Below are 144,179 nucleotides of genomic sequence, written 5' to 3'. Positions count from 1 at the left end.
AGCAACCATCAAGTACGAATGCTTGGGGGCTCGAAAGAAAGAAAATACACGATGCAAGTTTGAAACAACGCTTTCAGGCTACGTCCCGTGCTTGGACGAATTCAAAAGCGGACTCGACCTCAAGGCAAAGGTCTCCGTTAACATTCGCAGACGGTCCCACCAGTCATTTCGCAAGGACCCAAGTAATGGCACAACTAAGCCAGTTCTAAAATGGTGACATACATCCTATGGGCTGCAAAGACTTGTTCAAAACCATGAAAGGCAAACGGCCATGAAACGATGGTCCATTTAGACACGTTGCCAACCCACATCCAGGTTGCAACTAAACCCGAGCATTTCTCGAGAGAACTTGCTCTTACAAGAATGAATAAAAAAATAAAAAAATCTCAATCCCAAGGATAATAGGTTCTGGCCCACCTCGATCAGGCAGGATCGCGTCAGAACCATGCGAGTCCCAAATAAAAAAAAACAAATTCAGGTTCGCCCACCTTCAACGGGCGGGGTCTGTGTCACTAAACGCTCAGGTCCTCAGTTTTCGAAAACAAAAATAATAACAAAATGAAATCTTCAAAAAAACAGGCTCGCCATCTTCAGCCGGCGGGGTCTACGTCACAAACCGCGTAGGTCCTTATTTTCAAAACATCAAAACAGATTCGTCCACTTCTATCGGACGGGGCATCCACCCTCAGCAGGACAGGCTCGCCCACCTTCAGCGAGCGGGGTCTGCGCCACTAACCGCGCAGGTCCTTAGTCATTGCAGCAATAACTTTTTCCGGTTTATCCTTTTCCAAAAATCAAAGGATGGTTTATCTTTTTCAAAAAATCAAAAGGTGGTTTATCTTTTTCCAAAAATCAAAAGATGGTTTATCTTTTTCCAAAAATCAAAAGATGGTTTCCCTTTTCCAAAAATCAAAGGATTGGTTTTCCGCATTTCCAAAAAAGAGCAATGTGCTGGATTTTCCTTCGTTTTACGTCCTATAAAAACAAAGGGGGTTTTTTCGTTTAGCTAACCCTAAAAATGAGAATCTTTAAAAATATTTTTACCTCGTGATCGGGCTTGGCCAAGCCTGGTTACACTTTATAGCTTTGATTTCGAAAATATCTTTAGATACTTCCAATGACAAAGTGAGGGAGTTTCTATACATCTGTAGGTACTTCCAATGACAAAGTGATGGAGTTTCTATACTTACCAAATTCTAATGACACGTGAGGAATATGTTAACACTTCAAGTGATGACCCTTAAGTCAAATGTTATCACTCGGGGGCTCGTGAGACCCTCGCAAAACAGGTCACATACACCATGGCTTGTATGACGCACTCCGTCTAATACTTTGACCATCGTCTTACTCCAAGACTCAGTCAAAGTGGGGGCTAACTGTAGACACCTACTTTTGTCCCCATTCCCGAAAGGGAAGGTTCGATGATGAGAACATAAATCTCCATTTGGCAACGCATCTCCTATAAAATAACGAATCTCGATCACCCTTTTCATTTCAACCAAACATGCTATTTATAGAAACCTGCTAAAAATAGTAACTGCCATAACGGGTAGTTGTTAAAAGTCGCAAGACATAAAAGATAGAAATCTGTCGGAATTAGGTGTTGCACTCCAACATAAATCCTAAAAGAGATAGAATTTACAAAAGGAATTCAGTTCCTGCTATAATTCAGAAATAAGAGTTACGTATTAATTAAATTCCTAACGAACCTAGAGTTCGTAACGGGCCCATACGCATTCCGTCATAAGTTGATACGCACTAAGAAACTCGGATAAGTCTCAAAAGCTCCGTGATTAAGAGTCCAAATCTGACAAAAGGCTCGGCTCAGACCCTATTTTCAACGCCTGGGTCTGGGCGCCGAAATCATCGGCGCCCAGCCCTGGGCGCTGAAAATACCTGGGGTCGTGTTGTCTCCGAATTCTGTTTGGGTTCGGATTCTAAAGATCTATCTTTCCACAAACTCTTTCCCTATAAATACAGCCTCGTAATCGACGAGAACAGAACACACAATTCATAATCTGAGTATTGACTCCAACCCCTAAGCCTAAGCCTCACGCTGCGAAATTGATCCCGCGTTCTGTCGCAATCGACCCAAAAGTCGAACAGAACGTATCCCGTCCCTTGTAGCTGAAGAATTAAGCCTAAATACTGGAACACTGCTCAGAAACCCGAGATTCGTTAAATAAAAGGAGAAATAGCAAAGCCAAGTGGTTAGTTTTCTAAGAACTGTGACGCACCTCTCAAGGGTGCGTCGTAATGTGTCCCTTCGTATGATTTAATTGCTTTCATCACCCTTTTATTAAATTGTTAAACTATTAATTTGATTGATCTATCACGCCTAATAAAGATAATACCTTGGACAATTTAACTATCATGCTAGGTACCTTAAATCAATCTAAACAAGATAATCACGATCGATTTAGTATTATGTGTTGCATATTGCTAAAATCAATTCAGAATAGTTTAATAGTTAACGCATGTCTCTTCAATTATTTATGTTGAGCTAGTAAGGATAACCTGCCTCTGGAGTTATCGATGAGCACCCCTCTCAGTAGTTACAGTCCCCCGAACTCTCAATCTCTGCCCTGCGGGTGTACGTTGAGCAATCCCCACACCAGGGATCACAAGGGAACCTATGGCCGTCGTGGTCGAACATAATTGCACTCCCTTTATGTCACGATAACCGGGTTTTGTCAGTTTTTCTCATTGTCGTTAAAAACTGAATGGCGACTCCTATATTACTAGTCGATTGGGTGTAAACTCACAAGAAATCTAACTACACTTGATCCGACAACGTCACGCCCACGAGGGACGAGGTCATGCATTAGCCTCGTGCTATTTCGACCCCCTCATAGTGGCGACTCCACTGAGGAATGTTAATGAAATACTCGTGCTCGTAGGTAATCAAAATAGCCGAAGGGTGAAACGATCCTACTCCGCGTTTATTTCCTTATCAAGTTGGGACGACCTGAAAATCAGCATATTAATGTGAACGGACAGAACCGCATAACGAATCTCGGCTCCCTTGGCATGTTTCATCTCGGAAGTTGGGACTAAGGATACCCATCGCCAACCAGGGGGTGCACACTGTGAGGGGGTCGAAAAAGCACGAGGCTAATGCGTGACCTTGTCCCTCGTGGGTGTGACGTTTCTTTTTGTCAAATCAAGTGTAATTGGATTTCCTGTGACTTTACACCCAATTGACTAGTAATATAGGAGTCGACATTCAGTTTTTAACGACAATGAGAAAAACTAACAAAACCCGGTTATCGTGACATAAAGGGAGTGCAATTATGTTTGACCACGACGGCCGTATGTTCCCTTGTGATCCCTGGTGTGGGGATCTCTCAACATACACCCGCAAGGTAGAGATTGAGGGTTCGGGGGACTGTAACTACCGAGTGGAGTAGTCGCTCTTCGATAACTCCAGAGGCAGGATATCGTTACTAGCTCAGCATAAATAATTGAAGGGACATGCGTTAATTATTAAACTAATCTGAGTTGATTTTAGCAATATGCAACATATAATACTAGATCGATCGCGATTATCTGATTTAGATTGTTTTAAGGGACCTAGCATGATAATCCGATTTCCCAACATATTATCTTTATTAGGCGTGATAGAACAATTAGATTTTATTAGTTTAACAGTTTATAAAAGGGCGAGGAAAGCAATTAAATCATGAAAAGGGACACATTACGACGCACCCTTGAGAGGTGCGTCACGGTTCTCAGAAAACTAACCACTTTGACTATGCTATTTCTCCTTTTATTTAACGAATCTCAAGATACGGGTAAGGATACGTTCTGTTCGATTTTTGGATCGATTGCGACAGAACGCGTGATCAATTTCGCAGCGTAAGGCTTAGGGTTAGGGGTTGGAGTCAATACTCAGGATAATAATTGTGTGTTTTGTTCTTTTCACGTCAAACTTGGGGCTATAGTTATAGAAAAGAGTTCGTGGAAGGATAGAATTGTAGAAGTCTAATCCACGAAGAATTAGGAGAGAACACGTACCCAGGTAATTTAAGCGCCCAGGGCTGGGCGTCAAAGATTTCGGGGCCCAGCTCTTGGCGTTGAAAATAGGATCCAGGCAATTTCAGCGCCCAGGGCTGGGCGTTGAAATTGATGTTTGGGCCGTTTCTTTGTCAGATTCGGACTCTTAGAATACGGGGTGTATGAGACTTAATCGAGTCTTTTAGTGCGTATTAATTTTATGATGGAATGCATCTGGGCCCGTTACGAACTCTAGGCTCGTTAGGATTTTAATTAATACGTAACTCTTATTTTCGAATCGTATTGGGAATAGGATTCCTCTTGTAATTTCTATCTCATTTAGGATTTATGTTGGAGTGCAACACCTAATTCTGACAGGTTTCTATCTTTTATGACTTGCCACTTTTAACAACTACCCATTACGGCAGTTACTATTTTTAGCAGGTTTCCATAAATGGCAGGTTTCTATAAATAACAGGTTTCGGGTGAAATGAAAAGGGGATTGAGATTCGTTATTTTATAGGAGATGCGTTGTCAAGTGGAGATTTATGTTCTCATCATCGAACCTTCCCTTTCGGGAATGGGGACAAAAGTAGGTGTCAACAGTTAGCCCCCACTTTGACTGAGTCTTGGAGTAAGACGATGGTCAAAGTATTAGACGGAGTGCGTCACACAAGCCATGGTGACCTGCTTTTGCGAGGGTCTCACAAGCCCCCGAGTGATAACATTTGACTTAAGGGTCATCACTTGAAGTGTCGACATATCCCTCACGTGTCATTGGGATTTGTCAACGGATAGTATAGAAACTCCCTCACTTTGTCATTGGAAGTATCTAAAGAAGCGTAGAAACTCCCTCACTTTGTCAATGGGAGTAGCTAGAGATTTTTTCGAAATCAAAGCTATAAAGTGTAATTGGGCATGGCCAAGCCCAACCACGAGGTAAAAATGTTTTTAAAGATTCTCATTTTCAGGGCTAGCTAAACGAGAAACCCCCTTGGTTTTATGGGACGTAAAACGAAGGAAAATCCAGCACATCGTTCTTTTTTGGAAAGACGGAAAACCAATCCTTTAATTTTTGGAAAAAGGGAAAACCGATCCTTTAATTTTTGGAAAAAGGGAAAACGGATCCCTTAATTTTTGGAAAAGGGAAAACCGATCACATCGTTCTTTTTTGGAAAAACGGAAAACCAATCCTTTAATTTTTGGAAAAAGGGAAAACCGATCCTTTAATTTTTGGAAAAAGGGAAAACCAGAAAAAGTTATCGCTGCAGCGACTAAGGACCTGCGCGGTTAGTGACGCAGACCCCGCCGGCTAAAGATGGCGAGCCTGTCCGCTAAGGGTGGACACTGAAGGAAACAGTGCCCTTGGTCCAAGTATGCATATAATATTAAGTCTAATAAATGCGGTTCAGTATTAATTAACAAGTTAATAATTCAGTGAGATCAAGTGAGCTGAATGCCTGACTAGAGGCCGCTTCAGTTCAAGTGGAATTAATTATATTAATCCACAGCTTACTCTTGACTGAACCCGTAGGGTCACACAAATAGTACGTAAACGGATCAAGTGTTTAATAGCATTAAATACTCCATCTATGGATATTCGGAATCGACGGATCTTGATTTCAGTGGGAGCTGAGATCGTCACAGGCAAGAAATGAATAATCCGGAAACGATGATATTGCCGGAAACGGAAATATGGATCGTATCGGAAATATAAATATTATCCAAAGTCGTAGATGTTGCCGGAAACGGAAACATGGTACGTATCGGAAAATATTATTGGAAATGGAAATATTACCGGAATCGGAAATATTGCCAGAAACGGAAATATTGTCAGAATCGGAAATATTATCGGAATCGGAAAATAATTCCGGAAACGGAAATATTAAATATTTGTTCGAAACGGAAATTAATTCCGGAATCGAAAATATTAAATATTGTCCGTATCGTACGAATTAGCATCGGACGAGGCCTGCCAGACGAAGCCCCAGCACGAAGCCGGGCCATCGCCCAGCAAGCCATACGCGCCACACGAACAACCAAGGCCACGCCAGGCCCAGCGCAAGGCGAGGCCCAGCAGGCCGTGGCAGCGCGCGCAGTGGGCTGCAGCTCGCGAGGGCTTGTAGTTCGCGTGGGCCGAGCGGCCGTGTGGGCTGTGCGCGGGCATGACCTGCACGCTTGCGGGTCATGCTCGTGTGGTGTTTGTGTTCACATACGAAACCTAAAAAGTATAGGAGTTGTTTAATGATTAAATTCATAATCCTAAAAGATAAATTAATTAAATAGGAATTCTACTGGGATTCTAATTTAATTAATTCGTATCCTAGTAGGATTCGATTACTTATTCCATGGTCTATAAATATGAGTTAAGGGCTCATAATTTATATCGAGTATTCAAGGATTCAAGGTGATTTTTGAGAGCAAAAATCAGTCACACATTTGCCTACAAGTTGCCGAAAATTCCAAGTACCTTAAGGGCGATTCTAGTTGATCAAGCTTAAGGCGGATCCGGACGTGCTGTGGACTATCTACGGAGGGACGACATTTGGAGTCCTAAATACTTGTTCTTGTTCGGTTCGGGCGCAGCTAGGGAGGGCACGCAACAAAGTGTATGCATCTAAACTATGCTAAATGATTATGTGTAAATAATATGCTTTCCTGGCTTTATGGTTTTTCCGCATGATTTATGTTTTGTCATATGAATTATAACCTAACAGTGGTATCACGAGCCTCTTATTATTTTCATAATCTAAATTGCATAAACATGATTAAATTTCACAAATTTGCAAGGAATTAAAAGGGGTGATTAATTTTCGTAATTGTTAATTAATTGCAAATTGCATTTATTTAATTATATGTACGCAGTTTTTCGGCAGTTTCTTCGTTACTCATCCAAATCGAGTGATTTTTGTGTCAATTCCGCATGTAAAAGGCATTCTAAATTTTTGACAAAAATAATAATTTTCGGCCGAACCCAGAATTCCCAAATTCGAAGCCTAACTATGACTTTTCGAAGGTTTTAGTTTTTCGAACGCAAAAATTTGTAAATTTAAGATGTTAAATTAAATATTTGCGATTCTAGTTGAAAAATCTTGAATTTTTTATTGACCTACTGTATATGTTTAACAAGTTTGAATGCCTAGTCTTGTTAATTATGCAATCTAATTTGTAATTATAATTAATTTGTTGAAATTTTGAATAATTTAGAATTGATTTGATTTTCAAAATTAATTAATAATTTAATTAGATACCTATGATTAAAAACCACCATAAAAATTGTTAATTTGTGTTAAATTTTAGATTTTTAAGACCTAGATTTTAATCCATGTTAATCGGAAATTAATTAATTAATAAATTTTCGATTTTTCGCCCTAAAATTATGAAATTAATATGATTTATTAATTTGTCATTAATTTTGGAAATAAAAGTTTTAACTTTTATGCAATTCGCTCATAAAACTTGCACGCACAAAGCAATGGACGCTACGTGTTACCCTTAAGTGGTGTTGTATAGTCCGGGCATGCGACGACGAGCAAGGGAGCTCGTCGCCCATGCGGTACGAATGCAGCGAGCAAGGCAATGGTGCGCGAGCACAAGGCAGTAGCCCTGCCTTGTGTCGTGTGCTATGCGCGATGAGCGAGTGGGCAAGGGCGAGAGACAAGGCAGCGAGCAGTCGCGTGTGGGCAGCAAGCGAGCTGCACCACAGCGCGCACTGCCTCGCGAAGGAAGCGCACGCTCGCGCGCAGCGAGCGCTGGCTCGCGTGCAGCGAGCAATGCCTCGAACAGCGAGCGCTGGCTCGCGTGCGTCGAGCGCTGGCGCGCGAAGCGAGCACTGGCTCGCGTGCGTCGAGCGCTGGCGCGCGAAGCGAGCACTGGCTCGCGTGCGTCGAGCGCTGGCGCGCGAAGCGAGCACTGGCTCGCGTGCTTCGATTGATGCCTTGCGAGGGTGAGCAGCAGCAGACGCGACGCAGCATATAGGCTGCGCGCATCGTGGCCAGCGATGGCTGCGTGCGTTTGGCCTATGGATGTGCGTTGCGTGGTGATTTGCGTACCTTGTGTTACGATTAAATCTTTTTAAAATTTTAATTTGAAATTTTCAGTTCATGTAATTTTAATTAATTTTAAAATTAATAATTTAAATTGTTTTCTTGGATTTTAATTTTGAATATTATAATTATGATAAATTTTATTTATTCTAATTATTTTACTAAAAATAAAAATCTTGAATTAATTTAAATTCGACTGAAAATAAATTAAATAAGCGGATTCAATTATAAATTTATATGAGCTTTAAATTTTAATTAAATTTGTATGTTTCCGGTTAGACTAGAAATACATTTTTATGTTTAAAATTAGTAAAGCATATGAATTTATTGGTTTTAGTGGGAGCAATTTTAGTCATAAACTCTTGATTAGGTCTACAAATCCCTTAAGGTTAAACAACTTGATTAGAATTAATAAGGACTGAATAATTGGTAGTGCCCTTGATTAATTGCTGCAAATATTTATGTGATGCATAACGTGTTTTACTAACCAGCTATGTGGGCCATTCATGATAATGAATGGGTGAATGGTATATATATATTGTATATATACTGTTTTGCAGGTTATGAAGTGACTAGTATGGCTCAAATAGGATAGAAAATATGGTCTGCGTACCATTAATTTGAATGTAATTGGTCTTAAGTACCAAAATTGTTTTTCAATTCAAATTTGGTCTGCGTACCATCAAATAGTTGTACTTAGTTTAATTATAGCTTATCCTATTTTAAGAAAATGGCGCCTCCCACGGATATTGTCGAGACGGACTTTGAAGTTGAAGCTTCAAGATGAAGTCGGGCCATACTAGATCACATTTATCTTATGCATGTTTTAAGTTATTTATTGCTTTTAAATATGTCTTAAATATGCATAAGATCAAAGCTTGATTATGTTGCATGATTAAGGATTTTAGTTCACTTAAAATCTAACCAACATAGTAAGAGCCTTAAGTTCCAAACTTAAAAATTGAGTTAAAAGGTGCCATGCCAAAATAACACTTACTTGGATATCCTTTCTTCATCGATCTTAGTAATAGTTTTCCGCCATAGCGAGGTGTTACTTATCGATACTAAAGGGGTAAGGTACACAAATAATTGTGAGTACATGTTAGTTTTGGTGAAACTCAACGATATAAGTAAGGAGTCCTTTTATGTCGTGGCAAAATCGATATGTTTTCCTAATAAGTTCTTAGACGTACCTATCAACCAAGAGTAGTTTCTAGACTATTAGCAAAAGGCTTTTGCTTACCTAGAATATTTTAGAATTGAGTCAAAATACATAATGTGCTTAATTCTTCAATGATTTTAGGGTCTTGGAATCATTTTATTCACACCTACCGGAACAATAAATTCGAATAAAATGCTAATAACTTGTTTAAATTGCATGACTGCTTTAATTTTCAAGTTATTACTCATGATAAATGTTTAGACTTTGCATGCTTCAATATATGTTTTAATTATTGTTTATAATTAAATATCTTGCACTGCAATAAATCCTTTTAGAAAGGTAACAGTAAATTTCCTCGATTGGTAGTGAATGTAAGAACGATTCACGGAAATAAGAGAAAATGAGCAATTTAAAATGTACGTTTCTTTTAGCGACTTTTATGGTTGTTTTCGAGTATCAAAGTCGAATGGCGAACCGATTGGTGCTTGTGAATTCAAAATGCAATGTAGTTTTGAGATCATAAAGCATTGAGTTTAAACGCTCAGCTTTACCAATGGTTAACAACCTAAAATCATTTTCCATTTAATTCTCGAATGAGTCTCGTCCCTAGACATTCGAATAGATCGATGCTTAGAGAACTTTAGAAGCTTTTGGTAAGATCATCTAGTTGAAACAAAATATTCAACATAAATTAAAATGGTAAAGAACCTTGTTGGTGACATTGGACATGTCTAAACAAAGTATAAAAGTCAAATCTAGAGAAATCAATTCTTAAGACTATAAGAAAGGGTACAAGAAATAGGAAAACAAGGAACAAATGAAAGAAATTTTACGATTTCGTTTCTACCTATAAGTTTATGTTTAAAGAGAAGTGACCTAGCAATCAAACTTCCTTGGTATCATATACCGTTTGAGGTTCTTACGTTGGTAATAACTCAAACAATGGAAGCTAGGCTACACTAATGGCCTACAAGTGGGAAATGAAGCATGGAAATGCTACATTAGTTGTAGGGTCATCTAGTTTGTTTTAAGTCCTTTCAAAGGCTGGAACTTAATGGCTATTTTGTTCCATAATCAGCATACCTAAATTTCTGCTTCAAACACAGAAAGACTCACATTCAAGAAAAACAAAAACAATGTTTGTTTGTTTATTTGAATGAAATGGTCATTTACGGGTTGAGTCAATATGCTTGATTAAAAACAAACAACTCTTTAACAATAAAAACTTTACTAGGTTCAAATCAACCCCTTGATTTGAGTTCCACTAATCTTTGGCATTGTTGCTTAGACCATATCAACAAGTTAACATTCATAAGCTCTATTTTGATGGACTTTTGAAAGTTGATTGATTTCTAGATCAATTCAAGACAAGCTAGTCTTACTTGTTGAAAGTAACAAAAGATATGACCTATTGTTAGAACGCCTAGACAATAGAGTTCAAAGCTAAAGAAAGATTTTATGACTTTATTATTTCACATGGTTTTGAGTGCATATTGGTTTATTTACTCAAAAGTGATATAAGTTTGAATCTGTTTGGCTAGTTCAAAGATTCAGAAGTATAAAATCCACTTGGCATGGAATCATAAAGATCTAGGTCAGATCATGTTGATGATTACTGAAGTCAAGAATGATCATCAATGATTGTGTGTATTAAATTCACAATCTAGCTCCATAAGATATGGCATATCGAAGTTAGAATGATCGAAGTCAATTAGTACTTGATTCGATCAATGATGAAGCATAAAGACTTTTCCTATAATTTCTAAAACAAAATGCTCAAACTACCACCAAACTAAACCAAATTTGTCAAAGCTATTGAAAAGTAATTTCAGAATATCTTTTCATAATATATCTAAAGAGTTCCTAAACTCAGTGGGACCTTAGTGTTTGTTATTCAACAAACTAAGGCCCAAGTATAGATAATATGTTTCATTGTGATTTATTCAAATGAGACACAAGGGTATTGTTTCTACCACGAATTTTGAGAACATAATGTTTGTTTGCTCGAAATAATGTCCTTTTGGAGATTCGTTTCCAAAATGACAAGTGGGAGAAAATACACCTCGAAAGTCTTCGAGGCGAACAACAAACTTAAACGGACATTCCGGAGGCTTTTCGAAGTGCTTCAGAAAATCCGAACTTATTCTTTAAGGACTTTAGAAGTGGCTTTTAAAGAATAGACATCTCTTAGAAGACTTTACAAGTGCTTCAAGGAGAACAGAATATTCAAAGGACTTTCAAGTGGCTATTGATATTCTATTGTTTGATGTTCTATACCCAAGTAGGCATAGAGTTCAAGTCACTGAAACTATGAGATTCTTCTATTAGATAGTGAAGAAACATGGAGTTTAGGTCAATGAAACTATGAGATTCTTCTATTAGATAGTGAAGAAACCTACAACTTGCAGTCAAACGATTATCATGTAGATTAATGAATTTGTGACTTGTAAGGAAGCTATGACGAAATATAGATTCCCTAAAATGGTTAGAGGCCATATATAGACTCAAATGTTTTAGATGGTTAGAGGCCATAAAACATACTCAATGTTTTGATGACAAAATTGAAATTTTGTTGATTTGCAAGAATAGTTTCACACCTATTGGTTGCAAGTTTGTTTTAAGGATAAAAACCATCAAACATAGAATTGTGTTCACACACAAAGCTAGATTAGTTGCTAAAGGTTACAAGCAAATTCATGGCATGGATTGTGTTGAAACCTCATGCATAATCGTAATGCTCAAGTCTATAATTCAAGCAATGATTGCATATAGGTACATATGGCAATTGGATGACAAAACGCATTCCTCAATCAAATGTTGGAAGAAACTATGTACATGGCATGTCATAGGATTTTGTGGATCCAAATAAATGCTTGAAAAAGAAAGCTAGCTTATGAAATCTGAGCATGGATTTAAGCAAGCAATTGGGAATTGGAACTGTATTTTAATGAAGCTAATAAGTATTTTAGTTTCATAAAATGTGCATGATTCTTATATATATAAGAAGTTTAGTGGGAGTACATAAAACTTAATTGGTCCTATGTGTATCACACACATATCTCTCCATTGTGAAATAACATTCAAATGCTAATGACTTAGATTTGAAATTATTCATCAATGACGGACCAAGGCGAAACTTAGTACATATTGGGTTTTAAGATCTATTTACAAAGATCTTATAATATTGTTTTGGATTAAGTAATGGCATTTACTAAACCAAACACGAAAGACTCCATTCGAGATATTCGACCCAAATGAATAAATCTAAGTAATGAATGTTTGAACTATGTATAAGCAATTACTAAGTTAAACATCAAAGGATCTAAATAAGATTCCTAACCTATATTATATGTCAAAGAATTTAGTTGGATTTAGTATCTACTGAAACTGAATGAGCTAAAAGTTACATGAATAGAATTCAATTGGGAATTATTCTGCAAAAGAATTTATCATGTATGATATAATATGAGGATCGCCAAAAACGTATCGTATGACTTTGGGCATGACGAACATATACCAATCTCTATTGATCTAAGTAAAGATCAACTAGATTGAGATCAAGAAAAACCTTATGGTACTTGAAAAGGTACATAGGATTAGTTCTTGAATCAAGGAAATAAAGATATGCTAAATATTGATGCTTCACACATAAACACTGGCAAAGGATCAAGCAAGATCCCTTTGGAGTTAACCATTGGCAAGGACGAGCTATATAGCATTGTGTTTTGAAATGGCAACATGGATTGGAGACCATGAGTGGTTGCGTGGGAAATTAAATATTAATTTCTATGTTCTAAGATACAGCTGGAAAGACTTCCACATATCTGTGAACTGCTTGGATAAGTAAATCCAAACAAAGCATCACTAGCAACCTAAACAGTTGAAGTAAAAGTACTTATTGCCTAAGAAGCAATAAAATAGGGTTGTTTATGTTAAAGAGTACTTCACTGAACTTGGGTGGATCACATGTCTGCTGACTTGATGGTTCTTCATTGCAAAATGCGTAGAACCAATATTGAAGTAAGAAAGACTATATCACATAATAAACAAACTCAAAAGATCTTATCATCATATCTCGAAGATCATTCGATGAAAAGGATATTAAGATTGGCAAAGCATGATAACTAAACCTATGCAACAAGTGAGAAGCAACACTCACGTTGTAGCACTAGAAATCAAGCATAGCTTTGAATTCCATGAACTGTTTTAAAGATGGGTTTGAGGCCCATGGATGTAAAACATTGGGGTTGAACATTTATCATATATGAAATGTATTTTCATATTCCATTTAATCTTGTTTTAGTATTAAATGATGAGTCCCTTCAATTTGACGAAATATTCAAGATAAACTGTCAGGACCAGTCCTGTGACTAAGAAATGTCTATCAAGTGAACTTGAATGTCAAAGGTTGAAAATGGTCCCTGTTCGGAGTTTTCTATAAAATTGGACGCATAGAAAACGTTAGACGACTAGAATGCAAGATGACTAGTAGTTCTGTTTCTTGAACTATGTGGACATGGCAATGTCATAATCATTTGCATAGATACTTACTTTGGGAAGACTAGTATCGGACAGACCTATGAAACTTTACTGTAAGAGATGAAAATCTGTCATAAGTAAATTTCATTAAAATTATTAGAAACTAAATCCTCAATACCTGAGTGATTTGAGATTTTTGAGAACTGGTTACTTTGACGTTGACCAACCGTCGCACTGTAAAAGGAGGCTATAAAGGCAACGCTCAGGTAATCACCTATCAAACGAAGTCTAATCTCAAGATCACAAGATTGGGATTGTCCTCCCATAAATCGGGATGAGATGCTTAAAAGTTGTACAAGGCCACTCGGAGAGCTAGAAACTGTAAAATGCATGGCCGTGCTCGGATGAATCATAGGCTATGATTATCTGTTTATTTGATCAGTTGAACTCTAAAACCGAGAAACACCTCTGGACATAATAAGGATGACAAGTCTTACCTTATGTTCAAGAGCAAGCATCGAGTGACAAAGGAATTAGGTAAATGCACACTTGTCCCTAAGGACAAGTGGGAGACTGAAGGAAATAGTGCCCTTGGTCCAAGTATGCATATAATATTAGGTCTAATAAATGCGGTTCAGTATTAATTAACAAGTTAATAATTCAGTGAGATCAAGTGAGCTGAATGCCTGACTAGAGGCCGCTTCAGTTCAAGTGGAATTATTTATATTAATCCACAGCTTACTCTTGACTGAACCCGTAGGGTCATACAAATAGTACGTAAACAGATCAAGTATTTAATGGCATTAAATACTCCATCTATGGATATTCGTAATCGACGGATCTTGGTTTCAGTGGGAGCTGAGATCGTCACAGGCAAGAAATGAATACTCCGGAAACGATGATATTGCCGGAAACGGAAATATGGATCGTATCGGAAATATAAATATTATCCAAACTCGTAGATGTTGCCGACAACGGAAACATGGTACGTATCGGAAAATATTATTGGAAATGGAAATATTACCGGAATCGAAAATATTGCCAGAAACGGAAATATTGTCAGAATCGAAAATATTATCGGAATCGGAAAATAATTCCGGAAACGGAAATATTAAATATTTGTTCGAAACGGAAATTAATTCCGGAATCGAAAATATTAAATATTGTTCGTATCGGAAATAAATTCTGGAATCGGGAATTTAATCGGAAGCGTATCGTACGAATTAGCATCGGACGAGGCCTGCCAGACGAAGGCCCATCACAAAGCCGGGCCATCGCCCAGCAAGCCATACGCGCCAAACGAACAACCAAGGCCACGCCAGGCCCAGCGCAAGGCCAGGCCCAGCAGGTCGTGGCAGCACGCGCAGCGCGCGCAGTGGGCTGCAGCTCGCGAGGGCTTGTAGCTCGCGTGGGCCGAGCGGCCGTGTGGGCTGTGCGCGGGCATGGCCTGCACGCTTGCGGGTCATGCTCGTGTAGTGTTTGTGTTCACATACGAAACCTAAAAAGTATAGGATTTGTTTAATGATGAAGTTCCTAATCCTAAAAGATAAATTAATTAAATAGGAATTCTACTAGGATTCTAATTTAATTAATTCGTATCCTAGTAGGATTCGATTACTTATTCCATGGTCAATAAATATGAGTTAAGGGCTCATAATTTATATCGAGTATTCAAGGATTAAAGGTGATTTTTGAGACCAAAAATCAGTCACACATTTGCCTACATGTTGCCGAAAATTCCAAGTACCTTAAGGGCGATTGTAGTTGATCAAGCTTAAGGCGGATCCGGACGTGCTGTGGACTATCTACGGAGGGACGACATTTGGAGTCCTAAAGACTTGTTCTTGTTCGGTTCGGGCGCACCTAGGGAGGGCACGCAACAAAGTGTATGCATCTAAACTATGCTAAATGATTATGTGTAAATAATATTCTTTCCTGGCTTTATGGTTTTTCCGCATGATTTATGTTTTGTCATATGAATCATAACCTAATAGACACCCCGTCCAATAGAAGTGGACGAATCTGTTTTTGAAATTTGTTTTCTGCTTTTTGAAAAAAAAGGACCTACGTGGTTTGTGACGTAGACCCCGCCGGCTAAAGATGACGAGCCTATTTTGAATTTGAAGATTTTATTTTTCGAAAACTGAGGACCTGCGCGGCTAGTGACGCAGACCCCGCCAGCTGAAGGTGGGCGAGCCCTGTCCGCTAAGGATGGACGCCCCGCTCGCTGGAGGTGAGCGAACCTCGTCTTTTCGATTTGGGATTCGCGTGGTTCGTGGCGCGATTTTGCCCGATTGAGGTGGGCAAGTCCCTATTTCTTTTGTTCATCGTGATTTCTTTTGAGAATTTCTTTTATTCATTCTTGTAGGAGCGAATTCTTTCGAGGGATGCTCGGACTTAGTTGTAACCTGAATGTGGGTTGACAACGGGTTTAGACGGACCTTTGTCTTGTGACCGTCTTCTTTTGTGGTTTTGAGCTAGTCCTTACGGCTCAATTTTGCCACTACCTGGGTCCTTGATTAGGGGACTATGTATAAATATCAATGGCGACCTTTGTCTTGAGGTCGTAATCCGGTTTTATTTTTTTAAGATTATCCAAACATGGGACTTCGTACAGCGTAGTCTGGGAATATTGTTTTAACCTTGCATAATATATATTTTCCTTCGAGCCCCCAAGCACTCTTTCTTGACGGTCAGTTCTTGTCAAAGAGGTTCCTTGCGGATAAGAATTTTGTAATGTCCTTGATCGTGTTTGGGATCGTGCTCGTAAGTGCGAGCGATCTTTGTAGTGGTGTGCTAATCTTAACAAAGCCGTGAGGTGCGACTTTTAGTAAAGAAATCGGCAATTTTCGAGTCGAATGGATACGGCAGGGCCCTATAGAAGTCAGAGCCTTTTTTTGGGCCTGGGCTCATTTACGGCGCCCATGCCTGGGCGTTAAAGATTTCGGCGCCCAGCGCTAGGCGCTTAAAATGAATTCTGGCGAGGTTTTCTTGGTGACACAGTTGGCCTCTTGTTCGTTCGTTCAAACATTTGCTTCGAAATTTTTTTTTAATTTTGCTATGGTCGTTTCGTAGCTTGGAGCACCCCTAAGTATGTATGTTGGGATGCTTTCTTTTGGCGTACGATTTTTGTAGGTTCTTTCGAGAAAGATGCCTTGGAATTCCGCTCGTGTAGGTGCGAGCTACCCCTTCCGTTTCGAAGGAAGAGCCTAGTTGTTTGACTAAGGATCTAGTTCCTGTCTTACCTTCTAGTTATCCAAGTGGAGATATTTTGCTACCTTTAATCCTTAATGTAGAAGTCGTGTGGCTTGCATTTTGAATTTGGGCGATAAGTAGTCTTTGCCTCTTTTACACGTGCTCTTGGTCGTGCCTACATTAGTGCAATATGCCTTACTCTCTTTTTTTTAGACTTGTACCGTGGGATGGTTGAACTTATGGTGCGACGTAGGCTTGTGTGGCCTAACACCGTGTCTTAGAACATTCCTCCAGGTGTTGGGATATCATTATTATTTTTTGCATTGGAGTACTTCATCACGCCTCGTTCAGGTGCTCGAACAAGTGTAGCACCTTCTGCGTGGGTGCGCACGGCTTATTACTTCGTTCGATGCGAGGATTCATAGATGTTTCTTTCTTTTTATTTTCTTATATATCTTTGATTTTTCTTTCGCTTTTGCTTTGGAACGACGTAGACTGTGTAACGGGCGCTTGTAGGGTGAGCGTTATGTGCAGTAGTTTGATTGGAGTCTTGGTGACTCGCGATTTTCAGTTACCCTTGTTAGTGGGGTAACTTTATATACTCTAAGTAGTGCTTAGAATTTGGGAGGGGTTGTAGCCATTCTAAGGTTCGTTTTACACGATTAAAGCTTAGGATTGTGCCCCTATGACATATGTATAGCATTAGCGTCGAGAATTTGCGATGAAATCGTCATTTCGAGCATTTTTAGAGTGTTTTTCTCAAGCCCCCAATTGTAGCTACGGGATTGGCTTGGTGCTATAATGCTTGGCATACTTTTTATGCATTCATGGTGACATGGATCATGAATAGTTTGAACCAGACTCGTTTAGTGCGAGGTACGTTCGAGTAGTGATTTGCTACTTCTTTTGTAAATGTCGTATTGTGCGACATTGCCATGGTCAAGGTAGTCACATGTTGAAGTGTGCCTTGACCAAAAGCTAGGTGCCTTTCTTTACCCATAACCATATTTGGAAATCTTTTGACTCACTTGCAACATCGAGATAAACGCATACTTAGCTTAAACCAACGACACTTTATTATGTTCGAAGAAGTCTTTGAAAATTATTTGAAATTTGAGTCCTACTGTGTACAATCCGAGGTGTCCTAAGTAAGTTGACTTATAGAAGGGTTCGTACAGGATTACATGAGTGAATCAAAATACTGTTACGATTTTTGGAATGCTGTCAAAGGGTTTGCTGGAAGCCAGGGTGCAGGCGTCAAGATATTACTTGTGCCCGTGTGGCACATGCTTTGGGCTTTTAGGGCCATCTTTTCCAGAATTATGGGAATATAAACCGTTTTCAAATTGACTTAGATTTATTTGGTGTATGTCTGCACAAAAGGTCAAGGTATACTTAGTTCTTTCCCTAGCTCTTTCATTTCAATTTTTTTAGCCCCCAGTTGCTATTATGTCTTCCCATTAATGATGCTTTCAGATTTCGATTTTAGATGCCTGTGTCATATGTCTGAGTAGGGTGAGCCTTGGTTAAGTGCCAAGTCCTATTGACAATGTCTGATTTTTTCAAAGGGGATTCGCAAGCATTTGAATTACCATGAACGGGTGCCCTGAGTTCGAAGGAACGATGGGGCGATGCCTTAGAACAATCCTCTTTATTGCAAGCTTACTGCCTTTACTACTTGTTGGCGATTGTGACTGTGTCTAGTGGTGAAAGAAGGTCTTTAGGCGAACAACTATGTCTAGTGGTGAAAGGAGGTCTTTAAGTGAGTTAGTTCGCTTTAGGTCAAGTCGAGTACTTTAGAGGTCAGGACGCTTGCGCTAGCCCCCATTCAATTGAGGCAAAGCGATATTTTGAGTCTTGGCTAAGTGCCTAGGAGTGTGAGTGCTCCTTCTGGCAAGGGTACGTGCCCTTATTATTTTTCGATGTGTGCTCATTAATTTTGGCATCTTGATGACTTGGATTCTTCTTTTGACTTATGTTTTTCTTTCGACTTGGATTGCAAGTAATTAAATTTCAATAAGGGACTCTATTTCTTATTCTTGTTATTCTATAGGCTCTAACATTTTTGCAAATTGGTTGGACCGAATCATGGATTGCCTACGTATCCGCCTTAAATAGATTTAATTCGGAATCAGGTCTTGCGTAGTTCTTAGCCTAGAAAATGGTTTCTTAGAATGTTGATTTTAAACAAGTACGTTCTGAGGTGGAAACATATTATTTGAAACGGTGGAATAAATGAAGTTTATTTTTTTTTTAATCTGCTGCCTTGCCGTAAGCAAATTTTTTTTTTTTTTTTTTTTAAGTACATGTATTTGCACAAAAATCTTTTCATGTGTTTTTTGGTACGTATATCTGAATACGTGTTGTACCCCTCCAAGTATTCGTTATTTTTCCGTGTATGTGCGGATAAAATGACGAGCACTTCTGGACAAAATTTGGCAGGCAGAGAGATTCAGCGCCCAGGCTGGGGCGTTAAAGATTCCGGCGCCCAGGTCTGGGCGTTGAAAGTGATTCCTGGGCGGATCTTTTTTGGTGCGCTAAATGCTTCTTTTTTTAGACGAACTTTAAAGGTGTTTTACAAAGCTTCTTTTGTATTTTTTTATTTTCTTACGTTAAGCGTAGAACGTACTCTCCATTTGTTTTTTTTTTTTATATTCGTGACTCAAGGCGGCTTGAAGGATGGGATGAATGAGATAGGATAATTTGTATAGGTATTAGTCAAGCATGAGGATTGGAAAGGGTAGAAGATTGTAGAATTTTATGTAGTTTTTGTGGTATGATTTGGATTGGTTGACTCAATTCTCAGTGGAGCTTGGAGTTACTAAACCTTGTGTTGGTGACGTAGCTTTGAGACACACTAACCTTCGATCGACACCAAGTGGCAGAACCAGCCTTATGCATAAGACAAGCTAAAGTTTAGGTCCAAAGTTTAAGCATTACTTAGTCTAGACTTCTTACTCTTTCTATCGGTTTTCTATCCTCACTTTTGCTGGTACACCTTTGGCTCTTCTTTTCCTTCGTTTACTTGGGTAAATTTCGCACTTTGGGAGGTACGGGCTAAGTATTTCATGGCTCGCTTTTTTCGCTCTTCCTTTTCTCTTTCTCTTTTTCTTTTTTGCTTGGGATTCCCCCCTTTTTATTTGGGCTAAAAGGTGGATGGTTGTGGTCTTTGAGTCACGAGGCGAGACTGAGTGAGCCTCGTTTGGTAGGCCTATAGTGGACCTTTAATTTTAGTAGGCCTAGAGTGGACCTTTAATTTTAATAGGCCTAGGGTGGACCTTTAAATTGTCTTACTTTGCAAGCGTATTTAGTCGTTTTCTTAAAATGTGCAAATAGCATAGATTCGAAATCTTGTTTTCACCTTTATTGAAATTTAACGAAAGAATTACATCGAAAATAATTTTTTGTTTCTTTTCAGACTCCAGTTTCTGGGATTTTAATTGGAAGTTGTGATTTAGACTCGAACTTTCATTAATCCTTTTTTATTATAACCCGTGTATGAATACAAGGAGGTGGCCTAGACTCAAAATAATGACATGGCGTAAGCCTATAATACTTGACCAAGCAACTTTCAGACTTAGGCTAATTGGACCATAACTTTCTTGGTTGACACTTTAGATTTTAACCCTTGGGTGTCCATTTGTCATGCGCCATTTTGCTTAATGTTGGCAAGGTAGTTAATTGGGGAGATCGAATTTTTATTTTTGCAAGACTAGAATCATTAGTGAGGCTTCTCTCTTAGTGTGTATTGCTTTACCCCAATGGTAGCCTTATGGCATGCCGATTTGGGTATTTTCATGGTTTGTCATGTTGCATTCATGGAAAATCTTTTAGTCCATACTTTAGGAGTATTTAATGGAGCGAGTGACTCGAGAGGACTATGATAGTCGTGACCCAATGTGACCATAAGCCTTGAGGCCATTAATTTTTTGCTAATGGTATTGACACCTTAGGCTCACTTTGGGGGTTGTGCGACTATGGGGGAATGATTTTCAGAATGTGACTGTTTCTTTGCAAATACTATAATATATTATTTTTATTGGTGAGAGAGAGTATTGAGGCCGTAGATTCTTAGCAATGGATGACAATTACATATGGGTGCTTATTGATTTAAATGTTAGGAAGGGAGACTCAATATGGTTTAACCTTTTACTTGCAGAACGACACCAAGCATTAGGACCGATTCTATGGATAAGACAACTAAGACTTAGGATTTAGATTGTACTTTGGCATAGCCTAGTCTAGACTCGGATTTACTTATTTTTCATTTGAACATTATTTTTTTTCTTTGAAAACTTTATTTGAACATTATTTTTTTGAATACCTTACCCATGTGACATTCATAGTTATTAGCATGCTCGGTTTTGGTGCCGAATATTGTCGTCGTAGGAGGCCTAACAACGACACAAAGAGTTATTAATTACTATTTTTTTTTAAGTCGCCTTTAGAATCGAGTGCCTTTTCATACTCCCTCGCAGCAATTTTCACGAATTTTCTTTTACTACTACGTATTTTTTTATGCGCGGGCACCGAGGCTGCTGTGCCTGACCAAAAGGCCAGGCAGCAACTTCAGCGCCCAGCGATGGGCGTGAGAAATTATGGCGCCCAGCCAGGGGCGTTGAAAATGCGTCCCTGGCTGGTTCTCGTTCTCTGTTTGCGTATACTTTTGTTTTTGCGACTTTAATTTTGCGTGCTTGCCTTATAACGTCCTTTACGCGTTGTGCAGCGTTTGTGGGATTCGTTACAGGCCATCCCGAGTGTCGCTTATTTTTTGTGGCGATCGTTCGGGTTTGCGGAACACGTATTTTGGTATAACTCTTTGGCCAATCGGTTTATGAACGTTTGGGCAATTTTTAAGGTCGTTGGTTTTCTAGCATTATTTGTCACACACAATCACATATTTCGCTACACATAACTAACATTGCATCATGAGGCAAGATAATAATATGTCATGTAGTTTATGATAGGTTTCTATGGGTAGTATTTACGCCGGCTTGGTACCGCTTCTATCGCAGATCCAACACATGCCCCGGTCGAGGTAGTGCCTTCAACAGACAAATTTCGCCCAAGAGGCCAATCACGATGTAAGCCAAGGGAGCATGCACCAATGAGAGGGACCTAGTGGGCGAGCGATTGGGTTTGGGACGGGTGTACTACTAGAGAAAGTGCCGAGTGGACAACATTCGAAGCGTATGCACCCCCCGGTTGGCGATGGGTATCCTTAGTCCCAACTCCCGAGATGAAACATCCAAGGGAGCCAAGATCGTTATGCGGTTCTGCCCGTTCACATTAATATGCTGATTTTCAGGTCGTCCCAAGTTGATGGGGAAATAAACGCGGGGTAGGATCGTTTCACCCTTCAGCTATTTTGATTACCTACAAGCACGAGTATTTCCTTCACTATCCCCAGTGGAGTCGCCACTGTGAGGGGGTCGAAAAAGCACGAGGCTAATGCGTGACCTTGTCCCTCGTGGGTGTGACGTTTCTTTTTGTCAAATCAAGTGTAATTGGATTTCCTGTGAGTTTACACCCAATTGACTAGTAATATAGGAGTCGCCATTCAGTTTTTAACGACAATGAGAAAAACTGACAAAACCCGGTTATCGTGACATAAAGGGAGTGCAATTATGTTTGACCACGACGGCCGTAGGTTCCCTTGTGATCCCTGGTGTGGGGATCTCTCAACATACACCCGCAAGGTAGAGATTGAGGGTTCGGGGGACTGTAACTACCGAGAGGAGTACTTCGCTCGTCGATAACTCCAGAGGCAGGATATCCTTACTAGCTCAGCATAAATAATTGAAGGGACATGCGTTAATTATTAAACTAATTTGAGTTGATTTTAGCAATATGCAACATTTAATACTAGATCGATCGCGATTATCTGATTTAGATTGTTTTAAGGGAACTAGCATGATAATCTGATTTCCCAACATATTATCTTTATTAGGCGTGATAGAACAATTAGATTTGATTAGTTTAACAATTTATAAAAGGGCGAGGAAATCAATTAAATCATGAAAAGGGACACATTACGACACATCCTTGAGAGGTGCGTCACGGTTCTCAGAAAACTAACCACTTTGACTTTGCTATTTCTCCTTTTATTTAACGAATCTCAAGATACGGGTCAGGATACGTTCTGTTCGATTTTTGGATCGATTGCGACAGAACGCGTGATCAATTTCGCAGCGTGAGGCTTAGGCTTAGGGGTTGGAGTCAATACTCAGAATAATAATTGTGTGTTGTGTTCTTTTCACGTCAAACTTGGGCTATATTTATAGAAAAGAGTTCGTGGAAAGATAAAATTGTAGAACTCTGATCCACGAAGAATTAGGAGAGAACACGTACCCAGGTAATTTCAGCGCCCAGAGCTGGGCGTCAAAGATTTCGGCGCCCAGCTCCGGGCGTTGAAAATAGGATCCAGGCAATTTCAGCGCCCAGGGCTGGGCGTTGAAATTGATGTTTGGGCCGTTTCTTTGTCAGATTCGGACTCTTAGAATCCAGAGTGTATGAGACTTAATCGAGTCTTTTAGTGCGTATTAATTTTATGATGGAATGCATCTGGGCCCGTTACGAACTCTAGGCTCGTTAGGATTTTAATTAATACGTAGCTCTTATTTTCGAATCTTATTGGGAATAGGATTCCTCTTGTAATTTCTATCTCATTTAGGATTTATGTTGGAGTGCAACACCTAATTCTGACAGGTTTCTATCTTTTATGACTTGCCACTTTTAACAACTACCCATTACGGCAGTTACTATTTTTAGCAGGTTTCCATAAATGGCAGGTTTCTATAAATAGCAAGTTTCGGGTAAAATGAAAAGGGGATTGAGATTCGTTATTTTATAGAAGATGCGTTGTCAAGTGGAGATTTATGTTCTCATCATCGAACCTTCCTTTCGGGAATGGGGACAAAAGTAGGTGTCTACACATACGCTTCGAACAAAGGAAGCCCAAGCTGCCCCGATGTTCCTGGTCCTTCAGCTCCTCCTCCTCCTATTCTTACTCCTGCTCCTCCTACAAGGAAAGCTCCTCCAAAGAAGCCAGCGGTACCGAGGAAGCCAATGGCACCGAGGAAGCCACAACAGAGCAAGAAGGTTGATGAGCAACAACTTATCGTTTATCCGCAGCAACAACTCATTGTGAAACTGCAACAACAACTCTTCGTGCATCCGCATCAACAACAGGTAGTTAAATATTATGTTAGATTATATTAATTTAATTATTCCTTGAAATTACATTCCATTACTATTTTTATTTTGTAAATTTACATTATGTTGCGTAACTTATGTGAATTTAGGGTCTTTTGGTTGATTTATTTCCTATTCAGGTGTTTGTACAAAGTGTAGGTGGTATACAAATGATGGACGGTTCTTTTAGGTACTATGCCCGTCCTATGACAACGAGCATATGTTGGTGATCGATAGGTTGAGGGTTATGTATGGGATGGTTACATAGAGTCGTTTGGGGGTCAGGTCACGTATGTTCATCCTCCTCAAATGGGTCATCCTCAAATGGGCCTACAAATGGGCCATCAGATCCCTATTATGAACCCATACAATCAAAGGACTTACCAAGGGACCTCATCTTCATCTTCTCATCTAGGGTCTTCTTAAGGTCAGTTTTGTCCACTCAACAACAAAAACAACAACAACAACAACCACAACAACAACAACAATGGTTTCGTGTCCAATAATCCCCTACCAGTCGTTTATGCAAAATGTGATAGTGAGGGAAAATGGTCCTTTGGCAATGAAAAATGTTGCAGGCAACAATGGTGGTTCAACGTCTACAGCCATCCTTCCAAGTTATATAAAAAATCTTCTATTAAGAGGAAATGGCGAAAAATAAAGTTGCTAAAGCGAAGCTTACAGGTTTCTTGTAATTTATTTCGGACATTTCTGGTCTTTGTATTTATGGAACCCATTAGATTCTTGTTTGGTTTGGTATTGGTATTGTGGTTGAGATAAATTTGGACTACTTATTTTGTTTGAATTTGGTGTGATGTCCCTATGTGGGCCAACTTTAGTTGTAACAGGTTAAAGCCCAATTTAAGTTGCTACATTATTAGGGGGAGGTTCCTCCTCAAATATTTACTGGGATATTGGAGGATTTGTTTTACAATGGCATCTAACAAAAAAATGGCCCATTCAAGGCTTCACCCAATATGTAGAATATTCACCTAAAATGGCATTCATAACCCAAAGTGGCATTCATTAACCCAAAGTGGCATTCATTAACCAAAAATGGCATTCATTAACCCAAAATGACATTCATTTAAGATAATTCAACTTTTCCACGCACATGACATTCATTTAAGATAATTCAACTTTTCCACGCACATGACATCCATCCCAAAATGGTATTCAGTAACCCAAACATGGCATACATTTACTCAAAATGTCACTCGTTCACCAAAAAATGGCATTCAATCTTCCAAAATGGCATTCTATTATTCTTGCCTTTCATTTGCTTTTTTGAAACAAGAGAAAATCAATATTGGAAATTTATTATTCACATATATAACCTCCCCACATGAAATTTATGTATTCTATAAAACTAATGTTCCATGATATTGTCTAGTTTAATGACGTGATTACTATAAAATTAATATTCCATGATATTGTCGAGTTTAATAACGTGATTATAAAAACTACTATTTTATGATATTGTCTAGTTTATTAACATGATTATAAAAACTACTATTCCATGATATTGTCTATTTTAATTGTGATTACGTGCACGATTTGATCGATATTGCATCGCTAGTGCCAAATTCTATAAGTTAGTGAAGATGTTTCAAGCTAGCCCAATTTCATTGTTCAGAGTGTTGGTCATTTGCAACGTTATTAAACAACAATATATGAAAACATTTATCATTAAATACCAATCTAAAGAATTTACCTACAGTTGTTAGATTGACTTTTGGTACCACTCACTACGTAATTAAAAATAACTCAACATTGGTCATTAAGTGGTACAATTTATATTAGGAAAAGGGGATTGAGTTATGTACAATTGATATTGAGAACTTCCAATGTAAACCACAAAATGACATATATTCACCAAGAATGACATATATGTACCCAAATTGGCACACCTTCAACTCGAAATGGCAATCTTAATGTGAAAATTGCACTCTATCACCCAAAAATTGCACTTCCTTACACTAAAATTGCATTCTATTATACCGCAATTGGCACTCTTTCACCCAAAATCATTCTATTATTCATTGACATTCATTCAATTGCATTTTATGAAAACAAGCGAAAATTAATATTTGAAGTGTTTGATTCACATAACCTTCCCCCACACATGAATTTTATGTATATTTAAAAACTACGTTATATTCTGGTTTAATAACATGATTACACGAGTTGTTCGATAATGCCCAATTTAATTAAACAATTTAATTAATTGTTGAAGATGATCGAGAGACCCTGATTACATTGTTCAGAGTGTCGATCAGTTGCAACCCTAGTAAACATCAATATGTGGAAACGTTTATCATTAAATACCAATCAAAGTTATCAAAATTGTGATTGTACTTTGAATCATAATGGACTCTTAGAATAACTGTAGGGGGTGTTTTCTGGTTCGCATCGCAAGTATGATCTTTCCCTACAAGGGGGTGGTTTTTTTAGAAAACCATTGTATTTTTGTACCTCGAAGGAGTCGCCACCAAACGTGATTTAAAGTCTCGTTTGGAAAGACCTCAAGTGACTCTATTTTGGATAAGGCTTTGAATCCTCGAAACGGATGGGTGAGATCCGGGCACGGGAACGAGATGCTTATTCCGCGAGATTTAGAAATTATTCGAGTACGTGACACAGCATTTTCGAAAATATACCCTAGATTAGACTATGTGGGTTTGAATTTTAGAGCAAATAGAATCTCTAATTGTATGGTGGTCACTTTGCTTTAAAGGTAATTTAAGGGAACCTAAGATCGTTTGTCCAATAAATTATCTTTGTTAAGCGTGATGTAACCTTGCATTTTGTTGTATTTAGCATGTATGGTGATGAAAGCAATAAAGCAAATAAAGCAACATCACAATTGTAAATGAGTGCGGAATTAGTAAATACAAGACCCCCTAGAAACGGACTAGGGAGTAGGTCCACATTCCCTAGAAGGACTAGGCAAGTAAAGATGCGGAATTGAAATGCGGAATTGAAAGTGAGATATTGAAATTGCGGAATTAAAATTGCGATATTGAAAGGTGCATAATTGAAATTGCAATTTTGAAAGGTGCATAATCGAAATTGCGATATTGAAATTTGTACTTGGGCACATGAGGTTCGAACGCCAAGCGGCTCCTTAAAAATAAGTGCGCCCGACACGAATTCAAAGCCAAAAATCTCAACTTGGGAGAAGTTGCTCATCCCAAAGTATCCTAGATTTTGCATATAGAACTTGAACTTGAAAGTTTGAATCTTGAAATATTGAACTTGAAATGATTGAACTTGAACTTGAAATATTGAACTTGTACTTGAAATATTGAAACTTAAGAGACTTGAATCTCAAAGATCGGGCCTTTCAATGTTGAAAGGGTTAGATCTTTGATGTGCTCTTATTTTGAAAGGATCCTAGTTTAGGGAAGTAGTCATGAGCAACCCTAAACATTGTGGGATCTTGAAGTTTGAAAATTTGAACTTGTATATTGAAAAATGGAGTCTTGAATCTCAAAAGATTAAACCTTTAGAAGCTAAAAAGGTGTCATATTTGATTACTCCATACTTGAAAGTGATTCTAGTTCAAAGGAGTGATTGCAAACAACTTTGAACATCCTTGAATCTTGAAAGTTTGCATTTTTGTATTTTGAAAAGTTTGGATTTTGAAAAGATGTATGATTGTTGCAAGTGACATTTTTAGTAGTAAAAATGCCAACTTGCTAATCATTTTTGAAATAGGAAAATCAAAGAAACATGATTGAATATTGTGGGATTCGGAATTACCTATTTAGGTTTAGGCAAGAATTCCTTTTAGAGCTCCCAATTGCTTAGAACTTGAAGTTTGTATGTGTTTTTGAAGGATTTTTGGATTTGAATTTGAGGCGTAATTTTTGTATCATGACGTTGTATATTGAAGATGCCTCCCTAAATGCTGAAAATTAGGGGGTATTTATAGGAAAAATGGCTGGAAACTTCCAGCCATTACCAGCGCAGCACGCCAAACCAGCGCTCGGTGCTGGTGACGTGGCATGCGTGCTGCCAAAATCAAGGACGCGGGCTCCGTCCTTGATTTGTCTTGTATTGACGTACCTTTGTACGAATAGTACGATGCTTGGCACGTAGTGCTTTCTTGGAGGTTAAGACTTGATTTTGCGTAAAAAAACAAGCCGTTTCGGGTTTTGAATTCCGGTTGTACGGGACGGGGCCCGGCTTGCTCGATTTTGTGGGTCGGCGCCCGAATTTGACTTGCCTTATATGATTTTGAGTGGAAAAGGCTTAGTAAAACCAATGGAATGGTCTACTAGATGAGATTGTACTTGGATTTTGAAATTGGTTTTTGAAAATTGTATTTTGTACCGAGTTCTGGGAGGGGAACGGCCTCGGGGATTGGATTTTGGATCTTGTATTTTGGAGATGTTCTTAGCAATTGGGATTTCCGCACGGAGTTGTTCCAACCGCCTAGTAAGGATAATGGTATCGTCATCATCCCAGAGGGGAGACACAAATTAGGTGTCTACAAAAGCCCCCACTTTGACTGAGCGTTCGGTTAGGAAAGCGCAAGTCAAAGTATTTCGAAAGGGACGGAGAATGTTCAAGATGTTCTGCAATCAAGACCACTCCTTGTACGTCGGTACCTGCACAAAACAGGCGTTAGAAAAAAGGATAGAGTCTACCTCTGTTCGGCTGTGACGACTCCGGTTTGTACTTGTACTGTTCTTCCGCCATCGGTTCGGACGGTGCTTGGCATCGAAAATTTGTAATCTTGAATGTTTGAATTTTGAATACCCGGAGTTGATCCGTTGGGGATGTGCTTTGTTGGGGATAAGAGCTTTTTACTGGCCCTTAAGATTTTGAAATTTCGGCTGACTTTCCGAGACCTTGGGTCCGTTAGGAGTCGAACGCCTGAATCGTTGTATTTTTTGGACTTTGTATTCTTGAAATATTCATATGTTTGTACTTGGAGATACGGGTGCATACCCGTATTTTCGAAAGATGCCCTGATGCGACACTTGATGCTTGGTGCGGAAGACCGTAGCAGTAAAGGACGTGCAATCAGCACGGGAGACCGCGCGCGGCAGATTCTGCGCATGCAGCAGGCGGCGCCCAGCGCGGGCCTCGGCGTCTGGCGCGGGGTCGAGCTATAAAAGCTTCCCTTGCCGTGCCATTTTGTGGCACATTCTCTTGAAACTCTTTATCTCTTTCTCTCAAAGGTCGATTAAGCTCTGAAGGAAATAATGCCCTTGGTCCAAGTATGCATTCTATGTTAAGTCTAATAAGTGCGGTTCAGTATTAATTAACAAGTTAATAATTCAATGAGATCAAGTGAGCTGAATGCCTAGCTAGAGGCCGCTTCAGTTCAAGTGGAATTAATGATATTAATCCACAGCTTACTCTTGACTGAACCCGTAGGGTCACACAAATAGTACGTAAACGGATCAAGTATTTAATGACATTAAATACTCCATCTATGGATATTCGGAATCGACGGATCTTGGTTTCAGTGGGAGCTGAGATCGTCACAGGCAAGAAATGAATACTCCGGAAACGATGATATTGCCGGAAACGGAAATATGGATCGTATCGGAAATATAAATATTATCCAAGTCGTAGATGTTGCCAGAAACGGAAACATGGTACGTATCGGAAAATATTATCGGAAATGGAAATATTGCCGGAATCGGAAATATTGCCGGAAACGGAAATATTGTCAGAATCGGAAATATTATCGGAATCGGAAAATAATTCAGGAAACGGAAATATTAAATATTTGTTCGAAACGGAAATTAATTCTGGAATCGGAAATATTAAATATTGTTCGTATCGGAGATGAATTCCAGAATCGGGAAATTAATCGGAAGCGTATCGTACGAATTAGCATCGGACGAGGCCTGCCAGACGAAGGCCCAGCACGAAGCCGGGCCATCGCCCAGCAAGCCAGCGCGCCACAACGCACCAGCCAAGGCTGAGCCAGGCCCACCGCAAGGCAGGCCCAGCGCGCGCCAAGGCTGCGGCAGCGTGTGGGCCTTGTGGCAATGGGCTGCGAGCTCGCGGGCTGCGCGCGCGCGCATGGCGCCCCTCGTGGGCTGTTGTGCATGCGTGTGTGTGTTTGTGTGCTATACGAATCCTAAAGCTATCAGGTTTCGACATATGATTAAATTCCTAAACCTAAAAGGATGAATTAATTAAAATAAGAATTCTATTAGGATTCTAGTTTTATTAATTCGTATCCTAATAGGATTCCAGTTCCTTTTCCATACCTCTATAAATATGTGCCTAGGGTCATAATTTATAGATACAATTAAAGTATTCAAGTATTCAAAGTGATTTTTGAGAGCAAAAATTCAGTCACATAATTGCCTAAAATAGCCGAAAATTCTAAGTACCTTAAGGGCGATCCTAGTTGGTCAAACTTAAGGCGGATCCGGACGTGCTGTGGACTATCTACGGAGGGACGCCACTTGGAGTCCTAAAGACTTGTTCTTGTTCGGTTCGGGCGCAGCTAGGGAAGGCACGCAACAAAGTGTATGCATCTAAACTATGCTAAATGATTATGTGTAAATAATATGATTTCCTGGCTTTATGGTTTTTCCGCATGATTTATGAATTGTCATATGTATCATAACCTAAAAAGCTCTCCCCTTGATCTTGCTCTTGCATTGTCCATGTAAGTATTTCATGTTTTTTCTTATGAAATAACTCTAGGATTGCATGTAGTTTTGATTTTCTTGCACTTTGAAATGATGTTTGCATGATAGTAGGCTCCTTGAATGTTGTACCTGGTGTTTGTAGGGGTCTTAAGAGTGCATAGGCTAGGCTGGGCATGGGTAGCCTAGGCGTTGGTGTTGAACTTGTATACCTGCATCGGCGTGGATAGCCTAGGCGTTGGTGTAGGACTTGTATACCTGCTTCGGCGTAAATAGCCTAGGCGTTGGTGCCTGCTTCGGCGTGGATAGCCTAGGCATTGGTGTAGGACTTGTATACCTACTTCGGCGTGAATAGCCTAGGCGTTGGTGTAGAACTTGTATACCTGCTTCGGCGTGGATAGCCTAGGCGTTGGTGTAGGACTTGTATACCTACTTCGGCGTGCATAGCCTACGCGTTGGTGTAGAACTTGAATTTTGAACTAGAGGTCCCAGGCTGGATTAGTACTACCGCTGGGGATTTTTTGAATTTTTGATTTTGTACCGGCTAGTATAGGATAGCTTTTGAATTTTGATTTTTGCATGGGCTAGTATAGGATAGCCCCCAGTTTAGAGTTTTGACACTTCGTACCCTGCTTGATTTAGTATGCCTCGTCATACTCGGAGGAAGCTCGCCGAATCTTCGGTGGTTCGAGCTGCTGAGGAGGATGCTTCGGATGATTAAGCGGCTGCGATAAATGCGCCGGATGGGGGTATGATTCCCCGGGGAGCACCTGTTTTTGTTGGTACTGGGTGGTTTGGCCTATAACCACCTCTTGTACGAGATAAAGTGGGACTACGCCGGAGAGCGAGCCGAGCATGGCTGCTCTGTGGAGTGTGCTGGAGGTATTGAAGACTCCTTGTACTTTGTGCCTTGTACTTGTATGTTTGTATTTGAACTTGGCTGATGTTTTGCTTGCTTGTTTGAAAGATTTGGATATATGAGCACTTTCCGAATTTGGCGCCGGATCGTACTGGAGATGCGGCTTACCCGTATGCTGCCTATTGGATAGGAGCGGTGCGCAGGAGGGTGCCTCTGGCGGCCTCTCGCAGAGCTTGGAGAGTTCTACCTGCTGATGAGGTAATATACTTGTACTGTTTTGCTCCCTTGTATTTGTATTTGTGCAGTTGCTTGAGTTGTCCGCTTTGCAGGTGGTGTGGCGTCCTTTTGCCAACGCGCCCGTACATACCTCGGCTGCTCGCGCCCATTTCTTTTCTGGACGGCGGGTTTTGCTCCCAGGGGTGTACCGCCATATGTGGTATTTGGGGGAGCCAGTGTCCCTTCAGCACAATTCGGGGAACAGGTTCGTCCCCAATGACCCACCGGAGTCCATGCTGGCGCCGGATGAAGATCTTGCCCGGCTTTATGTGAATGCCAGGGGCGATGTTGTTTGCCGTTCTTGGAGGGACTTTGTACAAAGGAAGGGTAGCTATGACGACTTCCTGAGGAGGCTGGCTCCACCAGTACGCTTCGTACTGCCGGTGAGCTTTTGAACTTTGCATCTTGTATTCTTGTATTCTTGTATCCTTGTATGATTGGATGATTGTATGTTTGTATGTAGGAGGAGGAGGTTGATCCTGAGGACATTCCTCGTGCTGATAGGATCCTTCGCTATGAGAACTCGGACAGGGAACAGGGGTGACCATTCCTGTAGCTTCTCCTCCGCACCGGAGATCGTAAGATGCTGTACCTGAGCATTATGCCGCTGTAAGTACTGTTGCATTTTCTTGAAACTGATTGTAATCTTGTATTCAGGAATTGATCTAGAATTTTGTATGCAGGCGCCTCGGGCGAGAGTGCGTCGCAGGATGCTCTTGATTGATTCCTAGAAGAGGCATTGTGCCAAGCTGACCCGGAAGCTTTCTGGCCGGGACAGAGAGGTGCTTTACTTGATTTTGCAATTTGTATTCCAGAAACTCGAACTTGGATGTTGATTCTTGAATTTTGTATTTTGTATAGGAAACTTGCGTCCGTATAGCCTTTAACAATTAATTCATCATCTCCACCATAGACCAGGAAGTCATCTTTGTGCCTTTTCAGGTACTTCATAATGTTCTTGGCAGCAGTCCAATGTGCCTCTCCTGGGTCTGACTGGTATCTGCTCGTAGCACTGAGTGCGTACGCAACATCCGGGCGTGTACATATCATAGCATACATAATTGAACTAATCAATGATGCATACGGAATCCTATTCATTCGTCTAAGCTCATCAAGTGTTTTTGGGCACTGAGTCTTGCTTAGAGTTATTCCATGAGACATGGGTAGGTAGCCTCGCTTGGAGTCTGCCTTCTTGAACCTATCAAGCACCTTATTGATATAAGTGCTTTGACTAAGTCCAATCATCTTTTTAGATCTATCTCTGTAAATCTTGATGCCCAATATGTACTGTGCTTCTCCTAGATCCTTCATCGAAAAACGTTTCCCAAGCCAAATCTTGACAGAGTTCAACATAGGAATGTCATTTCCGATAAGTAATATGTCGTCGACATATAATACTAGGAAAGCAATTTTTCTTCCACTGACCTTCTTGTATACACAAGATTCGTCTGCGTTCTTGATGAAACCAAAGTCACTGACTGCTTCATCAAAACGTATATTCCAGCTCCTGGATGCCTGCTTCAATCCGTAGATTGATTTCTTCAGCTTGCATACCTTTTTAGCATTCTTTGGATCCTCAAAACCTTCAGGCTGTGTCATAAACACAGTTTCTGTTAAAACGTCGTTTAAGAAAGCGGTTTTGACATCCATCTGCCATATTTCGTAATCGTAATATGCAGCGATTGCTAATATTATCCGAATAGATTTTAACATTGCAACTGGTGAAAAGGTTTCATCGTAATCCACACCGTGGACTTGCCTGTAACCTTTTGCAACCAATCTAGCTTTGAAAACTTCAAGTTTCCCATCCTTGTCCTTTTTCAGTTTGAAAACCCATTTGCTTCCAATGGCTTGGTAGCCATCTGGCAAATCGACCAAATCCCATACTTGGTTTTCAGACATGGAGTCTAATTCAGATTGCATGGCTTCTTGCCATTGCTTGGAGCTAGGGCTCGTCATAGCTTGCTTGTAAGTCGCAGGTTCATCACTTTCAAGTAATAGAACGTCATAGCTCTCGTTCGTCAAAATACCTAAGTACCTTTCCGGTTGAGATCTATATCTCTGCGATCTACGCGGAGTTACATCTCTAGATTAACCATGATTCTCACCAGATGCTTCTAAAGATCTCTGAGTTTCATCCTGAATGTCTTCTTGAGCATTCTCTAGAGTTTGTTGTTCGAATCGAATTTCTTCGAGGTCTACTTTTCTCCCACTTGTTATTTGTGAAATGTGATTTTTCTCCAAAAAGACACCATCTCGAGCAACAAACACCTTGTTCTCAGATGTATTGTAGAAGTAATACCCCTTTGTTTCCTTTGGATAGCCCACAAGGATACATTTGTCAGATTTTGGATGAAGTTTGTCTGAAATTAATTGTTTGACGTATACTTCACATCCCCAAATCTTAAGAAAAGACACTTTTGGAGGCTTTCCAAACCATAACTCATATGGAGTCTTTTCGACAGCTTTAAACGGAGCTCTATTTATAGTGAGTGCGGCTGTATTTAGTGCATGTCCCCAAAATTCTAATGGAAGTTTGGCCTGACCCATCATTGACCTGACCATGTCTAGCAAGGTTCTGTTCCTCCGTTCCGACACACCGTTCCATTGTGGTGTTCCAGGTGAAGGAAATAATGCCCTTGGTCCAACTATGCATTCAATGTTGAGTCTAATAAATGCGGTTCAGTATTAATTAACAAGTTAATAATTCAGTGAGATAAAGTGAGCTGAATGCCTAACTAGAGGCCGCTTCAGTTCAAGTGGAATTAATGATATTAATCCACAGCTTACTCTTGACTGAACCCGTAGGGTCACACAAATAGTACGTAAACGGATCAAGTATTTAATGGCATTAAATACTCCATCTATGGATATTCGGAATCGACGGATCTTGGTTTCAGTGGGAGCTGAGATCGTCACAGGCAAGAAATGAATACTCCGGAAACGATGATATTGCCGGAAACGTAAATATGGATCGTATCGGAAATATAAATATTATCCAAGTCGTAGATGTTGCCGGAAACGGAAACATGGTACGTATCGGAAAATATTATCGGAAATGGAAATATTGCCGGAATCGGAAATATTGCCGGAAACGGAAATATTGTCAGAATCGGAAATATTATCGGAATCGGAAAATAATTCCGGAAACGGAAATATTAAATATTTGTTCGAAACGGAAATTGATTCCGGAATCGGAAATATTAAATATTGTTTGTATCGGAAATGAATTCCGGAACCGGGAAATTAATCGGAAGCGTATCGTACGAATAAACATCGGACGAGCTTGCTAGACGCAAGGCCTAGCACGAAGCTAGGCCCGACGCCTAGCAAAGCCCGCGCGCGACCAAAGCAAGCAAAGCCCAAACGCGAGAGCAAGGCCAGCAGGCGCGCGCCCCTCGTGGGCTGCGAGCACTTGCTGGGCCAGGGCTCAGCGCGCGCGCGCGCATAGCGCCCCTCGTGGGCTGCTGCGCCTGCGTAAGTGTTTGTGCTTGCGTACGAAACCTTGATCGGTTAGGATTCGTATAAGATTGATTTCCTAAGTCTACTAGATAAATTAAGTGATTGAATTTTAGATTAATTCAGATTCACTAAATCGTTTCCTAGTAGGATTCTAATATCCGATACCCATGCCCTATAAATAGGTGATCAATGCTCACAATTTATATCGAGTATTCAAGTATTCAAAGTGATTTTTGAGAGCAAAAATTCAGTCATACACTTGCCTATATGTGCCGAAAATTCTAAGTACCTTAAGGGCGATCCTAGTTGGTCAAGCTTAAGGCAGATCCGGACGTGCTGTGGACTATCTACGGAGGGACGACACTTGGAGTCCTAAAGACTTGTTCTTGTTCGGTTCGGGCGCAGCTAGGGAAGGCACGCAACAAAGAGTATGCATCTAAACTATGCTAAATGATTATGTGTAAATAATATGCTTTCCTGGCTTTATGGTTTTTCCGCATGATTTATGAATTGTCATATGTATCATAACCTAACAGTGGTATCACGAGCCTCTTATTATTTTCATAATCTAAATTGCATGAACATGGTTAAATATTACAAATTTGCAAGAATTAAAAGGGGTGATTAATTTTCGTAATTGTTAATTAATTGCAAATTGCGTTTATTTAATTATACGTACGCAGTTTTTCGGCAGTTTCTTCGTTACTCATCCAAATCGAGTGATTTTTGTGTCAATTCCGCATGTAAAAGGAATTCTAAAATTTTGACAAAAATAATATTTTTCGGCCGAACCCTGAATTCTCAAATTCGAAGCCTAACTATAACTATGACTTTTTCGAATGCAAAGTTTGTAAATTTAAGATGTTAAATTGAATATTTGCGATTCTTGTTGATAAATCTTGAATTTTTGATTGACCTACTGTATATGTTTAACAAGTTTGTATGCCTAGCCTTGTTAATTATGCAATCTAATTTGTAATTATGATTAATTTGTTGAAAATTGAAATAATTTAGAATTAATTTGATTTTCATAATTAGTTATAATTTAATTAGATACCTATGATTAAAAACCACCATAAAAATTGTAAATTTATGTTAAATTTTAAATTTTTTATGACCTGGACTTGAATCCATGTTAATCGGAAATCAATTGAATAATAAATTTTCGATTTTTCGCCCTAAAATTATGAAATTAATATTATTTTTTAATTTGTCATTAATTTTGAATATAAATTTTAAATTTTTATGCGATTCGCTCATATAACTTGCACTCACAAAGCAATGGACGCTACGTGTTACCCTTAAGGGGTGTTGTATAGTGCGGGCATGTGACGACGAGCAAGGGAGCTCGTCGCCCATGCGGTACGAATGCAATGAGCAAGGCCATGGTGCACGAGCACAAGGCAGCAGCCCTGCCTTGTGTCGTGGGCTGTGTGCGATGGGCGAATGGGCGAGGGCGAGAGCAAGGCACGAGCAGTCGCGTGTGGGCAGCAAGCGAGCTGCGCCACAGCGCGCACTGCCTCGCGCAAGCGTGCGGAGCCTCGCGCGCAGCGAGCGCAAGCTCGCGTGCCACGAGTGCTGCGCCAAGCATCGATCGCTCGCGCGCAGCGAGCGCTTTTGTGCGTGCGACGAGCGCTGCGCCCAGCGATGGCGTGCCAGTGCTTGTTGCGACGTGCGACGAGCGCTGCGCCCAGCGATGGCGTGCGATTGCTTGTTGCGACGTGCGACGAGTGCTGCGCCCAGCGATGGGCTGCGGCAGCATGCTCGTGCGTCGAGCACTGGCGCGCGCAGCGAGCACCAGCTCGCGTGATGCCTTGCGATGGTGAGCAGCAGCCATGCGACGCAGCGCATGGGCTGCGCGCACATGGCCAGCGATGGCTGTGTGCGTGTGGCCCATGGGCGTGCGTTGCGTGGGATTGTTGCGTTGCGTTGCGTTGCGTGGGATCGTTTTGAAATTTTAATTTGAAATTTTCAGTTTACGTAATTTTAATTAATTTTAAAATTAATGATTCAAATTATTTTCTTGGATTTTAATTTTGAATATTGTAATTATAATAAATTTTATTTATTCTAATTATTTTACTAAAATTAAAATCATGAATTAATTTAAATACGACTGAAATTAAATTAAACTTTTTGGATTCAATTATAAATTTATATGAGCTTTAAATTTTAATTAAATTTGTATGTTTCCGGTTAGACTAGAAATACATTTTTATGTTTAAAATTAGTAAAGCATATGAATTTATTGGTTTAAGTGGGAGCATTTTAGTCATAAACTCTTGATTAGGTCTACAAATCCTTAAGGTTAAAACAACTTGATTAGAATTAATAAGGACTGAATAATTTGTAGATTATTGGTGCCCTTGATTAATTGCTGCAAATGTTTATGTGATGCATAATGTGTTTTACTAACCAGCTATGTGGGCCATTCATGATAATGAATGGGTGAATGGTATATATTGTATATGTACTGTTTTGCAGGTTATGAAGTGACTAGTATGGCCCAAATAGGATAGAAAATATGGTTTGCGTACCATTAATTTGAATGTAATTGGTCTAAAGTACCAAAGTTATTTTTTCAATTCAAATATGGTCTGCGTACCATCAAATAGTTGTAATTAGTTTTAATTATAGCTTATCCTATTTGAAGAAAATGGTGCCTCCCACGGAGATTTTCAAGACGGACTTTGAAGTTAAAGCTTCAAGATGAAGTCGGGCCATACTAGATCACATTTATCTTATGCATATGTTTTAAGTTATTTATTGCTTTTAAATATGTCTTAAAATGCATGAGATCAAAAGCTTGATTATGTTGCGTGATTAAGGATTTTAGTTCACTTAAAATCTAACCAACATAGTAAGAGCCTTAAGTTCCAAACTTAAAAATTGAGTTAAAAGGTGCCATGCCAAAATATACACTTGCTTGGATATCCTTTACATCATTCTAGTAATAGTTTTCGCTCAGCGAGGTGTTACTTATTGGTCCTAAAGGGGCAAGGTACACAAATAATTGTGAGTACATGTTAGTTTTGGTGAAACTCAACGATATAAGTAAGGAGTCCTTTTATGTCGTGGCAAAATCGATAGGTTTACCTAATAAGTTCTTAGACGTACCTATCAACCAAGAATAGTTTCTAGACTATTAGCAAAAGGCTTTTGCTTACCTAAGATGTTTTAGGATTAAGTCGACAAACTGTGCTTAGTTCTTCAATAATTTTAGGATCTTGGAATCATTTTATTCACACCTGCCGGAACACATAACTTGAATAAAATGCTTAATGAACATTGAATTATGCATGTATGCTAGAATTTAAGTTTATTAAGAGAAACTGTGAATGATTATTTATTTGTTTATTCTTTTCAATTGTAGTTTTAAATATGGCAAACAACAATCAAAACATCATCATGGGTTCTGAGCTTATGGTCAAGCTGAACCTGGCAAATTTTCTTGAATGGGAAGCTAAGCTAGTTGAAATAGTCAAACTCAATGGACTTGAGTATGTACTATCACATCCCATGCCAAGCTACTATGCCAGAGACATGACCCCTGAGAGATTTTACGCCTGGGATGCGGATCTCAAAAAGGTTATGAGTCTCATGCTGAACAATATCCCTGATGATTGGGCTAGAAGGTTTGTAGCCTATGAACCTTTTACGCTCATCAAGAATCTGAGGGATATCTGTCGTGGAAGCAAGGAGGACAGGGACCTGAACGTCCATGAGTTGATTGAATCAATGTCTGGTCTAAAGGTTAGTTCTCACAACAGGTGTTATAGGATGGAAGTCCAAGAAACACATGTTCAGCTCCTTCGCACTAAACAGAGGGTAGGCGTCCCACTAAGGTTCCATGTGGATCTTATTCGTTCATACTTTGATCGCCTAAGTCTACTAGGAACACCAATAAGCGAAAGGATGGCAGTCTCTATCTTGCTCAATTCACTACACAGTGGGTTTGGTCGCTTCAAGCAACTATACCTAAGTGAACCAAGAGAAGAAACAGTTGCAGAATTTGTTCACCTTGTCAGAAAGGCTGAAATAATACTGGACTGTGAAGCCAAAGATTTACTCAAGGCTAGAAGGAGACCGTTCAAGAAAAGTGGAAAGTCCAAGGGCGATGCTAAATCAAAGCAGGACAAGTCCACATCAAGCTGTCTTTATTGTGATGGAATAGGCCATTACAAAAGAGAATGTCCAAAGCTAAAGGAAGATTAGAAGAACGGAACAGTCGTTCCATCTTCAGGTATTTTCGTTATATAGACTGTATACTTGCTAATTCAACTTCTTGGGTATTAGATACAGGTTGTGGCTCACACTTATGTTCCAATCCACAGGGACTAAGAAGAAGTAGAAAGTTAAGCAAGGGTGAAGTCGACCTACGAGTGGGAAATGGAGCACGGATTGCTGCATTAGCTGTAGGAACTTATTATTTGTCGTTGCCCTCCGGGCTAGTTTTGGAACTAGAAGAATGTTTCCATGTTCCAAGTCTTACTAAAAACATCATTTCAGTTTCTTGCTTAGATGCTAAGGGATTTTCCTTTTTAATAAAAGACAATAGTTGTTCGTTTTATTTTAAAGAGAATTTTTATGGATCTGCTAGATTAGTCAATGGACTTTATTTATTAGATCACGACAAACAAGTATATAACATAAATACCAAAAAGGCCAAAAAGGATGATTCAGATCTCACCTATCTGTGGCATTGTCGATTAGGCCATATAAACTTGAAACGCTTAGAAAGACTTCAAAAGGAAGGAATTCTAGAACCATTTGACTTAGAGGATTATGGTAAATGCGAATCATGTTTACTTGGCAAAATGACAAAGCAACCTTTCTCTAAAGTTGGAGAAAGAGCAAATGAACTATTGGGTTTAATCCATACAGATGTATGTGGACCAATGAGTACAAATGCTAGAGGTGGTTTCAGCTACTTTATCACTTTCACTGATGACTTCAGTAGATATGGTTATGTCTACCTAATGAAGCATAAGTCTGAATCCTTTGACAAATTCAAGGAATTTCAGAGTGAAGTAGAGAATCAATTAGGCAAAAAGATTAAGGCATTGCGGTCTGATAGAGGCGGTGAATATCTGAGCTATGAATTTGATGACCATCTGAAAGAATGTGGAATTCTATCAGAATTGACTCCTCCTGGAACACCACAATGGAACGGTGTGTCAGAACGGAGGAACAGAACCTTGCTAGACATGGTCAGGTCAATGATGGGTCAGGCCAAACTTCCATTAGAATTTTGGGGACATGCACTAAATACAGCTGCACTCACTATAAATAGAGCTCCGTCTAAAGCTGTCGAAAAGACTCCATATGAATTATGGTTTGGAAAGCCTCCAAATGTGTCTTTTCTTAAGATTTGGAGATGTGAAGTATACGTCAAACGATTAATTTCAGACAAACTTCATCCAAAATCTGACAAATGTATCCTTGTGGGCTATCCAAAGGAAACAAAGGGGTATTACTTCTACAATACATCTGAGAACAAGGTGTTTGTTGCTCGAGATGGTGTCTTTTTGGAGAAAGATCACATTTCCAAAATGACAAGTGGGAGAAAAGTAGACCTCGAAGAAATTCGAGTCGAACAACAAACTCTAGAGAATTCTCAAGATGACATTCAGGATGAAACTCAGAGATATTTAGAAGAATCTGGTGAGAATCATGGTCAATCTAGAAATGTTACCCCGCGTAGATCGCAAAGATATAGATCTCAACCGGAAAGGTACTTAGGTATTTTGACGAACGAGAGCTATGACGTTCTATTACTTGAAAGTGATGAACCTGCGACTTACAAACAAGCTATGACGAGCCCTAGCTCCAAGCAATGGCAAGAAGCCATGCAATCTGAATTAGACTCCATGTCTGAAAACCAAGTATGGGATTTGGTCGATTTGCCAGATGGCTACCAAGCCATTGGAAGCAAATGGGTTTTCAAACTGAAAAAAGACAAGGATGGGAAACTTGAAGTTTTCAAAGTTAGATTGGTTGCAAAAGGTTACAGGCAAGTCCACGGTGTGGATTACGATGAAACCTTTTCACCAGTTGCAATGCTAAAGTCTATTCGGATAATGTTAGCAATCGCTGCATATTACGATTACGAAATATGGCAGATGGATGTCAAAACTGCTTTCTTAAACGGCGTTTTAACAGAAACTGTGTTTATGACACAGCCTGAAGGTTTTGAGGATCCAAAGAATGCTAAAAAGGTATGCAAGCTAAAGAAGTCAATCTACGGATTGAAGCAGGCATCCAGGAGCTGGAATATACGTTTTGATGAAGCAGTAAGTGACTTTGGTTTCATCAAGAACGCAGACGAATCTTGTGTATACAAGAAGGTCAGTGGGAGCAAAATTGCTTTCCTAGTATTATATGACGACGACATATTACTTATCGGAAATGACATTCCTATGTTGAACTCTGTCAAGATTTGGCTTGGGAAATGTTTTTCGATGAAAGATCTAGGAGAAGCACAGTACATATTGGGCATCAAGATTTACAGAGATAGATCTAAAAAGATGATTGGACTTAGTCAAAGCACTTATATCAATAAGGTGCTTGATAGGTTCAAGATGGCGGACTCCAAGCGAGGCTACCTACCCATGTCTCATGGAATAACTCTAAGCAAGACTCAGTGCCCAAAAACACTTGATGAGCGTAGACGAATGAATGGGATTCCATATGCATCATTGATTGGTTCAATAATGTATGCTATGATATGTACACGCCCGGATGTTGCGTACGCACTCAGTGCTACGAGCAGATACCAGTCAGACCCAGGAGAGGCGCATTGGACTGCTGCCAAGAATATTCTGAAGTACCTGAAAAGGCACAAAGATGACTTCCTGGTCTATGGTAGAGATGATGAATTAATTGTTAAAGGCTATACGGACGCAAGTTTCCAAACCGACAAAGATGATTTCAGATCACAGTCTGGGTTTGTCTTCTGCCTCAACGGGGGTGCAGTAAGCTGGAAAAGTGCTAAGCAAAGCACCATTGCGGATTCTACAACTGAAGCGGAGTACATTGCTGCACATGAAGCAGCAAAGGAAGCTATATGGCTAAGGAAGTTCATAGGTGAACTTGGTGTAGTCCCCTCCATTAAAGGACCAATAGCCCTGTATTGTGATAATAACGGAGCTATTGCACAGGCAAAGGAGCCTAGACACCACCAGAGAGTCAAGCATGTACTTCGTAGATTTCACCTTCTACGAGAGTTCGTTGAAAGAAAAGAAGTCGAGATAAACAAGATTGGAACTGATGACAACATATCAGATCCATTGACTAAACCTCTGCCGCAGGCGAAGCACAACTCGCACACTGCAGCTATGGGAATCAAGCATATTGGAGAATGGCTTTGATATCCCTGTTTAATGTTTTAAAGTTTTAGAGTTTAAATCTTTGTAAAACATTATTGGTTAATCATTCACAATAAATGAAAGAATTCATTTTTCCATTTAATTTGTGGTTTATTAAATGATGAGTCCCTTCAATTTGACGATATATTCAAGATAGACTGTCAGGACCAGTCCTGTGACTAAGAAATGCCTATCAAGTGAACTTGAATGTCAAAGGTTGAAAATGGTCCCTAGTCGGAGTTTTCTATAAAATTGGACGCATAGAAAACGTTAGACGACTAGAATGCAAGATGACTAGTAGTTCTGTTTCTTGAACTATGTGGACATGGCAATGTCATAATCATTTGCATAGATACTTACTTTGGGAAGACTAGTATCGGACAAGACCTATGAAACTTTACTGTAAGAGATAAAAATCTGTCATAAGTAAATTTCATTAAAATTATTAGACAGTAAATCCTCAATACCTGAGTGATTTGAGATTACTTGTTTGAGAACTGGTTGCTTTGACGTTGACCAACCGTCGCACCGTAAAAGGAGGCTATAAAGGCAACGCTCAGGTAATCACCTATCAAACGAAGTCTAATCTCAAGATCGCAAGATTGGGATTGTCCTCCCATACATCGGGATGAGATGCTTAAAAGTTGTACAAGGCCACTCGGAGAGCTAGAAACTGTGAAATGCATGGCCGTGCTCGGATGAATCATAGGCTATGATTATCTGTTTATTTGATCAGTTGAACTCTGAAACCGAGGAACACCTCTGGACATAATAAGGATGACAACTCTTACCTTATGTTCAAGAGCAAGCATCGAGCGACAAAGGAATTAGGTAATGCACACTTGTCCCTAAGGACAAGTGGGAGACTGAAGGAAATAATGCCCTTGGTCCAAGTATGCATTCAATGTTGAGTCTAATAAATGCGGTTCAGTATTAATTAACAAGTTAATAATTCAGTGAGATCAAGTGAGCTGAATGCCTAACTAAAGGCCGCTTCAGTTCAAGTGGAATTAATGATATTAATCCACAGCTTACTCTTGACTGAACCCGTAGGGTCACACAAATAGTACGTAAACGGATCAAGTATTTAATGGCATTAAATACTCCATCTATGGATATTCGGAATCGACGGATCTTGGTTTCAGTGGGAGCTGAGATCGTCACAGGCAAGAAATGAATACTCTGGAAACGATGATATTGCCGGAAACGGAAATATGGATCGTATCGGAAATATAAATATTATCCAAGTCGTAGATGTTGCCAGAAACGGAAACATGGTACGTATCGGAAAATATTATCGGAAATGGAAATATTGCCGGAATCGGAAATATTGCCGGAAACGGAAATATTGTAAGAATCGGAAATATTATCGGAATTGGAAAATAATTCCGGAAACGGAAATATTAAATATTTGTTCGAAACGGAAATTGATTCCGGAATCGGAAATATTAAATATTGTTCGTATCGGAAATGAATTCCGGAACCGGGAAATTAATCGGAAGCGTATCGTACGAATAAACATCGGACGAGCTTGCTAGACGCAAGGCCTAGCACGAAGCTAGGCCCAACGCCTAGCAAAGCCCGCGCGCGACCAAAGCAAGCAAAGCCCAAACGCGAGAGCAAGGCCAGCAGGCGCGCGCCACTCGTGGGCTGCGAGCACTTGCTGGGCCTGGGCTCAGCGCGCGCGCGCGCATAGCGCCCCTCGTGGGCTGCTGCGCCTGCGTAAGTGTTTGTGCTTGCGTACGAAACCTTGATCGGTTAGGATTCGTATAAGATTGATTTCCTAAGTCTACTGGATAAATTAAGTGATTGAATTTTAGATTAATTCAGATTCACTAAATCGTTTCCTAGTAGGATTCTAATATCCGATACCCATGCCCTATAAATAGGTGATCAATGCTCACAATTTATATCGAGTATTCAAGTATTCAAAGTGATTTTTGAGAGCAAAAATTCAGTCATACACTTGCCTATATGTGCCGAAAATTCTAAGTACCTTAAGGGCGATCCTAGTTGGTCAAGCTTAAGGCGGATCCGGATGTGCTGTGGACTATCTACGGAGGGACGACGCTTGGAGTCCTAAAGACTTGTTCTTGTTCGGTTCGGGCGCAGCTAGGGAAGGCACGCAACAAAGAGTATGCATCTAAAGTATGCTAAATGATTATGTGTAAATAATATGCTTTTCTGGCTTTATGGTTTTTCCGCATGATTTATGAATTGTCATATGTATCATAACCTAACACCAGGAGGGGTCAATTCTGATAGAATTCCACATTCTTTCAGATGGTCATCAAATTCATAGCTCAGATATTCACCGCCTCTATCATACCGCAGTGCCTTAATCTTCTTGCCTAATTGATTCTCTACTTCACTCTGAAATTCCTTGAATTTATCAAAGGATTCAGACTTATGCTTCATTAGGTAGACATAACCATATCTACTGAAGTCATCAGTGAAAGTGATAAAGTAGCTGAAACCACCTCTAGCATTTGTACTCATTGGTCCACATACATCTGTATGGATTAAACCCAATAGTTCAGTTGCTCTTTCTCCAACTTTAGAGAAAGGTTGCTTTGTCATTTTGCCAAGTAAACATGATTCGCACTTACCATAATCCTCTAAGTCAAATGGTTCTAGAATTCCTTCCTTTTGAAGTCTTTCCATTCGTTTCAAGTTAATATGGCCTAATCGACAATGCCACAGATACGTGAGATCTGAATCATCCTTTTTGGCCTTTTTGGTATTTATGTTATAAACTTGTTTGTCGTGATCTAATAAATAAAGTCCATTGACTAATCTAGCAGATCCATAAAACATCTCTTTAAAATAAAACGAACAACTATTGTCTTTTATTAAACAGGAAAATCCCTTAGCATCTAAGCAAGAAACTGAAATGATGTTTTTAGTAAGGCTTGGAACATGGAAACACTCTTCTAGTTCCAAAACTAGCTCAGAGGGCAACGACAAATAATAAGTTCCTACAGCTAATGCAGCAATCCGTGCTCCACTTCCCACTCTTAGGTCGACTTCACCCTTGCTTAACTTTCTACTTCTTCTTAGTCCCTGAGAATTGGAACATAAGTGTGAGCCACAACCTGTATCTAATACCCAAGAAGTTGAATTAACAAGTGTACAGTCTATAACGAAAATACCTGAAGATGGAACGACTGTTCCGTTCTTATGATCTTCCTTTAGCTTCAAGCAATCTCTCTTCCAATGCCCCTTCTTCTTGCAGTAGAAGCATTCGGATTCAGAAGTGGGTTGACTGACCTTCCTCTTTTCAGACTTGGCGCCAATTTTCTTAGTTGGGCTGGCCTTGTTGCCACCTTTCTTAGCATTCCTCTTCTTTCCAGATTTCTTGAACTTGCCCCCACGCACCTTAAGCACATCTTGCTTATCACTTTTGAGCGTCTTTTCAGCGGTCTTCAGCATACCGTGAAGCTCAGTGAGCGTTTTGTCCAGACTATTCATACTGTAGTACAGTTTGAACTGATCATACCCGTTATGAAGAGAATGGAGGATGGTGTCTACAGCCATTTCCTGAGAGAATTGCTGATCCAGCCGACTCATATTCTCAATGAGTCCAATCATTTTGAGAACATGTGGACTTACGGGCTCGCCTTTCTTAAGCTTGGTCTCAAGAATTTGCCTATGAGTCTCGAATCTTTCGACTCGAGCCAGATCTTGGAACATGTTCTTCAACTAACTGATGATTGTGAAAGCATCTGAGTTGATGAACGTTTTCTGCAGATCTGCACTCATGGTGGCGAGCATTAGAAATTTCACATCCTTGTTGGCATCAATCCAACGATTGAGGGCTGCCTGAGTGACCCCTTCGCCTGCCGCTTCGGGCATCGCCTCTTCCAGGACATACTCCTTTTCTTCCTGCATAAGAACTATTTGCAAGTTCCTTTTCCAGTCAAGGAAGTTTTTCCCGCTCAACTTCTCCTTCTCGAGAATTGATTGAATGTTGAATGAATTGTTGTTTGCCATAATTAAAACTACAATTGAAAAGAATAAACAAATAAATAACCATTCACAGTTTCTCTTAATAAACTTAAATTCTAGCATACATGCATAATTCAATGTTCATTAAGAATTTTATTCAAGTTATGTGTTCCGGCAGGTGTGAATAAAATGATTCCAAGATCCTAAAATCCATTGAAGAATTAAGCACATTATGTATTTAGACTTAATTCTAAAATCTTTTAGGTAAGCAAAAGCCTTTTGCTAATAGTCTAGAAACTATTCTTGGTTGATAGGCACGTCTAAGAACTTATTAGGTAAACCTATCGATTTTGCCACGACATAAAAGGACTCCTTACTTATATCGTTGAGTTTCACCAAAACTAACATGTACTCACAATTATTTGTGTACCTTACCCCTTTAGTATCGATAAGTAACACCTAGCTATGGCGGAAAACTATTACTAAGATCGATGAAGAAAGGATATCCAAGTAAGTGTTATTTTGGCATGGCACCTTTTAACTCAATTTTTAAGTTTGGAGCTTAAGGCTCTTACTATGTTGGTTAGATTTTAAGTGAACTAAAATCCTTAATCATGCAACATAATCAAGCTTTGATCTCATGCATATTTAAGACATATTTAAAAGCAATAAATAACTTAAAACATGCATAAGATAAATGTGATCTAGTATGGCCCGACTTCATCTTGATGCTTCAACTTCAAAGTCCGTCTTGAAAATCTCCGTGGGAGGCACCATTTTCTTCAAATAGGATAAGCTATAATTAAACTAATTACAACTATTTGATGGTACGCAGATCATATTTGAATTGAAAAACAATTTTGGTACTTTAGACCAATTACATTCAAATTAATGGTACGCAGACCATATTTTCTATCCGATTTGGGCCATACTAGTCACTTCATAACCTGCAAAACAGTACATATACAATATATACCATTCACCCATTCATTATCATGAATGGCCCATATAGCTGGTTAGTAAAACACGTTATGCATCACATAAATATTTGCAGCAATTAATCAAGGGCACCAATAATCTACCAATTATTCAGTCCTTATTAATTCTAATCAAGTTGTTTAACCTTAAGGGATTTGTAGACCTAATCAAGAGTTTATGACTAAAAATGCTCCCACTTAAACCAATAAATTCATATGCTTTACTAATTTTAAACATAAAAATGTATTTCTAGTCTAACCGGAAACATACAAATTTAATTAAAATTTAAAGCTCATATAAATTTATAATCGAATCCATTAATTTAATTTATTTCAGTTAAATTAAACGAATTTAAATTAATTCAAGATTTAATTTTAGTAAAATAATTAGTATAAATAAAATTTATAATAATTATAATATTCAAAATTAAAATCCAAGAAAACAATTAAATTTTGAATTTTAAAATTAATTAAAATCATTTCCGAACTGAAAATTAAAATTAAAATTTAAAACTCGACAATCGTAACATGACGAGCACTTGGGCTTGCGCCCAAGCCCCATCGATTGCACGACCATCGTTGGCCCATGGCACGTCATCGCAGCAGCCACGCGCAAACGCAGCAAGCCAAGCTACGCTTGCGCGCAGCCTGCCCGCCCATCGCACCGCAGCAGCAACGATGTGCTCGCTCGCTTGCTCGCGCAAGCATGCGCTCGAGGCCACGCGTGTTGGCGCGCTGAGCTGCGATTGCTGGGCGACCAGCTCTCGCCGTCGCGCGCGCGCGCCTCTGCTTGTACCGTGCTATCGCTGCTCGCCCATCGCCCACATGCGCGCAGCGCTCGACACAAGGCAGGGCTGCTGCCTTGTGCTCGCGCGCCATCGCCTTGCTCGCTGCATTCGTACCGCATGGGCGACGAGCTCCCTTGCTCGTCGTCTCATGCCCGCACTATACAACACCCCTTAAGGGTAAAACGTAGCGTCCATTGCTTTGTGCGTGCAAGTTTTATGAGCGATTGCATAAAAATTTAAAATTTTTAATTCAAAATTAATGACAAATTAATAAAATATATTAATTTCATAATTTTAGGGCGAAAAATCGAAAATTTATTAATCAATTAATTTCCGATTAACATGGATTCAAATCTAGGTCATAAAAATTTAAAATTTAACACAAATTAACAATTTTTATGGTGGTTTTTAATCATAGGTATCTAATTAAATTATTAATTAATTATGAAAATCAAATCAATTCTAAATTATTAGAATTTTCAACAAATTAATTATAATTACAAATTAGATTGCATAATTAACAAGGCTAGGCATTCAAACTTGTTAAACATATACAGTAGGTCAATCAATAATTCAAGATTTATCAACAAGAATCGCAAATATTTAATTTAACATCTTAAATTTACAAACTTTTGCGTTCGAAAAACTAAAACCTCCGAAAAGTCATAGTTAGGCTTCGAATTTGCGAATTCTGGGTTTCGGCGAAAAAACACCATTTTTGTCAAAATTTGAGAATGCCTTTTACATGCGGAATTGACACAAAAATTACTCGATTTGGATGAGTAACGAAGAAACTGCCGAAAAACTGCGTACATATAATTAAATAAACGCAATTTGCAATTAATTAACAATTACGAAAATTAATCCTTGCAAATTTGTGAAATTTAACCATGTTATGCAATTTAGATTATGAAATAATAAGAGGCTCGTGATACCACTGAGAGGTTATGATACATATGACAAAACATAAATCATGCGGAAAAACCTTAATGCCAGGAAACATATTATTTACACATAATCATTTAGCATAATTTAGGAGCATACACTTTGTAGCGTGCCCTCCCTAGCTGCGCCCGAACCGAACAAGAACAAGTCTTTAGGACTCCAAATGTCGTCCCTCCGTAGATAGTCCACAGTACGTCCGGATCCGCCTCAAGTTAGACCAACTAGAATCGCCCTTAAGGTTACTAGGAATTTCGGCTATTGTGTTTGCAAGTGTATGGCTGATTTTGCTTTCAAAAACTTACCCTTTGAATACTTCAATTGTGTCTCTAAATAATGACCCTAGGCACTTATTTATAGAGGTATGGAAAGGGAACTGGAATCCTACTAGGATACGAATTAATTAAACTTAGAATCCTATAAGAACTCTAATTAATTAATTTATCCTTTTAGGAATAGGAATTTAATCATATACCAAATCCTAATAGCTTTAGGAATCTAGCATGAACACAAACACACACACACGCACGGCACCCACGAGGGCCGCCCATGCGCGTGCGTGCGAGCAGCAGCCCACGCCACGAGGCCCACACAGCCGTGGCCTTGGCGCGCGCTGGGCCTGCCTTGTGGTGGGCCTGGGCGCTGCCTTGGCTGGGTGTGTGGCGCGCGTTTGGCTTGCTGGGCGATGGCCCGGCTTCGTGCTGGGCCTTCGTCCGGCAGGCCTCGTCCGATGCTAATTCGTACGATACGCTTCCGATTAAATTCCCGGTTCCGGAATTCATTTCCGATACGAACAATATTTAATATTTCCGATTCCGAAATTATTTTTCGATTCCGATAATATTTTCGATTCTGACAATATTTCCGTTTTCGGCAATATTTTCGATTCCGGCAATATTTCCATTTCCGATAATATTTTCCGATACGTACCATGTTTCCGTTTCCGGCAACATCTACGACTTGGATAATATTTATATTTCCGATACGATCCATATTTCCGTTTCCGGCAATATCAGCGTTTCCGGAGTATTCATTTCTTGCTTGTGACGATCTCAGCTCCCACTGAAACCAAGATCCGTCGATTCCGAATATCCATAGATGGAGTATTTAATGCCATTAAATACTTGATCCGTTTACGTACTATTTGTGTGACCCTACGGGTTCAGTCAAGAGTAAGCTATGGATTAATATCATTAATTCCACTTGAACTGAAGCGGCCTCTAGCTAGGCATTCAGCTCACTTGATCTCACTGAATTATTAACTTGTTAATTAATACTGAACCGCATTTATTAGACTTAACATTGAATGCATACTTGGACCAAGGGCATTATTTCCTTCAAGTCCGAGTCATCACCAGCCGTAATGTCAATCACAGGCTCCTTGCCCCTGTTTCGGCTCCGGTAACGCTCCAGATCCCGATCCAGCTCTGTCCCGGGAGTACCAGACTCCTGCTCCGAGATACGAAGAGTGCCAGGGGAAGGATAAACTCCCTGCTGAGGGGAAGGGTACTGATAAGGCGGCATCATCCCCATGAACTGGTGCGGTGCCCCAAACATCTGAGCCTGACGCATCCTCTCCATCTCCGACCAATAAGCCCAAGCATCCGCACCCCAAGGATGAGGACCGCTCTCTCCGAAGTAGTAACCAGGGGGAGGAACAAAAGGCCTCGAACTGCTCGCATCCCCAAAAGAATGCCTGGTGGGATCAGCATATACAAAAGAGGTAGCTCCCCTATCAGCATCAGAATGCCTCTGGAAAGTACTAGCACGGGACCCCTGTCCCAGATCCAAGCTTGGTCCTTCCTGCCTCAATGAAGTCTCAGGCTCCCTGTCAACGGAACCTCTGCGACCTCGACGGCGCTCCTATACACTAGTGGAAAAAACCCTGTTGAGGGGGGCATTTCGGGCTTGTTGAGGCGAACATGGTCCGCTTCAACAGAGGGGGCTTCAACAGGTCAGAGACATGTTGAGGCGGGCCAAGCGCGCCTCAAAAAAATATTTGTTTAGGCGGGCTTTTGAAAGCCCCCCACAACAGACCCATAAATAAGCTTAATAATTAACTCTCTGTCGAGGCGGGCTTGACAAATGCCCCCCATAACAGACCCACAAATCAACTATTGCCCGCCTCAACAGATTACGAATTGATACTTTTGGAGACAAAAATCTTAAAATACTATGAAAGTTTACATTTGCGCATGCTATTAAAGTTTTGGAGACAAAAATCTTGAAATACTTAACTTTTTTATTATTATTAATCAAATACGGAGTACATATGAGTTTCTATATTATCTTACAAAGTTGAATAAATCAAAGTACAAATATATGAAAAATCCAAACTAAGCAAATCGACAACTCCATTCAAAATGTATTTGTTTGCATATTCATTAGCTAATAAAATGAATCTCACAGCCATGACAAACCTGCAAAGAAAAAAAAAACCAGTAAGACACAATTTAATTAACAATAACAATTTTGCAAAAAAAAAAATTGAACAATAACAATAAAACAGAAAGTAGTAATAAAAAGTAGTAAAAAAAAAACGACAAGAAAACAAAACTCACCCATTTAGATCTAGATCCTAACGTTGGAGATGGATCTTTTTAACTGAAGATCGACCATCAATCCATAAGCAGAACAACAAATTTCACCAAAAAATTGAGTTAACTGCCGACATTAGCAAAGAAATCAAAACATCACCAAATCATGAACAAAGTAGAAAATAGAGCAAAAAACCAAATTCAATCAAAAATTAAATTGAAAAAATAAAAAAAAGGAGATTGGACCTTGTTAGCATCACCATGTCGAGAAAATAGGGAGGATGGTTCGAAGCTTTGGTTTCTCTATCTTTTGTGAACCGCAAACACGAACCGCAAACACGATTGGAGAGAAAACGCCACAGGGAATGAGATGGTTGAAGAATCCATGGTTATTTTTTTCAAGAAAAAATAAACCGCAATCTGTAAATGTATGAGTTGTAAAAAATAAATCACAATCTGTAAATCTAAATCGCAATTTGTAATTGTAATTGAGAAATAAGGTGATTTGAAATAAATCGCAAGAAAAAAAGATGAGAAGTGAGATGATTATGAAAAAATATCAAGGAAATAAGGAGAGAGAAGAAAAAACGGCCGGCCAAGGAAATAAGAAAAAACCCTAATTATAATGGAGGTGAGTTGGGTATTTGGGTATTACTTAATTGGGCTTTAAAATTCGCGGACTGAGACTCTGTTGAAGCGAGCAATAGAATGTTCGCTTCACAACCTTGAAACGGTTGAAGCGTACAACACTAAAGCCCGCCCCAATAGAGTTGTCTTGAGGAGAACAATTAAAAGCCCGCCTCGACATCTCTTTGAAATCTTTGACCCGCGTTGACTTAGGGTTGTTGAGGCGTGCTTTTAAATGCCCCCCTCAACAAGGGGGCTGTAACAGGGGTATTTTCCACTAGTGATACAAATTACAAATTTCAAGAATCAACATCCAAATTTTGGTTTTCTAGAATGCAAATTTCAAAGTCAAGAGAAGCACCTCTCTGTCCCGGCCAGAAAGATTCTGGGTCAGCTTGGCACAATGCCTCTTTAAAGAATCAATCAAAAGCATCCAGCGACGCACTCTCACCCGAGGCGCCTGCATACAAAATTCAAGATCAATTTCCAGATACAAGATTACAATCAATTTCAAGCAAACACAAGTACTTACAGCTGCATAATGCTCAGGTACAGCATCATACGATCTCCGGTGCGGAGGAAAAGCTACAGGGATGGTCACCTCCACCTGTTCCCCGTTCGAGTTCTCATAGCGGATGACCCTATCAGCATAGGGAATGTCCTCAAGATCAACCTCCTCCTCCTACATACAATCATCCAATCATACAATCAAACAAAGAATACAAGAATACAAAGTTCAAAAGCTCACCGGTAGTACGAAGCGTACAGGTGGAGCGAGTCTCCCCAGAAGGTCCTCATAGCGGCCCCTCCTATCTACAAAGTTCTCCCAAGGGAGGCAAACAGCATCACCAGCATTCAAGTAGAGTTGGGCGAGTTCATCGTCTGACGCCAACATGGACCCCGGTGGATCCTTAGGGACAAGCCTTTTCCCCGTACTGTGCTGAAGGGACACGCGCTCCCCCAAGTACCACATATGGCGATACACGCCCGGGAGCAAGACCTGCCTCGAAGACAAGAAATGGGCCTGAGCGGCCGAAACAGGTATAGGCGCGTCAGCAAAAGGACGCCAAACCACCTACAGAGTAGACAATTCAGGCAACTATACAATACAAATACAAGAGAACAAAACAGTACAAGAGTTTACCTCACTGATGAATAAAACCCGCCAAGTTCTGCGGGAGGCCGACAGAGGCACCCTCCTGCGCACCGCTCCTATCCAAGAGGCAGCATACGGGTAAGCCGCATCTCCAGTACGATCCGGCGCCAAAGTCGGGAAGTGCTCGTACATCCAAATCTTTCAAAAACAAGCAAAGCATCAGTCAAAATCAAGATACAAGCATACAAGTACAAGATACAAAGTACAAGGAGTCCCATATACCTCCAGCACACTCCACAAAGCAGCAATGCTCGGTTCTCCCTCGCCCTCGGGCGCAGTCCGAGAAGCCCACTTCATCTCATACAAGAGGTGGCCGTATGTAATACCACCTAGTTGAGCCTCGAAACAGCCCTCAAATCCTGCAAAGCTGTCAGGAAGCCGATGTGCACCCGGTTGTTCCTGCTCGGGGCCATCACTCTGCTCACCAGAGCCAAGAGGAAAAGTCGAACCCTCTGCTCCGCAGATATGCCTACACTACGGATGGCATCCATGATCACCGTCACAGAAGCATGAGTGTCATCATCCGCCAAATCAAAAACAAGGTCGAGCAAGTCCCTGGCGGTATTCGAGAACCACTTCATCCTAGAATCAAAAATCACGGTCCTCTCGGAAAAAGGAAGGCCCGTAATCATGGCGAACTCGAAGGGAGTAATGGTGATCTCCCCCCATGCCATATTAAAAGTGTTGGTGGTATCCCACCACCGCTCCAGCAAAGCCTGTAGCCGGGGTTTGATCCCCGTTCTCCTCGGAGTATCTCCCATGGCACGCCAGAAATCGACCAAGCCCGTCTGCAACCAGATGCTCATAGCCTCCTCGTCAGCACGGATGGCTCGAAAAACCTTCTGAAGGTCCGCCAAGTACCAAAAGGTGCGCAAAGGCTCTCCATCGGCCTATGGATGAACGAATCAGCTCAAAACCTATACAACTTCAGAACACAAATTCAAAGCACAGTACAAGACTCAGCAAGCCAGCGCGAGGCCGCTGAGACAAATGAAAGTCCGGTCGGAACACTAGATCGGAAGGACTCCAACCAGTGCCAACAAAGGCAGGTAGTCTCCAGGGAATCATGCCCCCCTCCGGCACATTTGTGGCAGCCGCTTCATCATCCGAAGCATCCTCCATAGCAACTCGAACCACTGAGCGTTTGGCAAGCTTTCTTCGAGTGTGACGAGGCATACTAAGTCATGCAAAATACAAAACATCAAGATTCTAAACTGGGGGCTATCCTATACTAGCCAGTACAAAAGTCAAAATGCAAAAAATCCCAGCGGCGGTACAGACCCGACCAGGGACCTCTACACCAACGCCTAGGCTATCCATGCCAAAGCAGGTATACATGTTCTACACCAATGCCTAGGCTATCCACGCCAAAGCAGGTATACAAATTCTACATCAACGCCTAGGCTACCCATGCCATAGCAGATATAAGTTCAAGAAAAAAAATTATACAAAATTCAAAAATTCAAGACTACAAGTGGCTATCAAACAATTTTCTACAAAATTCAAGAAGCCTACGATCATGCGAGCATCAAGTCAACAAGCATTTCAAAGTACAAAAAAAGCAACAATTTATGCGTTCGACTCCCAACGGACCCAAGCTCCAAGAAAGTCAGCCGAAATTTTAAAATCTCAAGGGCCAGTAAAAAGCTTTTGTTCCTAGTGAAGCACATCCCCAACAGATTAACTCCGGGTAGTCAAATTCAAAGTCCAAAAAATGCAACAATTTAGGCATTTGACTCCCAACGGACCCAAGCTCCAGGAAAGTCAGCCGAAATTTCAAAATCTCAAGGGCTAGTAAAAAGCTTTTGTCCCCAGTGAAGCACATCCCCAGCGGATTAACTCCGGGTATTCAAATTAAAAGTTCAAAATTCAAGAATTCGAAATTCAAAATTCAAAATTTTCAATGTCAAGCTCCGTCCTAACTCAAAGACGAAAGTACAATACAAGTACAAGCCGGAGTCGTCACAGCCGAACCGAGGTAGACTTTGTCCTTTTTTCTAACGCTTATTTTGTGCAGATACCGGCGTACAAAGAGTGGTCTTGATTGCAGAACATCTTGATCATTCTCCGTCCCAAGTCGAATACTTTGACTTGCGCTTTCCTAACCGAACGCTCAGTCAAAGTGGGGGCTTCTGTAGACACCTAATTTGTGTCTCCCCATTGGGATGATGACGATACCATTATCCTTGTTAGGTAATTGGAGCAACTCCGTGTGGAAATTCCAATTGCTAAAAGCATGTCCAAAATCCAAGAGCCAAAATCCAATCCCCGAGGTCGTTCCCCTTCCGGAACTCGGTACAAAATACAAATTTCAAAAATCAAGTTCAAAATCCAAGTACAATCTCACCTAATGGACTATCCCATTGGTTTTACAAGGCCTTTTCCACTCAAAATCATATAAGGCAAGTCAAATTCGGGCGCCGACCCACAAAACCGAGCGAGGCGGGCCTCGTCCCGTAAAACCGAATTCAAAAACCCGAAACGGCTTATTTTTAGACGAAAGCTAAGCCTTAATCCCCAAGCAATCACTACGTGCCAATTTCGTACAATTCGTAAAATGGTACAGCAATACAATCCAAAAGCAAGGACGGCATCTTTCCGTCGTTTTTGGCAGCATCCACGCCACGTCACCAGCACTGGGCGCTACCAGCTGCGTCGACGCTGGCAATGGCTGGCGTTTAGCAGCAAACTCCCCTATAAATACCCCTAATTCTGAGCAGTTTTAGGAGGCAAAATCGACATACAACGTCGTAATACAAAAATTGCACCTCAAAATTCAATACAAAAATCAATACAAAATCCTCCAAAAACACCATACAATCTTCAAGCTTTAAGCAATTGGGAGTTCTAATCGGAAAGCTTGCCTAAACCTAACTAGGTAATTCCGAACCCAACCCTAACCTATTCAATGTTGCTTTGATTTTCTATTTCAAAATGATTAGTAAGTTGGCATTTTTACTCTTAAAAATGTCACTTGCAACAATCATACATTTCTTCAAAATCCAAACTTTTCAAAATACAAAAATGCAAACTTTCAAGATTCAAGGATGTTCAAAGTTGTTTGTAATCACTTCTTTGAACTAGAATCATTTTCAAACATGGAGTAATCAAAGATGATGCCTTTCTAACTTTTAAAGGTTTAGTCTTTGAGATTCAAGACTCCATTTTTCAATATACAAGTTCAAGTTTTCAAATTTCAAGATCCAACAATGTTTAGGGTTGCTCATGACTACTTCCCTAAACTAGGATTCTTTCAAAGTAAGAGCACATCAAAGATCTAACCTTTTCAACATTAAAAGGCCCAATCTTTGAGATTCAAGTCTCTTAACTTCAATATTTCAAGTTCAAGTTCAACATTTCAAGTTCAAGTTCAAGTATTTCAAGTTCAATATTTCAAGTTTCAAGCTTTCAAGTTCAAGTTCTATATGCAAAATCTAGGATACTTTGGGGTGAGAAACTTCTCCCAAGTTGAGATTTTTGGCTTTGAATTCGTGTCGAACGCACTTATTTTCAAGTAGCCGTTTGGCGTACAGATTTCATGTCCCAAGTTCAAATTTCAATATTGCAATTTCAATTATGCACCTTTCAATTCCGCACTCTCAATAATGCATTTCAATTCCGCACATTCAATTATGCAACTTTACTTGCCTAGTCCTTCTAGGCAATGTGGACCTACTCCCTAGTCCATTTTTAGGGGGTCTTGTATTTACTAATTCCGCACTTATTTACTATTGTGATGTTGCTTTAATTTGCTTTATTGCTTTCATCACCGCACATGCTAAATACAACAAAATGCAAGGTTACATCACGCTTAACAAAGATAATTTCTTGGACAAACCGATCTTAGGTTCCCTTAAATTAACTTAAAGCAAAGTGATCACAATACAAAGTAGAAATTCAATTTGTTCTAAATTCAAACCCACATAGTCTAAACTAGGGTATTTTCGAAAATGTTGTGCCACGTACTTGAATAATTTCTAAAGCTCGCGGAATAAGCATCTCGTTCCCGTGCCCGGATCTCACCCATCCGTTTCGAAGATTCAAAGCCTTATCCAAATCGAGTCACTCTTGGTCTTTCCAAACGGGACCCTAAAATAATGTTTGGTGGCGACTCCTTCAAGATCCAAAAATTCAAAGGTTTCTAAAAACCGCCCCCTTGTAGGGAAAAAGGGCAATTCGAGCCCGAGCGAAAATACCCCCTACATCTCTCCTCTTTCTTTTTAAACCTAAAGTGTGGGTATTGACTACCCTTCCTCTACGCCTCCTACCCTTGTCCGCCGAGACTCTTGCTGAGTGCATCACCTCCGGTGACCTATGAAGCAAGTATAATTTCCGATCTATGACGGTGCACAAAGATGATGAAGTTCTGATGGTCGTGGCACAAACCCCGAAATACTTCCCCAATTATAGACTCCCGACATCGCTCCATCTAAACTACAAGATCTATTTTCATCCTTGACACCAACTATATATCAGATCAGTACTTCATCAATATATCCTCTCGATTCTTTTAATTTTTTGTTTTTCCACCTATTTTCAACTCTGTTTCTGCAAATTCCAAAATCCCTCTGTTTTCTCTCGTCTTTTTCTTCCATAAATCAAAACGATGAGAGATAAAATCAAACCATACTATCACAATGAAGATCTTACATCGGGATTACATTCGCGGCAGCATTGGCAGCATCAAGGAGAGAGTTTTTTTAGTATAGTTGTTAGTTCAATTGTTTTTCCTATTAAATTTGGTGTAATTTGGGAGAGTATACTTATAGTCGTAGTAGGAAATACGAATTAGGGGTTTTTTTCATGAGTTAATAATGATAGCAATTATTATGATGGTTAATTTGATGATCCATGAATAACAGTGATCAATTAAGTGAAAGATCGGATGGGAGATTGATGATTATCTTCAAGATTGTTACTCTGTATTTGTTAATTTAAGAATTCTTGATTGTTTAATTTTTATATAAAATATGAATTTTTTTGTTTGATTTGTCTTTAGTTTGTGTACACTATTAAAAACTTTTCTAATTCGTTTGTTTGTTTTCTTGCAGATCAATGTAGTTTTTTATTTTTGGGAAGTGAAGAATTGCATTTGTAGACTTGTAAATAAATGGTGATCAAGCAAGATAATTTGGTCTTTTCTTGATCCTTTTTTATTTTATTCGTGTTGTGCAAAGTTAAAGTTACAAGCAGTTGCGTGCTAGCGGGCTGGTTAAGAGCTGCTAGAGGATTGTCGGAGGGTTGTTAGGTGCAGTTATGATTCAAATCTCAAGTTGAAGTTGTACCTGATATGCTTGCTGAATATATTTATAACCCGTGGATGCGAAGGAATTGGAAATTTTATCCCAAGGTTGCAAAACTCCTGATGTAAGCTTCAACAAGATATGTTAAAGGTAGCATGTATATCTAGTGGCCATCAAGTGCAAATAATGCTTAATTGTTAGCTCTTGAGGTGTAAAACAACTTCTTGTTGTTTGTTCTTTTTGCTTTTGTGGCTTTGGGATTGTTATATATTGTTAGGCTTATTTAACAGTTAAGTATGATAACCGCTCTATATCCCTTCTCCATTTATTGTTTTTAAGGAGGGTATATAAAGCGCCTTTCTTAAACCATTGTAATTTATGACTAGGCATATAAAGCGCCTCTTCCAACTTCTTTATAAACTTTATAAAGCGTTGAGCAGAAGATCGCCTCTAAAGCACTTTATAAAGTCTATTCTAACAACTCTATATTCCATTTTTGTAGTAGTGCCTAAGCCTAAAACAAGTTGTATACACGGTGACCTTGCATGGAAATAGATAATCAACAGTACTTCGCTCAGTAAGGTATCCAAAACTAAAGTCGCGCGGTAAAAATAAAAAACGTGCAGAATCGACCCTACCTGGCCAAATATTGAAGCTATTTCCTACTAGAATAAATCTCAGACGATATGAGTTCAGAGTCTTTTCTCCCAGTAACCACAGGGGGAGGCCGCCTATCCTCCTCACTATCTGAAGAACTTGGGGAGTCATCTTCAAGCTCCTCTCTCAGAGGTGGAGTCCGAGATTCTATACTCTTTCGTCCCCCTCGAGGACGGGGCATTATCATTTTTCTTTGTTCGAGCAATGACTTCCCGCATAAGGGAACAAGACGTTTGAATTAAAAGGACATTTAGTCAACCGTGGCCTCGCATTAAGTATTGGCCAAGTGGCTTTGAAAGAGAAAAATATGCCGCCCCCGAGACTTTAAAGACAAGAAGACAAGAAAACTCAAAAGTTAGAAAACCAAGAAATAACACTAAAGAGTTTACCTGTGAAGATTAAAAGCCAAAAAACAATTGATTCTGGTCTCTAACAAATAGAACGACTTCACAAAACTTAAGAGCTGCGCGAAAATCAAGAACACGCGAAGAACACTTCAAACTTTGTCGAGGAAAGAACTCTTCAAAAAACTTCTCTCACTTAAGGTCTCAAGGGGTGGAAACAAATGAAAGAGAAAAGCATACGGAGACTCTCATATTATTATAATTAAGAAATTATAAAGGTCATGTCATACAACACATGTCGCACAAAGGCATTCAAGGGTCAAAACATCAATCAAGAAAAGCACGCTATGTGGAACCCTCATATACTCTTGTTGAGGGGCAAATGATGTAGCATAAAACACGTGGGACACTCATATTATGACACGTGGCACCGCTGAGAAAAAACATACTCAAACCGCTCTTATCAAAAGCCCACAGCCGGAACTCAAGATGAGTTGAAGGGCTGATCCAAAGCCCAAACAGTTAGAGGCCTACTAAGCCTTGTAAGATTTTTGATGACAAAAGTCACGTGTACCTTCCAGAATAGGCAGCCAATTAGATAGCTAGATTTTGGGCACAATTACCAAAACCCTAGTCATATAAATAGTCCAATTCCTATGAGGAAATGACACATTCAATTCATTCTCACTTAACATTCCTATTATGTTCTTCCTTCTCTCTAAAACTTTCTCTCTTACAAATACTTACTTAAGCATCGGAGGAAATATTCCTACGGGAATATTCTTATTTTGCAGGTTGTCAGAAAATCGGTCCAGGAAATACCAGATACCTCCTTTGAAGGGTGAACACATCAGCACCAGGAAAAACCCCACATTAGTAACTGTAAAAATATTTATGAAACAGAGGTAGTACTCTATATCACTTACAAGTATTTTCTTTAATGTATAATTACTTTATTGATAGATAGCCATACGACATCTACAAGATAATTTAATAGAAGTCTAACAAATACATACTCCCTCCGTCCCGGAATACTTGACCTGTTTTCCTTATCGGGTCGTCCCTTAATACTTGACCTGTTTCTAAAAATGGAAATATTATAACAATATTATATTATTTCTCACTCCACCCCTATTAACCCACCTACCCCCCACTCCATACAAAAAATAATTAAAAATTCAACCCCTACTCTCCCCCAACCCCACCCCTTTACACATTTCCCACTAACTACATTAAAATAATACTCCACTATCAACTACTACCTATTAAATTAAATAAGTCAATTCAAGTCCCTTAAACTCTGTGCCGGTCAAACCGGGTCGAGTATTCCGGGACAGAAGGCAAATTGAATCAAATAAATATTTCGTTCATAAAAAATACGGTCATTGAATAGACCTTGCCTTGTAAAATGTCTCCCGTATATAAAACTGAAACATACGCCTTTTCATAGAGAGGATCTAACAAAATGCATTGTTGTAGCCACGAAGATGATTTCCACTTGGTTCTTCTGAGAGTATTTGAAATATTGATGTATGTTTCGATTTCGCATAAAATTATTATCGACGAACTCATTCTACATATATACGGAGTACATTGCGAGGAAAGAGAAACCAAATAAACATACTAAAACTTACTCCTGACACCATAAAGACTAACAAATACTACCTCCGTTTCTGAAAGTTCTTTACGCTTTGGAAAATGTGTCCAAAGTATAAAAACTTTGACCGTAAATTCTCACCTTTATATACATCAAAACATTACAGGTAAGATTTTGTCAGATTGGTCTCGGTATGTATTTTCATAATATCAATTTTTTATAATTTTTTCACATACGAAATTGGATATATTAGTAGTTAAATATTGCATTGGAGTTCGTGCAAATAGTAACTGTGAAGATCTTTTTGAAACGGAGGAAGTATAGATGAACTCCGCCTATATTGTAAAGATTTATTATATTTAAGACAATAATTAAATTAACCCAGAAAAGTAGTAAAAACAAAAATAGTCTAATTTTTTGGAAACTAAACTATTCCCGCCAAAAACAACCTTAAAACGAAACCCCAGAAGAGGAGAGGAGAAAGAAAAGAATAAATTAGACTATCCTTTCCAAGTTTGTGTAATAGTCGTATATTTTTATTAAGTGTAAAATTGACATAAAAATGTGTACTTTACACTTGTAAACATGTGTTTTCACCTTTTTCCACTAAACTACATTACCCCATCTTTACACTTGTTTGTTATTCAAAAGTTGTAACTCTAATAATTTAGATAAAGAGCGTTGTTTAGGAGGCTGAGACGCGTAGACATAAGCAAATTAGTGAAGATCATGCCATACACTTGTGTTTAATCAAGAATCAAGATTATAAGTGGGTATTATAGTATTATTAAACTGGGCCCAAAGAATTTGACGGGTCAACCGAAAGGCTGAAATGGGTTTGATCATATGAGCTAGTTGGGTGGCAATGTGGCATGGTTCATAGTTGTTGTACATGAGCTGTGTCATGCGGAGAATGAGGATGAATTTTTATAATCTTGCGGGGTATTGCCGTCCATTCCCATAGACCACAAATTTTCATTATTTCATGAAACTTTGAATGTGGGGTGATATTTCATACGGAGTACATTATTTATCGTCAATCTAATCTTATGACTCCTATCTATCTCTACTCTCTAGGCGTGTTTCCTCCCTCCTTAATTTTATTTTAGTTTTTTGAAATGCCTTTTTAGAATTATGTTCATGGTTTAAGAATACTAGCCTCGATGTGTGCATATATTCTCAAAACCGGGTTATATATGCAAGCAATGTGTAGCTACTTGACTCGCAAAATATAGATATTTTACGTGGGCATAAATATTTTATGTGGACACAAAGGTTAAACTACTATTCAGATCGTGTTCTGTTCATCCACTTCACCTTATCTCCACTTCTTTTTAGAAAAAATTATTTAGTGGTATATATATAAATTTTAAAAACATGTCCTATCGTAAATAAAATTTAGAAGATTTTTAATTTGATATTAGTTAATCCGTAATAATTCATCATTTTCTTTTTATTTGCAACACTTTGTTTCACGTTTGTCAATGCATAAATCAAACAATTAATATCTTTAATTATTGATAAGTAAAATTATAAATTGATATTCGATAAATTTATAATTAGATGATACTAACAAGATGTCATATAAATAAGTTCCTCCTTATGTATAGATCATAAAAAAGAAACAAAGTAGAGTATATATCGGAAAGTTCGGGGGCAACAGTTCGGGGACGTTGCCCCCGAACCCCAATCGAGGACCATGTTGCGTCGCCGAACCCAAAACCAGAACATGTCGTCCCTTGACTATCGAATCGCTGATTGGCCAGCGAGATCCTCGTGTTGTGGGTCGCAGTAAGGGTTTGACTGATTCAAGGCATATTCTAACATAGTTGTTATCCTATACGTCCAACCAATGATGCACTTATGTAAAAAGGTTCTGATAATATCGTAGTTCAAGAATGAGTTTGTGTATTGTCCGTATGCCTCATTCGCGCATAAAAACAAATATATAATAAACTAATTTAAAAAAGGAACAACTTATTACATTCTGCGTACACCAAGGCGATAAACTAAAATACTACGGAGTAATTGAATACTGTAAAGTATACCAAGTACTGAAGTACACCATTAGTCCCTTACTTTCCTACCAAGTATAGAGGATCTACAAAATCTACACTTCCACTTTCCCCCCCACTATATATTCATCTTCCAACACAACCACAACTCCACATCCAATTCTATCCATTCCTCTCACAATTCAACACTCTCAAATTAGTCTCTTTTTAGCAAACCAAAAACATACATGATGCCTTCAACTTCCTTTACTAATTCTCTCCCTCAAGAAATAGTTAACAAACTTCACTATTCTAGAAGATTACTACTTCACTCCCCCTTTCAACCCTCACTACCTGTAACATCACAAGCACCAACACCAACCTACCAAGTCCTTGACCCGACTGGTACGACCCATGGCAATCCCGGGTTTGATGCTAATATAGTCATGATCCTCGCGGTCTTGGTTTGCGCTCTAATCTGTTCTTTATGCATAAACACCTTCATTAGGTGTGTCATTAAGTGCTCTAGCATGATTACAGGGGAGCCTAATTACTACCTAAACATGGTTAGCCGTGATCAGAAGAAAAAAGTTAGTAAGGGTTTGGACAAAAGGGCATTGAAGACTTTTCCAGTGGTTAAGTACTCAAATGAGGTCAAGATTCAAGGCTTAGATACAGATTGTGTGATATGTTTATCAGAGTTTAAGGGAGGAGAAAAAGTCAGGATATTACCAAAATGCCACCATGGCTTCCATGTTAAATGTATTGATGAATGGCTTAGTGCTCACTCCTCTTGCCCTACTTGCAGACAATCATTAGTTGAAACGTGTCAAAAGATCATTGGAAGTGGTGTTGATCATCAAACAACAACACCATCAACAACAACAACACCATCAACAACATCATCATCATCAACAACAACAACAACAACACCATCTTCGACATCCATAGAAGTGGTTATAGTAAGTATTGTGCCACTTGAAAGGGAAGATTTGGTGAGAAATTACAGAGAAGTTGCTCTAAGATAGCAAACAAGTTGCTGAAATTAGATTTTTGGTAGATTTTTCTTTATTTTCAGAGTTAAATATTCAATTTTATGTTTAACTCTGTCTTGTTGTACAAATTAATGATAGACAATACTAGTTCTTAATTGTTCATCTTGGAAGTGTATAAAAGAAGAGCAATTAATTAATTAACGATTCCCTGCTAGCTCTTGCCATTTGTTTCGACTTCAATCAATCCGATTCTTGCATGGAGATGTAAAAGCAAAAAAATTCATTGTTAAACAATAAGGTACTCCCTCCAATTTACTTTTGTGGTAGTCCATCTTTTCGGATAAGATCGATAAACAATAAAGTTAAGAGACATATTAAAATTAAAATAAAGGGATAAGGAACCAAATTAAAACAATAAATAGATGCGGAGTATGTCTTTTTTTATTTTTCGGAAATTCGAATGGCTGCTTAATGTATATCTCAAACCTCCTGCAACAAGTAAAGGACGTAAAATTCGAAACTTGTACCTCCAAAAACATCTAATCTTCAAGGTTAAATTACCACTTAAATTATATTGAACACGTGTTTTATAATGCATATTTATTTTTTAGGCAAATTTGTAAGAAACCAACTTTTAAAAGAGTATTTTTGTTAGGAATCACCTTTTATAAAAAAAATTGTAAGAAGAACCTAAATTATAATTTTTTTGTTCAAAGACCACCTTTGGCCGGAATCTGGTAGTTGATTGCATTTTCCGGCATTTACTTGACATCTACGCACACGTGACACCTACTTTTTTCTTTTTCATTTCCTTTTACTCCCTCCATCCCAAATTAGTCGTTACACTTACCTTTGCACAAAGTTCTAGGTGATAGGTGGTTGTTTGGTTATCAATTGTTATTTTATTGAAAAAGTAGATGTTATAGGAGTTAGTGCGGTATTTTTTTAATTGAATGAGAGACTATGTAAGGACAAAATAAAATTTAGTGGGAAGAGAGAGACAATATAATAATTGTGGGGTCATTCCTAATTTAGAAGTGTAACAACTAATCTGGGACGGACGAAAAAGAAAAGTGTAACAACTAATCTGGGACGGAGGGAGTATCTCTTTTTCCTTTCCTTCCCTTCCCTTCTCCATTGTGACTCCTCTGCAGCTTATTCACCGTTTCCAATTCATCACAAAGTCCCTGATAGAAAATTCCGACTAATAAAAAACCGAAAGATTCTCAAAAGAAAAGAATAAAACGAAGCTAAACTATGGCTCTACTGCGCTTTACAAATCTAATCAACATCAAGTTCAATTAATTCACAAGCGTTGTTCAATTATGTTGTTACAGAATTTGTCTATTTGTTTATAATTTTATTAATTAAACTTCTAAGAAGCTGCATTTAATGCATTTGAAAGTCCAAGTATTTGCAGTACTTTTTTCTCTTAAAAAAATTGAATTTGTGGGCCTTGTGGCGATCTTAGGCTATTTGGTGAATGTAATTGAAGAACAATAATCCTTCCCTATGATAGTTTCCATGGTATTGCAATACAGAAGGAAAATAAATGGGTAATTTCACTTCTTGAACAATCAGTTAGGGGAGATTAATTAGAGATGAGTCAATATCAAGTATGGACATGGTAGATCAGAGGAGTTAATGAAGAGGAGCAGATGACTTGCAAAGGAGTGAATGAAAATGGAGGGGATGAAATGGCGGAAAGAGGAAAGGGAGAGGAAAATGTGTCACGTGCTATTCACCTGCAAGTCAATGCTGGAAAACATAGTCGATCATCGGAAGGTGGTCTTTAACAATCTTACGTGTCGGAGTTTAATTGGTACATATATGCGCCACGTAGGCTATGAGTCATCATAATATTTTTACTATCAATGCAAAAATTTTACTATGAAAATATGTAAATAAGGTAATTGATATAAAAAAAGAAACAAATTAGAATATTAAGATTTTCCTACTTTTATTTTAAACAGGTATAATAGGATATATACGTTAAATATTTTAGATTCCAATTTAAATCATGACACATAAGCATGTCATGTCATCATTGTGACACGGCTTAAAGGTCGCATGTTGCGACCTTTATCATTTTCGTAATTTATGTTTCTTCTAACAAGTACTTTTTTAAAAGGTGGTTTCTCACAAGTTAACACTTTTATAAGGTGGTTTTTAACAAATTTGCCTATTTTTTAAACATATCATATGGGGCCATGTTCCCCGCCAGCCCCCTTAATTCCGCTAATGCTTCGTATTTCTACAACAAGCTCTAACATCTATAATTGAATTTCAATTGTTAATCACTAACATCTGTCACATGTGAGTTGTTTTGTAATGGAGAAACACGAGAGAAAATACAAACTTTTTTTTTTTGTCTAAGCACCTGGTTCACCTTTAGGGCTAATTCGGATTTAGGGCGAATTTTGGGTAGATAGATTTCAGTCCCCTCCTAATTATTGTCGCGGAAAATCGATCACGGGTCTTCCCTACCAAATTCAGCCTCAATCACCACTGAACCAACAGGAAATTGGTAGAAAATATAAATTTTAGATGTGGAGTTACTCCCGTTATTGACATTTTCTATCCTAACAGATTTCCAATAACATTCACCGTACATTAAACATTTTCATCCGTATATGTTACCGGGTACATTGCTTGATATGTTGCATTAGCTTTAAAGGAAGACGGACGGACGTACGTACGTACGTAAAACAAAGAAAGTCGAACTGAGCTTTTGATAGCTAACCAAAGATGAAGCAACATACAAGCACTTCTTACTCCGTATATCGGTATATCCGGAGAAATTCCGAGTTAATCTCAGTGATTGGAAAAGTTTTCCAATCAAATGGCATTTTCGTAAATATTTTGCTTGAAAACTGTAGGTGGTATAATGTTACGTGTTGACTGTATATTTGTAGTTATTAACTGCATATTACTCGGTGTTGATTGTATACAACTTATCGTTGACTGTATATTTTATGATTGTTGGGGGTTAAGGATTTACCCGGTGTGAGATATCACATTGTTCTTGAAAAATGGTAAGCCTTGCTCTGATGAACTACTAAAATGCAATATTGTTTATTGGTAAGTGGTTGACTGTATATTTATAGTTGTGGATTGATTATTAGTAGAAGTTTATTGTATTTTGCGAGTTGTTGACTGTATATTATATAGTTTTGATGTATTATGAAAATACAATTATGACCGTACATGTGGCCCATATGACATGTCACCCACATTTAATGGCATTTTCGTAATAAAATCATCAATTATTTACGAAAATGCCATTTAATTGGGAAAATTTTCCAATCACTGAGATTAACTCGGAAAGGCTCGTATATCCGTATATGATAGTTTAATTTAATTGATAGGTCGTCCGATCCGAGCCGTGCTTATTTGGGCAGAATCTTTTGGTCCAATACTCCAATCATAGTCTGGCTTGACCCAACTATTCTTTTCACTTTGGTGCGGCCCGATTGCATTTCTTTTAAATTTCGGTCTTAGGTCCTACCTAATTACTAGGTTGACTAGGGTGTAGGGTTGTAAAAACTGACCTAATTCGACAAAAATCAAAATAACCTAACAAAATATTTGAATATTTGATTTGTTTGGGCGCAGACCCGCACATAATATTATCCGATTAAAGACCAACCGATTAGTTAAGACCAACCCATAACCGACCGATGACATAATTGACAGCCCTACGGAGCAGTAATTTCAACCCTAATCTGCCCGACCGGCGCGTACCTACCATGATCAACTCTACGTCCCTACGCGGCCTACCTACCATGATAAACTCTGCGTCTCTACTTAATTGTCATTTGCGCGATTGATGGGGGTTGACTATGTTTGTATATTTTGGGAGGTGAAAGGAGAATCATATGTAGGGTACGTAAATTTGGCAGTTTAGTGGTCATTACATTATCAGTCATTACAATCCAACTGATTGTGAGATTAGACAATTTGGTACAACATGAATACTGAAATATATCGATCGAAAAAAGAAAAGTGAAATGGAAGCTTCTTACAATTTTTTCTTGATGCATGATTGAGTTCATCTTCATGATGAGTCACACTCCCACAAATACTTAATTAAATTAAAAAAACATATATATGTTACTGGGGAATAAGCACAGTTGCCATTAAGTTCAATCGGGGTTGTATTAAAATTGAGTTAATTAATGTGCTCTTTTCTAAAATACATAAAGATTTGGAAGAATGGGCTCTAATTTTGTCGTAAACGCCTTCTTAATCACTGTTTAAGTTTGCAAGTAGGCTTAATTAGATCTAAATCTAATTTTAACCAATCAAGTATGCTCTTATTCTTGGCTGATAAACAAAGGGATCATTATGGGTAATTAATTAATTAATTAAAGAAAAAAAGGACTCCTTTTTAAGACTAATTAATTAAATCTCCTATTGTAATTGTAATGTCCTTTTCAAAATTTTGATAGATTCTGAAAAGATATACTTGTGTACTATACTATGCATGTGTTTCGACTTTCAAGTTTCAACCACCATTTAGTGGGGATGTTTTCATGTTTTGTGCTCTTTAATCTTTATGCTTGCTTTTTATTAATTAACTTGGTTAATGATTATCATATATCGTGGACAATGGCCACATTATGCCTTCCGTGTGGGATCAAGATCAAGACCTTGCTAGGTTGGCTTTACTGGCTTACCCTACTTAAGGAGCAATACACATCAAGAGTTCAAATGACATGGCAAACACGTTCTGGCTTTGTCCGAAACTGACTCGACTTGAATTAAGTTCATATAATATGGGTACTGATTCAATAAATTACCAAATTAATAAACAATTAATTTCTTTAGACTAAGGATGTCTAAGCTAGCTCCGATCATAGCTACTAGCTAGGGTCCATCACTGCATGTTCTTTCGAAGATCTTTGAGCACTAATTAAGTCGCCCTCTTTGATATTGCGACTCTAAACTTTCTTGATGTTGAATTGTCATGCTATTCATTCAATCTTGATAAACTTGCACGTGATTTGCCGCAACAAGCCTAAAAATAGACATGAACATATATATATAACCATATCGAGACCCCGCGTTGAGTTGTTTGAAGGAAAATGAACTGATTCAATGTGTAGTCTAACAGATATGTGACTGATCGATATCATAAAATATATTAAAAAAAAAAGTTGTTTGAAATTGGCCCTTGTTCTACATAATTTACTCTATCCCTTTCTAAGTTATATAAAGATGATCAATTAAACTTAAGTGAAATTATATATATTTACCTCCTGTTTTTTTTTAAATGATCTGTTTTTTTACATTAAGGATACATTAAAGATACGGTGTTTGAATAACACATAATCCGTAGTCCATATATAGTATAGTTGTTACAAGAAATAGAACAATTGAGATTGAGGTGGAGTACGTAGTGAGTGTATCACCGCCCACTTTAGATCCTTATTGCGGTCTTAAATCAAATTTCATGGGATTCATTTGAGGGATTTTTCATCTCTTCCCGTTTCTCGCGTGTCTCCCTGCATTATGATAAAAAAAAAATATAGACAGAATCGAAAACAATAATCACCATGGTAAATTATATAGTTAGGGACAATGCCAAAAGATGGTAAACTGTAATTCTTTGTATATTTTGGATATTAAACAAAAACTAATTAGAAAGAAAATGTATATTTTGTACGATTACAGAGCTAGCTAGAAACTTTTTTCTATAAAAAAATTCCAATTAAGTTCCTAGTGTATATGTTAATTGGCTATTAAATTGTTAACTTATGACAAAGTAACACCCACAAAATAAAAGGATTAGTAAATCATAATTGTCAACTTAAATTTCTAGCTAAATCTTCCCTTTCCGGTGGCACAATACTTATAGCAACCATCTCACTTGATGACGACGACGATGGCAGCGGCGAGGAGGTTGGTTGCTGATCACATCCAATGATCTTGTGACAAGTGTCAACCAAAGATTGTCTGCAAATAGGGCAAGAAGACTGAGAACTAAGCCACTTATCAATGCACTTAACATGAAAGCTGCCATGGTGGCATTTTGGTAAAATCCTGAGTCTGTCTCCACCTTTAAACTCTGACAAACATATAACACATTCTGTTCCCAACCCTTGAACATTCACCTCTTTTGAGTACTTCACCACTGGAAATGTCTTTAATGCCCTTTTATCAACACCACTAGTAACAACCTCTTTATGTTGTTGTAGTAGATTATTATTCCTCTGTTGGGTAGTTGTAGTGATCATAATTAGGCACTTAAACATGCACCTAATCAAGCAGTTAATACATATGGAGAAGATTAGCAAACACAATAACACTGAAAAGATCATCACAACATTAGCATCTATACTGCTACCGTGCCTCGGTGGTGGCGCAGCCATTGTCATTGGTGGTGGTGGTGGTAGTGTTGGTGTTGCTGGTTGATTGTGATGGAAAAATGGGGAGTGTAACAACATTCTCCTAGGAAGGTTGGATGAAATGAGGGAATAAGTTGAAGGCATCATTTTCTTTTTCTTTTTTTATTTTGGAGAGAGAAAATATGAAGTTTAGCTTATGAATTATGTTGTTTGGTGGAGAATATATAAACTCCATATATAGTAGTAATGAAGAAGATAAATATAATTCCTAGATTCTGCCTTTTTCATTTTTTATAAATTTTTGTGGAATTTTATTTTGTTATTGGGGCATATTGGAGTGGATATGGTTGGTTGATCTTTATCTCCAGCCATATATAATTGTACAGAAACGACATAGACTATTGCACTTAAAAAATAAGGGCCTTAACTTTAAATGTTAGTAAAAATAAAAAATTGAGTGGTGACTGAGATATATCTAAAATATTGTACGTGGTTGAAATTTTTAATTAATACTACTCGGCCTGTATTAAAAGTTCAACTATTAGTAATTAGGAGAAATTATATGGTGGTAGTTTTAGGATAAATTATGGCCATTTTAAGTAGCCGGTTCATTTTAAACAAAACAACGCGTCTTCTGTGAGACCAGTCACACCATCAACTTGATGGTGTGACGAGCGCGAAACCAATAGCGTACCTCCCCTAAAACTATATAAAAAAAGTAACAGATCTAAATTATAGAAGTAACATACCTAAACTAAAAAAGTACCTCCTCTAAAATTATATAAAATAAAAGTAACATGTCTAAACTATAGAAGTAACATACCTAAACTAAAAATGTACCTCCCCTAAAACTATTCCGTATAAAAAAAGTAACATGTCTAAACTATAGAAATAACATACCTAAACTAAAAAAGTATCTCATCTAAAATTATAAAAAAAAAGTAATATGTCTAAACTATAGAAGTAACATACCTAGACTAAAAAAAATACCTCCTCTAAAATTATTAAAAAAAAAAGTAACGTGTCTAAACTATAAAAGTAACATACCTAAACTAAGAAGGTATCTCCCCTAAAACTACTCCGTATAAAAAAAGCAACATGTATAAACTATAGAAATAACATACCTAAACTAAAAAAAGTACTTCCTCTAAAATTATAAAAAAAAGTAACATGTCTAAACTATAGAAGTAACATACGTAAACTAAGAAGGTATCTCCCCTAAAACTACTTCGTATAAAAAAAGTAACATGTATAAACTATAGAAGTAACATACCTAAACTAAAAAAAGTACCTCCTGTAAAATTATAAAAAAAGTAACGTGTCTAAACTATATAAATAACATACCTAAATTCGCAAGTGTGAACTGGTCTCACCATCAGTTGATAGTGAGGACAGTCTCATATAAGAATTTGGGTAAACCAAATCGATCGATCTATCTTTAACCGTAACTTGATCAAACCTAGACCGTACCGAATTACTTCCTATTTTTATTAGATTCAAGTAACATTTATCTGGATCATGCTGAAAGACAATAACTTCTTGGATCGTGGCCTAGCTTGGTATGTTATCAACTCGACAACTATTTTGTGGTGTCAAGTTGATAAGTTTTAATGTTTTATTGTATGTCAAAAAGAAAAGAAAAGAAAAGAAAAGAAAATAAAATGATAAATTTCATTGGGTAGCAAAAAGTAGTCATTTGTTTCAATGAGTCGTAAATAGTTCACAAGATGGTTTAATGACTGTTTGTGTAACTTTTTTTTAGCAAAATTGATACATCAAAATTTATACGATATCTTTAAGAGAAATATGAATCTAACAAATACAATATGCGAATGATCAAATACAAGTTCGTTCATCAACAGATTCAACACTATAATCGTTTTACAAATCTTGAAATGCAATGTTTTTCTCAGGTAAATAACGTTAGGCATGCAACCTTTCCAAAGATGGCATGGTTTAACCACTTAATAATTTGTCTCTGATTCATCTAAGTGTATTCAAAACGTTGACATAAATATATCCTTATCGTTGAACCAAATTATGCATTCACCAAAAGGTCATTCCATAACTCCACCATAGTAAAAGTGTTAAAAGCCAAAACTAGACTATCCAAAAAGTTAGACTATTGTCATTTATCACCGTAAAGCGCAAATGAAAACTAGAAGAGGGAGACAGAGAAGATGTAGGATTAAACTGGTGTATTTTTTTATTTTTATGACAATTAAGTGGATATGTTAATATACCGAAGGTTTTTCAATAGCTACAATAAAAATGTAGCTATTATAGTTGTTTTCAATCTCAGTCCTCTAAAGTTTGGAGACTAATCGTGTCCATCCGATTGTTTGACTTTAAACTTTTACAAAAGTATAATTTTTTTTTTTTTCTAAGTCACAATTAAAAAAAAAAAATTAAAAAAAAAAAAACTTTATTTTATATCTAATTGCTTAGAAACTGTTACAGCTCAAAAAAATTACAATCTCCATTAACAGTCCTCAAGATGAAACATCAAATTCACTACAAGTATTTTTATTAAAAATAAAATTTGTTTCAATGATGAAACTTTCAATATTATCATATAATTATATGTTTTCTACCCAAAATTAACAACATAAAGTTTAATAAGTTGAAGGAGAAAATTTGCGTCTATATATCCTCACAATATTCTACATCTACAACTATGTTTATTTTCACTTCCACGTTGATATTTTGATATTGCATGGTTTTTAAATTCTTTCGATCATAAATATTCAAAATACGAAGTAGAACATTTTCTAATCCAAAATTAAGATGAACAATCAATAGAAGCTAAGAGCAACTCCAATGGTGAGGTATAAGGTGTTGTGGTTAATTTTGCTACAGCTACAATTAATTTAAGATACATATATTTCACATTGGTGGGCTACAATAACTTGTAGCTCCCTATAATATTTAATTTACTAAATTTATTTATTTGAGCTATCTTTTGTTGAGCTACCTGTCCAAAATAGCTACAATGTTTTAACAGTTGTCTATGTCATTGTTGCACTAATGGTGGGCTACATGCTCACATGTTCATTTTTTGGTGAGCAAGTCCATTTTTTAACCATTGGGTTGCTCTAAGGTACGAAGGGAGGAACAAACTGCTTTTTTTAAAGAGATGTACATTCATTTTTAAAAATATTTTTATTTTAAAAATATTTTTATTATGAATTAAGTCAACCTAATGAGTGGTCCTGATCTAATATTAGAAATTTAACGGTTGTGATCAAAAATTTACAATGGCTATAAAATTGTTGTAGGCATCGTTAAATTATCCGTTAATATATAGACTATTTTGGTCATTTTTGTTTAACTAAGTTCATTACCCAAAACTAAATATCGCTCGTAGAGACTCATTTGAGTTATGCTAATTATTCTCCAAAACTTATTAAAAATAAGTCAAAAAAAAAAAAGACGAGTTCAAAAAAATTAGCAATCTGCGAAGAATGTAAGTAGTCTTAATAGATGGAAAACAGATAATAGGTCGATGCTCATCGATCACATCACATTGAGTCCTTGAAGAAAAAATCAATAAACTAATACAAGTAGAACCCTCAAGTACAAACATGTTGGAACTTCACTGCAATCTGATTAAGCAAAAACAAAGGGGTTTGCTAAATACATGGCTTCTAATTAAAGCACCATGCATTAAGAGTGTAATTATGATATTATCCATTTAATCAACATACAAATCCTACCATATACTCTTAAGCTTAAAAGGGGATATTAATATAATAGTATAATCCTAGTACTTTAAAGTAAAAAGCCCTCCAAGATAATAGAGATCTGATTAATTAATTAGTATTCCCTCCGTCCCATAATATAATGCCCGTTATTAAGGTAAAGGATAACATTGATAATAAAAACAATAACAGAAACTTTTCCATGAGACCGCCTCACGGGCGCGTGTAAGAAAGACCGGGTGAGACAACCACGCGCGCGTGGCCTCAAGCGCGGTATAAATTGAATTATTTTGTACGGGATTCTCACTTTCCCCTTCTCTCTTCTTAACCTCTTTCTCTCTCCTCCAAAAATCTCTGGATCTCTGCCCCCTCTCTCCTCCAAAACTCAGGAACCTCACCTTCTCGTCGCCGTCCCTCCAAAACCCTAGCCACCTTCATTCTATCTTCTCCTTCCTCGATCTCTCCTCCTCGCTGCCGTTGCAAGATGTGCGACCATGGATTCCGACTATCTCAGCCTCGTAGTCTCCGCCGACAATGGATGCGCGGCCATGGATTCCGCTTGAGGTTTTTAGGTTTTCGGTTTTATTCCTTTGATTTTGTTGAATTTGCGATTTAGGTTTTGATTAATTTGGTTGATATTATTGATGTTTGATTTCATGACAAGAGGTGGCGGCCCGTGACGGTGGTGGAGATGCGGCTGGTGCTTCTAGGAAGACGGTGGGTTTCGGTGATATGACAGGGAGATGGTGGAGGTGCGGTAGGATTAAGGATTGGGATTCGCTTCCACCGTGCTATTCAATAACAGCGAGCATATGACGGTGAATTAGGCGGCGGCGAGGAAGTTGATCGGAGGGAGGAATGGAGTTACAAGCCTCAATGTTGATGTATTCCAGTGGATTGCAAAAAAAATTAAGAATAGTTTTGTTTTGTATAGATTTTTGTTTTAGTTATAAATTTTTTATATTTAGTAATGAAATAAAGTGCTTTAGTTACCTTTTTGCATTTTATTTTTGGTTATAAGCAAAAAGTTATCAATGTTTTTTATGTCAGTTTTCTAAATCTGTGAGATTTGATTTAATAGATGAAATTATACACTTATATTAACTAAAACTCAAAAAAATTTAACTAAAATGCAAAATAACGAAACTAAAACCGCTGAATTCTTAACTAAAGCTCAAAAAAAATTAACTAATACTCCTTCCGTTCCTAAATTCTTTTAAACTAAAAACATGTAACTAGAACTCAATTTTTTTTGAAATCCTAACTAGAACTTCAAAAGCGATAACTTAAACTCAAAAATTCCTAACTAAAACTCAGAAAATCTTAATTGGTTCAATTGCTTAACTAATTGAATTTCAGGCTTAACTAATTGGTATCATTGCTTAACTAATAGGTTACATTACTTGACTAATTGAATTTTAGGTTTAACTAATTAGTTATAGTGCTTAACTAATTGGTTTCATTGCTTCACTAATTAGTTCCATTGCTTAATTAATTGGTTCAATTGCTTAACTAATTGGTTCAGTTGTTTAATTAATTGGTTTCATTAACTAATTGAATTTCAAACTTAACTAATTGGTTCAATTGCTTAACTAATTGAATTTCACGCTTAACCAATGCTTTCTTTATATTTTTAAAGTAATTAGTTCAATTTGAACCAATTATTTTAATTGTTTAACTAATTGGTTTCATTTCTTAAGTAATTGAATTTTAGGCTTAACAAATGCTTTCTTTATATTTGTAAACTAATTGGTTACACTGCTTAAATATTTAGTTTCATTACTTAACTAATTGGTTGCATTGCTTAACTAATTAGTTTCATTGCTTAACTAATTGGTTTCAGTGATTAACTAATTGGTCACGGTGCTTAATTAATTTGTTCCAATGATTAACTAATTGATCATAGTGTTTAACTAATTTATTTCATTGCTTAACTAATTAGTTCCAGTACTTAACTAACTGGTTTCATTGCTTAACTAATTGAATTTCAAATTAACTAAAGAGAAATTATTTTAATTACAACAAAAATTTTCATAACTAAAACGAAAGTATTCTTAACTATAAGAATTGTAATCTTAACTAAAACAAAACTATTCTTAACTAAACTCGTCATAAAATCACAACTATTTTTTAAAAAATCATATAAACCTCAAAAATTTATTGTTAACTAAAACAAATTTAATCTTAACTAAAACAACTTTATTCATAACTAAAAAAAGAAATAGTTTCAACTAATACAAATTTAACTTTAATTGCAATAAATTTCTTAACTAAAACGTAATTATTCTTAACTAAAACATAATTATTCTTAACTAAAGAAAAAATTTATAACTACATATTACAAAAGTATTGTTAACTAAAACCAATTTAATCATTTCTAAAATACATAAAATAAATCAAGAACAATGTTGTTAGCTTGGCGGCCTTAATCTCATGCCGTTGAAGTCTGTGACAATAACTCGTGACCTCGATCACCATGTCTTCGCATACATGAAAGGTGCACCTTGAGTACGTGTTGGTTGTGTTTATGAAAACCAATCTTCTACCAGATTTTTCAATTGCTTAAATTAAATGTTGCATTACTTAACTAATTGAAATTCAAACTTAACTAATTTATTCAATTGCTTAACTAATTGAATTTCAGGCTTAACTAATTGGTTTCATTGATTTAACTAAATCGCTCCATTGCTTAACTAATTAGTTCCATTACTTAACTAATTGGATTTCAAACTTTACTAATTGAATTTCAGGCTTAACTAATTGGATTTCAGGCTTAATTTTTTTTTCGATTCTATTTTTTTTTTCGAAATTAAAATTTTCAATTAACTAAACTAGTGTAAAACATAACTAAAAGTAATAAAAATCATAAATAATTGAATAACAAAATAGTTAAGGTATAAAGACAAATAGTTAAACTTTTGAGTAAAATAGTTATTAATTTTAAACAAACTTATCATTAACTAAAACTCATGAAATCTTAACTAATTAGTTGCAATGCTTAACTAATTGATTTCATTGCTTAACTAATTGGTTTCAGTGCTTAACTAATTAGTTCCGTTGCATAACTAATTGATTTCGTTATTTAACTAATTGAATTTCAAACTTAACTAATTGGCTCTAGTGTCTCACTAATTGATTTCAGTGCTTCACTAATTGCTTCCAGTGCTTCACTAATTGGTTTCATTGCTTCACTAAGTGGTTGTATGGGTTAACTAATTTATTACATTGCTTAACTAATTGGTTCCAAAACTTAACTTATTAGTTTTATTTTATAACTAATTGATTCAATTGCTTATCTAATTGGTTTCAATGCTTAAAATTTTGTATCTTAACTAAAATTCAGAAATTCGTTATCTGAAACTCAAAAAATCTTAACTAAAACCAAGAAAATCGTAACTTAAACTCGTGAAATCATAACTAAAACTCGAAATGTCGTAACTAAAGCACTGAATTGAAAACTCAAAATACGTAACTAAAGCTCAAAAAAACTTAACTAAAACCAAGAAAATCATAACTAAAACTTAAAAAATATTAACTAAAACTTATACAATTAAAACCCATAAAATTGTAACTAAATATAACAAAAATGTAACTAAAATGAAATTATTCTTGACTAAATGAAAATTTTTATTTACATCTACAATATAGATTTAAACTAAATTACAATTCTTTGCATTTTGCCTGCTGCCTGTCTCACTCCTCTCCATGCCGCCCAGCAACACGGCAGCAGAAGCACCAACAAAGCAGCCACGGGAAAGACAAGCCTAGCGCCACAAGCAGCAACAACAACAACAACCACCAAACAATCACCAGTTCAACCGCTGCTCCACCACCATCTCCACCGTCAACCGCTTGCAATCCTCCAACATTGCAGCCACCGTCACCAACGCAACAAAACCAAAAACAAAAACAAAAATCAAAATCAAAATCAAAATCAAAAGAATTAATTTAAAAAAAAGAAAACAAAGAAACAGTAAACATTACCTAAACTTACAATTTCAGATAAATCAAATTAAAAGGACAAACTCAAACGATTAACCTTAATTTGACATAAAAAATCATGCGTTCGGCCATACTTAGGGTTTGAGATAGAAATCAATACCTCAGATAAATTACAAACTAAATTATAAAAACTAATTAAAAAAAAAACTGATTCATTACCTCACTACAAAGACCGCCGCCGTCGATTCATGAACACCTACGAAAACCTCCGCCGATTCCACATTTCGACCACCGCCTTCACCGCGACTAATATCGACCGTAATTTGTGCTAGTTCTTCTGAATGACCGCGGCTCTTCAACTCCGACATAAATCATTCTCTATGACCGCCGCCGCCACCACTTTTTCGGTTTCTAAATCATCAACAACTTAGGTTTTCGAAAATAAAAATTAGAAAGTGAAGATATTCAGAGGAGATGAGTACCAGAGGAGAGCAACGACGACAGTGAGAAGTTGCCGGCATCAAATGCTCAACGACGGCGGCGAGAAGTTGCTGGTGGTAGATGATAAACGACGGCGGCGAAGAGAGAGAATGGAAAACCCTAATCTAATGAAGGAGGAAGAGAGAGAAATTTTTTGGAAGAAATGAAAGTGAAAATGAAAATAAATCATAAAATTGTTATATATATTTTCTTTTATTAATGCTGACGTCAGCAATTTACATGGCAGCTTGTGTGGCAGTCTAGTTGACAACAAGGCGGTCTTTCCCGTAAGACCGTCTTTTACAAAAGTCCCAAGATTAAATGGATCCATAATAATATTTAAATTTAAAAAATACAAATCCTTAATATTTTTTAAATTTAAATATTATTATGGATCCATTTAATCTTGGGACTTCACTGCGATCTGATTAAGCAAAAACAAAAGGTATTTTCTAAATATATGGCTTCCAATTAAAGCAAAAATAAGATTGTATTATCTATATAGTTAATTTTGGGGCAAATCCTTTCATATACTCTAAGCTCATATAATACGAAGTAATATAAACTCATGAGTACTTTAGTTTTTTTTTTTTTTTTTTACTGGCTCCTCCATCTTGCGAAATCCTTTCCACTTTCGGACTGTTTCATTAATTTCATCCCGCTTTTACTTTACCAGTGTTTTTTCACGGCGTGTTACGCACGCGGTTTTTCAAAGTAATAATTTTTTATTTTGTTGTAATATTTACATCACATTTTTACTGCAATAATATATTTGATGATTGGAAAATTCATCATATTATTAGATCTAAGAATAGATTGAGCACTATTTAGTATGTTTTTATCAAAATGAGATGAAAATGGAGTAGAACAATAGCCTAAGTTTCAAAGGTACTCCGTAGGTGACATCTTCAAAGCCAAACATGCGAGTAGAAAGAAATTAAAAAGAAACAAAATGCCTTAGTGTCACTGTCCGAGTGTTTTGACAGCGGATCGTACGGCGCGCTCTAGTCTATGGGGCGACAAGGGCGCAAGCCTTGTGCGAAAAGTGAATCTCAAGGCTCGGGGCACGAACGGGTATCTGCTTTAGAATGGGCACTCTTGCCTATTGGCGACAAGAGCGAGGGTCGATCGGGGCGCTTGTGTGCGCACAGCAGGCACAAGCGGGACCGACGAATAGAGTGTACCTGTTTTTCGAGGGACTTTGATGGGTCTTGGAAAACTTAAAAACATGCGACAGCACAATATCTATAAAAGCTAACAACAACGCAAGTGATTAAGCAAAGACAACTTCTGATGAGAGGTATTAGTTCATATCCCTCATAGAGGTTTATTTTGAATTAGCTAAAACTTGCCAGTGAACACTGGAATTACAATAACATAATAATTCTCTCTAAAGCCTAGAAAAGTATTAGAAAGATCCTAGAAAGCAATAGAAAAGAGAAATACAAGTAAAGGAAGGTTGAATTCTAACATCCTCCCCCACTTAAGCTGTCGACGCCCTCGTCGACTTACAAGAGTTACAAAAGTTGAAAGAAAAAATTCTTATTTTAAACTCTGTAGTCTTCTCTGCCGTTAGTTGATGGCGATTGCTGGAGTCTTCTTGAATCTTGTTGTGTCTTGATAGGTTGGTGAATCTTGTGAATCCAAGTCTTCCTGGTTTCTGGTTTCTGGCTCGGAGCGGCTGGGCTTGAGCTTGTATTATGTTTCTTGTTTCTGATGCGAGGGGGTATCTGAGATGTCGCGTTTCTGAGTGGCTCCATCACTCACATTGCCGAAAGGTATCGGCCCTTCTCTTTTGTCTTTGCGGGAGTACCTGTACTTCAAACTAGACAAGCTTGACCACCTGCTACAAGCAATGAATTCAAGTGAGGCATTACAACTGCTTTGCTGGTGCGGAGGAACTCCAATCCAAGTACAAGGTTGAAGTCGTCCATGTTGACGGCAGTGAAGTTCGTTTTCCCTTCCCAGTCTCCCAACTTTGCTTCCACCTGTTCTGCCACACCGAGAATCGGCTTAGCTTTAGAGTTGACGAATATCATGCTACCGCCTCCTTTCTTGAGCACTAACCCCAATCTATGCGTCGGGCTTCTGCTTCGGTCACAAAGTTGTGAGAGGCGCCGGTGTCGACCATGGCTCGAGCACTCCTCCCATTCACTGCGAGGTCCACATACATCATGTTCATGGATCCCTCTCTTGTCTCCGGGGCCATTGCATACATCATGTAGACGGAACTCATTCTGCGGGGCTCATTGTCTTCACTGCATGCTTCTTCTTCTGTCTCTTTGGGGGTTTCCTCCACGGACATGGCCGACAACTTCCTCTCTAGGTTGTCGATCTCCCCTTTGTACTTGCACTCCCACCATTTGTGTGGGCCTCGACATAACAAACAGTTAAGTCTACTGATGTTTCCCAAGGGCGTGCTTGAAGGAAATAATTCCCTTGGTCCAAGCATGCATTTAATGTTAAGTCTAATAAATGTCGTTCAGTATTAATTAACAAGTTAATAATTCAGTGAGATCAAGTGAACTGAATGCCTAGCTAGAGGCCGCTTCAGTTCAAGTGGAATTAATGATATTAATCCACAGCTTACTCTTGACTGAACCCGTAGGGTCACACAAATAGTACGTAAACGGATCAAGTATTTAATGGCATTAAATACTCTATCTATGGATATTCGGAATCGACGGATCTTGGTTTCAGTGGGAGCTGAGATCGTCAAAGGCAAGTAAATGAGTACTCCGGAAACGATGATATTGCCGGAAACGGAAATATGGATCGTATCGGAAATATAAATATTATCCAAGTCGTAGATATTGCCGGAAACGGAAACATGGTACGTATCGGAAAATATTATCGGAAATGGAAATATTGCCGGAGTCGGAAATATTGCCGGAAACGGAAATATTGTCAGAAGTGGAAATATTATCGGAATCGGAAAATAATTCCGGAAACGGAAATATTAAATATTTGTTCGAAACGGAAATTAATTCCGGAATCGGAAATGTTAAATATTGTTCGTATCGGAAATAAATTCCGGAATCGGGAATTTAATCGGAAGCGCATCGTACGAATTAGCATCGGACGAGACTTGTTAGACGAAGGCCCAGCACGAAGCCAGGCCCGCACCCAGCAAGCCAAGCGTCCAACACACGCTGCCAAAGCCTCGCTAGGCCCAGCAAGGCAGGGCGCGCGCGCGAGCTATGTGGGCTGCGAGCAAATGGGCTGCGAGCTGTGCAGCTCGCGTGGGCCATGAGGCTTGCGCGGGCTGTGCGGTGCTCGTGCTCGTGTGCGGTTGTGTGCGATACGAATCCTAAAGCTATTGGAATTCGTTCTATGATTAAATCCTAATCCTAGTAGATAGAATTTATTTTAATAGAGTCCTAAAGGGATTTTAATTAAACTAATTGGTATTCTAATAGGATTCTAAATCCTTTTCCATACTCTGAAAATATGTGCCTAGGGTCACAAATTTATACACGAGATTTCAAGTATTCAAAGCTAGGATTTTTAAGCAGAAAAATCAGTCAAAACTATTGCCTTATTTAGCCGAAAATAATAGTACCTTAAGGGCGATTCTAGTTGGTCAATCTTAAGGCGGATCCGGACATGCTGTGGACTTTCTACGGAGGGACGACACTTGGAGTCCTAAAGACTTGTTCTTGTTCGGTTCGGGCGCAGCTAGGGAAGGCACGCTACAAAGTGTATGCATCCTAGACTAATTATATGATTATGTGCAATTAATATGATTCCTGGCATTAAGGTTTTTCCGCATGATTTATGTTGTTCATATGTATCATAACCTAACAGTGGTATCACGAGCCCCTTATTAATTGCATGATCTATAATTGCTTAAACATGGTTAAATTTTACAAATTTTCAAAGAATTAAAAAGGGGTGATTAATTTTCGTAATTGTTAATTAATTGCAAATTGCGTTTATTTAATTATATGTACGCAGTTCTTCGGCAGTTTCTTCGTTACTCATCCAAATCGAGTGATTTTTGTGTCAATACCGAATGTAAAAGGCATTCTAAAATTTTGACAAAAGAATATTTTTCGGCCGAACCCAGTATTCCCAAATTCGAAGCCTAACTATGACTTTTCGGAGGTTTTAGTTTTTCGAACGCCAAAGTTTGTAAATTTAAGATGTTAAATTGAATATTTGCGATTCTTGTTGATAAATCTTGAATTTTTGATTGACCTACTGTATATGTTTAACAAATTTGAATGCCTAGACTTGTTAATTATACAACCTAATTTGTAATTATGATTAATTTGTTGAAATTCGAATAATTTAGAATTGATTTGATTTTCATAATTAATTAATGATTTAATTAGGTATTCATGATTAAAAACCACCATAAAAATTGTTAATTTGTGATAAATTTTAAATTTTTATGACCTAGATTTGAATCCATGTTAATCGAAAATTAATTGATTAATAAATTTTTGATTTTTCGCCCTAAAATTATGAAATTAATATGATTTATTAATTTGTCATTAATTTTGAATTAAAAATTTTAAATTTTTATGAAAAACGCTCATAAATGTTGCACGCACAAAGCAATGGACGCTACGTGTTACCCTAAAGGGGTGTTGTATAGTGCGGGCACGAGACGACGAGCAAGGGAGCTCGTCGCCCGTGCGGTACGAATGTAGCGAGCAACATAGCATGGCGCGCGCGCGAGGCAAAGGTGCTGGCCGTGTGTGCTGTGCGATGGGCGTGGGCAAAAGGCAAGGCACTGCGAGCAGTCGCGTGTGGACAGCAAGCGTGATGTGCCACAACGCCCACTGCCTCGCGCCAGCGAGCGCTGGCTCGCGCAGCGAGTGATGGCTCGCGCACAGCGAGCGATGGCTCGCGCGCAGCGAGCGATGGCTCGCGCGCAGCGAGCGATGGCTCGCGCGCAGCGAGCGATGGCTCGCGCGCAGCGAGCGATGGCTCGCGCGCAGCGAGCGATGCCTCGCGAGGGAAAGCAGCAGCAGCCACGACACATCACAAGGCTGCGCGCAGCGTAGCCAGCATGGCTGCGTGTGTGCGTGGCATATGGCTGTGTGTGCGGTGTGGCTGTGCAAGCCGTGTGCAACGATCAATGGCACGGGGGATGGGGCCTCTTAGCTCGATGGGGCTTGGGCGCAAGCCCAAGTGCCTCGTCTTGCGACAATTGATAAGTTCTGTTTTAATTTTGAATTTTCAATTCGGAAATAATTTTAATTAATTTTAAAATTAATAATTTAAATTGTTTTCTCGGGATTTAATTTTGATTATTATAATTATTATAAATTTTAATTTATACTAATTATTTTACTAAAATTAAACCTTGAATTAATTTAAATTCGTTTAATTCAACTGAAAATAAATTAATGGATTCGATTATAATTTTATATGAGCTTTAAATTTTAATTAAACTTGTATGTTTACGGTTAGACTAGAAATACATTTTTATGTTTAAAATTAGTAAAGCATATAAAGTTATTCGTTTAAGTTGGAGCATATTTAGTCTTAAACTCTTGATTAGGTCTACAAATCCTTTAAGGTTAAAACAACTTGATTAGAATTAATAAGGACAGAATAATTGGTAGATTATTGGTGCCCTTGATTAATTGCTGCAAATATTTATGTGATGCATAACATGTTTTACTAACCAGCTATCACTAGTAGAAAAAACATCATTTGCAACTCTCCTCTTGCAACTCAGCTAATCTGCGAATATTGCAAAATGTCATGGTCAACGCGGGGCAAAGGTTAAATGATTTAATTACAACTTTTATAGGCTATCAAACGCTGCGATTATTGGAAAAAAATAAATCAACGGTGCATTCTTAGCGCACCCAGTGAGCCCACGCTGCGAATTGGCCGTGTATTGCAACTCCAACCAAACAAACGCGCTGCTTGAACCTTCATCAGATCTAAAATTTTAGCTCCCTCGTTCTCCCTAGAACTCTCCGCCCATTTCATGTCAAACCCTAGAATTCGCCATCTCTCTATTCTCCTTGATACCGCTTTCTTCCAAATCGTTCAATGGGTTTTTTGATAAATCGCGCTACAATCCTGTTTCTTCCAACTCTCATAATCTAGATGAGTAGAATATTTTCATCTCTTATAAGTTTGTGTTATATTTTCAAGCCGATCTATAGAGAGAGAACGATGCCGACCTCGTACTACACTCGACGTTCGCTTCGGCTATTGCGGTAAGGTTTCGGCTTTTAAACTCTTCGTTTTCTTCGAATTTATGATTTATGAAGATTCGCTGATTTAATTGTTGAATTGTTGGTGATTTAATGTGTTAGGTTATGATACATATGACAATTCATAAATCATGCGGAAAAACCATAAAGCCAGGAAAGCATATTATTTACACATAACCATTTAGCATAGTTTAGATGCATACACTTTGTTGCGTGCCTTCCCTAGCTGCGCCCGAACCGAACAAGAACAAGTCTTTAGGACTCCAAGTGTCGTCCCTCCGTAGATAGTCCACAGCACGTCCGGATCCGCCTTAAGCTTGACCAACTAGGATCGCCCTTAAGGTACTTAGAATTTTCGGCACATATAGGCAATTGTATGACTGAATTTTTGCTCTCAAAAATCACTTTGAATACTTGAAAATCTCTATGTAAAATAATGACCCTAGGCCTTTATTTATAGAGGTATGGAAAGGGAATCGTAATCCTATTAGGATACGAATTAATTAAACTAGAATCCTAATAGAATTCTTATTTAATTAATTCATCCTTTTAGGTTTAGGAATTTAATCATTAGTCGAAACCTGATAGCTTTAGGATTCGTATAGCACACCAACTTACACACGCACGCACAACAGCCCACGAGGGGCGCCATGCGCGCGCGCGCAGCCCGCGAGCTCGCAGCCCATTGCTGCGAGGCCCACACGCTGCCGCAGCGTTGGCGCGCGCTGGGCTTGCCTTGCGGTGGGCCTGACGCAACCTTGGCTGGTGCGTTGTGGTGCGCTGGCTTGCTGGGCGATGGCCCGGCTTCGTGCTGGGCCTTCGTCTGGCAGGCCTCGTCCGATGCTAATTCGTACGATACGCTTCCGATTAATTTCCCGATTCCGGAATTCATTTCCGATACGAACAATATTTAATATTTCCGATTCCGGAATTAATTTCCGTTTCGAACAAATATTTAATATTTCCGTTTCCGGAATTATTTTCCGATTCCGATAATATTTCCGATTCTGACAATATTTCTGTGTCTGGCAATATTTACGATTCCGGCAATATTTCCATTTCCGATAATATTTTCCGATACGTACCATGTTTCCGTTTCCGGCAACATCTACGACTTGGATAATATTTATATTTCCGATACGATCCATATTTCCGTTTCCGGCAATATCATCGTTTCCGGAGCATTCATTTCTTGCCTGTGACGATCTCAGCTCCCACTGAAACCAAGATCCGTCGATTCCGAATATCCATAGATGGAGTATTTAATGCCATTAAATACTTGATCCGTTTACGTACTATTTGTGTGACCCTACGGGTTCAGTCAAGAGTAAGCTGTGGATTAATATCATTAATTCCACTTGAACTGAAGCGGCCTCTAGCTAGGCATTCAGCTCACTTGATCTCACTGAATTATTAACTTGTTAATTAATACTGAACCGCATTTATTAGACTTAACATAGAATGCATACTTGGACCAAGGGCACTATTTCCTTCAGTCTCCCACTTGTCCTTAGGGACAAGTGTGCATTTCCTAATTCCTTTGTCGCTCGATGCTTGCTCTTGAACATAAGGTAAGAGTAGTCATCCTTATTATGTCCAGAGGTGTGCCTCGGTTTCAGAGTTCAACTGATCAAATAAACAGATAATCATAGCCTATGATTCATCCGAGCACGGCCATGCATTTCACAGTTTCTAGCTCTCCGAGTGGCCTTGTACAACTTTTAAGCATCTCATCCCGATTTATGGGAGGACAATCCCAATCTTGCGATCTTGAGATTAGACTTCGTTTGATAGGTGATTACCTGAGCGTTGCCTTTATAGCCTCCTTTTACGGTGCGACGGTTGGTCAACGTCAAAGCAACCAGTTCTCAAACAAGTAATCTCAAATCACTCAGGTATTGAGGATTTAGTGTCTAATAATTTTAATGAAATTTACTTATGACAGATTTTCATCTCTTACAGTAAAGTTTCATAGGTCTTGTCCGATACTAGTCTTCCCAAAGTAAGTATCTATGCAAATGATTATGACATTGCCATGTCCACATAGTTCAAGAAACAGAACTACTAGTCATTTTGCATTCTAATCGTCTAACGTTTTCTATGCGTCCAATTTTATAGAAAACTCCGACTAGGGACCATTTTCAACCTTTGACATTCAAGTTCACTTGATAGACATTTCTTAGTCACAGGACTGGTCCTGACAGTCTATCTTGAATATATCGTCAAATTGAAGGGACTCATCATTTAATACTAAACCAAGATTAAATGGAATATGAAAATACATTTCATATAGAGTAAAATATACTTTTGGGGACTTACCTTTCATAACTTTCATCATTTGGGGACTCACCTTATATCCTTCATCATTTGGGGATCGACGGTGGCCGGAGAAATAATATTCCGGCAAGCTTAGTTTTTTTTAATAAAATAAATACAATATTTAATTAAAAAATAAAAAATAAAAACAAAATACAATTTTTATGAAGATTAAACTGTACTGCAAATTCCGGTCATAATATGACCACTGAAATTAGTAACCACAAAATAGCCCCAAAAAATTGCAACTAGTTTCATGGGTAAATACTTGTCTTTCATAAATTGTTTAATGCTATTTAGTACTCCATACTATATAACTAATTAACTTAAGTATATAGAACTACCATAGGTCGTAAGATTACAAAATTTCACTCAAAAACTTTGACATTCTAGATTAGAATCAGCTAGCTTGTTGGGAAGATATTGCATGTGAAATGCAGCATGCATGTACCGGAAGATCATGAATATTTTGCAGCTAGTTAAGTGACAATGATTATATTGAATGTAATTAAAGAAACATTGGAACGAAAAATTAATGACAATATATAGCATCTGAACCTCTAATATTCAAGATAAAAATGAGAAATAATCAGCTCCATGAGAAGGCATAGACACATAGTACTATACCAAAAAAAAGATCGAAGCATTAGACAACAAGGTAATTTGAGAGTTTGAGCACCTTGTGAATGCATTTACATAGGCTACTTTTTTTTTAAAATAAAAAAAAAAAAAAAAAACGAGACAAGATAACAGAAGCCATATAGATGCTGCTCTAGTAATCCCATATCAGGTAATCCCAGCTCCAAAGTGATGAGTCATTTTACACATTTAGCAAAGTAGTATTGTCTAGCTTATAAGTAGAGAAATGAATTTACCTGGACTTTAAAATCTTTTGCACCTTCTGATCAATCTCGGTTGTAGTGGCCTCTATTTTTGTTAGCCAAATCCTTGCAACAAGATTATGGCTTATAAGTTGGTAAGTTTACTTGATTTTATTGTAAAAAGAATGAGTTCAACATGGAGGCTTTAAGGAAAAAAAAATACCTGTAATGCCTTAGAGTATATATAATTTCTTCCGTTTGGAGCAATAAAGCTATGATTAGAGGAAGTAACACTATTTTGTGTTGATTGTGATGGTAATTGAGCATTGTCATTCATTATTGTCGTTGACCGCAAAGTTTGTTCTCCCCCATAATCATATCCAAGGAACCTAATACCATCAACAATAGATTTCCTAGGATCCAAATAATGCAACTTACTTAGATTAGTGTACCCCAAATTTGATACTAATTTTCTAAGATATGATGCATCTAAATCCTCGGCCAAATCATTGAATATTGTGGTAGACCCACCCTCGTATCCCATACCGCCATGAACTGATTTCCAACATCCACCGTGATGAACAACAATGCATGGTTTTGGTTCCATTGCAACAACCTAAGTACCTGTTATGTAATCACACAAATTTGGTCGAATTTCCTTCAAAAAATTGAAAATTTTACTTAAAGCCCTAAACCCTAACCAATTACATATACAAATTGTTGTCTAATGACGCTAAATGTCAAAATTGCAAAGAAAGAACGTGAATTAGATGTAATACCTGGCTGAGATTAGCGTATGTTCTTTGAAAGAGAATGGAGATAATTCATGAATTTCTCTTAGGGTCGTCCAAGAGTCAGGAGTCTGCTCTAACTTGTATTTTCTATCTCCTTTTTTTAAAAAAAATAGCTTTGTTTAATGAATTTTAATTTTACTTGCTTGTTTTAATGTACACGCTAATATTAGCAAAGTCAAACTCACCGGAAAATAACCACTTTTCCACCGTCGATCCCCAAATGATGAAAAATAAAAGGTGAGTCCCCAAATGATGAAAATTAAGAAAGATGAGTCCCTAAAAATGTATTTTACTCATTCCATATATGATAAATGTTCAACCCCATTGTTTTACAACCATGGGCCTCAAACCCATCTTTAAAACAGTTCATGGAATTCAAAGCTATGCTTGATTTCCAGTGCTACAACGTGAGTTTTGCTTCTCACTTGTTGCATAGGTTTAGTTATCACGCTTTGCCAATCTTAATATCCTTTTCATCGAATGTTCTTCGAGATATGATGATAAGATCTTTTGAGTTTGTTTATTATGTGATCTAGTCTTTCTTACTTTGATAGTGGTTTTACGCATTTTGCAATGAAGAACCATTAAGTCAACATACATGTGATCTTCCCAAGTTCAATGAAGAACTCATATAAACAACTCTATTTTATTGCTTCTTAGGCAATAATTACTTTTACTTCAACTGTATAGGTTGCTAGTGATGCTTTGTTTGGATCTACTTATCCAAGCAGTTCACAGATATGTGGAAGACTCTCCAACTATATCTTAGAACATAGAAATTATTATTTTAATTTCCCACGCAACAACTCATGGTCTTCAATCCATGTTGCCATTTCAAAACACGATGCTCTTAAGCTCGTCCTTGTCAATGGTTAACTCCAAAGGGTCTTGCTTGATCCTTTGCCAGTGTTTATGCGTGTAGCATCAATATTTAGCATATCTTTATTTCCTTGAATCAAGAACTATTCCTATGTACCTTTTCAAGTACCATAAGTGTTCTTGATCTCAATCTAGTTGATCTTCACTTAGATCAATAGAGATTGGTATATGTTCGTCATGCCTAAAGTCATACGATACGTTTTTGGCGATCCTCATATTATATTATATACATGATAAATTCTTTTGCAGAATAATTCCCAATTGAATTCTATTCATGTAAGTTTAGCTTATCTAGTTTCAGTAGATACTAAATCCAGCTAAATTCTTTGACATATAATATAGGTGAAGAATCTCATTAGATTCTTTGATGTTTAACTTAGTAAATGCTTATACATAGTTCAAACATTCTTTACTTAGATTTATTCACATGGGTCGAATATCTCCAATGGAGTCTTTCGTGTTTGATTTAGTAAATGCCATTACTTAATCTAAAACATTAATATAAGATCTTTGTAAATAGATCTTAATACCCAGTATGTACTAAGTTTCGCCTTGGTCCATCATTGATGAATAATTTCAAATCTAAGTCATTAGCATTTGAATGTTATTTCTCAATAGAGAGATATGTGTGTGATACACATAGGACCAATTAAGTTTTACGTACTCCCACTAAACTTCTTATATATCTATAAGAATCATGTACATTTTATGAAACTAAAATACTTATTAGCTTCACTAAAATACATTCCAATTCCCAATTGCTTGCTTAAATCTGTACTTAGATTTTATAAGCTAGCTTTCTCTTTCAAGCATTTATTTGGATCCACAAATTCTATGACATACCATGTACATAGTTTATTCCAACATTTTATTGAGGGATACGTTTTGTCATCCAATTGCTATATGTACCAATATGCAATCATTGCTTGAATTATAGACTTGAGCATTACGATTATGCATGAGGTTTCAACACAATTCACACCATGAATTTGCTTGTAACCTTTAGCAACTAATCTAGCTTTGTGTGTGAACACAATTTCATGTTTGATGGTTTTTATCGTTAAAACAAACTTGCAACCAATAGGTGTGAAACTATTCTTGCAAATCAACAAAATTTCAATTTTGTCATCAAAACATTGGTTATGTTTTATGGCCTTTAACCATCTAAAACATTTGAGTCTATATATGGCCTCTAACCATTTTAGGGAATCTGGGTTTCGTCATAGCTTTCTTACAGGTCACAAACTCATTAATCTTCATGATAATAGTTTGACTGTAAGTTGTAGGTTTCTTCACTATCTAATAGAAGAATTGCATAGTTTCAGTGACCTGAACTCCATGTTTCTTCACTATCTAATAGAAGAATCTCATAGTTTCAGTGATTTGAACTCTATGCCTACTTGGGTATAGAACATCAAACAATAGAATATCAATAGCCACTTGAAAGTCCTTTGAATATTCTGTTCTCCTTGAAGCACTTGTAAAGTCTTCTAAGAGATGTCTATTCTTTAAAGCCACTTCTAAAGTCCTTAAAGAATAAGTTCGGGTTTTCTGAAGCACTTCGAAAAGCCTCCGGAATGTCCGTTTATGTTTGTTGTTCGCCTCGAAGACTTTCGAGGTCTATTTTCTCCCACTTGTCATTTTGGAAACGAATTTCCAAAAGGACATTATTTCGAGCAAACAAACATTATGTTCTCAAAAATTCGTGGTAGAAACAATACCCTTGTGTCTCATTTGAATAAATCACAATGAAACATATATCTATACTTGGGCCTTAGTTTGTCGAATGACAAACACTAAGCTCCCACTGAGTTTTGCAACTCTCTAGATATATTTTATGAAAAGTTATTCTGAAATTACTTTTCAATAGCTTTGACGAATTTGGTTTAGTTTGGTGGTAGTTGAGCATTTTGTTTTAGAAATTATAGGAAAAGTCTTTATGATTCATCATTAATCGAATCAAGAACTAATTGACTTCGATTATTCCAACTAAGATATGCCATATCTTATGGACATAGATTGTGAAATTACAACACACAATCATTGATGATCATATTTGGTCTCAAGTAATCATCAACATGATCTAACCTAGATCTTTATGATTTCTTGCCAAGTGGATTTTATACTTCTGAATCTTTGAACTAGCCAAACAGATTCAACTTATATCACATTTGAGTAAATAAACCTATATTCACTCAAATCCATGTGAAATAAGGTCATAAAACCTTTCTTTAGCTTTGAACTCTATCGTCTAGGCGTTCTAACAATAGTTCATATTCTTTGTTACTTTCAACAAGTAAGACTAGCTTGTGTTAAGTTGATCTAGAAATCAACCAACTTTCAAAAGTCCATTAAAATAGAGCTTGTGAATGTTAACTTGTTGATATGGTCTAAGCAACAATGCCAAAGATTAATGGAACTCAAATCAAGGGTTTGATTTGAACCTAGTAAAGTTTTTATTTTTAAAGAGTTGTTTGTTTTAATCAAGCATATTGACTCAACCCGTAAATGACCATTTCATTCAAATAAACAAACAAACATTGTTTTTGTTCTTCTGAATGTGAGTCTTTCTGTGTTTGAAACAGAAATTTAGGTATGCTGATTATGGAACAAATATCCATCAAGTTCCAAACTTTGAAAGGACTTAAAACAAACTAGATGACCCTACAACTAATGTAGCATTGCCATGCTTCATTTCCCACTTGTAGGTCATTAGTGTAGCCTAGCTTCCATTGTTTGAGTTATTACCGAAGTAAGAACCTCAAGCGGTATATGATACCAAGGAAGTTTGATTGCTAGGTCACTTCTTTTTAAACATAAACTTATAGGTAGAAACGGAATCGTAAATTCCTTTCATTTGTTCCTCGTTTTCCTATTTCTTGTACCCTTTCTTATAGTCTTTAAGAATTGAATTCTTTAGTGTTGACTTTTATACATTGTTAGACATGTCCAATGTCACTCCAACAAGGTTCTTACCATTTAATTTATGTTGAATATTCTGTTTCAACTAGATGATCTTACCAGAAGCTTCTAAAGTTCTCTAAGCATCGATCTATTCGAATGTCTAGGGACTAGACTCATTCGAGAATTAAATGGACAAAGATATTAGGTTGTTAACCATTGGTAAAGCTGAGTGTTTAAACTCAATGCTTTATGATCTGAAAACTACATTGTATTTTGAATTCACAAGCACCAATCGGTTTGCCATTCGACTTTGATACTCGAAAACAACCATAAAAGTCGCTAAAAGAAACGTACATTTTAAATCGCTCATTTTCTCTCATTTCCGTGAATCGTTCTTGAATTCACTACCAATCGAGGAAATTTACTGTTACCTTTCTAAAAGGATTTATTGCAGTGCAAGATATTTAATTATAAACAATAATTAAAACATACATTGAAGCATGCAAAGTCTAAACATTTATCATGAATAATAACTTGAAAATTAAAGCAATCATGCAATTCAAACAAGTTATTAGCATTTTATTCGAATTTAATGTTCCGGCAGGTGTGAATAAAATGATTCCAAGATCCTAAAATCATTGAAGAATTAAGCACAGTTTGTCGACTTAATTCTAAAACATCTTAGGTAAGCAAAAGCCTTTTGCTAATAGTCTAGAAACTATTCTTGGTTGATAGGTACGTCTAAGAACTTATTAGGTAAACCTATCGATTTTGCCACGACATAAAAGGACTCCTTACTTATATCGTTGAGTTTAACCAAAACTAACGTGTACTCACAATTATTTGTGTACCTTTCCCCTTTAGGACCAATAAGTAACACCTCGCTGAGCGAAAACTATTACTAGATTGATGTAAAGGATATCCAAGCAAGTGTATATTTTGGCATGGCACCTTTTAACTCAATTTTTAAGTTTGGAACTTAAGGCTCTTACTATGTTGGTTAGATTTTAAGTGAACTAAAATCCTTAATCATGCAACATAATCAAGCCGCGATCTCATGCATAATTAAGACATATTTAAAGCAATAAATAACTTAAAGCATGCATAAGATAAATGTGATCTAGTATGGCCCGACTTCATCTTGAAGCTTTAACTTCAAAGTCCGTCTTGAAAATCTCCGTGGGAGGCACCATTTTCTTCAAATAGGATAAGCTATAATTAAAACTAATTACAACTATTTGATGGTACGCAGACCATATTTGAATTGAAAAACAACTTTGGTACTTTAGACCAATTACATTCAAATTAATGGTTCGCAGACCATATTTTCTATCCTATTTGGGCCATACTAGTCACTTCATAACCTGCAAAACAGTACATATACAATATATACCATTCACCCATTCATTATCATGAATGGCCCACATAGCTGGTTAGTAAAACACATTATGCATCACATAAACATTTGCAGCAATTAATCAAGGGCACCAACAATCTACAAATTATTCAGTCCTTATTAATTCTAATCAAGTTGTTTTAATCTTAAGGATTTGTAGACCTAATCAAGAGTTTATGACTAAAAAGGGCTCCCACTTAAACCAATAAATTCATATGATTTACCAATTTTAAACATAAAAATGTATTTCTAGTCTAACCGGAAACATACAAATTTAATTAAAATTTAAAGCTCATATAAATTTATAATTGAATCCAAAAAATTTAATTTAATTTCTGTCGTATTTAAATTAATTCATGATTTTAATTTTAGTAAAATAATTAGAATAAATAAAATTTATTATAATTACAATATTCAAAATTAAAATCCAAGAAAACAATTTAAATTATTAATTTTAAAATTAATTAAAATTACGTAAACTGAAAATTTCAAATTAAAATTTCAAAACGATCTAATCGCAACGCAACAATCCCACGCAACGCACGTCCATGCGCCACACGCACACAACCATCGCTGGCCATGTGCGCGCAGCCCATGCGCTGCGTCGCATCGCTGCTGCTCACCATCGCAAGGCATCACGCGAGCTGGTGCTCGCTGCGCGCGCCAGCGCTCGACGCACGAGCATGCTGCCGCAGCCCATCGCTGGGCGCAGCACTCGTCGCACGTCGCAACAAGCAAGCTGCTTGCCATCGCTGGGCGCAGCGCTCGTCGCACGTCGCAACAAGCACGCTGCACGCCATAGCTGGGCGCAACGCTCGTCGCACGCAAAATGGCGCTCGCTGCGCGCGAGCGATCGATGCTGGGCGTAGCACTCGTGGCACGCGAGCTTGCGCTCGCTGCGCGCGAGGCTCCGCACGCTTGCGCGAGGCAGTGTGCGCTGTGGCGCAGCTCACTTGCTGCCCACACGCGACTGCTCGTGCCTTGCTCTCGCCCTCGCCCATTCGCCCATTGCACACAGCCCACGACACAAGGCACGGCTGCTGCCTTGTGCTCGTGCACTATGGCCTTGCTTATTGCATTCGTACCGCATGGGCGACGAGCTCCCTTGCTCGTCGTCACATGCCCGCACTATACAACACCCCTTAAGGGTAACAGGTAGCGTCCATTGCTTTGTGCGTGCAAGTTATATGAGCGAATCGCATAAAAATTTAAAATTTATATTCAAAGTTAATGACAAATTAATAAATAATATTAATTTCATAATTTTAGGGCGAAAAAACATAAATTTACAATTTTTATGGTGGTTTTTAATCATAGGTATCTAATTAAATTATAATTAATTATGAAAATCAAATTAATTCTAAATTATTCCAATTTTCAACAAATTAATCATAATTACAAATTAGATTGCATAATTAACAAGGCTAGGCATTCAAACTTGTTAAACATATACAGTAGGTCAATCAAAAATTCAAGATTTATCAACAAGAATCGCAAATATTTAATTTAACATCTTAAATTTACGAAATTTTGCATTCGAAAAACTAAAACCTCCGAAAAGTCATAGTTAGGCTTTGAATTTGAGAAATCTGGGTTCGGCCGAAAAATACTACTTTTGTCAAAATTTTAGAATGCCTTTTACATGCGGAATTGACACAAAAATCACTCGATTTGGATGAGTAACGAAGAAACTGCCGAAAAACTGCGTACGTATAATTAAATAAACGCAATTTGCAATTAATTAACAATTACGAAAATTAATCACCCCTTTAATTCTTGCAAATTTGTAATATTTAACCATGTTCATGCAATTTAGATTATGAAAATAATAAGAGGCTCGTGATACCACTGTTAGGTTATGATACATATGACAATTCATAAATCATGCGGAAAAACCATAAAGCCAGGAAAGCATATTATTTACACATAACCATTTAGCATAGTTTTGATGCATACACTTTGTTGCGTGCCTTCCCTAGCTGCGCCCGAACCGAACAAGAACAAGTCTTTAGGACTCCAAGTGTCGTCCCTCCTTAGATAGTCCACAGCACGTCCGGATCCGCCTTAAGCTTGACCAACTAGGATCGCCCTTAAGGTACTTAGAATTTTCGGCACATATAGGCAATTGTATGACTGAATTTTTGCTCTCAAAAATCACTTTGAATACTTGAAAATCTCTATGTAAAATAATGACCCTAGGCCTTTATTTATAGAGGTATGCAAAGGGAATCGTAATCCTATTAGGATACGAATTAATTAAACTAGAATCCTAATAGAATTCTTATTTAATTAATTCATCCTTTTAGGTTTAGGAATTTAATCATTAGTCGAAACCTGATAGCTTTAGGATTCGTATAGCACACCAACACACACACGCACGCACAGCAGCCCACGAGGGGCGCCATGCGCGCGCGCAGCCCGCGAGCTCGCAGCCCATTGCTGTGAGGCCCACACGCTGCCGCAGCGTTGGCGCGCGCTGGGCCTGCCTTGCGTTGGGCCTGGCGCAGCCCTGGCTGGTGCGTTGTGGCGCGCTGACTTGCTGGGCGATGGCCCGGCTTCGTGCTGGGCCTTCGTCTGGCAGGCCTCGTCCGATGCTAATTCGTACGATACGCTTCCGATTAATTTCCCGATTCCGGAATTCATTTCCGATACGAACAATATTTAATATTTCCGATTCCAGAATTAATTTCCGTTTCGAACAAATATTTAATATTTCCGTTTCCGGAATTATTTTTCGATTCCGATAATATTTCCGATTCTGACAATAATTCTGTTTCCGGCAATATTTCCGATTCCGGCAATATTTCCATTTCCGATAATATTTTCCGATACGTACCATGTTTCCGTTTCCGGCAACATCTACTGTTAGGTTATGATACATATGACAATTCATAAATCATGCGGAAAAACCATAAAGCCAGGAAAACATATTATTTACACATAATCATTTAGCATAGTTTAGATGCATACTCTTTGTTGCGTGCCTTCCCTAGCTGCGCCCGAACCGAACAAGAACAAGTCTTTAGGACTCCAAGTGTCGTCCCTCCGTAGATAGTCCACAGCACGTCCGGATCCGCCTTAAGATTGACCAACTAGAATCGCCCTTAAGGTACTATTATTTTCGGCACTTTATAGGCAAATGTGTGACTGAATTTTTCTCTCAAAAACTCACTTTGAATACTTTTTGAAACTTGTTATAAATTGTGAGCCCTAGCCTCATATTTATAGGGGTATGGAAAGGGAATCGAAATCCTATTCAGATACAAATTAATTAAACCTAGAATCCTACAAGAACTCTAATTTAATTAATTCATCAAATAGAATTAGGAATTTAATCATTAACCGAACTCTGCATGTTTTAGGAAACGTGCACGAACACAAACACTTGCACACACACACGCACGGCAGCCACGATGGGCCCCCATGCGTGCGCGCGAGCAGCAGCCCACGCAGCGCCCGCGCGCGCTGCGCGCTGCGCGTGCTGTGCGCGCTGTGCGCGCTGCGCAGCCTGCTGGGCCTGGCCTTGCGCTGGGCCTGGCGTGGCTGTTTGTGCGGCGCGCTTGGCTTGCTGGGCGATGGCCTGGCTTCGTGCTGGGCCTCGTCCGGCAGGCCTCGTCCGATGCTTATTCGTACGATGCGCTTCCGATTAAATTTTCCGATTCCGGAATTCATTTCCGATACGAACAATATTTAACATTTCCGATTCCGGAATTAATTTCCGTTTCGAACAAATATTTAATATTTCCGTTTCCGGAATTATTTTCCGATTCCGGTAATATTTCCGATTCTGACAATATTTCCGTTTCCGGCAATATTTCCGATTCTGGTAATATTTCCATTTCCGATAATATTTTCCGATACGTACCATGTTTCCGTTTCCGGCAACATCTACGACTTGGATAATATTTATATTTCCGATACGATCCATATTTCCGTTTCAGGCAATATCATCGTTTCCGGAGTATTCATTTCTTGCCTGTGACGATCTTAGCTCCCACTGAAACCAAGATCCGTCGGTTCCGAATATTCATAGATGGAGTATTTAATGCCATTAAATACTTGATCCGTTTACGTACTATTTGTGTGACCCTACGGGTTCAGTCAAGAGTAAGCTGTGGATTAATATCATTAATTCCACTTGAACTGAAGCGGCCTCTAGCTAGGCATTCAGCTCACTTGATCTCACTGAATTATTAACTTGTTAATTAATACTGAACCGCATTTATTAGACTTAACATAGAATGCATACTTGGACCAAGGGCATTATTTCCTTCAGTCTCCCACTTGTCCTTAGGGACAAGTGTGCATTTCCTAATTCCTTTGTCGCTCGATGCTTGCTCTTGAACATAAGGTAAGAGTTGTCATCCTTATTATGTCCAGAGGTGTTCCTCGGTTTCAGAGTTCAACTGATCAAATAAACAGATAATCATAGCCTATGATTCATCCGAGCACGGCCATGCATTTCACAGTTTCTAGCTCTCCGAGTGGCCTTGTACAACTTTTAAGCATCTCATCCCGATTTATGGGAGGACAATCCCAATCTTGCGATCTTGAGATTAGACTTCGTTTGATAGGTGATTACCTGAGCGTTGCCTTTATAGCCTCCTTTTACGGTGCGACGGTTGGTCAACGTCAAAGCAACCAGTTCTCAAACAAGTAATCTCAAATCACTCAGGTATTGAGGATTTAGTGTCTAATAATTTAATGAAATTTACTTATGACATATTTTCATCTCTTACAGTAAAGTTTCATAGGTCTTGTCCGATACTAGTCTTCCCAAAGTAAGTATCTATGCAAATGATTATGACATTGCCATGTCCACATAGTTCAAGAAACAGAACTACTAGTCATCTTGCATTCTAATCGTCTAACGTTTTCTATGCGTCCAATTTTATAGAAAACTCCGATTAGGGACCATTTTCAACCTTTGACATTCAAGTTCACTTGATAGACATTTCTTAGTCACAAGACTGGTCCTGACAGTCTATCTTGAATATATCGTCAAATTGAAGGGACTCATCATTTAATAAACCACAAATTAAATGGAAAAATGAATTCATTTCATTTATTGTGAATGATTAACCAATAATGTTTTACAAAGATTTAAACTCTAAAACTTTAAAACATTAAACAGAGACATCAAAGCCATTCTCCAATATGCTTGATTCCCATAGCTGCAGTGTGCGAGTTGTGCTTCGCCTGCGGCAGAGGTTTAGTTAATGGATCTGATATGTTGTCATCAGTTCCAATTTTGCTTATCTCGACTTCTTTTCTTTCAACGAACTCTCGTAGAAGGTGAAATCTACGAAGTACATGCTTGACTCTCTGGTGGTGTCTAGGCTCTTTTGCCTGTGCAATAGCTCCATTATTATCACAATACAGGGCTATTGGTCCTTTAATGGAGGGGACTACACCAAGTTATCCTATGAACTTCCTTAGCCATATAGCTTCCTTTGCTGCTTCATGTGCAGCAATGTACTCCGCTTCAGTTGTAGAATCCGCAATGGTGCTTTGCTTAGCACTTTTCCAGCTTACTGCTCCTCCGTTGAGGCAGAAGACAAACCCAGACTGTGATCTAAAATCATCTTTGTCGGTTTGGAAACTTGCGTCCGTATATCCTTTAACAATTAATTCATCATCTCCACCATAGACCAGGAAGTCATCTTTGTGCCTTTTCAGGTACTTCAGAATATTCTTGGCAGCAGTCCAATGCGCCTCTCCTAGGTCTGACTGGTATCTGCTCGTAGCACTGAGTGCGTACGCAACATCTGGGCGTGTACATATCATAGCATACATTATTGAACCAATCAATGATGCATATGGAATCCCATTCATTCGTCTACGCTCATCAAGTGTTTTTGGGCACTGAGTCTTGCTTAGAGTCATTCCATGAGACATGGGTAGGTAGCCTCGCTTGGAGTCCGCCATCTTGAACCTATCAAGCACCTTATTGATATAAGTGCTTTGACTAAGTCCAATCATCCTTTTAGATCTATCTCTATAAATCTTGATGCCCAATATGTACTGTGCTTCTCCTAGATCCTTCTTCGAAAAACATTTCCCAAGCCAAATCTTGACAGAGTTCAACATAGGAATGTCATTTCCGATAAGCAATATGTCGTCGACATATAATACTAGGAAAGCAATTTTGCTCCCACTGACCTTCTTGTATACACAAGATTCGTTCGCGTTCTTGATGAAACCAAAGTCACTGACTGCTTCATCAAAACGTATATTCCAGCTCCTGGATGCCTGCTTCAATCCGTAGATTGACTTCTTTAGCTTGCATACCTTTTTAGCATTCTTTGGATCCTCAAAACCTTCAGGCTGTGTCATAAACACAGTTTCTGTTAAAACGCCGTTTAAGAAAGCAGTTTTGACATCCATCTGCCATATTTCGTAATCGTAATATGCAGCGATTGCTAACATTATTCGAATAGACTTTAGCATTGCAACTGGTGAAAAGGTTTCATCGTAATCCACACGTGGACTTGCCTGTAACCTTTTGTGACCAATCTAGCTTTGAAAACTTCAAGTTTCCCATCCTTGTCCTTTTTCAGTTTGAAAACCCATTTGCTTCCAATGGCTTGGTAGCCATCTGGCAAATCGACCAAATCCCATACTTGGTTTTCAGACATGGAGTCTAATTCAGATTGCATGGCTTCTTGCCACTGCTTGGAGCTAGGGCTCGTCATAGCTTGCTTGTAAGTCGCAGGTTCATCACTTTCAAGTAATAGAACGTCATAGCTCTCGTTCGTCAAAATACCTAAGTACCTTTCCGGTTGAGATCTATATCTTTGCGATCTACGCGGGGTAACATTTCTAGATTGACCATGATTCTCACCAGATTCTTCTAAAGATCTTTGAGTTTCATCCTGAATGTCATCTTGAGCATTCTCTAGAGTTTGTTGTTCGACTCGAATTTCTTCGAGGTCTACTTTTCTCCCACTTGTCATTTTGGAAATGTGATCCTTCTCCAAAAAGACACCATCTCGAGCAACAAACACTTTGTTCTCAGATGTATTGTAGAAGTAATACCCCTTTGTTTCCTTTGGATAGCCCACAAGGATACATTTGTCAGATTTTGGATGAAGTTTGTCTGAAATTAATCGTTTGACGTATACTTCACATCCCCAAATCTTAAGAAAAGACACATTTGGAGGCTTTCCAAACCATAATTCGTATGGAGTCTTTTCGACAGCTTTAGACGGAGCTCTATTTATAGTGAGTGCGGCTGTATTTAGTGCATGTCCCCAAAATTCTAATGGAAGTTCGGCCTGACCCATCATTGACCTGACCATGTCTAGCAAGGTTCTGTTCCTCCGTTCCGACACACCATTCCATTGTGGTGTTCCAGGAGGAGTCAATTCTGATAGAATTCCACATTCTTTCAGATGGTCATCAAATTCATAGCTCAGATATTCACCGCCTCTATCAGACCGCAGTGCCTTAATCTTCTTGCCTAATTGATTCTCTACTTCACTCTGAAATTCCTTGAATTTGTCAAAGGATTCAGACTTATGCTTCATTAGGTAGACATAACCATACATACTGAAGTCATAAGTGAAAGTGATAAAGTAGCTGAAACCACCTCTAGCATTTGTACTCATTGGTCCACATACATCTGTATGGATTAAACCCAATAGTTCATTTGCTCTTTCTCCAACTTTAGAGAAAGGTTGCTTTGTCATTTTGCCAAGTAAACATGATTCGCATTTACCATAATCCTCTAAGTCAAATGGTTCTAGAATTCCTTTTGAAGTCTTTCTAAGCGTTTCAAGTTTATATGGCCTAATCGACAATGCCACAGATAGGTGAGATCTGAATCATCCTTTTTGGCCTTTTTGGTATTTATGTTATATACTTGTTTGTCGTGATCTAATAAATAAAGTCCATTGACTAATCTAGCAGATCCATAAAACATCTCTTTAAAATAAAACGAACAACTATTGTCTTTTATTAAAAAGGAAAATCCCTTAGCATCTAAGCAAGAAACTGAAATGATGTTTTTAGTAAGACTTGGAACATGGAAACATTCTTCCAGTTCCAAAACTAGCCCGGAGGGCAACGACAAATAGTAAGTTCCTACGGCTAATGCAGCAATCCGTGCTCCATTTCCCACTCGTAGGTCGACTTCACCCTTGCTTAACTTTCTACTTCTTATTAGTCCCTGTGGATTGGAACATAAGTGTGAGCCACAACCTGTATCTAATACCCAAGAAGTTGAATTAGCAAGTATACAGTCTATAACGAAAATACCTGAAGATGGAACGACTGTTCCGTTCTTCTGATCTTCCTTTAGCTTTGGACATTCTCTTTTGTAATGGCCTATTCCATCACAATAAAGACAGCTTGATGTGGACTTGTCCTGCTTTGATTTAGCATTGCCCTTGGACTTTCCACCTTTCTTGAATGGTCTCTTTCTAGCCTTGAGTAAATCTTTGACTTCACAGTCCAGTACTATTTCAGCCTTTCTGACAAGGTGAATAAATTCTGCAACTGTTTCTTCTCTTGGTTCACTTAGGTATAGTTGCTTGAAGCGACCAAACCCACTGTGTAGTGAATTGAGCAAGACAGAGACTGCCATCCTTTCGCTTATTGGTATTCCTAGTAGACTTAGGCGATCAAAATATGAACACATAAGATCCACATGGAACCTCAGTGGGACGCCTACCCTCTGTTTAGTGCGAAGGAGCTGAACATGTGTTTCTTGGACCTCCATCCTATAACACCTGTTGGGAGAACTAACCTTTAGACCAGACATTGATTCAATCAACTCATGGACGTTCAGGTCCCTGTCCTCCGTACTTCCACGACAGATATCCCTCAGATTCTTGATGAGCGTAAAAGGTTCATAGGCTACAAACCTTTTAGCCCAATCATCAGGGATATTGTTCAGCATGAGACTCATAACCTTTTTGAGATCCGCATCCCAGGCGTAAAATCTCTCAGGGGTCATGTCTCTGGCATAGTAGCTTGGCATGGGATGTGACAGTACATACTCAAGTCCATTGAGTTTGACTATTTCAACTAGCTTAGCTTCCCATTCAAGAAAATTTGTCAGGTTCAGCTTGACCATAAGCTCAGAACCCATGATGATGTTTTGATTGTTGTTTGCCATATTAATACTACAATTGAAAAGAATAAACAAATAAATAACCATTCACAGTTTCTCTTAATAAACTTAAATTCTAGCATACATGCATAATTCAATGTTTATTAAGCATTTTATTCAAATTATGTGTTCCGGCAGGTGTGAATAAAATGATTCCAAGATCCTAAAATCATTGAAGAACTAAGCACAGTTTGTCGACTTAATCCTAGAACATCTTAGGTAAGCAAAAGCCTTTTGCTAATAGTCTAGAAACTATTCTTGGTTGATAGGTACGTCTAAGAACTTATTAGGTAAACCTATCGAATTTGCCACGACATAAAAGGACTCCTTACTTATATCGTTGAGTTTCACCAAAACTAACATGTACTCACAATTATTTGTGTACCTTGCCCCTTTAGGACCAATAAGTAACACCTCGCTGAGCGAAAACTATTACTAGATTGATGTAAAGGATATCCAAGCAAGTGTATATTTTGGCATGGCACCTTTTAACTCAATTTTTAAGTTTGGAACTTAAGGCTCTTACTATGTTGGTTAGATTTTAAGTGAACTAAAATCCTTAATCATGCAACATAATCAAGCTTTTGATCTCATGCATTTTAAGACATATTTAAAACAATAAATAACTTAAAACATGCATAAGATATTTGTGATCTAGTATGGCCCGACTTCATCTTGAAGCTTTGACTTCAAAGTCCGTCTTGAAAATCTCCGTGGGAGGCACCATTTTCTTCAAATAGGATAAGCTATAACTAATTACAACTATTTGATGGTTCGCAGACCATATTTGAATTGAAAAATAACTTTGGTACTTTAGACCAATTACATTCAAATTAATGGTACGCAGACCATATTTTCTATCCTATTTGGGCCATACTAGTCACTTCATAACCTGCAAAACAGTACATATACAATATATACCATTCACCCATTCATTATCATGAATGGCCCACATAGCTGGTTAGTAAAACACATTATGCATCACGTAAACATTTGCAGCAATTAATCAAGGGCACCAATAATCTACCAATTATTCAGTCCTTATTAATTCTAATCAAGTTGTTTTAACCTTAAGGATTTGTAGACCTAATCAAGAGTTTATGACTAAAATACGCTCCCACTTAAACCAATAAATTCATATGCTTTACTAATTTTAAACATAAAAATGTATTTCTAGTCTAACCGGAAACATACAAATTTAATTAAAATTTAAAGCTCATATAAACTTATAATTGAATCCAAAAAGTTTAATTTAATTTCAGTCGTATTTAAATTAATTCATGATTTTAATTTTAGTAAAATAATTAGAATAAATAAAATTTATTATAATTACAATATTCAAAATTAAAATCCAAGAAAATAATTTAAATTATTAATTTTAAAATTAATTAAAATTACGTGGACTGAAATTTTCAAATTAAACATTCAAAACGATCTAATCGTAACGCAAACACCCTACGCGTTGCACGCCCATGGGCCGCACGCACACAGCCATTGCTGGCCATGTGCGCGCAGCCCATGCGCTCGTCGCATAGCTGCTGCATCCCCATCGCAAGCCTCCGCACGCATTGGTGCTCGCTGCGCGCGCCAGCGCTCATCGCACGCGAGCTATCGCTCGCAGTGCGCGCGCGACATCGCTCGCTGGGCGCGCGACATCGCTCGTAGTGCGCGCGAGCCATCGCTCGCTGGGCGCGCGACATCGCTCGCTGGGCGCGCGAGCCATCCTCGCTGGGCGCGCGAGCCATCGCTCGTTGGGCGCGCGACATCGCTCGCTGGGCGCGCGACATCGCTAGCTGTGCGCGCGAGCAATGCTGGGCGCAGCGCTCGTGGCACGCGAGCTTGCGCTCGCTGCGCGCGAGGCTGCGCGCTCTTGTGCGAGGCAGCGCGCGTTGTGGCGCAGCTCGCTTGCTGCCCACACGCGACTGCCTTGGCTCGCCCTTCGCCCATGCCCATTCGTCCATTGCTCGTGGCACACGACACAAGGCAGGGCTGCTGCCTTGTGCTCGTGCACTACGCCCTTGCTCATTGCATTCGTGCCGCACGGGCGACGAGCTCCCTTGCTCGTCGTCGCATGCCCGCATTATACAACACCCCTTAAGGGTAACACGAAGCGTCCATTGCTTTGTGCGTGCAAGTTATATGAACGAATCGCATAAAAAATTTAAAATTTATAAAATTAATGACAAATTAATAAATAATATTAATTTCATAATTTTAGGGCGAAAAATCGAAAATTTATTATCCAATTGATTTCCGATTGTTATGGATTCAAGTCTAGGTCATAAAAATTTAAAATTTATCATAAATTTACAATTTTTATGGTGGTTTTTAATCATAGGTTTCTAATTAAATTACAATTAATTATGAAAATCAAATTAATTCTAAATTATTCTAATTTTCAACAAATTAATCATAATTACAAATTAGATTGCATAATTAACAAGACTAGGCATTCAAACTTGTTAAATATATGCAGTAGGTCAATCAAAAATTCAAGATTTATCAACAAGAATCGCAAATATTTAATTTAACATCTTAAATTTACGAAATTTTGCATTCGAAAAACTAAAACCTTCGAAAAGTCATAGTTAGGCTTCGAATTTGAGAATTCTGGGTTCGGCAGAAAAATACTGTTTTTGTCAAAATTTTAGAATGCCTTTTACATGCGGAATTGACACAAAAATCACTCAATTCGGATGAGTAACGAAGAAACTGCCGAAAAACTGCGTACGTATAATTAAATAAACGCAATTTGCAATTAATTAACAATTACGAAAATTAATCACCCCTTTTAATTCTTGCAAATTTGTAATATTTAACCATGTTCATGCAATTTAGATTATGAAAATAATAAGGGGCTCGTGATACCACTGTTAGGTTATGATACATATGACAATTCATAAATCATGCGGAAAAACCATAAAGCCAGGAAAACATATTATTTACACATAATCATTTAGCATAGTTTAGATGCATACTCTTTGTTGCGTGCCTTCCCTAGCAGCGCCCGAACCGAACAAGAACAAGTCTTTAGGACTCCAAGTGTCGTCCCTCCGTAGATAGTCCACAGCACGTCCGGATCCGCCTTAAGATTGACCAACTAGAATCGCCCTTAAGGTACTATTATTTTCGGCACTTTATAGGCAAATGTGTGACTGAATTTTTCTCTCAAAAACTCACTTTCAATACTTTTTGAAACTTGTTATAAATTGTGAGCCCTAGCCTCATATTTATAGGGGTATGGAAAGGGAATCAAAATCCTATTCAGATACAAATTAATTAAACCTAGAATCCTACAAGAACTCTAATTTAATTAATTCATCAAATAGAATTAGGAATTTAATCATTAACCGAACTCTGCATGTTTTAGGAAACGTGCACGAACACAAACACTTGCACACACACACGCACGGCAGCCACGATGGGCCCCCATGCGTGCGCGCGAGCAGCAGCCCACGCAGCGCCCGCGCGCGCTGCGCGCTGCGCGTGCTGTGCGCGCTGTGCGCGCTGCGCAGCCTGCTGGGCCTGGCCTTGCGCTGGGCCTGGCGTGGCTGTTTGTGCGGCGCGCTTGGCTTGCTGGGCGATGGCCTGGCTTCGTGCTGGGCCTCGTCCGGCAGGCCTCGTCCGATGCTTATTCGTACGATGCGCTTCCGATTAAATTTTCCGATTCCGGAATTCATTTCCGATACGAACAATATTTAACATTTCCGATTCCGGAATTAATTTCCGTTTCGAACAAATATTTAATATTTCCGTTTCCGGAATTATTTTCCGATTCCGGTAATATTTCCGATTCTGACAATATTTCCGTTTCCGGCAATATTTCCGATTCTGGTAATATTTCCATTTCCGATAATATTTTCCGATACGTACCATGTTTCCGTTTCCGGCAACATCTACGACTTGGATAATATTTATATTTCCGATACGATCCATATTTCCGTTTCCGGCAATATCATCGTTTCGGGAGTATTCATTTCTTGCCTGTGACGATCTTAGCTCCCACTGAAACCAAGATCCGTCGGTTCCGAATATTCATAGATGGAGTATTTAATGCCATTAAATACTTGATCCGTTTACGTACTATTTGTGTGACCCTACGGGTTCAGTCAAGAGTAAGCTGTGGATTAATATCATTAATTCCACTTGAACTGAAGCGGCCTCTAGCTAGGCATTCAGCTCACTTGATCTCACTGATTTATTAACTTGTTAATTAATACTGAACCGCATTTATTAGACTTAACATAGAATGCATACTTGGACCAAGGGCATTATTTCCTTCATCTACAACTTGGATAATATTTATATTTTCGATACGATCCATATTTCCGTTTCCGGTAATATCATCGTTTCCGGAGCATTCATTTCTTGCCTGTGACGATCTCAGCTCCCACTGAAACCAAGATCCGTCGATTCCGAATATCCATAGATGGAGTATTTAATGCCATTAAATACTTGATCCTTTTACGTACTATTTGTGTGACCCTACGGGTTTAGTCAAGAGTAAGCTGTGGATTAATATCATTAATTCCACTTGAACTGAAGCGGCCTCTAGCTAGGCATTCAGCTCACTTGATCTCACTGAATTATTAACTTGTTAATTAATACTGAACCGCATTTATTAGACTTAACATAGAATGCATACTTGGACCAAGGGCACTATTTCCTTCATAATGTTCTTCGTTTTAGTTGTTAATTTGATGAAAATCTGGTGGGTTCACAAAATGCAATTAAAATAAAAATCTACAACTAAGTCGAAATCCTTCTTCATGATATGGGGAAAACCCTATGTCAAACTGATTCAGGTCATTTTAGGGTTTGATTTGTTGTTTTTGATGTTATTTAGGTCGATCTTGTTGAATTTGTGGTCAAATGGTTTGGGTTCTTGGATTTCTTATCTTTTTGGAGGAGATAGTTTTCATCCAGTGTGACTATGGGCAGTCATGTGGTGGTAAGGCCGTAAGGGTGGGGAAGGTCCGAAGGGGGAAGATGAGAAGGAGATAGACGGGAGAGATGAGAAGGAGATAGACGGGAGAGATGAGAAGGAGATAGACGGGAGAGATACACGAAAGAGGAGGGAGGGTGTAGGGTAAGGGGTGTTGTGTCGATTGATATGGGCTTGCAGAAGGTGTTTTAGGAGGGATACCAACAAAATTATACACAACCAAACCATCATAGCATAGCCAACAGTACACCGAATCATTGATTAGTAGTTTCATTGTTCACGGAGAAAATTTCAAAGCTAACCGTGGAATAGCAATGCTGCAGCATATTCTAGATGCATTTGTTATGTGAATCCACTGTGAAAGATGTCCTTCACCTTTTTGTTTGGAATGGAATGTGAGACCAAACCAGAGTAAAATTTAAACACATTAATTAGTCACAGTGTAAGTGGATTCTTTTCTTAAATAGAAATCTTTCCATTTTCAGTATTCCTCTTATCTATACAGTCAATTTATAACATTATCATTAAAACTATAGTATGTGAACTTTCAGATACTTCCCTGACATTTTGTTTCACATTTTCTCCTTTCCTTCTGTTAGGCAACAGGCCTTCCATGGCTACTAGCTAAAGGACTTGACACGTTTACCTCTATCAGTGAAATGGTAAGATATATCCAATTCGACAAATAACTAGGACAGCATATGACTGATCATTTATCCTTGGTTTGTCAATTTTGTGCAGATTCCTGTATCTGTAGTGCCTGATCCTCATAACTTGGAGCCGTGGTTGGATGTGAGTTCAACTCTGTAATTAAATACATTCTATGTACTTGTTTGTGATTGTATTAATAAAAATGTAAACAAGTTTAATTATATGAAAAAAGGTTGATGGAGAATCGAAGCAGAAAGGATCAACAAAAGACATGATATTCAAAATCCCATTCTTGATTAGCCATATCAGTTCTCTCATGACACTTATGGAAGGAGATGTCATCCTAACAGGTACGAGCTTGGTATGACTCAACCTCAACGACACAATTTCTTCCTTACCCCAATTCAATAATACTTGTAGAATTGTTCGTTTACTGTCAGAACAAAAAGCATTAGTGCACCAAATCTACAAATAGTATTGATTCAAAATTTTAATTATTTGAATTTACAAAATTTTTAAGCTTAGGATAATTTTAGTTTAAGTCAGTTACGAGGTTACCAATTTCAGGTATAAGTCAGTTACGAGGTTACGAATATAGGTTGGTTCATTTGTGGTTCTTAGGTCGGGTCAGTTTTGACATCTCTACGTAGTATGTGCTATTCTATAATTTCTAAATGAAAAGTATATAATTAAGTTATGCTTACTTTGGGGGATTTGGAGGTGTATTACACTAGTACAGTAGCAGATTGTACGAGTAACTCTTAGCGTTAAGGTTGGATTTCGTCGTTATCATAAATTGTTTTATGGTTTCTTTTATTATCAGATCTGTGATTTTTGGTATCAATTTTACTCGTAGGTTTTCTTGATTTTACACAAAAATCTCAAACGAAGGAGAACGAAAACTACGGAGAAGAAGAACTCGCCGATCTCTACTAGGGTGAGTTTCCAAATCCTGATGCTTCAAAGGTCACCTTTTATGGTTCTTTTTGTCATTTGTGTGGATTTAGCTCTTTTTTTTTATTAATGTGCTTTTCCATTGAGATATGGCAGACCATGTCATGGTTGTGGATGTAAGAATAAATCTTGTTACTTATGCAAGCCGAATTTATGAGATAACTTGATTCTTTAGTGTTCTTGAACTTTTGTGTTTTATGAGATGACTTGATTGGATGAGCTAGGTTGGGTTAGATTTAGTGATGTATTTTGTGTTGGGAGTAAGTTGGTTGTATTCTTGCCGAGGCTATAGAAACCATGATGTTCACCATGTGTGATTAGGTCACTCTATCTTGCTGTTGAATTTTTGTTTGATTGGTTTGGTCTTTTCCTCTTTGGGACGGTTCCATGCTGGAGTTAATATTTTAGCTGGTCTGAGTCTGGTACAAATTGGAACCAAATCTGGTCTTTGTTGTAGTTTGGGTGGTTTTATTGACGGGAGACTGATTCTGGTCATTTTTGGGTTAATTTTGTTGTATGTTATTTTGGTTGATTTTGTTAATTTTTCTGGCCGAATTGGTTTGAGTCTTAATCTCTATTTGTTCACTTGCAAAATTGAAGTTTTACTTTGTGTAAACTCTTGTCTAGGGTTACAATAAAGGTGCTAGAGTATTTTAGGAGACCAAGTGAGGACTTTAGGGTTCAGTGCTCACTTAAGAATTAATGGAGCACTCGGTTGACAGAAATTGTTGTTTGCTGATAGAAGTGCTTCATTTTATGCTTTTCGGTTTCATTTGTCATGAATTATTTGAGCAGAGCACCACACTACCTGCTCGGCTGCTCAGGTGCAAGATTGTGGAAGTGTCTCAGGCGTGTCATGTGTGGACCTTGGAGATGGTTGGTGTTATGATTTTTTTAATATCCTCATTATACCTAGGTAGCCGGTTCCGTGTAAAATTGCCCGTGCAATGTAACCTGCTGTCTCTAGTTCTTCCATGTGGGCTGTCATATTGGTAAATAGTTAAATACTAAATAAGACATTATAGTGGGAGTCAGAGAGTTGTGATGTGAACTGCCTACAGGCTACAGCTACAAGATCTTAAATTCACCTTTTTGAAGAATCTGAAGATAGCAATTATGCCTGCATTGCTTTATGGAGATTTTATGCATGAGCTTAAATTGGACTGCGATAACAGTTTCTGAATCTTTTTGTCATTTGGGGGGGGGGGGGGGTTTGAAGGAAATAATGCCCTTGGTCCAAGTATGCATTCAATGATAAGTCTAATACATGCGGTTCAGTATTAATTAACAAGTTAATAATTCAGTGAGATCAAGTGAGCTGAATGCCTAGCTAGAGGCCGCTTCAGTTCAAGTGGAATTAATGATATTAATCCACAGCTTACTCTTGACTGAACCCGTAGGGTCACACAAATAGTACGTAAACGGATCAAGTATTTAATGGCATTAAATACTCCATCTATGGATATTCGGAATCGACGGATCTTGGTTTCAGTGGGAGCTGAGATCGTCACAGGCAAGAAATGAATACTCCGGAAACGATGATATTGCCGGGAACGGAAATATGGATCGTATCGGAAATATTAATATTATCCAAGTCGTAGATGTTGCCGGAAACGGAAACATGGTACGTATTGGAAAATATTATCGGAAATGGAAATATTGCCGGAATCGGAAATATTGCCGGAAACGGAAATATTGTCTGAATCGGAAATATTATCGGAATCGGAAAATAATTCCGGAAACGGAAATATTAAATATTTGTTCGAAACGGAAATTAATTCCGGAATCGGAAATGTTAAATATTGTTCGTATCGGAAATAAATTCCGGAATCGGAAAATTAATCGAAGCGAGTCGTACGAATTAGCATCGGACGAGCTTGCTAGACGAAGGCCCAGCACGAAGCCAGGCCCACGTCCAGCAAGGGAAACGCGCGCCACAACACGCCAGCCCAAGGCTGCGCCAGGCCCACCGCAAGGCAGGCCCAGCGCGCGCCCAAGGCTGCGGCAGTCGTGGGCTGCGATGCTCGGGCTGTGCGCGCGCGCGCATGGCGCCCCTCGTGGGCTGCTGTGCGTGCGTGGGTGTTTGTGTTCACATACGAAACCTAAAACGTACAGGATTCTTTTAATGATTAAATTCCTAATTCTATTTGATAAATTAATTAAATAAGAGTTTTATTGTGATTCTAATTTAATTAATTCGTATCCTAATTCGATTCCAATTCTCTTTCCATACCCCTATAAATATGTGGCCTGGGTTCACAATTTATAATAAGTTTTCAAGTTTTCAAAGTGAGTTTTCGAGAGAAAAATTCAGACACATTCCTTGCTCAAAAGTGCCGAAAATTTTAGTACCTTAAGGGCGATTCTAGTTGGTCAATCTTAAGGCGGATCCGGACGTACTGTGGACTATCTACGGAGGGACGACACTTGGAGTCCTAGAGACTTGTTCTTGTTCGGTTCGGGCGCAGCTAGGGAAGGCACGCAACAAAGAGTATGCATCTAAACTATGCTATATGATTATGTGTAAATAATATGTATTCCTGGCTAAATGGTTTTTCCGCATGATTTATGAATTGTCATATGTATCATAACCCAACAGTGGTATCACGAGCCTCTTATTATTTTTATAATCTAAATTGCATGAACATGGTTAAATATTACAAATTTGCAAGAATTAAAAGGGGTGATTAATTTTCGTAATTGTTAATTAATTGCAAATTGCGTTTATTTAATTATATGTACGCAGTTTTTCCGCAGTTTCTTCGTTACTCATCCAAATCGAGTGATTTTTGTGTCAATTCCGCATGTAAAAGGCATTCTAAAATTTGAAGCCTAACTATGACTTTTCGAAGGTTTTAGTTTTTCGAATGCAAAATTTCGTAAATTTAAGATGTTAAATTAAATATTTGCGATTCTTGTTGATAAATCTTAAATTTTTGATTGACCTACTGTATATGTTTAACAAGTTTGAATGCCTAGCCTTGTTAATTATGCAATCTAATTTGTAATTGTGATTAATTTGTTGAAAATTAGAATAATTTAGAATTAATTTGATTTTCATAATTAATTATAATTTAATTAGATACCTATGATTAAAAACCACCATAAAAATTGTAAATTTATGATAAATTTTAAATTTTTATGACCTAGGCTTGAATCCATGATAATCGGAAATCAATTGAATAATAAATTTTCGATTTTCGCCCTAAAATTATGAAATTAATATTATTTATTAATTTGTCATTAATTTTAAATATAAATTTTTTTAAAAAAATTTTATGCGATTCGTTCATATAACTTGCACGCACAAAGCAATGGACGCTACGTGTTATACTTAAGGGGTGTTGTATAGTGCGGGCATGCGACGACGAGCAAGGGAGCTCGTCGCCCGTGCGACAGGAATGCAATGAGCAAGGGCATGGTGCACGAGCACAAGGCAGCAGCCCTGCCTTGTGTCGTGGGCTACGAGCACTGGACGAATAGGCATGGGCGAAGGCAAGGCACGGCAGTCGCGTGTGGGCAGCAAGCGAGCTGCGCCACAACGCGCACTGCCTCGCGCAAGCGCGCGCAGCGAGCGCAAGCTCGCGTGCCACGAGTGCTGCGCCCAGCGTCGATGCTCACGCACAGCGAGCGATGGCTCGCGCACAGCGAGCGATGGCTCGCGCACAGCGAGCGATGGCTCGCGCACAGCGAGCGCTGGCGAGCGCGCGCAGCGAGCGCTGGCGAGCGTGCATAGCGAGCGATGGCTCGCGTGCATCGAGCGCTGGAGCGCGCGCAGCGAGCGCTGGCGAGCGCGCACAGCGAGCGATGGCTCGCGTGCAACGAGCGCTGGCGCGCGCGCAGCGAGCACCAACTCGTGCGATGGCTTGCGAAGGATAGAGGCAGCAGCTATGCGACGAGCGCATGGGCTGCGCGCACATGGCCAGCGATGGCTGTGTGCGTGTGGCCCATGGGCGTGAGATGCGTAGGGTGTTTGCGTTGCGATTAGATCGTTTTGAATGTTTAATTTGAAATTTTCAGTTTACGTAATTTTAATTAATTTTAAAATTAATAATTTAAATTATTTTCTTGGATTTTAATTTTGAATATTGTAATTCTAATAAATTTTATTTATTCTAATTATTTTACTAAAATTAAAATCATGAATTAATTTAAATACGACTGAAATTAAATTAAACTTTTGGATTCAATTATAAATTTATATGAGCTTTAAATTTTAATTAAATTTGTATGTTTCCGGTTAGACTAGAAATACATTTTTATGTTTAAAATTAGTAAAGCATATGAATTTATTGGTTTGAGTGGGAGCCCTTTTTAGTCATAAACTCTTGATTAGGTCTACAAATCCTTAAGGTTAAAACAACTTGATTAGAATTAATAAGGACTGAATAATTGGTAGATTATTGGTGCCCTTGATTAATTGTTGCAAATGTTTACGTGATGCATAATGTGTTTTACTAACCAGCTATGTGGGCCATTCATGATAATAAATGGGTGAATGGTATATATTGTATATGTACTGTTTTGCAGGTTATGAAGTGACTAGTATGGCCCAAATAGGATAGAAAATATGGTCTGCGTACCATTAATTTGAATGTAATTGGTCTAAAGTACCAAAGTCGTTTTTCAATCCAAATATGGTCTGCGTACCATCAAATAGTTGTAATTAGTTTTAATTATAGCTTATCCTATTTGAAGAAAATGGTGCCTCCCACGGTGATTTTCAAGACGGACTTTGAAGTTAAAGCTTCAAGATGAAGTCGGGCCATAATAGATCACATTTATCTTATGCATGTTTTAAGTTATTTATTGCTTTTAAATATGTCTTAAAATGCATGAGATCATAAGCTTGATTATGTTGCATGATTAAGGATTTTAGTTCACTTAAAATCTAACCAACATAGTAAGAGCCTTAAGTTCCAAACTTAAAAATTGAGTTATAAGGTGCCATGCCAAAATATACACTTGCTTGGATATCCTTTACATCAATCTAGTAATAGTTTTCGCTCAGCGAGGTGTTACTTATTGGTCCTAAAGGGGCAAGGTAAACAAATAATTGTGAGTACATGTTAGTTTTGGTGAAACTCAACGATATAAGTAAGGAGTCCTTTTATGTCGTGGCAAAATCGATAGGTTTACCTAATAAGTTCTTAGACGTACCTATCAACCAAGAATAGTTTCTAGACTATTAGCAAAAGGCTTTTGCTTACCTAAGATGTTTTAGGATTAAGTCGACAAACTGTGCTTAGTTCTTCAATGATTTTAGGATCTTGGAATCATTTTATTCACACCTGCCGGAACACATAACTTGAATAAAATGCTTAATAAACATTGAATTATGCATGTATGCTAGAATTTAAGTTTATTAAGAGAAACTGTGAATGGTTATTTATTTGTTTATTCTTTTCAATTGTAGTTTTTAATATGGCAAACAACAATTCATTCAACATTCGATCAATTCTCGAAAAGGAGAAGTTGAACGGGAAAAACTTCCTTGACTGGCAAAGGAACTTGCAAATAGTTCTTATGCAGGAAGAAAAGGAGTATGTCCTAGAAGAGGCGATGCCCGAAGCCGCAGGCGACGGGGTCACTCAAGCAGCCCTCAATCGTTGGATTGATGCCAACAAGGATGTGAAATGTCTAATGCTCGCCACCATGAGTGCGGATCTGCAGAAAACGTTCATCAACTCAGATGCTTTCACAATCATCAGTGAGTTGAAGAACATGTTCCAAGATCTGGCTCGAGTCGAAAGATTCGAGACTCATAGGCAAATTCTTGAGACCAAGCTTAAGAAAGGCGAGCCCGTAAGTCCACATGTTCTCAAAATGATTGGACTCATTGAGAATATGAGTCGGCTGGATCAGCAATTTTCTCAGGAAATGGCTATAGACACCATCCTCCATTCTCATCATAACGGGTATGATCAGTTCAAATTGAACTACAGTATGAATAGTCTGGACAAAACGCTCACTGAGCTTCACGGTGTGCTGAAGACCGCTGAAAAGACGCTCAAAAGTGATAAGCAGGATGTGCTTATGGTGCGTGGGGGCAAGTTCAAGAAATCTGGAAAGAAGAGGAATGCTAAGAAAGGTAGCAACAAGGCCAGCCCAACTAAGCAAACTGGCGCCAAATCTGTAAAGAGGAAGGTCAATCAACCCACTTCTGAATCCGAATGCTTCTACTGCAAGAAGAAGGGGCATTGGAAGAGAGATTGCTTGAAGCTAAAGGAAGATCAGAAGAACGGAACAGTCGTTCCATCTTCAGGTATTTTCGTTATAGACTGTATACTTGCTAATTCAACTTCTTGGGTATTAGATACAGGTTGTGGCTCACACTTATGTTCCAATCCACAGGGACTAAGAAGAAGTAGAAAGTTAAGCAAGGGTGAAGTCGACCTACGAGTGGGAAATGGAGCACGGATTGCTGCATTAGCCGTAGGAACTTACTATTTGTCGTTGCCCTCCGGGCTAGTTTTGGAACTGGAAGAATGTTTCCATGTTCCAAGTCTTACTAAAAACATCATTTCAGTTTCTTGCTTAGATGCTAAGGGATTTTCCTTTTTAATAAAAGACAATAGTTGTTCGTTTTATTTTAAAGAGATGTTTTATGGATCTGCTAGATTAGTCAATGGACTTTATTTATTAGATCACGACAAACAAGTATATAACATAAATACCAAAAAGGCCAAAAAGGATGATTCAGATCTCACCTATCTGTGGCATTGTCGATTAGGCCATATAAACTTGAAACGCTTATAAAGACTTCAAAAGGAAGGAATTCTAGAACCATTTGACTTAGAGGATTATGGTAAATGCGAATCATGTTTACTTGGCAAAATGACAAAGCAACCTTTCTCTAAAGTTGGAGAAAGAGCAAATGAACTATTGGGTTTAATCCATACAGATGTATGTGGACCAATGAGTACAAATGCTAGAGGTGGTTTCAGCTACTTTATCACTTTCACTGATGACTTCAGTAGATATGGTTATGTCTACCTAATGAAGCATAAGTCTGAATCCTTTGACAAATTCAAGGAATTTCAGAGGGAAGTAGAGAATCAATTAGGCAAGAAGATTAAGGCACTGCGGTCTGATAGAGGTGGTGAATATCTGAGCTATGAATTTGATGACCATCTGAAAGAATGTGGAATTCTATCAGAATTGACTCCTCCTGGAACACCACAATGGAACGGTGTGTCGGAACGGAGGAACAGAACCTTGCTAGACATGGTCAGGTCAATGATGGGTAAGGCCAAACTTCCATTAGAATTTTGGGGACATGCACTAAATACAGCTGCACTCACTATAAATAGAGCTCCGTCTAAAGCTGTCGAAAAGACTCCATACGTATTATGGTTTGGAAAGCCTCCAAATGTGTCTTTTCTTAAGATTTTGGGATGTGAAGTATACGTCAAACGATTAATTTCAGACAAACTTCATCCAAAATCTGACAAATGTATCCTTGTGGGCTTTCCAAAGGAAACAAAGGGGTATTACTTCTACAATACATCTGAGAACAAGGTATTTGTTGCTCGAGATGGTGTCTTTTTGGAGAAAGATCACATTTCCAAAATGACAAGTGGGAGAAAAGTAGACCTCGAAGAAATTCAAGTCGAACAACAAACTCTAGAGAATGCTCAAGATGACATTCAGGATGAAACTCAGAGATCTTTAGAAGAATCTGGTGAGAATCATGGTCAAACTAGAAATGTTACCCCGCGTAGATCGCAAAGATATAGATCTCAACCAGAAAGGTACTTAGGTATTTTGACGAACGAGAGCTATGACGTTCTATTACTTGAAAGTGATTAACCTGCGACTTACAAACAAGCTATGACGAGCCCTAGCTCCAAGCAATGGCAAGAAGCCATGCAATCTGAATTAGACTCCATGTCTGAAAACCAAGTATGGGATTTGGTCGATTTGCCAGATGGCTACCAAACCATTGGAAGCAAATGGGTTTTCAAACTGAAAAAGGACAAGGATGGGAAACTTGAAGTTTTCAAAGCTAGATTGGTTGCAAAAGGTTACAGGCAAGTCCACGGTGTGGATTACGATGAAACCTTTTCACCAGTTGCAATGCTAAAGTCTATTCGGATAATGTTAGCAATCGCTGCATATTACGATTACGAAATATGGCATATGGATGTCAAAACTGCTTTCTTAAACGGCGTTTTAACAGAAACTGTGTTTATGACACAGCCTGAAGGTTTTGAGGATCCAAAGAATGCTAAAAAGGTATGCAAGCTAAAGAAGTCAATCTACGGATTGAAGCAGGCATCCAGGAGCTGGAATATACGTTTTGATGAAGCAGTCAGTGACTTTGGTTTCATAAAAAACGCAGACGAATCTTGTGTATACAAGAAGGTCAGTGGGAGAAAAATTGCTTTCCTAGTATTGTATGTCGATGACATATTACTTATCGGAAATGACATTCCTATGTTGAACTCTGTCAAGATTTGGCTTGGGAAATGTTTTTCGATGAAAGATCTAGGAGAAGCACAGTACATATTGGGCATCAAGATTTACAGAGATAGATCTAAAAGGATGATTGGACTTAGTCAAAGCACTTATATCAATAAGGTGCTTGATAGGTTCAAGATGGCGGACTCCAAGCGAGGCTACCTACCCATGTCTCATGGAATGACTCTAAGCAAGACTCAGTGCCCAAAAACACTTGATGAGCGTAGACGAATGAATGGGATTCCATATGCATCATTGATTGGTTCAATAATGTATGCTATGATATGTACACGCCCGGATGTTGCGTACGCACTCAGTGCTACGAGCAGATACCAGTCAGACCCAGGAGAGGTGCATTGGACTGCTGCCAAGAATATTCTGAAGTACCTGAAAAGGCACAAAGATGACTTCCTGGTCTATGGTGGAGATGATGAATTAATTGTTAAAGGCTATACGGACGCAAGTTTCCAAACCGACAAAGATGATTTCAGATCACAGTCTGGGTTTGTCTTCTGCCTCAACGGAGGAGCAGTAAGCTGGAAAAGTGCTAAGCAAAGCACCATTGCGGATTCTACAACTGAAGCGGAGTACATTGCTGCACATGAAGCAGCAAAGGAAGCTATATGGCTAAGGAAGTTCATAGGTGAACTTGGTGTAGTCCCCTCCATTAAAGGACAAATAGCCCTGTATTGTGATAATAACGGAGCTATTGCACAGGCAAAGGAGCCTAGACACCACCAGAGAGTCAAGCATGTACTTCGTAGATTTCACCTTCTACGAGAGTTCGTTGAAAGAAAAGAAGTCGAGATAAGCAAAATTGGAACTGATGACAACATATCACATCCATTGACTAAACCTCTGCCGCAGGCGAAGCACAACTCGCACACTGCAGCTATGGGAATCAAGCATATTGGAGAATGGCTTTGATGTCTCTGTTTAATGTTTTAAAGTTTTAGAGTTTAAATCTTTGTAAAACATTATTGGTTAATCATTCACAATAAATGAAGAGAATTCATTTTCCATTTAATTTGTGGTTTATTAAATGATGAGTCCCTTCAATTTGACAATATATTCAAGATAGACTGTCAGGACCAGTCCTGTGACTAAGAAATGTCTATCAAGTGAACTTGAATGTCAAAGGTTGAAAATGGTCCCTAGTCGGAGTTTTCTATAAAATTGGACGCATAGAAAACGTTAGACGATTAGAATGCAAGATGACTAGTAGTTCTGTTTCTTGAACTATGTGGACATGGCAATGTCATAATCATTTGCATAGATACTTACTTTGTGAAGACTAGTATCGAACAAGACCTATGAAACTTTACTGTAAGAGATGAAAATCTGTCATAAATAAATTTCATTAAAATTATTAGACACTAAATCCTCAATACCTGAGTGATTTGAGATTACTTGTTTGAGAACTGGTTGCTTTGACGTTGACCAACCGTCGCACCGTAAAAGGAGGCTATAAAGGCAACGCTCAGGTAATCACCTATCAAACGAAGTCTAATCTCAAGATCGCAAGATTGGGATTGTCCTCCCATAAATCGGGATGAGATGCTTAATAGTTGTACAAGGCCACTCGGAGAGCTAGAAACTGTGAAATGCATGGCCGTGCTCGGATGAATCATAGGCTATGATTATCTTTTTATTTGATCAGTTGAACTCTGAAACCGAGGAACACCTCTGGACATAATAAGGATGACAACTCTTACCTTATGTTCAAGAGCAAGCATCGAGCGACAAAGGAATTAGGAAATGCACTCTTGTCCCTAAGGACAAGTGGGAGACTGAAGGAAATAATGCCCTTGGTCTAAGTATGCATTCAATGATAAGTCTAATAAATGCGGTTCAGTATTAATTAACAAGTTAATAATTCAGTGAGATCAAGTGAGCTGAATGCCTAGCTAGAGGCCGCTTCAGTTCAAGTGGAATTAATGATATTAATCCACAGCTTACTCTTGACTGAACCCGTAGGGTCACACAAATAGTACGTAAACGGATCAAGTATTTAATGGCATTAAATACTCCATCTATGGATATTCGGAATCGACGGATCTTGGTTTCAGTGGGAGCTGAGATCGTCACAGGCAAGAAATGAATACTCCGGAAACGATGATATTGCCGGGAACGGAAATATGGATCGTATCGGAAATATTAATATTATCCAAGTCGTAGATGTTGCCGGAAACGGAAACATGGTACGTATCGGAAAATATTATCGGAAATGGAAATATTGCCGGAATCGGAAATATTGCCGGAAACGGAAATATTGTCTGAATCGGAAATATTATCGGAATCGGAAAATAATTCCGGAAACGGAAATATTAAATATTTGTTCGAAACGGAAATTAATTCCGGAATCGGAAATGTTAAATATTGTTCGTATCGGAAATAAATTCCGGAATCGGAAAATTAATCGGAAGCGCGTCGTACGAATTAGCATTGGACGAGCTTGCTAGACGAAGGCCCAGCACGAAGCCAGGCCCACGTCCAGCAAGGGAAACGCGCGCCACAACACGCCAGCCCAAGGCTGCGCCAGGCCCACCGCAAGGCAGGCCCAGCGCGCGCCCAAGGCTGCGGCAGTCGTGGGCTGCGATGCTCCGGCTGTGCGCGCGCGCGCATGGCGCCCCTCGTGGGCTGCTGTGCGTGCGTGGGTGTTTGTGTTCACATACGAAACCTAAAACGTACAGGATTCGTTTAATGATTAAATTCCTAATTCTATTTGATAAATTAATTAAACAAGAGTTTTATTGTGATTCTAATTTAATTAATTCGTATCCTAATTCGATTCCAATTCTCTTTCCATGCCCCTATAAATATGTGGCCTGAGTTCACAATTTATAATAAGTTTTCAAGTATTCAAAGTGAGTTTTCGAGAGAAAAATTCAGACACATTCATTGCTCAAAAGTGCCGAAAATTTTAGTACCTTAAGGGCGATTCTAGTTGGTCAATCTTAAGGCGGATCCGGACGTACTGTGGACTATCTACGGAGGGACGACACTTGGAGTCCTAAAGACTTGTTCTTGTTCGGTTCGGGCACAGCTAGGGAAGGCACGCAACAAAGAGTATGCATCTAAACTATGCTATATGATTATGTGTAAATAATATGTATTCCTGGCTAAATGGTTTTTCCGCATGATTTATGAATTGTCATATGTATCATAACCCAACAGGGTTGGGTTGGGTTGGGATGTTGGGGGAGGGGAGAGGGTTAGGGAGAAGAAGTGCAAAGCAACTAGAGTGATTACTTAACTTGTCATTTGAACACCTCAATTTATATTGACTTGGTATATTTCAGAAGTTAGGTCATGGCGTCATTTTATCATTTGATTAGGTGTGAAATAAATATTTTTGGTCTATGCATAGGTTAATTTCTATATGTGAAGGGATTCCATTTTCTGAATGCACAAGCTACACCTATACATGCACTCTAGTCAAAATCTGTGCCTCTCTTGTATATATTAATAACAAGCTACTCTTCTTCTTTTGTGCCTTGTGAACTTTGGATTTTATTTCACTCAAACCATCTTGTCAAATTTAGATGTAAACTTTTTGTAGCAACGAAATCGAGTTTGACATATAATACTTGACATTATTAGAGTGTTAGCGATTCTTGTAATTCTTATTCTTCACATTAAGTGCCCTATATTTAATTGCAATTTGTCATGGTTCTCATAGATTTTAATATGAATTTCCATTACCTTATAGAACGTCTTGAATTTATGTGCTTAGATTCTTCAATGTTCAAACCTGTTTAATTGTTTACCCTAGAAACTACTCTGTATGATTCAATTGATGCTCTGGTAATTGGATTTCTGTATATTGCTTGAGATTGTTAAAGAAACAAGTCTTAATTAAACTTGACAATTCCTTGAACATTGCAGTTGCATATCATGAATTCCATTGTCATATTATCGTTATGGTAATTAATTAAATTGCTAATTTTTTGCTGAAATTGAAACTAGGGCTAGTTTTTTTTAATGTGGAGATAATATTTAGGGCTAGTTTTGTTCCTTAGGGATTGTTGCTGGTGCCTAGTTTTTACTTCGTCTATTTTTTCTTTCTGCTGTGTGTTACTAGTTGATGTTGTTGGTGCTGCGTCTGCTTGTTTCCTGCAGTTTTTGGCTGCTGTTAAGGCCGTTTTGGTGCTGGTTGTAGCCTACTCAGCTTCTCCAGGTGCTGCTGCAGGAGTGTTGGATGTGGGCTGTATTCCTGATCTGCAGTATGTTCTGCAGGGAGTGGGCTGGGGTGTGTGCAGTCAAGCAGTTAGGCCTGATACATTGTTTTTCGCTTTTGTAGTGTTTGGTTGTTAAGGAGTGGTCTGTACTCCTTTAACCTTTTATGGTGTTTCTTGTTTGGATTCTTGGTTCCTACCTTTTGGTAATAAATTTTGCTAATTTACCAAAAAAAAAAAAGCATTATTACTGTAGTGAATTTTTTTTTGTAAAATAAATGTACTATTTGCAGCACGCACTGTCAAGCGAATGCTGCGAATAGTTTCAAAAATGTGGCTTTGAATTCTCTTTTTGCAGCGCCTAACGTACTGCAAAAGGCTGCAAGAATAGACTTTTTGCAGCGCGTGTAAAACCCCATGCGCTGCAAGTAATGACTTTTTGCAGCGTTTGTGTTCGCTGCAAATAAAAGTCCACTATTTGCAACCATCACAATTGCAGCGCTCAAAAACGCTGCAAAAAGCCCCTTTTATGCGCACTGCAAATGACATTTTTTCTACTAGTGTATGTGGGCCATTCATGATAATGAATGGGTGAATGGTATATATTGTATATGTACTGTTTTGCAGGTTATGAAGTGACTAGTATGGCCCAAATAGGATAGAAAATATGGTCTGCGTACCATTAATTTGAATGTAATTGGTCTAATGCACCAAAGTTTGTTTTCAATTCAAATATGGTCTGCGTACCATCAAATAGTTGTAATTAGTTTAATTATAGCTTATCCTATTTGAAGAAAATGGCGCCTCCATGGTGAAATTCAAGACGGAGTATCCAATCCATTTTCAAGACGGACTTTAAAGTTGAAGCTTCAAGATGAAGTCGGGCCATACTAGATCACATTTATCTTATGCATGCTTTAAGTTATTTATTGCTTTAAATGTGTCTTAATTATGCATGAGATTATGGCTTGATTATGTTGCATGATTAAGGATTTTAGTTCACTTAAAATCTAACCAACATAGTAAGAGCCTTAAGTTCCAAAGTTTAAAAATTGAGTTAAAAGGTGCCATGCCAAAATAACACTTACTTGGATAACCTTTACATCAATCTAGTAATAGTTTTACGCTCAGCGAGGTGTTACTTATTGATCCTAAAGGGGTAAGGTACACAATTAATTGTGAGTACATGTTAGTTTTGGTGAAACTCAACGATATAAGTAAGGAGTCCTTTTATGTCGTGGAAAAGTTGATAGGTTTACCTAATAAGTCCTTAGACGTACCTATCAACCAAGAGTAGTTTCTGGACTATTAGCAAAAGGCTTTTGCTTACCTAAAATATTTTAGAATTGAGTCAAAATACATAATGTGCTTAATTCTTCAATGATTTTAGGGTCTTGGAATCATTTTATTCACACCTGCTGGAACAATAAATTTGAATAAAATGCCAATGACTTGTTTAAATTGCATGATTGCTTTAATTTTCAAGTTATTACTCATGATAAATGTTTAGACTTTGCATGCTTCAATGTATGTTTTAATTATTGTTTATAATTAAATATCTTGCACTGCAGTAAATCCTTTTAGAAAGATAACAGTAAATTTCCTCGATTGGTAGTGAATCCAAGAACGATTCACGGAAATGAGAGAAAATGAGCAATTTAAAATGTATGTTTCTTTTAGTGACTTTTATGGTTGTTTTCGAGTATCAAAGTCGAATGGCGAACCGATTGGTGGTTGTGAATTCAAAATACAATGTAGTTTTGAGATCATAAAGCATTGAGCTTAAACACTCAGCTTTACCAATGGTTAACAACCTAAAATCTTTTTCCATTTAATTCTCGAATGAGTCTAGTCCCTAGACATTCGAATAGATCGATGCTTAGAGAATTTTAGAAGCTTCTGTTAAGATCATCTAGTTGAAACATAATATTCAACACAAATGGTAAGAACTTTGTTGGAGTGACATTGGACATGTCTAAACAAAGTATAAAAGTCAACACTAGAGAATTCAATTCTTAAGGCTATTAGAAAGGGTACAAGAAATAGGAAAACAAAGGAACAAATGAAAGGAATTTACAATTCCGTTTCTACCTATAAGTTTATGTTTAAAGAGCAGTGACCTAGCAATAAAACTTACTTGGTATCATATACCGCTTGAGGTTCTTACTTCGGTAATAACTCAAACAATGGAAGCTAGGATACACTAATGACCTACAGGTAGGAAAGAAGCATGGAAATACTACATTAGTTGTAGGGTCATCTAGTTTGTTTTAAGACCTTTCAAAGGCTAGAACTTAATGGCTATTTTGTTCCATAATCAGCATACCTAAATTTCTGCTTCAAACACAGAAAGACTCACATTCAGAAGAACGAAAACAATGCTTGTTTGTTTGTTTATTTGAATGAAATGGTCATTTACGGTTTGAGTCAATATGCTTGATTAAAAACAAACAACTCTTTAACAATAAAACTTTACTAGGTTCAAATCAACCCCTTGATTTGAGTTCCACTAATCTTTGGCATTGTTCCTTAGACCATATCAACAAATTAACATTCATAAGCTCTATTTCGATGGACTTTTGAAAGTTGATTGATTTCTAGATCAATTCAAGACAAGCTAGTCTTACTTGTTGAAAGTAACAAAAGATATGAACTATTGTTAGAACGCCTAGATAATAGAGTTCAAAGCTAAAGAAAGATTTTATGCCTTTATTATTTCACCTGGATTTGAGTTAAAATGGATTTATTTACTCAAAGTGATATAAATTTGAATCTTTTTAACTAGTTCAAAGATTTAAAAATATAAAATCCACTTGGCAAGAAATCATAAAGATCTAGGTTAGATCATGACGATGATTACTTTAAGACCAAATATGATCACCAATGATTGTGCGTTGTAATTTCACGATCGAGCTCCATAAGATATGAAATATCTACGTTGGAATGATCGAAGTCAATTAGTACTTGATTCGATCAATGATGAATCATAAAGACTTTTCCTATAATTTCTAAAACAAAATGCTCAACTACCACCAAACTAAACCAAATTCGTCAAAGCTATTGAAAAGTAATTTCAAAATATCTTTTCATAATTATATATCTAAAGAGTTGCTAAACTAAGTGGGAGCTTAGTGTTTGTTATTCAACAAAACTAAGGCCCAAGTATAGATATATGTTTCATTGTGATTTATTCAAATGATACACAAGGGTATTGTTTCTACCACGAATTTTTGAGAACATAATGTTTGTTTGCTCGAAATGATGTCCTTTTGGAGATTCGTTTCCAAAATGACAAGTGGGAGAAAATAGACCTCGAAAGTCTTCGAGGCAAACAACAAACATAAACGGACATTCCGGAGGCTTTTTCGAAGTTCTTTAGAAAATCCGAACACGTATTCTTCAAGGACTTTAGAAGTGGCTTTTAAAGAATAGACATCTCTTAGAAGACTTTACAAGTGCTTCAAGGAGAACAGAATATTCAAAGACTTTCAAGTGTCTGTTGATAGTCTATTGTTTGATGTTCTATACCCAAGTAGGCATAGAGTTCACTGAAACTATGAGATTCTTCTATTAGATAGTGAAGAATCATGGAGTTCAGGTCACTGAAGCTATGCGATTCTTCTAGATAGTGAAGAAACTTCCAACTTGCAGTCAAACTATTATCATGAGTTTGTGATCTGTGAGAAAGCTATGACGAAACCCAGATTCCCTAAAATGGTTAAAGGCCATATATAGACTCAAATGTTTTAGATGGTTAAATGCCATAAAACATAACCAATGTTTTGATGACAAATTTGAAATTTTGTTGATTTGCAAGAATGGGTTAACACCTATTGGTTGCAAATTAGTTTTAAGGATAAAAACCATCAAACATGGAATTGTGTTCACACACAAAGCTAGATTAGTTGCTAAAGGTTACAAGCAAATCCACGGCGTGGATTGTGTTGAAACCTTATGCATAATCGTAATGCTTAAGTCTTTAATTCAAGCAATGATTGCATATTGGTACATATGGCAATTGGATGACAAAAACGAATTCCTCAATCAAATGTTGGAAGAAACTATGTACATGGTATGTCATAGGATTTGTGGATCCAAATAAATACTTGAAAAGGAAAGCTAGCTTATGAAATCTAAGTACAGATTTAAGCAAGCAAATTGGGAATTAAAACTGTATTTTAGTGAAGCTAATAATTATTGTAGTTTCATAAAATGTACATGATTCTTATAGATATATAAGAAGTTTAGTGGGAGTACATAAAAACTTAATTGGCCCTATGTGTATCATACACATATCTCTCTATTGTGAAATAACATTCAGATGCTAATAACTTAGGTTTGAAATTATTCATCAATGATGGACCAAGGCGAAACTTAGTACATACTGGGTATTAAGATCTATTTACAAAGATCTTATGATATTGTTTTGGATTAAGTAATGGCATTTACTAAATCAAACACGAAAGACTCCATTGAAGATATTCGATCCATATGAATAAATCTAAGTAATGAATGTTTGAACTATGTATAAGCATTTACGAAGTTAAACATCAAAGGATCTAAGTGAGATTCTTAACCTATATTATATGTCAAAGAATTTAGCTGGATTTAGTATCTACTGAAACTAGAATGAGCTAAAGTTACATGAATAGAATTCAATTGAGAATTATTCTGCAAAAGAATTTATCATGTATGACATAATATGAGGATCGCCAAAAACGTATCGTATGACTTTAGGCATGACGAACATATACCAATCTCTATTGATCTAAACGAAGATCAACTAGATTGAGATCAAGAATACTTATGGTACTTGTAAAAGTACATAGGAATAGTTCTTGATTCAAGGAAATAAAGATATGCTAAATATTGATGCTACACGCATAAAACTGGTAAAGGATCAAGCAAGATCCCTTTGGAGTTAACCATTGGCAAGGACGAGCTATAGAGCATCGTGTTGTGAAATGGCAACATGGATTGAAGACCATGAGTTGTTGCGTGGGAAATTAAAATATTAATTTCTATGTTCTGAGATACAGATGGAAAGTCTTCCTCATATCTATGGACTACTTGGATAAGTAAATCCAAACAAAGCATCACTAGCAACCTATAAAGTTGAAGTAAAAGTACTTATTGCCTAAGAAGCAATTAAACAGGTTTGTTTATGTTAAAGAGTCCTTCATTGAACTTGGGTAGATCAAATGTCTGTTGACTTAATGGTTCTTCATTACAGAATACGTAGAACCACTATTGTAGCAAGAAAGACTAGATCACAAAATAAACATACTCAAAAGATCTTATCATCTATCTCGAAGAACATTCGATGAAAAGGAAATTAAGATTGGCAAAGCATGATAACTAAACCTATGCAACAAGTGAGAAACAATACTCACATTGTGGCACTGGAAATCAAGCATAGCTTTGAATTCCATTAGTTGTTTTAAAGATGGGTTAGGGGCCCATGGTTGTAAAACACTGGGGTTGAAACATGAAGGAAATAATGCCCTTGGTCCAAGTATGCATTCAATGTTAAGTCTAATAAATGCGGTTCAGTATTAATTAACAAGTTAATAATTCAGTGAGATCAAGTGAGCTGAATGCCTAGCTAGAGGCCGCTTCTGTTCAAGTGGAATTAATGATATTAATCCACAGCTTACTCTTGACTAAACCCGTAGGGTCACACAAATAGTACGTAAAAGGATCAAGTATTTAATGGCATTAAATACTCTATCTACGGTTTCAGTGGGAGCTGAGATCGTCACAAGCAAGTGAATACTCCGGAAACGATGATATTGCCGGAAACGGAAATATGGATCGTATCGGAAATATAAATATTATCCAAGTCGTAGATGTTGCCGGAAACGGAAACATAGTACGTATCGGAAAATATTATCGGAAATGGAAATATTGCCGGAATCGGAAATATTGCCGGAAACGGAAATATTGTCAGAATCGGAAATATTATCGGAATCGGAAAATAATTCCGGAAACGGAAAAATTAAATATTTGTTCGAAACGGAAATTAATTCCGGAATCGGAAATATTAAATATTGTTCGTATCGGAAATGAATTCCGGAATCGGGAATTTAATCGGAAGCTTATCGTACGAATTAGCATCGGATGAGGCCCGCTAGACGAAGGCCCAGCACGTAACCAGGCCATCGCCCAGCGAGCCACACGCACCATCGCACGCCATGCCTCGACCAGGCCCAGCGCAAGGCCAGGCCCAGCAAAGGCCTGGGGCGCGCGCACGAGAGCACAACAGCAGTGGGCCGAGCGCTGTGCGCCTAGCGTGGGCCGCAAGGCTTGCGCGGGTGTACGGTGCTCGTGCAATGCTCGTGCGGGAATCCTAAAGCAATCGGGATTCGAAATATGATTAAATCCTAAAACTATTAGATAATGATTATTTAATAGAGTCCTAGCAGGATTCTGATTAAACTAATTAATATCCTAATAGGATTATAATTCCTTTTCCATACCTCTATAAATAAGTGCCTAGGGTCATAATTTATAGACACAATTGAAGTATTCAAAGGGTAAGTTTTTGAAAGAAAAATCAGCCATACACTTGCAAACACAATAGCCGAAATTCCTAGTAACCATAAGGGCGATTCTAGTTGGTCTAACTTGAGGCGGATCCGGACGTACTGTGGACTATCTACGGAGGGACGAAATTTGGAGTCCTAAAGACTTGTTCTTGTTCGGTTCGGGCGCAGCTAGGGAGGGCACGCTACAAAGTGTATGCTCCTAAATTATGCTAAATGATTATGTGTAAATAATATGTTTCCTGGCATTAAGGTTTTCCGCATGATTTATGTTTTGTCATATGTATCATAACCTAACAGTGGTATCACGAGCCTCTTATTATTTTCATAATCTAAATTGCATAACATGGTTAAATTTCACAAATTTGCAAGGAATTAAAAGGGGTGATTAATTTTCGTAATTGTTAATTAATTGCAAATTGCGTTTATTTAATTATATGTACGCAGTTTTTCGGCAGTTTCTTCGTTACTCATCCAAATCGAGTGATTTTTGTGTCAATTCCGCATGTAAAAGGCATTCTAAAATTTTGACAAAAAAAATGTTTTTCAGCAGAACCTAGAATTCCCAAATTCGAAGCCTAACTATGACTTTTCGGAGGTTTTAGTTTTTCAAACGCAAAAGTTTGTAAATTTAAGATGTTAAATAAAATATTTGCGATTCTTGTTGATAAATCTTGAATTTTTGATTGACCTACTGTATATGTTTAACAAGTTTGAATGCCTAGCCTTGTTAATTATGCAATCTAATTTGTAATTATGATTAATTTGTTGAAAATTGGAATAATTTAGAATTAATTTGATATTCATAATTAGTTAACAATTTAATTAGATACCTATGATTAAAAACCACCATAAAAATTGTAAATTTGTGTTAAATTTTAAATTTTTATGACCTAGACTTGAATCCATGTTAATCGGAAATCAATTAATTAATAAATTTTCGATTTTTCGCCCTAAAATTATGAAATTAATATGATTTATTGATTTGTCATTAATTTTGAAAATAAATTTTTTAATTTTTATGCGATTCGCTCATATAACTTGCACGCACAAAGCAATGGACGCTACGTGTTACCCTTAAGGGGTATTGTATAGTGCGGGCATGCGACGACGAGCAATGGAGCTCGTCGCCCATGCGGTACGAATGCAATGAGCAACGCTATGGTGCACGAGCACAAGGCAGCAGCCCTGCCTTGGGTCGTGTGCTATGTGCGATGGGGGAGTGGGCAAGGGCGAGGAGCAAGGCAGCGAGCGCTGGCTCGCGTGCGACGAGCGCTGGCGCGCGCCCAGCGATGGTGAGCAGCGAGCGTGCTTCGATGATGCTTTGCGATGGTGAGCAGCAGCAGATGCGACGCAGCACATAGGCTGCGCGCACACGGCCAGCGATGGCTGCGTGCGTGTGGCCTATGGCTGTGCGTTGCATGGTGATGTTGCGTACCTTGTGTTACGATTAGATCGTTTTAAAATTTTAATTTGAAATTTCAGTTTATGTAATTTTAATTAATTTTAAAATTAATAATTTAAATTATTTTCTTGGATTATAATTTTGAATATTATAATTATAACAAATTTCATTTATTCTAATTATTTTACCAAAATTAAAATCATGAATTAATTTAAATACGACTGAAAATGAATTAAATATGTGGATTCAATTATAAATTTATATGAGCTTTAAATTTTAATTAAATTTGTATGTTTCCGGTTAGACTAGAAATACATTTTTATGTTTAAGATTAGTAAAGCATATGAATTTATTGGTTTAAGTGGGAGCCCTTTTAGTCATAAACTCTTGATTAGGTCTACAAATCCTTAAGGTTAAAACAACTTGATTAGAATTAATAAGGACTGAATAATTTGTAGATTATTGGTGTCCTTGATTAATTGCTGCAAATATTTATGTGATGCATAACGTGTTTTACTAACCAGCTATGTGGGCCATTCATGATAATGAATGGGTGAATGGTATATATTGTATATGTACTGTTTTGCAGGTTATGAAGTGACTAGTATGGCCCAAATAGGATAGAAAATATGGTCTGCGTACCATTAATTTGAATGTAATTGGTCTAAAGCACCAAATTTGTTTTTCAATTCAAATATGGTCTGCGTACCATCAAATAGTTGTAATTAGTTTAATTATAGCTTATCCTATTTGAAGAAAATGGTGCCTCCCACGGAGATTTTCGAGACGGACTTTGAAGTTGAAGCTTCAAGATGAAGTCGGGCCATACTAGATCACATTTATCTTATGCATGCTTTAAGTTATTTATTGCTTTAAATATGTCTTAATTATGCATGAGATTGTGGCTTGATTATGTTGCATGATTAAGGATTTTAGTTCACTTAAAATCTAACCAACATAGTAAAAGCCCTAAAGTTCCAAACTTAAAAATTGAGTTAAAAGGTGCCATGCCAAAATATACACTTGCTTGGATATCCTTTACATCAATCTAGTAATAGTTTTCGCTCAGCGAGGTGTTACTTATTGGTCCTAAAGGGGCAAGGTACACAAATAATTGTGAGTACATGTTAGTTTTGGTGAAACTCAACGATATAAGTAAGGAGTCCTTTTATGTCGTGGCAAAATCGATAGGTTTACCTAATAAGTTCTTAGACGTGCCTATCAACAAAGAATAGTTTCTAGACTATTAGCAAAAGGCTTTTGCTTACCTAAAAGATTTTAGAATTAAGTCTAAATACATAATGTGCTTAATTCTTCAATGGATTTTAGGATCTTGGAATCATTTTATTCACACCTGCCGGAACACATAACTTGAATAAAATGCTTAATGAACATTGAATTATGCATGTATGCTAGAATTTAAGTTTATTAAGAGAAACTGTGAATGGTTATTTATTTGTTTATTCTTTTCAATTGTAGTTTTACTATGGCAAACAACAATCAAAACATCATCATGGGTTCTGAGCTTATGGTCAAGCTGAACCTGACAAATTTTCTTGAATGGGAAGCTAAGCTAGTTGAAATAGTCAGACTCAATGGACTTGAGTATGTACTATTACATCCCATGCCAAGCTACTATGCCAGAGACATGACCCCTGAAAGATTTTCCGCCTGGGATGCGGATCTCAAAAAGGTTATGAGTCTCATGCTGAACAATATCCCTGATGAATGGGCTAGAAGGTTTGTAGCTTATGAACCTTTTACGCTCATCAAGAATCTGAGGGATATTTGTCGTGGAAGCACGGAGGACAGGGACCTAAACGTCCATGAGTTGATTGAATCAATGTCTGGTCTTAAGCTCAGTTCTCCCAACAGGTGTTATAGGATGGAAGTCCAAGAAACACATGTTCAGCTCCTTCGCACTAAACAAAGAGTAGGCGTCCCACTAAGGTTCCATGTGGATCTTATGCTTTCATATTTTGATCGCCTAAGTCTGCTAGGAACACCAATAAGCGAAAGGATGGCAGTCTCTATCTTGCTCAATTCACTGCACAGTGGGTTTGGTCGCTTCAAGCAACTATACCTAAGTGAACCATGAGAAGAAACAGTTGCAGAATTTGTTCACCTTGTCAGAAAGGCTGAGATAATACTGGACTGTGAAGCCAAAGATTTACTCAAGGCTAAAGGGAGACCGTTCAAGAAAAGTGGAAAGTCCAAGGGCAATGGTAAATCAAAGCAGGACAAGTCCACATCAAGCTGTCTTTATTGTGATGGAATAGGCCATTACAAAAGAGAATGTCCAAAGCTAAAGGAAGATTAGAAGAACGGAACAGTCGTTCCATCTTCAGGTATTTTCGTTATAGACTGTATACTTGCTAATTCAACTTCTTGGGTATTAGATACAGGTTGTGGCTCACACTTATGTTCCAATCCACAGGGACTAAGAAGAAGTAGAAAGTTAAGCAAGGGTGAAGTCGACCTACGAGTGGGAAATGGAGCACGGATTGCTGCATTAGCTGTAGGAAGTTATTATTTGTCGTTGCCCTCTGGGCTAGTTTTGGAACTGGAAGAGTGTTTCCATGTTCCAATTCTTACTAAAAACATCATTTCAGTTTCTTGCTTAGATGCTAAGGGATTTTCCTTTTTAATAAAAGACAATAGTTGTTCGTTTTATTTTAAAGAGATGTTTTATGGATCTGCTAGATTAGTCAATGGACTTTATTTATTAGATCACGACAAACAAGTTTATAACATAAATACCAAAAAGGCCAAAAAGGATGATTCAGATCTCACCTATCTGTGGCATTGTCGATTAAGCCATATTAACTTGAAACGCCTAGAAAGACTTCAAAAGGAAGGAATTCTAGAACCATTTGACTTAGAGGATTATGGTAAATGCGAATCATGTTTACTTGGCAAAATGACAAAACAACCTTTCTCTAAAGTTGGAGAAAGAGCAACTGAACTATTGGGTTTAATCCATACAGATGTATGTGGACCAATGAGTACAAATGCTAGAGTTGGTTTTAGCTACTTTATCACTTTCACTGATGACTTCAGTAGATATGGTTATGTCTACCTAATGAAGCATAAGTCTGAATCCTTTGACAAATTCAAGGAATTTCAGAGTGAAGTAGAGAATCAATTAGGCAAGAAGATTAAGGCACTGCAGTCTGATAGAGGCGGTGAATATCTGAGCTATGAATTTGATGACCATCTGAAAGAATGTGGAATTCTGTCTGAATTGACTCCTCCTGGAACACCACAATGGAATGGTGTGTCGGAACGGAGGAACAGAACCTTGCTAGACATGGTCAGGTCAATGATGGGTCAGGCCGAACTTCCAATAGAATTTTGGGGACATGCACTAAATACAGCTGCACTCACTATAAATAGAGCTCCGTCTAAAGCTGTCGAAAAGACTCCATATGAGTTATGGTTTGGAAAGCCTCCAAATGTGTCTTTTCTTAAGATTTGGGGATGTGAAGTATACGTCAAACGATTAATTTCAGACAAACTTCATCCGAAATCTGACAAATGTATCCTTGTGGGCTATCCAAAGGAAACAAAGGGGTATTACTTCTACAATACATCTGAGAACAAGGTGTTTGTTGCTCGAGATGGTGTCTTTTTGGAGAAAGATCACATTTCCAAAATGACAAGTGGGAGAAAAGTAGACCTCGAAGAAATTCGAGTCGAACAACAAACTCTAGAGAATGCTCAAGATGACATTCAGGATGAAACTCAGAGATCTTTAGAAGAATCTGGTGAGAATCATGGTCAATCTAGAAATGTTACCCCGCGTAGATCGCAAAGATATAGATCTCAACCGGAAAGGTACTTAGGTATTTGGACGAACGAGAGCTATGACATTCTATTACTTGAAAGTGATGAACCTGCGACTTACAAACAAGCTATGACGAGCCCTAGCTCCAAGCAATGGCAAGAAGCAATGCAATCTGAATTAGACTCCATGTTTGAAAACCAAGTATGGGATTTGGTCGATTTGCCAGATGGCTACCAAGCCATTGGAAGCAAATGGGTTTTCAAACTGAAAAAGGACAAGGATGGGAAACTTGTAGTTTTCAAAGCTAGATTGGTTGCAAAAGGTTACAGGCAAGTCCACGGTGTGGATTACGATGAAACCTTTTCACCAGTTGCAATGCTAAAGTCTATTCGGATAATGTTAGCAATCGCTGCATATTACGATTACGAAATATGGCAGATGGATGTCAAAACCACTTTCTTAAACGGCGTTTTAACAGAAACTGTGTTCATGACACAGCCTGAAGGTTTTGAGGATCCAAAGAATGCTAAAAAGGTATGCAAGCTAAAGAAATCAATCTACGGATTGAAGCAGGCATCAAGGAGCTGGAATATACGTTTTGATGAAGAAGTTAGTGACTTTGGTTTCATCAAAAACGCAGACGAATCTTGTGTATACAAGAAGGTCAGTGGGAGCAAAATTGCTTTTCTAGTATTATATGTCGACGACATATTACTTATCGGAAATGACATTCCTATGTTGAACTCTGTCAAGATTTGGCTTGGGAAATGTTTTTCGATGAAGGATCTAGGAGAAGCACAGTACATATTGGGCATCAAGATTTACAGAGATAGATCTAAAAAGATGATTGGACTTAGTCAAAGCACTTATATCAATAAGGTGCTTGATAGGTTCAAGATTGCAGACTCCAAGCGAGGCTACCTACCCATGTCTCATGGAATGACTCTAAGCAAGACTCAGTGCCCAAAAACACTTGATGAGCGTAGACGAATGAATGGGATTCCATATGCATCATTGTTTGGTTCAATAATGTATGCTATGATATGTACACGCCCGGATGTTGCGTACGCACTCAGTGCTACGAGCAGATACCAGTCAGACCCAGGAGAGGCACATTGGACTGCTGCCAAGAATATTCTGAAGTACCTGAAAAGGCACAAAGATGACCTCCTGGTCTATGGTGGAGATGATGAATTAATTGTTAAAGGCTATACGGACGCAAGTTTCCAAACCGACAAAGATGATTTCAGATCACAGTCTGGGTTTGTCTTCTGCCTCAACGGAGGTGCAGTAAGCTGGAAAAGTGCTAAGCAAAGCACCATTGCGGATTCTACAACTGAAGCGGAGTACATTGCTGCACATGAAGCAGCAAAGGAAGCTATATGGCTAAGGAAGTTCATAGGTGAACTAGGTGTAGTCCCCTCCATTAAAGGACCAATAGCCCTGTATTGTGATAATAACGGAGCTATTGCACAGGAAAAGGAGCCTAGACACCACCAAAGAGTCAAGCATGTACTTCGTAGATTTCACCTTCTACGAGAGTTCGTTGAAAGAAAAGAAGTCGAGATAAGCAAGATTGGAACTGATGACAACATATCAGATCCATTGACTAAACCTCTGCAGCAGGCGAAGCACAACTCGCACACTGCAGCCATGGGAATCAAGCATATTGGAGAATGGCTTTGATGTCCTTGTTTAATGTTTTAAAGTTTTAGAGTTTAAATCTTTTTAAAACATTATTGGTTAATCATTCACAAATAAATAAATAGAATTCATTTTTCCATTTAATTTGTGGTTTATTAAATGATGAGTCCCTTCAATTTGACGATATATTCAAGATAGACTGTCAGGACCAGTCCTGTGACTAAGAAATGTCTATCAAGTGAACTTGAATGTCAAAAGTTGAAAATGGTCTCTGGTCGGAGTTTTCTATAAAATTGGACGCATAGAAAACGTTAGACGACTAGAATGCAAGATGACTAGTAGTTCTGTTTCTTGAACTATGTGGACATGGCAATGTCATAATCATTTGCATAGATACTTACTTTGGGAAGACTAGTATCGGACAGACCTATGAAAATTTACTGTAAGAGATGAAAATCTGTCATAAGTAAATTTCATTAAAATTATTAGAGACTAAATCCTCAATACCTGAGTGATTTGAGATTACTTGTTTGAGAACTGGTTGCTTTGACGTTGACCAACCGTCGCACCGTAAAAGGAGGCTATAAAGGCAACGCTCAGGTAATCACCTATCAAACGAAGTCTAATCTCAAGATCGCAAGATTGGGATTGTCCTCCCATTAATCGGGATGAGATGCTTAAAAGTTGTACAAGGCCACTCGGAGAGCTAGAAACTGTGAAATGCATGGCCGTGCTCAGATGAATCATAGGCTATGATTATCTGTTTATTTGATCAGTTGAACTCTGAAACCGAGAAACACCTCTGGACATAATAAGGATGACAACTCTTACCTTCTGTTCAAGAGCAAGCATCGAGCGACAAAGGAATTAGGAAATGCACACTTGTCCCTAAGGACAAGTGGGAGACTGAAGGAAATAATTGGTCCAAGTATGCATTCAATGTTAAGTCTAATAAATGCGGTTCAGTATGGCATTAAATACAAATAGTACGTAAACGGATCAAGTATTTAATGGCATTAAATACTCTATCTATGGATATTCGGAATCGACGGATCTTGGTTTCAGTGGGAGCTGAGATCGTCACAAGCAAGTGAATACTCCGGAAACGATGATATTGCCGGAAACGGAAATATGGATTGTATCGGAAATATAAATATTATCCAAGTCGTAGATGTTGCCGGAAACGGAAACATGGTACGTATCGGAAAATATTATCGGAAATGGAAATATTGCCGGAATCGGAAATATTGCCGGAAACGGAAATATTGTCAGAATCGGAAATATTATCGGAATCGGAAAATAATTCCGGAAACGGAAATATTAAATATTTGTTCGAAACGGAAATTAATTCCGGAATCAGAAATATTAAATATTGTTCGTATCGGAAATGAATTCCGGAATCGGGAATTTAGTCGGAAGCGTATCGTACGAATTAGCATCGGACGAGGCCCTCTAGACGAAGGCCCAGCACGTAGCCAGGCCATCGCCCAGCGAGCCACACGCACCATCGCACGCCAAGCCTCGACCAGGCCCAGCGCAAGGCCATGCCCAGCCAAGGCCTGGGGCGCGCGCGCGAGAGAACAACAGCAGTGGGCCGAGCGCTGTGCGCCTAGCGTGGGCCGCAAGGCTTGCGCGGGTGTACGGTGCTCGTGCAATGCTCGTCGGGAATCCTAAAGCAATCGGGATTCGAAATATGATTAAATCCTAAAACTATTAGATAATGATTATTTAATAGAGTCCTAGCAGGATTCTGATTAAACTAATTAATATCCTAATAGGATTATAATTCCTTTTCCATACCTCTATAAATAAGTGCCTAGGGTCATAATTTATAGACACAATTGAAGTATTCAAAGGGTAAGTTTTTGAAAGAAAAATCAGCCATACACTTGCAAACACAATAGCCGAAATTCCTAGTAACCTTAAGGGCGATTCTAGTTGGTCTAACTTGAGGCGGATCCGGACGTACTGTGAACTATCTACGGAGGGACGACATTTGGAGTCCCAAAGACTTGTTCTTGTTCGGTTCAGGCGCAGCTAGGGAGGGCACGCTACAAAGTGTATGCTCCTAAATTATGCTAAATGATTATGTGTAAATAATATGTTTCCTGGCATTAAGGTTTTCCGCATGATTTATGTTTTGTCATATGTATCATAACCTAACAAAACATTTATCATATATGAAATGTATTTTCATATTCCATTTAATCTGTCAGGACGATATATTCAATTTGATGAGTTCCTTCAATTTGACGATATATTCAAGATAGACTGTCAGGACCAGTCTTGTGAATAAGAAATGTCTATCAAGTGAACTTGAATTTCAAAAGTTGAAAATGGTCCCTGGTCGAAGTTTTCTATAAAAATGGACGCATAGAAAACGTTAGACGACTAGAATGCAAGATGACTAGTAGTTCTGTTTCTTGAACTATGTGGACATGGCAATGTCGTAATCATTTGCATAGATACTTACTTTGAGAAGACTAGTATCGGACATACCTATGAAACTTTACTGTAAGAGATGAAAATCTGTTATAAGTAAATTTCATTAAAATTATTAGACACTAATCCTCAATACCTGATTGATTTGATATTACTTGTTTGAGAACTGCTTACTTTGACGTTGTCAACCGTCGCACCGTAAAAGGAGGCTATAAGGTAATCACCTATCAAACGAAGTCTAATCTCAATATCCCAAGATTGGGATTGTCCTCCCATAAATCGGGATGAGATGCTGAAAGTTGTACAAGGCCACTCGGAGAGTTAGAAACTGTAAAATGCATGGCCGTGCTCAGATGAATCATAGGCTATGATTATCTGTTTATTTGATCAGTTAAACTCTGAAACCGAGAAACACCTCTGGACATAATAAGGATGACAACTCTTACTTTCTGTTCAAGAGCAAGCATCGAGCGACAAAGGAATTAGGAAATGCACACTTGTCCTTAAGCACAAGTGGGAGACTGAAGGAAATAATACCCTTGGTCCAAGTATGCATTTAATGTTAAGTCTAATAAATGCGGTTCAGTATTAATTAACAAGTTAATAATTCAGTGAGATCAAGTGAGTTGAATGCCTAGCTAGAGGCCGCTTCAGTTCAAGTGGAATTAATGATATTAATCCACATCTTACTCTTGACTGAACCCGTAGGGTCACACAAATAGTACGTAAACGGATCAAGTATTTAATGGGATTAAATACTCCATCTATGGATATTCGGAATCGACGGATCTTGGTTTCAGTGGGAGCTGAGATCGTCAAAGGCAAGTAAATGAGTACTCCGGAAACGATGATATTGCCGGAAACGGAAATATGGATCGTATTGGAAATATAAATATTATCCAAGTCGTAGATATTTTCGGAAACGTAAACATGGTACGTATCGGAAAATATTATCGAAAATGGAAATATTGCCGGAATCGAAAATATTGCCGGAAACGGAAATATTGTCAGAATCGGAAATATTATCGGAATCGGAAAATAATTCCGGAAACGGAAATATTAAATATTTGTTCGAAACGGAAATTAATTCCGGAATCAGAAATGTTAAATATTGTTCGTATCGGAAATGAATTCCGGAATCGGGAATTTAATCGGAAGCGCATCGTACGAATTAGCATCGGACGAGACTTGCTAGACGAAAGCCCAGCACGAAGCCAGGCCCGCGCCCAGCAAGCCAAGCGCCCAACACACTGCCAAAGCCTCGCCAGGCCCAGTGCAAGGCCAGGCCCAGCAAGGCATGGCGCGCGCGCGAGATATGTGGGCTGCGAGCAAATGGGCAGCGAGCTGTGTAGCTTGCGTGGGTCGCGAGGCTTGCGCAGGCTGTGCGGTGCTCGTGCTCGTTTGCGGTTGTGTGCGATATGAATCCTAAAGCTATTGGAATTCGTTCTATGATTAAATCCTAATCCTAGTAGATAGAATTTATTTTAATAGAGTCCTAAAGGGATTCTAATTAAACTAATTGGTATTCTAATAGGATTCTAAATCCTTTTCCATACTCTATAAATATGTGCCTAGGGTCAAAAATTTATACACGAGATTTCAAGTATTCAAAGCTAGGATTTTTAAGCAGAAAAATCAGTTAAAACTCTTGCCTTATTTAGCCGAAAATAATAGTACCTTAAGGGCGATTCTAGTTGGTCAATCTTAAGGCGGATCCGGACGTGCTGTAGACTTTCTACGGAGGGACGACACTTGGAGTCCTAAAGACTTGTTCTTGTTCGGTTCGGGCGCAGCTAGGGAAGGCACGACACTCTTGAGTCACTTCTCGCACTCTTGGGTGAGCTTGGGTCGGGCCCTCCAAGCTTGTAGGCGTCCCCCTTGTTCCTTCTTCCGAGCGATGTCCCCTCCCTACGGAGTAGTCAATTAATCGCTCTACAGCAGTCATAGCGGCCGAAAGAGTGTCAACCTTCACCCTCAATACTTCACGCTGCGCCCATTCTTGTATCCCGTGAACAAAGTTGAACAATTGATACTTTTCATTCATGTCTCGGATGTCCAATATGCAAGCCGAGTATTCTTTCACATATTCACATATGGAGCCCTTATGGCGGATCTCCTGCAGCTTCATTCTTGCGACAAACTCGGTGTTCTAGGGGTGGAACTGATCTTTGAGTTCCTTCTTGAACTCCTCCCAAGTATCTATCTTTATCTTCTCCTCTTCGATATTGGCGTTCTTTGTGCGCCACCACAGCTTCGCATCATCCGACAAATGCATTGTCGCGGTATCCACCATTAGATTGTCACTCAGCCGGCAAATTCTGAAATCCTGCACCATGTCAAAGAGGAAGTTATCAACTTCCTTCGAGTCTCTAGCACCACTGTAGTTTCGAGGCTTCGGAGGCTTGATCTTCATCGCACCACCTCCACCCGAGTCAATCCTTGCAGTGCGCATCAGTGTCGCGCATTTTTCTTGGGCATCTTCAGCTTGCTTCTGAACAAAGTTGAGTTGTTCCTGAAGCGCTTCTTTCTCTTGCATGAGCTCATCGACCGCATTCTCGAGTCTTTCTATCTCTTTTGTATGGCAAATCACAACTTCCTCGAGTCGGGTCCAGCTATCTGACTTGTCATCTAGCCAGGCTAGTCTTTCTTCGATTGATTCCATCTCAGTTTTTCCGTGGGTCTCTCGATGCCTAGGTTTGAACCTTGAATTGGCTCTGATACCAACTGTCACGGTCCGAGTGTTTTGACACCGTATCGTGCGGTGCTCTCTTGCCTATGGGTGGCAAGGGCGCAAGCCTTGTACGGAAAGTGAATCTCAAGGCTCGGGGCACGAGCGGGTGTCTGATTTAGAATGGGCACTCTTGCCTATCGGCGACAAGAGCGAGGGTCAAGGGTCGATCGGGGCGCTTGTGTGCGCACAACAGGTACAAGCGGGACCGACGACGAGAGTGTATCTGTTTTTCGAGGGACTTTGATGGGTCTTGGAAAGCTTAAAAACCTGCGACAACACAATATCTATAAAGGCTAACAACAACGCAAGTGATTAAGCAAAGGCAACTTCTGATGAGAGGTATTGGTTCATACCCCTCATAGAGGTTTCTTTTGAATTAGCTAAAACTTGCCTGGAATTACAGTAACATAATAATTCTCTCTAAAGCCTAGAAAAGTATTAGAAAGATCCTAGAAAGCAATAGAAAAAAGAAAAAGTAAAGGAAGGTTGGATTCTAACACATAGCACGTGCAAGCACTTGAGTCAAATTTACCTTTAGTTATGTCCAAAAGAAAGAGTAATTTGTAGTTAAACTCATGTTCTTGAGTATGGAATAACCAAAACAGTTTCATTTGGCCTTGTTTCGAGGAGGAACACGCGTTTTCGTCCTGATCAACAATCTCTATTTCAACTAATAAAAATTTACTTTGATTAAAATTATAATCATACCAGCTCAATGAACTCAAGAGAAGAGAAGCACCTCTTGGTTGGTTAAAGTCGTTGGAGTGTTCTTAAGAATTTAATCAAAATTTTGTTCAAGAATTTTCCCTTTTGTAATTGTCTATACACAAGAAAATTTAACAATTTATCCTACAAAAAAAAATTAGGCTTGATTAAAAAGGACCTAAATTTCTCTTTTTTTGTCCATTATAACCCCCCCCCCCCCCCCCCCCCCCACCCCCATAAAATATGAACCAAAAATAAAATCTCATAAAATTCACAAATAAAAAATGTAGTCAGTCCCCAAATTTGAGAAAGAGGACTAACCTCAAAACGCGGAGCCGTCCCAAAAATTTTGGAGGCCTTGGTGCAAATATAATAATTTATAAAGCCCCTAAAGACTAAAACTTTTCGGTAGCACAAAAATAATAATACGTACTACATAGTATTCTGTACTACTTAACTTATATGTCATATACCTGTTTGAGTTTTTTTTGTTATGAGAAAAAAAATTATTTTTATTTTTATCATAAAAATAATTACTTTTTAACATTGGCAACGTATCAAAAATGGACCCAAAAAAAGCAATAAGCAAAATACGGAGTATTAATTAAAAAATTATTTGAAATATTATGAAATAAATAAAGTAATCCATCCAATTAAAATAAAATCGGGAAAAGAACTTTTTTTATATATAATAAAGTCAATTCATTAATAAAAAGGCATACGACATCTATAAAGCAAATCTAACTTTAACAAATACATAGTAAATTGAATCAAACAAATGTTTCCTTCATTATAACTACAATCGCTAAGGAGATCTTGCAAATATGGCGCATCTCCCGCACATGTCGCTGAAATACATAACTTTTTTGGAGACACGATATAACGATTTGTTGTTGCTGTAAGGTTATGAACAATATAATTCATGCGGAAAAACCATAAAGCCAGGAATCCAAATTAATTTCCACATAGTCAATTAGCATAATTTAGTATACATACAATGTGATGTTTGTCTTCCCTAGCTGCTCCCGAACCAAACAAGAATAAGTAAAGGACTCCAAATGTCGCCCCTTCGTAGTAAGTCCACAGCACGTTCGAATCCGCCTTAGATTCAACCAACTAGAATATTCTCTATGGTTTTATGCACTCGGGAAACTTACAAATGTGATAGGCAAAGATTATGAATTATGTGCTTAATTCAATGTATTCAATGATGTGTTCAATGTTATATAAATTGAGATTATGAACCACGTATTTATAGAGTGAAAATAAGGAATCGCAATCCTACTAGGAATCGAGTAACTATAGCTTAAAGGCTTTTAGTTAAACACAAGCTCTTTAGTATTATATAAACAATTAAACTCTAATTATGCTAGAATTCTAACAATTGTAGGATTAGGAAAACAAAGGCTAGAGGCCCAAGCTACTTGTTGCGCAAGTAGACTTGGCGCCTAAGCTTGCTTGGCGCACAAGCCATGCGTACGGACTAGGCCTGCGTTGCAGCACGCGTGGCTTGAGGCCCACACTGGTGCTTGTGGCTTGGCGCCCAAGTCACAGCACACGACCCATCGTTGGGCGCTGCTGTGCGCGCGCAAGCCTGCTGGGCGTTGGGCCTGGCGCTTGCGCTGGGCCTTGCGTCTCACGGGCTTGCTCGTCAAGCTGTCGCTCGTCGTGCTTCAGATTCGTTTTCCGATTCCAGAATTTATTTCCTATTTGAAAATATTTACGATTTCGATAATATTTCCGATTCCAACAATATTTCTGATTTCGACAATATTTCCGATCCCGGTAAGAATTCCGTTTCCGACAATATTTCTGATTCCTGTAATATTTCTATTTCCGGTAATATTTTCCGATACGAACCATGTTTTCGTTTCCGGAAATATCTTCAACTTGGATAATATTTATATTTCCGTCATGAAACATATTTCCGTTTCCGGTAATATTTTCAATTCCGGCAAATATTCTTTCTTTGCCTTTTTATGATGTTAGCTCCCACTAGAACCAAGATCCATCATTTCGGAATGACTATAAAGAAATTACTTTAATGAATATTATATTCACTTAAATAATTAATCCGTTCACACACTATTTGTGTAACCCTACGGGTTCAGTCAAGAGTAAGTTGTGGTATTAATAATATTTCCACTTGAACTGAAGTAGCCTCTAGGCAGGCATTCAGATCACTTGGTATCACTGAATTATTAACTTGTTAATTAATACTGAACCGCATTTATTAGACTTAGCATTAAATGCATACTTGGACCAAGGGCATTATTTCATTTAGTCTCCCATTTGCATGTCCTTAGGCACAAATGTGCATTTCCCAATTCCTTTGTCCTTTGATGCCTGCTCATGAACATAAGGTAAGTGTAGTCATCC

At 38.2% G+C, this 144,179-nt stretch overlaps 4 protein-coding genes and 2 long non-coding RNA genes across 9 annotated transcripts; 3 read left to right on the top strand and 3 right to left on the bottom strand.

Moving 5' to 3' along the window:
* Positions 1 to 51,525: 51,525 nt before the first annotated feature.
* On the bottom strand, positions 51,526 to 57,789 carry LOC130470490 (uncharacterized). Of its 3 annotated transcripts, none has more exons than XM_056840708.1 (8): positions 53,860 to 57,789; positions 53,626 to 53,775; positions 53,230 to 53,556; positions 53,014 to 53,163; positions 52,843 to 52,941; positions 52,101 to 52,274; positions 51,879 to 51,981; positions 51,526 to 51,737 (listed from the first exon to the last, which is right to left on the bottom strand). In XM_056840708.1, exons 1-6 carry the CDS (start codon positions 53,932 to 53,934, stop codon positions 52,158 to 52,160), a joined length of 918 nt encoding a protein of 305 aa, XP_056696686.1. In that variant the 5' UTR covers positions 53,935 to 57,789; the 3' UTR covers positions 51,526 to 51,737; positions 51,879 to 51,981; positions 52,101 to 52,157. The 3 variants fall into 3 exon arrangements, with proteins under 3 accessions (XP_056696686.1, XP_056696687.1, XP_056696688.1); XM_056840709.1 differs by having other exon boundaries at positions 53,248 to 53,556; XM_056840710.1 differs by having other exon boundaries at positions 53,230 to 53,481.
* Positions 57,790 to 58,207: 418 nt separating this feature from the next.
* LOC130470491 (uncharacterized) lies at positions 58,208 to 59,361 on the top strand. Its single transcript, XR_008930936.1, has 2 exons — positions 58,208 to 58,348; positions 58,689 to 59,361. It is a non-coding gene; the product is annotated as an uncharacterized lncRNA (long non-coding RNA).
* Positions 59,362 to 63,428: 4,067 nt separating this feature from the next.
* On the top strand, positions 63,429 to 64,681 carry LOC110793632 (RING-H2 finger protein ATL78-like). The gene has a single exon (XM_021998528.2). It carries the CDS (start codon positions 63,721 to 63,723, stop codon positions 64,498 to 64,500), a length of 780 nt encoding a protein of 259 aa, XP_021854220.2. The 5' UTR covers positions 63,429 to 63,720; the 3' UTR covers positions 64,501 to 64,681.
* A 5,380-nt stretch (positions 64,682 to 70,061) lies between these two features.
* On the bottom strand, positions 70,062 to 71,117 carry LOC110793630 (RING-H2 finger protein ATL78-like). The gene has a single exon (XM_021998527.2). It carries the CDS (start codon positions 70,962 to 70,964, stop codon positions 70,275 to 70,277), a length of 690 nt encoding a protein of 229 aa, XP_021854219.2. The 5' UTR covers positions 70,965 to 71,117; the 3' UTR covers positions 70,062 to 70,274.
* A 13,621-nt stretch (positions 71,118 to 84,738) lies between these two features.
* On the top strand, positions 84,739 to 122,770 carry LOC110780496 (uncharacterized). Of its 2 annotated transcripts, none has more exons than XR_008930934.1 (6): positions 84,739 to 85,128; positions 108,895 to 108,957; positions 109,037 to 109,087; positions 109,179 to 109,296; positions 109,803 to 109,883; positions 122,486 to 122,770. XR_008930934.1 is itself a non-coding variant. In XM_056840707.1 (6 exons), exons 2-6 carry the CDS (start codon positions 108,955 to 108,957, stop codon positions 122,678 to 122,680), a joined length of 459 nt encoding a protein of 152 aa, XP_056696685.1. In that variant the 5' UTR covers positions 84,739 to 85,128; positions 108,895 to 108,954; the 3' UTR covers positions 122,681 to 122,770. The 2 variants fall into 2 exon arrangements, 1 of the variants encoding a protein (XP_056696685.1); XM_056840707.1 differs by having other exon boundaries at positions 109,179 to 109,307.
* On the bottom strand, positions 87,990 to 89,308 carry LOC130470489 (uncharacterized). The gene is made up of 4 exons (XR_008930935.1): positions 89,242 to 89,308; positions 89,042 to 89,150; positions 88,486 to 88,886; positions 87,990 to 88,388 (listed from the first exon to the last, which is right to left on the bottom strand). It is a non-coding gene; the product is annotated as an uncharacterized lncRNA (long non-coding RNA).
* Positions 122,771 to 144,179: the final 21,409 nt, after the last annotated feature.

This window comes from Spinacia oleracea, chromosome 3 (assembly GCF_020520425.1).
Source record: "Spinacia oleracea cultivar Varoflay chromosome 3, BTI_SOV_V1, whole genome shotgun sequence".
In the NCBI taxonomy this organism is placed as follows: Eukaryota; Viridiplantae; Streptophyta; class Magnoliopsida; order Caryophyllales; family Amaranthaceae; genus Spinacia; species Spinacia oleracea.
This window is presented reverse-complemented; position numbering and strand designations above follow the sequence as displayed.

Excerpts from the sequence above, each read along its gene's own strand:
- LOC130470490 (XM_056840708.1), bottom strand. The coding sequence starts at position 53,934 with ATGAAGTGGGCTTCTCGGACTGCGCCCGAGGGCGAGGGAGAACCGAGC. Across the intron at positions 53,776-53,859 it reads CTTTGTGGAGTGTGCTGGAG|ATTTGGATGTACGAGCACTT; the intron begins GTATATGGGACT and ends TGTTTTTGAAAG. Across the intron at positions 52,942-53,013 it reads TACCTGAGCATTATGCAGCT|GCGCCTCGGGTGAGAGTGCG; the intron begins GTAAGTACTTGT and ends TTTTGTATGCAG.
- LOC110793632 (XM_021998528.2), top strand. The coding sequence starts at position 63,721 with ATGATGCCTTCAACTTCCTTTACTAATTCTCTCCCTCAAGAAATAGTT.
- LOC110793630 (XM_021998527.2), bottom strand. The coding sequence starts at position 70,964 with ATGATGCCTTCAACTTATTCCCTCATTTCATCCAACCTTCCTAGGAGA.
- LOC110780496 (XM_056840707.1), top strand. Across the intron at positions 109,308-109,802 it reads TCCTAACAGGTACGAGCTTG|GTTTTCTTGATTTTACACAA; the intron begins GTATGACTCAAC and ends TTTTACTCGTAG. Across the intron at positions 109,884-122,485 it reads ACTCGCCGATCTCTACTAGG|TTTTTGGCTGCTGTTAAGGC; the intron begins GTGAGTTTCCAA and ends TGTTTCCTGCAG.